Source organism: Arachis ipaensis, chromosome B4, assembly GCF_059453495.1.
Source record: "Arachis ipaensis isolate K30076 ecotype BB chromosome B4, ASM5945349v1, whole genome shotgun sequence".
Taxonomy (NCBI): Eukaryota; Viridiplantae; Streptophyta; class Magnoliopsida; order Fabales; family Fabaceae; genus Arachis; species Arachis ipaensis.
This window is the reverse complement of record NC_142439.1, coordinates 100002-241690: the sequence shown is the minus strand read 5'-3', so window position 1 is coordinate 241690 and position 141689 is coordinate 100002. Positions and strand designations below refer to the sequence as shown.

General features: G+C 32.9%; 15 protein-coding genes and 1 pseudogene across 20 annotated transcripts in view; 7 read left to right on the top strand and 9 right to left on the bottom strand.

The window, feature by feature from the left end:
• Positions 1-277, top strand: part of LOC107638420 (alpha/beta-Hydrolases superfamily protein) — a 10732-nt gene extending 10455 nt beyond the window's left edge. For both annotated transcript variants that reach the window (XM_016341673.3, XM_021120269.2), the window contains exon 11: positions 1-277. This exon is cut by the window's left edge and continues 556 nt beyond it. The gene's annotated coding sequence lies outside the window, so the exon portion shown is untranslated.
• Positions 278-5543: 5266 nt separating this feature from the next.
• Positions 5544-10079, bottom strand: LOC107638421 (sucrose synthase). The gene is made up of 12 exons (XM_016341675.3): positions 9804-10079; positions 8858-9100; positions 8620-8771; positions 8357-8549; positions 7831-8262; positions 7572-7745; positions 7374-7490; positions 7128-7294; positions 6811-7035; positions 6168-6731; positions 5942-6080; positions 5544-5861 (listed from the first exon to the last, which is right to left on the bottom strand). The coding sequence occupies exons 2-12, from the start codon at positions 9080-9082 to the stop codon at positions 5829-5831; spliced, it is 2421 nt and encodes an 806-aa protein (XP_016197161.1). The 5' UTR covers positions 9083-9100; positions 9804-10079; the 3' UTR covers positions 5544-5828.
• Positions 10080-28196: 18117 nt separating this feature from the next.
• On the top strand, positions 28197-34409 carry TES (ATP binding microtubule motor family protein). The gene is made up of 15 exons (XM_016341677.3): positions 28197-28410; positions 28920-29176; positions 29515-29604; positions 29695-29795; positions 29994-30107; positions 30183-30264; positions 30546-30613; positions 30750-30809; positions 30889-31013; positions 31342-31537; positions 31828-31968; positions 32365-32454; positions 32543-33445; positions 33627-33931; positions 34039-34409. Exons 2-15 carry the CDS (start codon positions 28939-28941, stop codon positions 34361-34363), a joined length of 2838 nt encoding a protein of 945 aa, XP_016197163.1. The 5' UTR covers positions 28197-28410; positions 28920-28938; the 3' UTR covers positions 34364-34409.
• A 639-nt stretch (positions 34410-35048) lies between these two features.
• Positions 35049-37599, top strand: EIF3K (eukaryotic translation initiation factor 3K). The gene is made up of 8 exons (XM_016341678.3): positions 35049-35309; positions 35407-35463; positions 35608-35658; positions 35780-35842; positions 36093-36143; positions 36218-36284; positions 36634-36716; positions 37017-37599. Exons 1-8 carry the CDS (start codon positions 35187-35189, stop codon positions 37218-37220), a joined length of 699 nt encoding a protein of 232 aa, XP_016197164.1. The 5' UTR covers positions 35049-35186; the 3' UTR covers positions 37221-37599.
• Positions 37600-38662: 1063 nt separating this feature from the next.
• LOC107638424 (phosphoinositide phosphatase SAC3) lies at positions 38663-47743 on the bottom strand. The gene is made up of 16 exons (XM_016341679.3): positions 46862-47743; positions 45927-46131; positions 45677-45842; positions 45031-45253; positions 44811-44887; positions 44280-44467; positions 44062-44159; positions 43653-43786; positions 43410-43538; positions 42811-43174; positions 42088-42209; positions 41508-41606; positions 40691-40882; positions 40051-40227; positions 39682-39790; positions 38663-39387 (listed from the first exon to the last, which is right to left on the bottom strand). Exons 1-16 carry the CDS (start codon positions 46985-46987, stop codon positions 39259-39261), a joined length of 2538 nt encoding a protein of 845 aa, XP_016197165.1. The 5' UTR covers positions 46988-47743; the 3' UTR covers positions 38663-39258.
• A 6058-nt stretch (positions 47744-53801) lies between these two features.
• Positions 53802-58060, top strand: LOC148566422 (uncharacterized). Its single transcript, XM_088483585.1, has 10 exons — positions 53802-53936; positions 54021-54107; positions 54316-54447; positions 54536-54676; positions 54778-54884; positions 55544-55618; positions 55938-55959; positions 56759-57011; positions 57134-57333; positions 57932-58060. Exons 1-10 carry the CDS (start codon positions 53802-53804, stop codon positions 58058-58060), a joined length of 1281 nt encoding a protein of 426 aa, XP_088339711.1.
• Positions 58061-61811: 3751 nt separating this feature from the next.
• On the top strand, positions 61812-65203 carry LOC107638425 (RING/FYVE/PHD-type zinc finger family protein). The gene is made up of 5 exons (XM_088483317.1): positions 61812-62005; positions 62346-63287; positions 63604-63804; positions 64113-64308; positions 64759-65203. Exons 2-5 carry the CDS (start codon positions 62403-62405, stop codon positions 64941-64943), a joined length of 1467 nt encoding a protein of 488 aa, XP_088339443.1. The 5' UTR covers positions 61812-62005; positions 62346-62402; the 3' UTR covers positions 64944-65203.
• A 1323-nt stretch (positions 65204-66526) lies between these two features.
• On the top strand, positions 66527-76482 carry FAB1A (1-phosphatidylinositol-3-phosphate 5-kinase FAB1A). 3 transcript variants are annotated; one of them, XM_016341682.3, is made up of 13 exons: positions 66656-66704; positions 66878-67059; positions 67520-68255; positions 68744-69484; positions 69863-70016; positions 70252-70596; positions 71055-71909; positions 71997-72328; positions 72888-73011; positions 73095-73265; positions 73635-75104; positions 75315-75581; positions 75819-76482. In XM_016341682.3, exons 3-13 carry the CDS (start codon positions 67651-67653, stop codon positions 76122-76124), a joined length of 5370 nt encoding a protein of 1789 aa, XP_016197168.1. In that variant the 5' UTR covers positions 66656-66704; positions 66878-67059; positions 67520-67650; the 3' UTR covers positions 76125-76482. The 3 variants fall into 3 exon arrangements, with proteins under 3 accessions (XP_088339442.1, XP_088339441.1, XP_016197168.1); XM_088483316.1 differs by having other exon boundaries at positions 66527-67059; positions 67568-68255; XM_088483315.1 differs by having other exon boundaries at positions 66527-67059.
• A 1930-nt stretch (positions 76483-78412) lies between these two features.
• Positions 78413-88083, bottom strand: LOC107638427 (sec34-like family protein). The gene is made up of 25 exons (XM_016341687.3): positions 87790-88083; positions 87514-87597; positions 87304-87411; positions 87166-87210; positions 87005-87079; positions 86801-86896; positions 86367-86444; positions 85600-85685; positions 85379-85445; positions 85163-85225; positions 84976-85077; positions 84735-84839; positions 84533-84625; positions 83302-83390; positions 82510-82729; positions 81906-81992; positions 81155-81271; positions 81033-81065; positions 80745-80831; positions 80612-80674; positions 80157-80273; positions 79629-79721; positions 79284-79409; positions 78974-79074; positions 78413-78812 (listed from the first exon to the last, which is right to left on the bottom strand). Exons 1-25 carry the CDS (start codon positions 87871-87873, stop codon positions 78683-78685), a joined length of 2349 nt encoding a protein of 782 aa, XP_016197173.1. The 5' UTR covers positions 87874-88083; the 3' UTR covers positions 78413-78682.
• Positions 88084-88853: 770 nt separating this feature from the next.
• On the bottom strand, positions 88854-92176 carry RAD51 (RAS associated with diabetes protein 51). Of its 3 annotated transcripts, none has more exons than XM_016340914.3 (9): positions 91863-92176; positions 91298-91442; positions 91058-91168; positions 90867-90958; positions 90453-90547; positions 90265-90378; positions 89747-89876; positions 89446-89567; positions 88854-89355 (listed from the first exon to the last, which is right to left on the bottom strand). In XM_016340914.3, the coding sequence occupies exons 1-9, from the start codon at positions 91962-91964 to the stop codon at positions 89232-89234; spliced, it is 1035 nt and encodes a 344-aa protein (XP_016196400.1). In that variant the 5' UTR covers positions 91965-92176; the 3' UTR covers positions 88854-89231. The 3 variants fall into 3 exon arrangements, with proteins under 3 accessions (XP_016196400.1, XP_088340052.1, XP_020975925.1); XM_088483926.1 differs by having other exon boundaries at positions 89197-89355; positions 90265-90384; positions 91863-92169; XM_021120266.2 differs by having other exon boundaries at positions 89198-89355; positions 90265-90330; positions 91863-92111.
• Positions 92177-94196: 2020 nt separating this feature from the next.
• Positions 94197-96530, bottom strand: LOC107635840 (Plant invertase/pectin methylesterase inhibitor superfamily). Its single transcript, XM_016339402.3, has 3 exons — positions 95498-96530; positions 95259-95419; positions 94197-95170 (listed from the first exon to the last, which is right to left on the bottom strand). Exons 1-3 carry the CDS (start codon positions 96448-96450, stop codon positions 94479-94481), a joined length of 1806 nt encoding a protein of 601 aa, XP_016194888.1. The 5' UTR covers positions 96451-96530; the 3' UTR covers positions 94197-94478.
• Positions 96531-98435: 1905 nt separating this feature from the next.
• On the bottom strand, positions 98436-100696 carry LOC107638428 (putative pectinesterase/pectinesterase inhibitor 12). Its single transcript, XM_016341688.3, has 2 exons — positions 99747-100696; positions 98436-99457 (listed from the first exon to the last, which is right to left on the bottom strand). Exons 1-2 carry the CDS (start codon positions 100639-100641, stop codon positions 98754-98756), a joined length of 1599 nt encoding a protein of 532 aa, XP_016197174.1. The 5' UTR covers positions 100642-100696; the 3' UTR covers positions 98436-98753.
• A 3779-nt stretch (positions 100697-104475) lies between these two features.
• On the bottom strand, positions 104476-107591 carry PME44 (pectin methylesterase 44). Its single transcript, XM_016341689.3, has 3 exons — positions 107120-107591; positions 105891-106421; positions 104476-105363 (listed from the first exon to the last, which is right to left on the bottom strand). The coding sequence occupies exons 1-3, from the start codon at positions 107451-107453 to the stop codon at positions 104666-104668; spliced, it is 1563 nt and encodes a 520-aa protein (XP_016197175.1). The 5' UTR covers positions 107454-107591; the 3' UTR covers positions 104476-104665.
• A 12624-nt stretch (positions 107592-120215) lies between these two features.
• On the bottom strand, positions 120216-121161 carry LOC148566421 (cytochrome P450 94C1 pseudogene; annotated as a pseudogene).
• Positions 121162-125845: 4684 nt separating this feature from the next.
• Positions 125846-134750, top strand: LOC107638430 (lysine-ketoglutarate reductase/saccharopine dehydrogenase bifunctional enzyme). Its single transcript, XM_088483178.1, has 25 exons — positions 125846-126116; positions 126347-126609; positions 126855-126941; positions 127088-127217; positions 127323-127496; positions 127696-127778; positions 128104-128214; positions 128490-128565; positions 128666-128837; positions 129246-129345; positions 129441-129610; positions 129752-129809; positions 129909-130049; positions 130414-130761; positions 130877-130957; positions 131201-131266; positions 131579-131696; positions 132056-132185; positions 132613-132692; positions 132883-133041; positions 133221-133458; positions 133531-133639; positions 133780-133941; positions 134022-134091; positions 134408-134750. Exons 2-25 carry the CDS (start codon positions 126370-126372, stop codon positions 134458-134460), a joined length of 3156 nt encoding a protein of 1051 aa, XP_088339304.1. The 5' UTR covers positions 125846-126116; positions 126347-126369; the 3' UTR covers positions 134461-134750.
• Positions 134751-135009: 259 nt separating this feature from the next.
• On the bottom strand, positions 135010-139217 carry LOC107638431 (Haloacid dehalogenase-like hydrolase (HAD) superfamily protein). Its single transcript, XM_088483179.1, has 6 exons — positions 137904-139217; positions 137120-137217; positions 136484-136508; positions 136074-136194; positions 135849-135983; positions 135010-135669 (listed from the first exon to the last, which is right to left on the bottom strand). Exons 1-6 carry the CDS (start codon positions 138424-138426, stop codon positions 135465-135467), a joined length of 1107 nt encoding a protein of 368 aa, XP_088339305.1. The 5' UTR covers positions 138427-139217; the 3' UTR covers positions 135010-135464.
• Between the last annotated feature and the right edge of the window lie 2472 nt (positions 139218-141689).

Genomic DNA, 141689 nt, shown 5'->3' with positions numbered 1-141689 from the left:
GTAAGTAGAAAAAGTATAGGTTTTATACGAAGTTTTTTGTTTGTGCATAATCTAAGTGTACAGCTTACCCCCGGGGGTTTGGCCCTGTAAAATTTTCCACTTGTATCATTATTTATCAGAATGTCATATGAAGCAGAGAATAGAAATTAGGATGTAGCACCCTACATGTTGGGGTTTACATTTTTGTTTTGCTTGCTTTGAGCAAAGATAATGGTCGTGACTCCAATATTGCCAAAGCAATAATAAAGAAGATTCCATTTAGAATTGGAATTGCTAATATATGTGGCATTTAACTGGGAGTGTCATGTAATGCTGATGAACACTAGAAATTGGAGTGTGAGAAAATTTCAAGGTCAGTACTTTCATCAAAATCTAACTAGCATTTAACTATCAAGAAAAAAATGTATAATTTTACATCATTAGATATAATTTTACAGCATTAAAAATATTAATGATGATTAATTAATGACTATAAATCACAAAATATATTAGTTTCCTAGCACTAATGGGCATCATTTCTTTTTTTTTTGGTGAAAAAGGAGGGTCAAGGACCCAACAGCAGGAGAAAACACTCAAATGGTACCTCTTATTCGAAGGCAACCATGATAATCAGAAAACAGAAAATGAAGAGAATCAGGTGGTGGTGCATCAAAAATGTGCAATCCGTTGGGAAGCTCGTGCCCTTCTTGGCTAGGCAATCAGCAACAGTGTTTGCTTCTCTAAAAATGTGATTCCACTTAATAGAGGGGATGCGTCCTGCAAGGATATTGATATCTTTGATCAAGGTCGCGCAAGGATGAGAATCAAGACATCCGTTTCTGACAAAATTAAGAGCCATCTTAGAGTCTGATTCGATGATGACATGATGAATATCATTTGCCGTTGCTATTTGGAGGCCTTTGATGACAGCCCATAATTCTGCAAGCATTATGGAACAGCTGCCAAGGTTGCATGAAAAGCCTTTTAAGAATCTATCCCCCTGGTCTCTAAAAACCCCGCCACAAGCGGCGTTATTATTGTGCGAGTAAAACGAGCCATCAACATTGATTTTTATAATACTCTCCGGCGGTGGTATCCACCGGATGAGGTGATCTGACCTGTTGGGCTGCTCCTTGATAAGATTCTTTCTCAAGCAATTTAATACTTCAGTTGTCCGTTTGTGAATAGAAATAGCAACCGTACCTGGAGCAGAAATTTTTCCTTCGAAAACCAGCTTATTTCTATCATACCATAGGGCTGATATTCCCATTCCAAAAGTGCATGGCCAGTTACCTCTTTGACTCAGATTAAGCAAAATCCACTCCGGTAAATCTGTGTTGAAAAACTCATTCAAATGATCTTGAGGAACTAGAGAAGACCATACTTTTCTGGCAAATTGGCAGTCCCGAAAGACGTGAATGGTAGTTTCTTCCTCAGCGTTACATCTCGGACAGTTAACAATATTAGTCATGTGTCTTCTAGCTCTTGTAGCATTAGTAAGAATAGCCTCATTAGTTACTAACCAGAGAAGGTATCGGATTCTTTCAGGACCATTCCATTTCCAAACATACTTAAAGACCTGGACCGGCATTGAAGGATTTCGGTCCAAGGAGTTATAGGCTGATTTGAGGTTGAAGGTTCCATCACTTGAGAGGTTCCAAGCCAATTGGTCATCATCTTTCCATGGTGAGGGAGGTGTCATCGCGATAATTTTTTCCACTAACTCCTCCGGCAGCCAGGTCCTTAGCTTATTTGCATCCCAGTCCCTTGAAACCAGCAAGAAGTCATTTAGTGATATATTAGAATTATTTGTTTCACTTACCTGCAGAGTATATTGATTGAGACAGCCAGCTGTTGAAACCCAATTGTGTTCCCAAAAATTTATTTTAGAACCGTTTCCAACTCTCCAAATAGAGTTCCGCTCCACATCTTGCCACGCCGAACAGATTCCTTTCCAAATATTGGAGTCATTCTTTTTTCTCCAAATGGGCATCATTTCTAGTCTTCAATCACTATGCTAACGGAGAGGGTTGACATTGAGGTATAATTAACTTTTTATTTGGACTTTAGGTTTGAGACTCATTTTGAGGAATACATTGAGGATTCAAGTATTGGTTAAAAGGAAGAGTAAGGCATTGTCCCAATTGTTAAGAGACTTCTTCAAGTGTTTCTCTTGCTATATGAGTGTCTAAATTAAGAATAAACATCCAAATTGGTACTAAAAGGATTTTAAATTGAACATTTTGATTGTCAATAAATATTTATTTACTATAAGTCTTTGAGAACTATTTCTACCAGCAATATTGGTCCCTTTGCAGTTTCAAAGAGGGACTTATTTATCTTATAGCGATATTTTTTGAGATTTAATTATCTTATTTGTTAGAAATTTATTATATAACAAAGGGACCAATTTGTTCTATAAAAATAATTATCAAATACTTCTGGCGAATAAAAATTTGTTGAGAATGAAAGCATCCAATCTAAAATTTTTTAAAGACCAATTTTAGTATTCACCCCAAAATTAATTACGAATCATACTACACTCGTGTTTGGTTGTAACCTGTAACATACATAGGAGAATAGTAACACTAACACTATTAGCAAAAGTGGATTCCAAGACTGAGCATCAGATCCAACATTTATGTGCCATCCCGAACAAGTAAAACAAAACTCATACACTGGAGTAGCATACTAGCATCTTCCCTTTTGCATTACGAAGCATCTAAAAGCCAGCCAATATTGCTTAAATGTAAATCGCTTTCTAAATATCACAGTCAAAATAAGCTGAATTTCATAACTTTAAGACGGAATTGCACATAGCAAATCATCATAATCATTGTAGAAAAATATGTCAGCACGTGAAAGCTGGAATTGGATTATTTTGATATTTTCCAATCCAGCTATGCCTCTCAACAACTGACGGTCCATATTAGAGCCAATTCTCAACGGTGGTTAGTTCTCCTACATATCGGGGAAAAAAAAAGTTTGATGACGGCAAAGATTAATTTTGTCTCCATCCAAACATGGTTTTACATATTACAATTCTAACCATATAAATAACCATATAGATAATTATTGTGCTTTACATTTCGGTATTATGAGGATTTTTTGTTTTCTCCCAACTTCCTTGCTTCAAATTGGAAAAGAACATGCAATATGAATGTAAAGCATATGAATTAGAAATAAGCCGTGGTAATAATTTAGTTTAAACATTTAACTAAGAACGTGCAATATGAATGTAAATATTTCTAGAAACATATTAATGGGATAACATCATGTCAATAAAGAAGACAAACAGTGTAAAACTTTATAGAAACATAATTATAGAGCAAACTTCAACAGTGAAAGGAAGAGGTTGGAGGTTGGCATATCCCATTTTGTCTAATAGTATATTTTCTCTAGTTTTGCTCGTTCATTTTCAACCGCATACATATTCTCATTTCACAATCAGCAAAATAAGGTGGAAACTCGGAAAACTCACTTGTAGTTATTTTTCCGTGAAATTGATATTTGAGAATTTTTAGATGATTTGATAAGTTTGACTAAATTATCATCTAATAATTCTCAACTATTAACTTAAAATGAAAGACAATTGTAAATGAGAATTCTACCACAAAACAAAATCAGCGAAAACAAAGAAGGATGGCTACAAATAAGTGAAAACAAAGAAGGATGGCTACAATATTAAGCATGTTGCACGAGATTATTATATATGGACAAAAAGGCATGGGAAATGCCAAATGAAAAATGATTAAGGCACCTGGTGGCCGTTGAAACTGCAATAGGCTAAGACTTTCATTTCCCCTCCAAAAGTTATATTTAAATAATTAAATAAACCATGAGGACGTTCGGTAGATCAACAAATAAAAATATTGTTACTAACACTACCCCAAATTAGGTAAATGTGTGACGCTCAGATTGTGATGATGACAACAATTTTCTCTAACAATCAAAGTAGCAGTGGTTGCAACTTGCAAGGTTACCTGGACTAAGTGTTACTAAATTCTTTTTCTTTTTCTAAAGTCAGAGGATTTACTAACATAGTGGCAGTTTTAAACCGTCGCGAAATATAGTATAAAAAAACACCTTAACAAGTGTTATAAATTAGTGATGGATTTATATTTCAAAAATCGTCATAAACAATTTAGTGACACTTTTTTACCAACAGTGGTCCAAAATTGTCACTATGTCACATGGCGGCGACGCTCAAATTCATGACTTTTTTTAACAGTTGTAAAAAAATTTAGCGACAGTAATACTGTCACTAAACATTAAAAAAAACCATCGCCAAAATATTATTTTGTTTTAGTGTAATTAGATTTTCAGTAATGTTTAAATATTTCCAAATAATTCATGTTCTCAGGTAATATGTCTTATCAAACAAGGTATTGTAATGTAGTAGACCTAGATAATTTAATTAACGCTATTAACAATTCAAATAGATTGCTAAGATGAATTAATGATAAATGTATTTAAGACAAGTTTTTAGAATAAAATTAATAATTTAATTTTAATATATTGACAATCGGATTGATGTGTATAGATGATATTTTAAATAATAAGTTTGAAAATTAAGTATTTTTACTTAATATGAGATTAGTTATTTGTGTAAAAAAAAATTATATTAATATGCATAAAAATTAAATTAAAAAGAATACTATGAATCGAAGCTTTTGCTCTGGGCTTTGGTTCTTGGGGGGTTAGGAGCACGTCGTTTTTAAGACTCCTGAGAGTTGAGACAAGTGATAATGTCATACTGATACTGTTAAAGTGCAACCCCACACACACAATTAACTAGTTGGTGCAAGCGGAATCACAGGTACAACTTGAACTTCATCATAATCACTACTATTGTTGTCTTTTCTTTTCATTTATTTATTTTTTTTCTTTCTTTCTTTCCCCCATTTGTTATACTCTTTGAAAATGGATATTTGTATTTGTTGAATATAGAAAATGACAAGGAAGAAAAACAAAAGTGGGAAAGAACTAATGCTTGGAGGGCCCAATGCTAATTGTGCAAATAGGTGGAGAACACATTCACAGCCAGGGGCTTCAAATGAGCCAACACGCTGGGGAAGTTGCTATCGGATCCTAACATGTCACTCTTATGCTTTCTATTGAAAGTATCACTAGTTTTTTTTTTTTTAAAGAGAAAATATCTCTATACTTTTTATTAACTTTTTATAAATGATATATTGTCGTTACCGGGAACGATTAATATGTAACTAAATGGTAGAGTTATTCGTTAAATTATAACGAGATAGCAAGTCTTTACCACAATCAACTTTTGAAGATGAGATATTTATCTTGCCATCTCAATGTAATGCAATGACGCAGTTTGGATTTTACCGTACTTAAAAGGTACTTGATCTTTGCAAGTTGCCGCTGGTGAAGAACAACGAATCGAATAACGACAATTGACGATTTTGCAAATTGTCCAATTTAGCGATCAAATTGCGTACTGCGGAAATGACTTTGCTCAACACACTTTAATTTAATTTTGTCACAGTTTTTAAAGTTAATCTATTTATCTATCTGAGTATCACGAGTTGAAGAGCAAGAGATAACGAAGGCACAGCTTAAAATTGGAAATAACGGGTAAACCCCACCCAACATTCAAGGCTTTGCAATCAACATTCAAATCATAAAAAAGAAAAAAAAAAAAAAAAACCGAGAAAAGACTATTTTTCTCAACTTTTTTTATCCAAAATCCTAATTGACAAAATTCAAAATCATTTTTCCACATTATTTATAAAACCCAAAGAGAAATAAAGACTCGAAATAGAGAAAAAGCCGGATCCTCCATCATCCATATTCCCTTAGCTTGCTTGTATCTACTCGTCTCTCGTTTACTCCTCCACAGCAAGTGGCACAGACTCGGCCTAATGTGACACACAAGAAAAAACATTATTAGTTTTTGGAAGAACACAGGCAGAAATGAAAGACAAAAAATTAAGCATACCAATTTGCGGTATTTAAGAGCATAGAACATCTCAAGGTAACGGCGGCTCTCACGGCGGTCAAGGTTGGAGACATGCTTCCAGAAGCCATAGACACCGGTTAGAGTCAAAAGCCTCTGAGAGTAGATTTGCCATGTGTACCTATGGAACAAAAAACAATGGGTGGTGGTTAAGAATGCAGAATAAAAAACACAAAGTGCATAAATTGGGGGTGTGGAGTGGACTTACTTCTCTTCAATACGCTGGAGACCACCCTGGGAAATGTTGTCCCAGTGGGTTGGATCAACCTTGCACTTGTCAAAGAAATCAACGAGCAGATCAGCGGCGCGGTCACCATGGTAAGGGTCAATGTGGAAGCCCGACTTGCCATGAACAATGATCTCAGCAGGACCACCATTGCATGTTGCGAAGGTTGGCAAGCCGCATGTCATGGCCTCAACCACCGTCAACCCGAACGCTTCGTACACGGCGGGCTGCACGAACGCTCCCTTCGTGTCGCAAATTACACGGTACAGCTCTCCATTCCTCACACGGTTCATCTGTGACGAGATCCACCTGAACTGCCCGTTCAGCTTGTACGTCTCGATCAGCCCGTACATCTTCTTCATCTCCGCCTTCTCCTCAAGATCCTTCGACTCCTTCCTCCTGTCTCCGGCCACCACAACCAAGTTCACCAGCTCACGCAGGCGGGCGTTTTTGCCGTACCACTCCACAAGTCCGGTGATGTTCTTCACACGGTCCAACCTAGCCATGGTGAAGATGATTGGCTTGCTGCGGTCCTTCAACACACAACTGTTGCAACAAAAATTAAATCGCATTATTATTAGCATTAGCCATTCATGTAAGTGTGAGGGGAGGCACAGATACTAACATGTGTTCTTCATTCTCCACTGAGCTGTAGAGAAGCTCTTCGATCTCCGGGTGGAATGCAGTCAACCTGCGGCTACCATCAGTGTATGGGAAGTAAATGGTTTGATCGGCACCAGGGGACACAATGTTGAACTTTGGATCGAACACATCAATGCCGTGAACAACACGGTACAGTCCGGGGAGGGTGAATGCTGTGTGACTCTCATACTGTCCAACTGTGTCCTTGCTGTTTATACACCAAGCCATGTACTTCAACTTTAGCAACCAACGTCATCACTAATCCATAAAGACAAAACACATCTTAACATATAAATTCACCTTCCGGCAATTTCTTGGAATGTACTGGTGATGATGAAGTCAGTGTGGTTCATGGCGAAAAGATCAGCTGTGAATTGGCATGAGAAGTGATACTTCTCTTCAAACTTCTTCCAGTAAATGTCGGATTCGGGATACTTGGTCTTCTCAAGTGCATGAGCAATTGTACACTACAACAGACAAACGAGAAATTTTACTTCCAGTTTCAAAAATAGTCAATAAAACGTTAATTAAGATACTGATACCAACCTGAGTGACACCTAGTTTGTGTGCCAACAAGGAGGCAACAATGTTTCCATCACTGTAGTTTCCAACAATCAAATCTGGCTTGCCTTGCAATTCCTTGGCAAGTTCATGTGCAACATCCTAATGAAAAGAAACATCAACAGGTTCGGAGGTTAAAATCTTGTTATGTGCACATCAACATGGGCTAGGAAGTTGAATTACCTCGGTGTAAGTTTCCAAATAGGGCCAGACTTCGAATCTTGAGATCCATTTGCGAACAATTCCCTTCTCTGTTCTGAAGGGAACACGAAGAATGTGAGAGTGCTCGGTTCCAAAAACCTTCTCAAGACGTTGGCCACAAGTGGTTCCTACGGCATCAGGGAGAAGACGGGTGATCTACATTTCACAGAATTCACATGCACCAGTTAGATAGAATATCAATACCATAACACTATCAAACAGATTACCAATAAACACTTACGATGAGAATGCGAGGTACGATATCCAAGCCTTGTTGCTTGATGCGGTGGAGCATCTCATTTTCCAAAGCACGAACTTGATCCAAGATGTAAACAACCTGGCCACCGGTGTCAGGGTAGCCCAAGACGTTGTCTTGGGCGAAGTAACCATGGGGAGAGAGGATGACAACGTTGAAGACCATGGGAATTCTATCGAGGAATGTCTCAAGGGTGCAGGGATCAGGAGCCTCAAGAAGGTCCAAGAGGAGTTGGATGGACTCAAGGACACGCTCGGCGGTGTCACCCCACCCTCTCTCCAATCCAATCTCCTGGAACTTGTGCTCGAATTCTGAGTAAGGAGTCTCCGAGGGAAGGGTTCCCAGATACTCCTCCGCCTTCCTTAGAACATGTTGGAGTGAATCTGGGTTGTGGATTCTGTCGTTCAACATCAACGTCTGCATATCATGTATAAATGTTGCACAATCACTTAGATCTGTGTGTACATTGAAGTCATCAAACATGGCTAGCTAGAAACTGGAAAGTAGTTACCTTGCCCTTGTAGCTGTGAAGTCTGAGGAATTCAAGAAGCGGATGCAAGCTCTCCTTGTCATGGAAGAGTTTTGCGGACAGGTGGCGGTTAAGGAACTGCACGCCGTTACCGATAGACTTGTTGAGAGTTGGGCGAGGGAAGGAGGCAGTGAAGGGCTCGAAGTCCAACTCAAGAACGAAGTTGGCATTAGAACTGCACCAACAAAAAAAACTTGAATGCATGCACCAAAACAAGACAAAAAGAAAGCTAAGAATTGATTTACCTTCCATCAACAAGCTCCTCCTTGAAGCGCAAGTACTCGGCAGCTTGCAACTCTTCTACAACAAGAGCATGGACATTGACACGAAGGTACTCCCAAACACCAGGCCTTGGACGAACTGCCAGAGCAACCCAGGGAGGCAAAACAATTGCTTCCTATGTATATATGCAAACAATGAAATTCAGAAAAAAAGATTCACACAAATCATGATGATGTTATATTCCAATATATACTTGTTTACCTGAGTAGATCTAAGAACTTCTCCAAAAGCACCATCAGTTAGCTTCTGCCTGTTCTCCTCAGGGATTTCCTCAAACTCAGCAATCACTTGGTGGTGTTGCAAGATCCCCTTACCCTTGGCTTCGATCCTCGACAGAAGAGCTAGAATCTCATTCCTGTTGGCTGTCAGGGTTTCGTCAAGCCTTTCACGGAGGCTGTGAACGCGGGTTAAACGGTCGCTGGCCATGCCCTCTCAACGATCCACCTGAACAAAATACTCAAATCAAAACAGGATTCGATTGGATTCGATCATTTTTCAATCTACACCCCAACCACCCACACCCTCACCTACCACCTTCCCCATAAATACACATATTATCAGATCTTCCAGTGTAATCACTTTCTTCTTTTTATTTAATTAATTTGAACAGCTAGAGCAACCAAAGTTGTTGGCCAAAGCTAAATTTACTTCATAACCATACTTTAGAGATTATATTCCTTCAAAATTATAAGTAATTAGTTAATAATGATGAGAAGCGAACAAAGAAGCTCTTTGTTCAAGGCCAGGCTGTAATCAACTTTTCATTTTGTTCCTTCTTTAACCAAAGTACATGCATGGGCATCAAATTCTGTTAACCAACCGACAGAACCTCGTTCCCCCCAAGAAACCGAGTAGAGTGCAAAATTTTACAGAGTAAAACCAACTGAAAATTTAGCCTCCAGAAACAGAACCAAAAGCAGAGCTAGTGTAAGGTCAAAATGATCACTAGTTAGCTTCAGGATCAAAGACAAAGAACATTGAAGCCTGATCTAGCGATCAAAATGCACATGCAGATGTTCTAGCTGGTTCTGAAAGTGGAGGTGGTGGTGGTGGTAGTGAAAAGTGATGAGCAAAGAAACAGAACAACAACAGAGTAAAGCCTAAAATGACAAAGAAAGCAAATGAAGAGAGAGAAAAAATAGAATACCTATGAGAGAAAGAAAACACAGTAAACGCAAAAAAGAGAGGGGGGGTTAATGAGAAGAGGAATGAATGAATTGAAACCCAGGCTGAATGCTTCCATTTATAGACCAAGCAACAGCAGCGCCAACACTTTATGGGTATTTCACATAATAAACGTACCATCATACAAATAATCAATTATTATTAATTCCATTAATATATAAAAAAAATAAAAAAAAATATGATTGATTTTAAGAGATTCACCAAAGGTCAATAGGCTTTCTCTTTCTTACCCCACCCCACCGAGAAGTTAGAGGACAGGGGTCATTTTGTAATTGCCTAATCTATGTATGTTTATACCATTTGTACCCGTAGCTAGACTGGAACTAGAATACGTGTGCCCTTCTTGGTAAATACATCCACGCATGCTAAATGAATATGATATATCATGTTTATTGGATTTTTTATTTTAATAAATAAAATAATATCAAAAATAAATAATTTAAAAATTATTTATCAATTTAAATTTTTCACTCTTATCTTATTTATACTGTGAACGAGATAATTTTTTATGTATCTCGTTTACTGTGTAAACAAAATAAAGCCTCAGGAGAGATAATGACCTTATCCCACGAGAGATAAAACGTGTGCGTCTTTCAATGTCATGGTTTCACGAGTGTCAAAATTAGGAAATTGTCAAAATTAGGGACACCATATCGTCGAATCCAGCCTCAGTCTCAGCCAGATAGCGGACGATGACGTCGGGTGGCGGAAGGGTATGGTTCACTCGTCGGGGTAGTAGAAGGCGAGGCCTCTGAAGAATATAAAAAAAATTCAGTCTTATAAAGAAATAATCTTAAATTTTTTGTCTATTTATTTCTTACAATTTCTTTTTAGTTTTGCAATTAGAACACATTAAAGTAAAATAAATATTTTCTTGTTACTTACATCTACTTCTACTTAGGAACATATTTCTATGTTTCTAACTTACACATATTTCTAAATTACATAGTGCATACTAAATAAACCTTAACTAGAATACATACTAACAACCTAGCACAAGAAAAACAGAGTTTCAAATTAAGAATTATGTCGTAACAACCTTGCACAAGCAAATAGAGTTCTAAATTCCTCCTAGAGACCTACTACTAACTTGCCAACTACGTTCTGGTTCTTCGGGACTACCCTAATCATTGCCACACACTTAGATTAAACAAATATAATAAAATTAACCTCAAAGTCAGCCACTCCAATGTAAAGCGAAGTCTCATTCAACCTTTTGATGTTTTCGTCGTTCCCCGCCTAGCGGGTCATCGCAATATCAGTCAAAAATAGGGTGAGAAAAAGATAATAAAGAAGAGAAATTGAGAAAGTGGTTGACAAGATCAAATTGGGGGCCAGAATGACGCTGTGCACACGACATGTACAGATGTACTTGTAGGCGTCGACGGGTCTTATCTCATCCACAATGTAAACAAAATAAGAGTGAAAAATTTAATTCAATAAATAATTTTTAAATTATTTATTTTGGTAATTATTACATTTATTTTATTTATTAAAATAAAAAATCCTATACTTACATATATAATTAATTTATTTTTTAATATTTAATTTAAAATATTGACTTTTATCTTTAAGTGTTGTTATGCAGTGTCAATTGTCAAAGTTAGAGTACTATATTAATCTTTTTAAAAAACTTTCAAGTGTATTTATACACTAGTATTTCAGTCATTTTTAATTGTTGATTTTAATTATAAAAAATATATATAATATATATAATTAAAATTAATAGTTAAAATTTAATAAAACATCAGTATACTTGAAAACTTTTCAATTTTTTTATCCGTTGATTTTTTTGTATTGTTTTTTTAGACTTAAAATATATAAATATAACCCCAACAAAAACAAGAAAAAAAAAAGAAAAAGAAAAAGTATAAGTAAACAATAAGAATACTAAACAATGTGGATAATGGATATGTTGGATGCTTAATTTAATAGGTATGGAGATGATTATATTTATTATTTTTAATTGGATAGTTATTTCTTTTGATTCGATTTACTCATGCACACAATGGCTGGATGTTCAATTCATTAGGTGTGTATATGGTTATCCTAATATTAAGGTTTAAGAGATAATTAGAAGTAGAGTACTTTTTTACTTTATTAGGACAATTTTAGAATCTATTGTTACATTATTTATAAAGAGTTATGCTACGTGTACACCAAAATCAGTCACCAAAGTCAGCTAATAGTATAAAATACATGTTGAAATATAAATACATTATGAAAATAAATTAAACCACACATGTATTTATACATAAATACATTGATGGTTGATTTTAGTATTTAATTTTAGTGTACAAATAGCATTTCTCATTTATAAAAGTTATTTTTTACCTTGCAAAACCTAAAGAAAAATCAAGCTTAATTTTGGGTCATATTATTCAAGTAATTATAACTGTAGATTGAAAATGGAATTTGAAGTAATATTTATAAAATACAATACGCATATGTATGAGAATTCAAATGGTGTGCATAATTCATGGGATGGTTTAACTATCAACATTGCTAATAATTATTATGTTTAATAATTAATATTTTCTTGGTGAAGATTGTTCATGTATTTGTTTTTTAGTATACTGACCGCATTGTGGTACTCGTCACGCTACAAGCATGGATTTTTTGGTGTAATGTTACCTACTAAACATCATGCCTACTGCTTGCTAATGGGGTTGGCATTAATACAAGACTGGCCCAGACCCTCATTACTAACTACTTAAAAATAATTTATATTTATGTACTATGATAGTAGTGTGTAGTACATATATGGGTAGATAATATAATAAACATCACTAGAAAACAAACAAGAATCAATATTAGATATTGCAACCGGAAAAGAGACCTCATAAATTTAAAGAATATGCTTCGAATTAATTAATCAGTCTAACTAATTAGGTCAGTGATGATGACTACATGACAATGTCCTTACACAAACAGCGAAAAAACCAATACTATTTAACGTTGTAAATTATACATGAATTTCTAATTATAAACATCAAGTTGGATTAGCTTATGTTGAAATGCCAGAACTTGGAGGAGAATACAAAGCAAAATGGAGTCAATGGGAAGATGCGGATATATGCAGAAAAATAGTGGAGGCAAAGCTAAAGGCCAAATAATTAAAAACTTGCAAATCAATTTTAAAAAGAAAAAAAGAAAAAACACTTTTGCTTTTGTTATTATGATGGTAGCTGGTAAGTATATTATTAGTAATTGAGATTATTTTGGTGAATTTCTTTGCAAAGAGGTATCCACATTATTTTCCTGTGGTTTCTTTGTTCCTTTCACAAAACCACTCTTCAATCCTCTCTCTTCTCTCTCCTACTCATCGCTACTTTATTTTAACTCTTTCCCTTATCCACTTAACCACTCTACTCTTGCTCTCTTGTGTACACATATTATTTAATGTTTTTATAACTTCTCTCTCTATTATTCCTGTATTATGCAACACCATTAAACAATTAATTAATGCAAGGTCGCTTAACCAGGCCTGGTTTTTCTATGGTTGGTTCCTGTTTTCTTTGACTCAATACTGTTGTCTCATCTATCCAATAAGCTGCTCACAGTTTTCTTATTTAATATATACAAAAATCATGATATAACAATTTTCAGATATTTTATTAACTTAATTGAATACTGTCAACATATTAAAATTGAACAAGATGAATTATATAGTTTTTTAAGTCTTAATAATTGAATAACTAACTAGTCGTTTAATTTGGTGGGAACTTAAAATTAAGATAAGATGGCAACTGAAAGTGGAAGCTACGGGTTACGGTATGAATACGGTGGTAGGTGGTGGAAGGCGTGACTACTCCCTGATAGATTTGGTGGTGTCAAAAAAAGCAATTTGCTACGTATACATATATGGTCAGATGGCACTTCCTTATTGGTGGATCAACTTGACATTGACGTAAGAAAACAGGCTTATGGCTTTATGTTCTTGTACAAAAAAATTGAAAAAATATTTAATTTTTGTCTCTTAAATTATATTTGAGTTTTAATTTAGTTTTTAAAATTTTAATTGTTTCAATTTAGTTTTTAAAATTTTTAAATTTTAATTACGTTAACTTTTGCGGTGGTTTCTCTCACAAGATCAATTCAAAAATTTAGAAACTAAATTTAGACAATTAAAATTTTAAAGATTAAATTAAAATTCGAATATAACTTCAAGATCAAATTTAGTATTTTCTCAAAAAATTTTTATAAGAAACTGTTTTGTTGTACCTGATGTGTTTTAACTTTTAATTCATTATCTGATCTTAAATAAATGAGTAAAAAAAAAAGTAAGGAAATAGGTTTCGTCAACTTTTTAATTAATAATATAATTTTTTATTACTTATTTTATTCTTAAATTATTTTTTTATTTTTTCGAGCCTTTTTCATCATCAAAATAATTAAGTAATAAAATTAAGAAAATACTTTAAAAAAACTACATATTTCAAAAATAGCATTATCAAATTTAATTAGAAATAATATATTATTATTTAATAGTTAAAAATATTTCTTATATTAATTTTATGAATATAAAATTTGCATAGTAAATTTTGTGTTGAATTTCTTAAAAGATTAGGAATCATGCTAAAAAAAATTATTTACAAAACATCTTATATAAAGTATAAACCAATAAATATGATATAGATAAACTAATAACACAAGTTTTTAATTTAAAAAATATTTTATATAAAAATCTTATCTTAAAACAAAATAGAAATAAAATAAAATAAAATTGAATAAAAGTATGGTACATAATACTTTTTTAATAAAAAATGAGTAAACCTTTTTATAAAAAAAATAAGAGATTAATATTTTTATTAATATTAGTTTTATATTACTAAAATTTAAAATTTAATATTTAAATTTTAATATATAAATATTTCTATTTGATAAATATTGATAAAATAATAAATTTTATTAATTATATAATATTATTTTTCTGATAATTTTGCATGATCCGTTCTTGACACGTGACTTTTAAGTGGTTTCCAGCGTTAAGATTTGCATCAGAGGAACACACATAATTAAGCAGTGAGAGACACCGTGGCTGAATAATCGATGTTTGACGTGGCATTAACCACCGACATAATTATCACTTTATTTTTTTAATCCTAATCTACTTATTTATTAGCTCAAAACTTATAAATTCTTTTATTCCTTTTAATATATATTATTGTATTATTAAGTTTAATTAGTTTTTTATATTTACTATACAAGTAACAAATAAAAGGATACTATAACTGTTCCCTTTATAAATATAGATAAGAGAAAAGAAAAAGAGTGACATACATTTGAAATAAAATAATAAAAAATATTCTAAAACTTTCCGGTGATAAACAATTGTAGAAAAAAAATTAAACATGCTTATAATTATACCATGAGAATAGTTACACAATTTTCATTTTTAAATTATTCAATTAATCATAAAAGCTAATATATTTCATCGCTTGAAAATAATTTAAATAAATAAACTATTATTAATATGAAAAATGGTCAATATTTATTCATTTTTATTATTTGCAATATTTATTTAAAAAGAAAATTAGTTAAATATTTTTTTAGATTTAATATATAATAATTGAATAGTATACGTACGTGTACTCTATATATATTAAATTTGATTGATCTAAGATTATAGTTGTATTTAGTTTAGCGTTAGAAAGAAAAGAAGTACGTTTGAGTACATTGAACACTTTTTTAGATGTTTGAGTATTTTTTTTTTTTTTTCTAAATACTTACATAGTATAAGTAGGTTAAAGTTCTAGATAGAACAAATTAAAATTATTTTTTCTTGGAAGAGTGCAGAAACTTTTTTTATGTTAACATTGAACAAAAATTAAATTTATAAATAAATTTTTTTTTGTCAGTATAAATAATATTTTAAAAAATATATATATAGTATATTCATTAAAAGTGTGCAATATTTTTGTAACTAGGCGGAGTTGGGTTGAAATTAAATTCCCACATGGCTTAGCATTTTTCGGTCCAAGCTGTCCGAATAGATGACCATGGATTTTTGTGTGTAACTTTATGCTGGTGTTTTCTATTTCCCAATTTTCTCATGATATAAGGTAAAGTTATCCCTGCCATCTCCACTTAATAAAGTAGCTACCATGAATAATAAATATATAATATAATAAATTAGCTAGTAATACTATTTTAGTATTTTTTTGGTACATGCAGGACCGATATTTCTCATCTGTTTGGGATCTTAGGGCTATCCATTCGGATATTCCTTTAAGGGACTTGGAATTTGCATTGGAAGTTTTTTCAGGGGAAGGTTATTAAAAGGTAATTTTTTTTAAAAATAATTATGAAACGTATTTATAGTGAAATTTTTAATATTATAAAAGTATTCTTGTATTTTTTGTTTTTTGTTTTAAATTTGTTGGTTATTTTGTTTTTCTATAAATAAATCCTATTCCATCTTTGTTCAAACTTTGCAAATTAATACAACAAATATATATATATATAAAGTTTTTTTTTATAACTCTCATCACACAATTAATTCACTGAAACAAAATTTATTTGACCTTCAAAACAAAACATGAAAAAGCTAAATTTCAAATGATTTTTGACCAATTTTATCATATCATTACAATATTAGCTAGAGGGAGGTGATTTTGTTTCTTATTTACTTTTTAAAATAGAGTCAATTATATAGAGTAATGAATCAACGTCTTTTTATTTAAATAAAAATTTCATACTTTTTCAATTTAATACGAATAGAAAAACAACTTGATTACAAATTTTTGAAATAACAAGAAGCTTAATTAAAAATATTTTTTTTATTTTGATTAAATTTAGAAAAAAAAATATTATACATATACTAAAATTAACTATTACAATAAATTATTATATATTTATATATAAATACTTGTATTGTTTAATTTATTCTTAATATATATTTTTTATTTTAATATATATTTTATATTAATAATTAATTTTGATATATATCTCTATATATTGTATTTAAATATATAAATCCGTAAAAATATAATATTTTTTTCAAAAACTCACTTCAATACTAATTATTACCCGAAGGGATTGGAGAAAAAACAAAGAAGCGAAAAAACACAGAAAAGTGTGAGTGTGAGTGATGATGGCATACACACAACACGTGAATCATGTAATATCAGTTCGATGAGTCAGCTTTCTTGTTTTATTCGCTCATTCTTTTTCGCATGCAAAATTCCATATATAATCCATAATATTCAGATTAATTACTTGTTAATGCACATGCAATATATTAGAGATCATAAAGCGTCGTTCATTTTAATTTGTTTACTTTTATTTATGAGACTAATTAGGGGTGTTTGCTTTTATTTATGAGACTAATTAGGGGTGTTTGCGGTGCGGTTTGGATTGGATGCATTTTTTAAAGAAATTCGATCCGATCTGATCCAATTTCAAGCGGTTTGGATTGGATTAGATTTGCGATTTTGTAAATTAAAAAAAATTAAATACATATAACAAATCTCAACATCAAATTTTAAACAATCAATAATAACATAACAAATTTTAACAATATCTTAAAAAAACCAACGATAACATAACAATGGAAATAAAATTCTAGGTTAGTTAAAATAAATAAATAAATAACATTTTGAATATAAAATATTTATTAAATAATAATAATACATGAATAATATAAAAATGTATAACAAATTGAACATGTTATAAGTATAATTGTAAATATAATAATAAAATAATAATATTATAATCCATTGTGCGGTTTGGATTGGATTGGATCGGTTATGAAAAGTAGATCCGAAATCCGATCCAATCTAGCGGTTTGCAAAAAATAGAATTCAATCAAATCCAAATTAATGCGATTTTAGTCGGTTTTCAGTTTGAATTGAATTAGATGTGCGATTTAATTTGGATCAGTTTGGATTTGAATACCCTAATACTAATATAGTTTAGCACACTAAATCTGATTTATATACTTATCATCAGACATTCAAATCGCAATTTAATCATGTTAAGATTTTAAGTGAAAGTATGTTAATAGTTTTATCACTTTTATGCAAGCTAAATTTAAATAAAATGAATATCATATATTTAAAGGAACACACAAAATTATTAAGATGTTACATCAAACTTAAAATTTAAATAATCTATTGGATTTGTTATGCTACTGTAATGACTATTCAATGCAAAGTATTGAAGGCATTAATGGTCTCATTTTCCATCTTCTATGAAATCCACAACATACTTGACAAGTCTCTTAGATTGCGTTTGTATATAGAGATAGGACACTAAAACATGTTAGAATATAATTAGGATCAATTAGGATCAATTAGAATTATTTAGTATATCTGAATACTTATTATAGAATATTACGTTTTTATTATTACGATTCTCTTAGCCCCTATAAATACCCTTCTATATTGTATTATTCTAGACAACTTGAATAGACAACTTGAATATACTCAATAATACACAAATTCTTTCTCCAGTTTAGTCTCTTGTTTCTAACATGGTATCAGAGCCATGGTATCCTCCTTGAAGAGGATAGGTTGTTTTTCTTGAGGTGAAATCACCGTAGTTTTTGCATTTTTTTTATGCCATTCATCTTTCTATTTTGTCACTCCTTTAAAACTTTTTCACCTCACCGACTAGCCTATTTTCTCTGTCTTCTGTTTTTTTTCGAGTTGAATGATCAAACACCATTGTCATCTGCTGCTTACCTATTCTCATGAAGAAATCATATAGTTTTCGCTCTCTTTCGGCAGTTCCGTCTGCATTCTCTCGTGGCAATTTCGTCTGCGTTCTCCCGTGGCAGTTCCGTCTGCGTTCTCCCGTGGCAGTTCCGTTCCGTCTGCGTTTTTTCGTGGCAGTTCCGTCTGCGTTCTCCCGTGGCAGTTCCGTCTGCGTTCTCCCGTGGCAGTTCCGTATGCGTTTCTTTCTGGCAGTTCCATCTGCGCTTCCTTCAGATAGCGGCAGTTCCGTCTGCGCTTCCTTCAGACAAGCGGCAGTTCCGTCTGCACTTCCTTCAGACAAGCGGCAGTTCCGTCTGCGCTTCCTTCAGCTCCGTCTGTGCTTCCTTCATATAGCGGTAGTTCCATCTGCGCTTCCTTCAGACTAGCGGCAGTTCCATCTGCGCTTCCTTCTGGCAGTCCGTCTGCACCCGTTTTATCAATTTATGCAGTTTTTTTTCTATTTATTTCATTGTTTTAAATATGTTTCAAACTCAAGTTGTCACTTGAGTTTGAGGGGGATGTTAGAATATAATTAGGATCAATTAGGATCAATTAGAATTATTTAGTATATCTGAATACTTATTATAGAATATTACGTCTTTATTATTACGATTCTCTTAGCCCCTATAAATACCCTTCCATATTGTATCATTCTAGACAACTTGAATAGACAACTTGAATATACTCAATAATACACAAATTCTTTCTCCAGTTTAGTCTCTTGTTTCTAACATGATATCAGAGCCATGGTATCCTCCTTGAAGAGGATAGGTTGTTTTTCTTGAGGTGAAATCACCGTAGTTTTTGCATTTTTTTTATGCCATTCATCTTTCTATTTTGTCACTCCTTTAAAACTTTTTCACCTCACCGACTAGCCTATTTTCTCTGTCTTCTGTTTTTTTTCGAGTTGAATGATCAAACACCATTGTCATCTGCTGCTTACCTATTCTCATGAAGAAATCATATAGTTTTCGCTCTCTTTCGGCAGTTCCGTCTGCATTCTCTCGTGGCAATTTCGTCTGCGTTCTCCCGTGGCAGTTCCGTCTGCGTTCTCCCGTGGCAGTTCCGTCTACATTTTTCCGTGGCAGTTTCGTCTGCGTTTTTCCGTGGCAGTTCCGTCTGCGTTCTCCCGTGGCAGTTCCGTATGCGTTTCTTTCTGGCAGTTCCATCTGCGCTTCCTTCAGATAGCGGCAGTTCCGTCTGCGCTTCCTTCAGACAAGCGGCAGTTCCGTCTGCACTTCCTTCAGACAAGCGGCAGTTCCGTCTGCGCTTCCTTCAGCTCCGTCTGTGCTTCCTTCATATAGCGGTAGTTCCATCTGCGCTTCCTTCAGACTAGCGGCAGTTCCATCTGCGCTTCCTTCTGGCAGTCCGTCTGCACCCGTTTTATCAATTTATGCAGTTTTTTTTCTATTTATTTCATTGTTTTAAATATGTTTCAAACTCAAGTTGTCACTTGAGTTTGAGGGGGATGTTAGAATATAATTAGGATCAATTAGAATTATTTAGTATATCTGAATACTTATTATAGAATATTACGTCTTTATTATTACGATTCTCTTAGCCCCTATAAATACCCTTCTATATTGTATCATTCTAGACAACTTGAATAGACAACTTGAATATACTCAATAATACACAAATTCTTTCTCCAGTTTAGTCTCTTGTTTCTAACAAAACAGAAACACTGAGACATAAAATTGTGTTTGACAAAAGAGACATAGACAAAGATAATTTATCCAAAAATACTGAATTAGTGTATTTTGTGTTCATCCTGACAGGAAGGATATGGAGACACTAACAAAGAACACAACTTATATATATATTTTTTTTATTATTCTTGTTAATTTTTTATAATTATATTTTTTATGGTTATATTTTTCATCTCAAAATTTTTTGAATGAAAAAAATAAAAATAAATTAAATTTTCATAATTTGTTCTAATTTATTACTAAATAGAATACAAAAACACAAAATTTTGTGTCTTTATCCACCAGTATCTTATCTTATTTTATTCTTAAAAACAAATGCAGCCTTATATATGAATGAGATCCATCATATATAAAATTACATAACAAACAAATAAATAAGAGTGGAGCTTGATGAGTCTAATAATAAGCACACCTTACGATTCGGCAAAGCAACCCCTTCTTTTTTGGCCTTTTTTGTATAAGTAACTAAAAGGTTCCCAATTCAATTGGAAAAGCAATATTTGTTTATGTTAAATTTCTATTGCCATCATTTGTCATGTTGTGAAGTTATTATTAACCTGTATGTGCAAAATATCTAAATAGAAAGTCTCGGAAATCAGCCGTTTTAATTAAATTTAGTCAGTAAATATCATTTTTTTCAAATGTATGTCTTATGCACACATGATAAAATTTTACTTTTATTGTTTATTTTTTTTTTAAAAATACTGGTTGTTTGCTTATTCAAAATCTGAAAAAATGTTAACTCTCTAACACTGCTCATATTAAAATGATAGTTTGGTTTGCCTAATACCTAACTTAGAAGTTAAGACTCTGATAATAAATACACCACATCTAATAAATATTAATCTAACTCCTAGTAGCTAGTTATCCTATCATAGTTTAGGAGTTAGGAGACTACTTGGGCCATTAATGATTAACCACATCTAATAAGTAATAACTCATTTCGTACAATCAAAACCAAAATTTTCATTCTCAAAAACTTGGAAAATGATTTTGAGAAATGATCATTATGTGAAAATGCAAAAGAGTGAATTTCTAGAATTGAGTTGAGAAGTAGAGAAAAGGGATGAATGTAAAGGGTTAACTTATCAAAGATTAATAACGAATCTCAATGAAATTAGTTACAGAAACTTTTATATATACAATAAGCTATAACTAACTAATACTAGTAAACTAATCACAATTTGACAAGTGTAACATACTAACTAACTACATTATCAAAATTGTTAAGTTAACTAACTCTTTTTAGCTCATCTAACTAACTCATACTTCACATAATTAGCATACTATATCATGTAAAATAAAGTAAAAGACTTTAGATTATGATTAACACTAAATGTGTGTAGTAAGTGAAGAAGCCATAGGCCCTCACATGTTACATTAGCCATGACACAATACACAACCTTTGATGAAGATTGAGAAATCACAATCTATTTTGTGCTTTTTCATGGCACTTATGCCTTGGAGTCAATGAGATTAAGGGTGCACAGCTGCATGCCTTTCTTGCTGTGTTAAAAATATTCAATCTAAAATTATTTTAAGTATAAAGAAGTTGTGTTAAAATTTTAAATTTAAATTAATATAAAAATTTAAAATATTTAGCATTAATTAATATAAAAAATTAAAATTTAACATATTTATTGCCAAAAGAATATTTAAAATATTTTTATATTTAAATACTGACTAAATTTTAATAAAAATATTGTCTCTTAGACTTTTTATTTACAATATTTAAAAAATAAAAAATACTAAAAATAAAAACTCCAGTTAACTTTAAATTTGTCAGTAAATTAAAATCCGTGATAGTTGGATACTACATGTGGGGTCGTTGACCATCAAGTTGCTATATAATTGCGATTAAGAAAATCAGTGGGTTACTTAGATGGTTTTATAGGGACACAGATCTCATGTATTGGCTTTTCATTTTTTATGGCTCTGCAAATGACTTTTCTTACACTCAAAGTGGCACTGATTAATACTCATTCCTCCATTAGGAGTCGGATGGCTCAACTCAACCAAATTTCCCGATTAATGAAATTGGAAATTAAACAATTCTAGTATTAATTATGGTATATATATATAGGAGTTCTAATTAAGTTGTTTCATAGTCAGGTTGGTAATGAGTTTTCCACATAGCTGTCAACAATACGCAACATCATTTTGCTTTATTATGAGAAATTAAGTAAACCTGTAAAATCATTCTTCAAATTTTATTTGTTAATTTAATTTACTTATTTTTGTTATTGAAATGTTGATGACATGTTAGTTATAGAGGCATAACTAATATTTTGGAATCTTTAATGACCAGTTGACATGACAATTAAAACAAATTTCTTCACCTTTATTTTATCATATATTTTTAAGTTTATAGTGAGTTTCGCGGTGACTTGTGAATCAAGTAATAAAAAAAAAAATGAAGCTAGTCCTAAGAAAATCATGTCCATAATATATATGATTTCAAACCAAAAAATAAAAAATAAATGGCAAGTGATAAGTGATAAGTGTAACAATTAAATAGATGATGATGATTTGTTTGTGCATATAAATATTTTATAAAAAATTTGAAAAGACATAGGAATTGATCATAAGAGAGATGAGCCATCCTCACTTAGATTATTATTCTTTACACCGTTTTTGGAAATTAGAATAAGAATTCTTCTAATATCAAAATATTTTTTTTACATATATAGTTTATTAATGTATTTGTTATTCGAAGTTTTTTCATAAAATATGTATCTATCATAAAATGGTAATTTTGAGTTATAAGTCGGTTTAAGAAATTTTTGTCGAAAGCTCTTTTGTAGTTGTAATTAAGTCAAACTAAAAGTAAATAAAGACATATAAAAATATGTCAACACTCGAGTAAACAAATATTATACGTATATAGAATAATAAAAGATTTTTTTTCTAAAGATAGTAGGTTATATTTGATTAATTATTGAAAAATGAAATACAAATATGTTCAAAAGTAGGACAGCATAATAAAAGGTGGGAATTTTCCAAAACAATACACTGAAAGTATTCATCCAACGGTGCATGGTCGAAAAACAAAGAAAAATCTTAAAGAAGAAAGAATGATAAATCAAATTGAATGAAACTAAGAGATTGCCTCATGGAGATGACGATCTAAATTGGGAGTTTTTTGGATTTCACGGAACAACTTGACAGAGCTTGCTAGAATGGCAGACGACATTGAAGTAGAACCTTCAAAAATTAACTAGTTGTGAGCTTTCCAGCAGTTCCAGCAAATGATGGTAAGCAATTGAGGATTACGGTCAGCATTCTTCAACGGATTAAGCATCTCTGTTGATGCAGTCCACCATGTCCAAAAGTTGTTAGGGTTTTGAGGGGAAAGACAGTCACGAAGATAATTCTGAGACCATACTTCTTTGATTCTAGAGCAATTGATCAAATAGTGAGTGATTATTTCTGTTGCTTCATGACAGCAGGGGCATATTGACGATATATATGGGAAGCATCGGAAACCGACCATGGAGAGCTTTCTAGATAAATAGCTTAATTTTGTCAGAAATCATTAAAGGATACGGAGGATGCAGCCAAGGATCCTCAAAGGTTCGGATATTCTCTCCAGTACCCACAGCCCAATTAAGACCTTTTTCAACAATCTTTCAGCTTTCATGTATGCTCCTCCATCTCCAAGAAGGTAAGACTCCAATTTTTGCACTTATAGCATTACCATTGCTAAAGTATTTACCTTTTAGGATTTTGGATAATAGGGAAGTAGGTTGTGTTACGAGTCGCCAAAACTATTTGCCTAAAAGCGCCAGATTTTGGATTCTGAGATCTTTAAATCCAAGGCCTCTTTCTCTTCGTGGGCGAGTCATAGTGTCCCAGCTAATCCAAGCCATCCGCCTTTCAGAACTTTATTGTCCCCACCAGAACTGAGAAAGTAGAGAGTGAATTTCTGAAATTAAACCATCAGACAACTTGAAGCTAGACAATGTATAAATAGGAATAGCTTCTCCCACTGCTTTAAGCAATACCTGTCTACCACCTGACGATAGAAGATTGCGCTTCCACCCTTAGATTCTTTTTTGAACCTTTTCGATTTAGAGACTGTAGAAGGCAAACCAAGGTATCTATCATGTCCTCCAATATGATTGATATTCATAGAGTTAGCCAGTAGTGTACGAGTAGTGGAGGGAGTGTTGTGGCTAAAGAATACAGCAGATTTATTAAGATTTACCATTTGACCATTGATGCTTTCATAAAAATTTAATAAATGCAGGATGTTTGAATATGCTTCATGATTAGCCTTACAGAATAAGATGGAATCATCAGCAAAGAGGAGGTTGTTGACATTGGGACGTCGCCTATGTATCTGAAGACCCTGAATTAATCTGTTTTGTTCTGCCTTATGTAGCAAGAAGGAGAGATCTTCTACACAGAAAAGAAAAAGATAGGGAGATAGAGAATCTCCTTGTCGAATACCTCTATTTGGTTTGAAGAAATCATAGGGTTGTCCTTCCACAATGACAAAATAAGAAATAGTTGTCACTAATTCTCGAATCCACATGATCCACCAGGAGTCAAAACTGAACTTCTCCAATATAAACCAAAGAAAGTGCTATTCCACCATATCATATGTCTTACTCATATATAATTTTAGCGCCATTTTATTTTCGAGTCCTCTTTTTTTGTTCTTCAAGTAATGCATACACTCATGAGCAATTATGATATTATCAGAGATTAATTTGCATTTAATAAAAGTACTTTGCATAGGGTTAATTAGTCTATTCATCATACTTTGAAGTCTATGTACAACTACTTTAGAGATAATCTTGTAAAAGATCGAGGATAGGCTTATTGGTCTTACCAAAGTCATATCTTTAGAATCAGAAATCTTGGGAATAAGACAGATCTGAGTGTGGCTAAAACCCTTCAAAATTCTATCCCTTGAAAAGAAGCTCTTAACTGCTCGAAACACATCACCACTAGGTATGTTCCAGAAGTTTTGAAAAAAATTTACTGTCATACCATCATCTCCTAGAGCACTTTGAGGATGAATGCTAAATGTTGCACGTTTCACTTCTTCTATAGTCGTTGGTCTTTGAAGCCTACGGTTCATGTGAGCTGTAGCCTTAAGTTCAAAATCAGTAAACAGAGGTTCAGAGTTCTCATGACAAGTGGAGGAGAAGATGTCCTTGAAATAAAATTCAGCCACAGAAGCAATACCAGCATTTGAAGTAGCCACTTCACCATCATTGCTAGTTAGTTGCCAAATTTTATTTCTTCGGGTTCAATTTTTAAATTTTTGATGGAAGAAAACTGTATTATGATCAACGGATTTGAGCCATTTGACTCTAGACTTATCTTTCCAATAAGATTCCTCATTTTGCAATGCTTTCTCAAGTTTGTCCTCTATTTCTAAAATGATGTCGCCTCCATGAATTCCTGCTAAACGAAGTTCCTCTAATTCAGACTGTAGTAAATCAATGTCCACCTTCGAATTAGATATGTGTTCTTGCTGCCATCTGACAATCTTATGCCGACAATGCTTTATTTTTTGAGCTAGGATATACATGGCCGAACTATCAATCTGTTCGTACCAAACCTCTCTAATAACCTGTCTTATTTCATCATTGAAACTCCATCTTTCTTGAAATTTGAATCGCCGTTTAGATTTCTCAGTTCTTGGATTAGAGTTTAATAGAAGGGGGGAGTGATCCGATCCTAATTCTGACAATCTAAGAATCGATGCATTGGGATAGAGTTGCTGCCAATCAACTGCTACCAGAAATCGGTCCAGTCTTTCCTGTATCAACTCATCACTACTCCACCTATTCAACTAAGTGAATGCTCTTCCAATCATACCAATATCAATCAAAAAATTATCATTAATAAAACTGTTAAAAAATTATTAAAAATATAAGATGGTATATATGTATATGATATGTGAGTTATAAGATAGGAAGAGTTTTAAGTGTACCGAAAATATCGGTGTTCCAGTTGTTTTAACCGTTGATTTAAATTATAAAAAATATATATAATATATATTAATTGAAATCAACGATTAAAATAACTGGAACACTATTTTCGGTACACTTAAAAATTTTCCTATAAAATATGTAAAGTTAGAGCATAAGACATTAAGACTCGTACTTTGTTAAAAGGTAAAGAATATTAAATCATTAGTTTAATGAGTTGAAATAATTATATTGATGTTATGATGTGTAATTGTTAAGTTGATCGTAATTATCATTATTAAGATTGTCTATTATGAGCTGAAAATGAATAATTGCATTAAGACAAATAAAATCGAGTCATAACTCTTCTTGTAGCATTTGAATGGCTTAATGTTCAACAAGGATCAAAGAATGAAAATTAAAAGGTTATGTTAGATATTCAATGACTTTCTTGAACAACATGAATAACGGACCTTAAATTTAGTTATTATTACTTTATTAGATATTAATTATCTATGTCACTAATTAAATTTAGAATTAATTTATTTTTTTAATTTTATTGTTTACATTGTTTAACATTGTTATTGTGTATCTATATATTTTACTAGGTAGATAATAATTTTTGTGAATAATGTGAACAATGTGCTCTAAAATTGGCCTAATAAAATAAAAATACACTACACCTCAAATTATCCATCTAAATCTTAATATTAGGATAACCATCTGCACACCTAATAAATTGAACATCCGATATATCCATTATTCATATTATTTATTATTTTCATTGTTTACCTATACTTTTTCCTTTTATAAATATTGAGTTGATTTACTCTCTAATTTGATACGAGATTTAAGCGATTAATTTAGATTCTAAATACTATGAAATAATAAAGTAAAGTAGAATTTGACTTGGTTAAAAAAAATCATATAAATGATATATAACACATGATAATGATCCGACCTAGCAAAATGTTGACCTAAAATATGAAACTTGTTACAATTGGACATCGAGACCCAAATTTAAAAGTTGTTAAAGAAAGTGTTCTGATGTGGTGAGCCTTCTAAGGTGTATAGCTCGTCTTCTGTAGGATTGATTTCGTTTGAAATGGGTTAGATATACGTCAGACTCTAAAAAAATTGGTAATAATAGATACTTGTAAAAACATTTCGACATTTAAGTAAATAAAAATAAAAAATGATATATTGTGTATTTAGAATGAATAATACACCTCTTTCTTTCTTAGGTTATTTGTTATATAAAATATTTTTCTCCTAACGTGATTATTGTTTCTCCTTATTTTATGATAAGTCAACATAATGTTCAGACCCGTTTTTCTTTTATTTTCGTGACTTACCTATAGTAAAAATAATCACGTCTTATAAAATTTATTGTACTAATACCGATTTATTAGGCGGCTGATAATGAATTATAATGGATGAATCAGAAAATATTCAATTACTTAAACTGATATGATATAAACTATATGCCAATATAATATGCTCGTAATTTTTTGTATAAAAAAATTTGAATGATTATTATAAAGATTCATAATGAAGCTCAAGAAAAAGACATTGGGCCATATTTTGCATATGAAACTCACACTGTCACACATATGAAAAATCATTTAATTACGAGGGCCTGATAAGTGACGAGGCATGCATGCTTTGTATCATATTTAAATTTCTGAAGAAAAGTCTATATTCGAAGGCTTTCCCTTTCCCTCTAAAATGGGTTGCTATCAAACAGAGAGAACTTATATTAAGGACAGTTCCTTTTCTAATATCTTAATAAAGAAGCACGAAAAGGACATGATCCCTACCTGGACTACAGCACAGGTCGATTATATTCCGACTAATTGGGCCTGATCTCCCAACATGGTTTTCATTTTCTAATTGGGCCTGGCCCAAGTCCAAAAAAGATGAAGTTGTCCAATTTCTTTGGTAAGCGGTGGGACCCAGGAATTTAAACAGCCCGTTACTTTATTGTTATTGTTATATCGTGAGGCGTGAGTCGTGACTCGTGAGCATTGAGCAACAGAGCCACCGCGCAACGCACAAAAAGTATCCGTTACTATACAACTCTCTTCCCTCTATCACACTGCTCTCTCTTCATTTCACAGATTTTCCTCTTCCGAAGAATCTGGTTTTCGGACTTAAATTCCGCATTTTCTCCGCCGTGTGATTCCATCTTCCTCCGCTTCCACCACCGCCGAGCCGTCCTTCCTCACCTCCAAGTACTTATTATTTTCATTCCTTTCTTACATCATGTTTCTTTCTCTCACGACAGTGTTTTTACTTTTTCGAAGAAATGCAGTTCAAACTGGAAAAGGAAAGATCAAGAAAAAATAAAAAAGAAAGAAAATAATAATAAAAGAAAATTTAGGAACATCGCATCACATGAGCAGGGATTTCAAATCGCCATGGAGATTTAGTGGAGTTGCATAATTTTAGAAGCTTCGGATCGTGCTAGATTCTATCTAGATAGCTCAAACTGCATTTGTTACTTTTGTAAATCTCATTTCGTATCCTCATGAAGCGTGGATTTCCTTTTCCATTTTGTCCTCTAACTCGGAAACTTTATTAAAACGAGTATTAAGGCAGTGAGCTCATCCGTAAAAGCTAGCTCTCTTCCTGTTCATATTTGTTCTTTCGTATCTCTGTTTTTCAACCATTTTCTCTTTTTGGAAATTAAGAGTTGGAAAATGCTCTTGATGATGTGTGATCGGTGATGATAATTTTGCAGAGATTTAGAGAGGAGCACAATGGGGGAAACACCTCCAGCGGCAACACCGATGTCTAAGATACAGAGGAACCTTTTATGTACACCTGGTGGTGGTGCCAAATTTAAGGAGGAGAAGATTCGCGTAACGGTTCGTATGAGGCCACTCAACCGCAAGGAACAAGCCATGTACGACCTTATTGCCTGGGAATGCTTGGATGAGCACTCCATTATCTTCAAGAATCCAAATCAAGACAGGCCTGCCACACCATACACCTTCGGTATTTTCTCATGTTGCCTTCAAAAGTGCTCATGCTTTGCATGTATTATTACGTCTTTTCTTTTCTTTCCATATATATAATGAGATTTAAACTTAGGCATCATGCATGTTACAAACCGTTGATTTTGGTAACTGAACTTATTCATAAATAGGAATTTCCAAATTTAAATTTATGTTTCTTTATAAATGGAAATTACTGTCATCAATGTCGTTGATTCTTTTTCATTTAATTTGAATTTAAGTTTGTTGGACTGAAGCTAGTCGTCTTTTTTAAGTGTCAATTTCCTATTATAAAATACAAGTAGTCTACAACTATTTTAATACTTTATTATGTCACAGATAAGGTTTTTGCTCCCTCATGCTCAACACAGAAGGTTTATGAAGAAGGGGCTAGGGATGTAGCTTTATCGGCACTTTCAGGAATCAATGGTAATTTTGAGCTAAACCTTACTTGAAGATTTTTTTCTCCCTCTCTTAGGGCCCTATTGAATGTTCCTTAACTTGTTTCCACCTTTTTAGCAACAATTTTTGCCTATGGGCAGACTAGCAGTGGAAAGACCTTCACAATGAGAGGCATCACGGAAAATGCTATTAAGGACATCTACAATTACATCAAGAATGTGAGTTACTCTTGATGCGTATTTTAGTTACATCTGCTGATGGCTATTTATGCATCAGTTAAAAAATTTGAAGAAAAGATGTTTTTTATTTTTTTATTTTATTTTTTGAATGATTTGAATCCTCCTATGAACAAGTGTAATTGCAATGATTCGTGGTAAATGCTTCCATTATGAATATATATTGATTTCAATTTACAGAAACCTGAAAGGCATTTCATCTTGAAATTCGCTGCATTGGAAATCTATAATGAGACAGTTATAGACCTTCTAAATCGTGAATCCGGTCCTCTTCGGCTTTTAGATGACCCAGAGGTATAGTTCACGTGTATAAATTGAATTAATTAATCAGATCCTTTGATAGTAATTGTTGATTTTCTTTGGATACAGAGAGGGACTATTGTAGAAAAGCTGAATGAAGAAGTAGCTAAAGATGGTCAACATTTAAGGCATTTAATTGGCATCTGTGAAGGTAATTATCAAACCTGGATTACTTTGTTAGTTTTTTTCTCTCTTCTTTATTGTGCATCTGTTGACATAGTGCTGCTGCTCAGATGTTATTTTTTTCACCATGGCAAATTTCTGATCTACATTTTCCTCCGTAGAGACCATACCATGAAGTTTGTAAAAAGAAATTTAGCATTTATATGTACCTTACACTCAATGTGAGAAGCTGTAATTATGTTATTAGAATGTAAATTGTCACTCAATATTTCCCTATTATTGTTCACCTGTAAAATATTGTATCTGCAGCTCAGAGGCAAGTAGGGGAAACTGCTTTAAATGATAAAAGCTCAAGATCGCATCAAATAGTCAGGCTGGTAAGCTCTACTAATGAAATGTACTTTTTATTTATAAATGATATGTATGCATTTGAAGTGTTTCATCTCCATTAGGCTCTTCACTTCTCTCCATAATCAGTATTTATTTGTTTCTAACTTTCTATAAATATTTCAGACTCTCGAGAGCAGCCTTCGTGAAAGTTCAGGCCATGTGAAGTCTTACGTTGCTAGTTTGGTATGTATATCTGCATATCTTGACCTGAAATTCTTGATAATGAGATAATCATATTGATCATTGTGCTGTAACTTAATAGAATTTTGTGGATCTTGCTGGAAGTGAACGCATCTCTCAAACAAATACATGTGGAGTCAGATTGAAGGAAGGCAACCACATCAACCGAAGCTTATTGACACTTGCAACAGTCATTAGGAAGCTAAGGTAAGTCATTAATAGAGTTTTGAAACATATCCAAATAGGCTACGCTTTCTTATTTTACAAAATAGTCATAACAACCAGTATTACCAGCTATGATCATCAAAAGGCCTAAGTTCTTATCTAATACCTAACAAGGCATATCACACTGAAAAGTTGTTTGAGGAACTAAATTCAGGTGACTATATCTAGTTTGTGACAGCTTTTGTTTGAGGAAGTTGGGTAATCTTAAATTGTATTCATTATTGCGATCTAGTAAAGACCTTTGGTGCTACTTGATTTGGTCAGTATAAAGGAGTCTAACTCTGCATTCGGAGTTTTTTTTGTTTTGCAGTGGTGGTAAACGTGGTCACATACCATACAGAGATTCAAAACTGACCCGAATATTGCAATCTTCAATAGGAGGAAATGCTCGAACAGCAATTATATGTACCATAAGTCCGTCCTTAAGTCACGTGGAGCAAACAAAAAATACTTTAACATTTGCTACCAGTGCAAAGGAAGTCGTTAATAATGCCCGTGTGAATATGGTATGAGTATGACATAAATGGCTAAACATGATTTGCTTGAAGAATAGATTAGTGTTACTTGTCTTAGTCGTATTAGTTTCTCTTTTTTAATTCTTTATTAATTTTTTTTTGAGGGAAAGTGAATTACTTTTTTACACTTCTTTCTCCTGAAAATTTGGTTTCTAAAATAGAATCATGCAAAATTTAGTACTAAATGTCCCTTGACTCCAGAAGTTAAGATTATCGATGATACTAAATATCACTCGAGTGAAATCCCTCTTTTTGATAACGTGATGATTGTTTTTCGACAGGTTGTCTCAGATAAGACACTAGTTAGACAGTTGCAAAAGGAAGTTGCCAGACTCGAAGGGGAGCTAAGAAGCCCTGAACTTTCTTCTTCATCTTCATGTCTAAGGTCATTGCTAGCTGAAAAGGAGTTAAAAATTACTCAGGTAAAAAAATCTCAGTTATTGGTTGTTGGTCTTAAGTCATAATGACATTTAAAATATGAGTGTGTTTTTTGCATTATCTCTTGGTTCAATATATATGTGGCCTTCTAGATGTGCCTTCTAGGAATATCACATCTTATAAAATAAAAAGGAAGATTTAAAAAGGAATATCACACCTTTTAGCGTTCAATAGGCTTTCATAAATGTATGTAAAACTGAAAAGGACCTAGAAAATAAGTACAGCAACTACTTACATAATTAAATACTCCTAACAGAACACTTTTGCATTGCATAATGGAACAAATCCTGAGAACTGGCTTTCAGCTAAATGGAAGAGTTAACTGTCAAATAACCTACAGTGGCTTTTCTTGAGAATAATTGACAAACACAAATTTGCAGATGGAAAAGGATATGGAAGACCTGAGACGCCAGAGAGACCTTGCACAATCTCAACTTGAGCTTGAAAGAAGAGCAAATAAAGTTCATAAGGTATTTGGAACGATCATATTGCAAATTCTGATATCACATTACTTTAGCTTTTATTTATTCTTTCTCAGTCACAATATGTATGATGCAGGGTTCAAATGATCATGGGTCCTCAGTTGTCAGATGTCTTTCTTTTCCTGAAGAAAATGAATCAGCAATTGGTAAACACACTCCTGACCAAAGAAAGGTGGTAGGCAGGCAGGCAATGCTAAAGAATTTATTAGCTTCCCCTGATCCATCCATACTGGTTGGTGAAATTCGGAAGCTTGAGCATCGGCAGCTGCAGCTTTGTGAGGATGCAAATCGGGCACTTGAGGTTCTGCACAAGGATTTTGCTACTCACAACCTTGGAAATCAGGAAACTGCCGAAACAATGTCAAAAGTACTGTCTGAAATAAAAGACTTGGTAATAGCTGGCTCTAGTCCAGAAGAAATTGTGACTGCAGATAAGGCTGACCTGATGAAAAAAATAAGCCAGTTAAAAAATCAAGGAAACACCATTGCATCTCTAGAAAGAAAACTGGAGAATGTTCAAAAATCTATAGATAAGCTGGTCTCCACTTTTGGTACGGAGGAGACACCAGACAGCAAGACCCAGCTGAGAAGGAAAAAAATTCTTCCTTTCACCTTAAGCAACAGCCCAAATATGCAACACATAATACGTGCTCCTTGCTCACCTCTCTCCTCTTCTTGTAAAGCAATGGAACCTGAAATCGAGAACAGGGTACCCACAAACAATAATATTGGTGGTGGTGGTACAATTGCAAGGTTACATAAGGATAATCCGAGAAAGGGTGATGAAAGTTGTATTTCTATTCTATCAAGGGAAGGAAGCCCAGCTGCACGGCAATCAAAATCAGTGGATGTGAAAAAGATTCAGAAAATGTTTAAGAATGCTGCCGAGGAGAACATTAAGAGCTTTAAAGTTTATGTTGCAGAGTTAAAAGAACTAGTGGCAAAACTGCATTACCAGAAGCAGCTTCTTGTTTGCCAGGTAATATATATTTGGCTGCTTTTCTCTGCTAGTACTTACTATGGTATGTTTTATTCATCTTAATTTTTTTTTTGTTAGCCTGTGGCGGATCATGTTTGCCTAACTTAAATAGTAATTCATTGTGCTCGTTGAATAGTTAATATACTGGTGTTGATATTTTTCTGCCGTGTACTGGTTTTAGGTTTTGGAGCTTGAGGCTAACAAGTCTGCAAATGAAGAAACAGATACAACTGGTGGATCTCCCATACCATGGGAGTTTCTATTTGAACAGCAGAGACAGCAAATTATCATGTTATGGCATTTGTGCCACATTTCTCTCGTGCATAGGACACAGTTTTATCTTTTGTTAAGGGGAGATCCTTCTGATCGGATATATATGGAAGTTGAATTTAGAAGATTGACATGGTTGGAGCAGCACCTGGCAGAGCTTGGGAATGCTAGTCCTGCACTTCTCGGTGATGAGCCTGCAGGCCATGTTTCAGCAAGGTGCACGGCTTACAAGAAATAGTGTCTTTCAAACTGTTACCTCTATAAAATACTAGTTGTGACTAAACATTGTTTTCTTGTTCTTTGTTTCCTTGTCAAATGCACAGCATCAGAGCTCTAAGGCAAGAAAGAGAGTACCTAGCTAAAAGGGTGAACTCTAAACTTACAGCAGAGGAGAGGGAACTACTTTATGCAAAATGGGAAGTTCCTCCAGTTGGAAAACAAAGGAGACTGCAATTTATAAACAAATTGTGGACTGACCCTTACGATATGCACCACGTGCAAGAAAGCGCTGAAATTGTAGCGAAGCTCATTGATTTCTGTGGATCTGATGAAAATAGCAAGGACATGTTTGAATTAAACTTTGCAAGCCCTTACAATAAGAAAACATGGGGTGGATGGAACTTCATATCCAATCTTCTAAATTTGTAAACACACAATAAAAGTATTTTAAAAGTATTTTAAATGCTCCAACAAATTATATTGCATTTTTTCTCAAATAACTCATCCGAGCCGCACTCTTAACCTCCCAAATAGATGTTAGAGGAGTGATGTTGCAACTTTTGATAATGCCACTATTTTCTTATGTCTGAATTACCCTCCATATTATTTATTTCCCTTGGTCATAGAAAAAAAAGCATACAAAGTTCAGCGTAATTTTAATAATAATCAATAAAAAAAGTAACATTATCGATTAAGAAAAAGTCTAAAAAGCCAGATATAACATAAGTTGATTATAAAATGAATAACATTTCAATTTTTTTTTCTAAATCCTATAATAAGAATAAACATCTTTTTAAATATAATCACAAGTTATAACAATTTTTAAAATATACTCAAAAATTAATTTAACAATTTTAATAATTTGAATTAATTAAATATATCACTGAATTAAATTTTGATGTATTAGTATGACACATAATCATCTAATCATATCTTTTAAATGATAAATAAATTATTTTTATTAATACAATATTATATAATTAAATGTATATAAAATTTATTTGTACTAACAAATTTGCAATGCATCAAAATTAAATTAAAAAAAAATCCAATAGAAAATAAAATCGAAACAAAGTAGCAAATCCACGGCAAAAAAGGGTTACTAAAGGTTGTGTTTGGAGTTGGTAAGATATTTGAGTTAAAGTAAATAGGGTTTTCGCATCACCTGTTTACCTCAGTCCTCAGAAAACCCAGAGAGAGTTCGAGGGAGAGAAGAGAGAGAGAGAGAGAGAGACGTTGGTAAAAGAAAAAGATGGGAAGAGAAGCACCAAAGCAGCAGCAGCCGCCGGTTGCATACACAGTAGAGCAGCTTGTTGCCGTAAATCGATATAATCCCGATATTCTTGCCGATCTCGAAAACTATGTCAACGAACAGGTTCCTATTCCCCTTCTCCCCTGTCTTCTTCTTTGGGTTTTTCTTCTATCATGCAAAAGTCTCTCAAAATCACAAATTCCTTTTTGTTTTTCACCAGGTTTCGTCGCAAACCTACAGCCTCGACGCAAATCTCTGCCTTCTTCGCCTCTACCAGGTAAATATTTATTTATTATAATTTTCGTTACTATTATTTTTTTTATTTCGTCACTGGTTTTAGGATCAATTACTAAATTCAGCTCACGAAGTTGTTACTGGGTCACAAATAATAGTTTTTTTTCCTTTGGATTTATCACTGCAGTTTGAACCGGATAAGATGAGTTCTCAGATTGTAGCCCGCATTTTGGTTAAGGTGTGCTTAATACGCTTTTGTGTCTGGTTTCGATTTCATGGCACTATTTGTATTGCTTGTTGTGAATAGTTTATGTCAGCACATGATTAAATCTCTTATTTATTTGTTTGTTTGTGAACAGGCCCTTATGGCAATGCCAGCTCCAGATTTCAGCCTGTGTCTCTTTTTGATTCCTGAGCGGGTGGTATGTTTCTCGAACTAGTCTCCTCTTGCAGCAGTTCTTATTGATTTTCTGTACATATAAGTAGAGATTTGAATAAATGAATTTATAACTAAGTTTACAAAATCAGAAAGGTGTTTTGCAGCCACTGGTGTTCCAGGAATGTTGCATTTGTATTTGAATTGGGCTCATTGTGTTGATGATTAGTTCAGTTTTGTTTTTCTTTTATCACACTTTGTGCCATGTTAATATTTTTTTTATTTGTGATTCTTAGCAAATGGAGGAGCAGTTTAAGACACTGATTGTTCTGTCACACTATTTGGAGGTACGCAACAGCTTTGTTATTCTAGCCTTGGGCACTTGTTTGAAATTATAAGCTAATCCTTGTCTACTCCTCAGACAGGAAGGTTTCGTCAGTTCTGGGATGAAGCAGCAAAAAATCGTCATATAGTTGATGCCGTTCCAGGTATTACATTATGTATTTTATTTTATAATTCATGGAATAATGATTATTGGCTGTTTACCAATCAATGAATTTTGAAGAATGTAAACCAGTAGATAGATTTGAAATTTCTATTCACAAGAATTTATAGTTTGGTCATGCTGTTACTGCTTAAGTATACTTTGCTCCATCTGATTAGTTGTGTCAAGTGCCATTGGGAAGCTTGTTTGTCTTGAAATTAAGCATGTATATGATATATCATTACATTATTTACTACTATTACAGAATGCTGTCATATGTTCACTCTTAGTGCTCATGTTTGTCATATGCTAAGACACTGACTTCAATTGGTAATCAAAAATTCAAAATGCAGGATTTGAGCAGGCAGTCCAAGGCTATGCTATTCATGTCCTTTCCTTGACTTACCAAAAGGTTCCTAGAACTGTGCTTGCTGAGGTATGCTTGTAATTGTGCTTGTAGCATTGTTGAAGCTTGAGTTCATATATCGCTGGAACCAAATACACATTCTCTTAAGTGCTAGTTGAACATGTTTGAGGTGATGGGATGACACATGTTTATAGTACAACAATACTAGGGTTTAATATTACTGTTGACTGGTGTTCTGAAGTTTGTTGGGAACCGTGGTTTGTATGAAGATTGTTTTTGTTTTCATTACTTTCTAATACGAGTATGATTGTTGCATTGATCTCTGTAACTACAAATTTTAAAATGGTTTGTTCTTTGTGAAATGCACAGGCAATCAACATAGAAGGTTTATCCTTGGACAAATTCCTCGAGCACCAAGTAGCCAACTATGGTTGGGTCATAGAGAAGAGCCAAGGCAAGGGTCAGCTCATTGTCCTTCCCAAAAATGAATTTAATGACCCAGTTTTGAAGAAAAATTCCTCAGATAGTGTACCATTGGAGCATATTACTCGCATCTTTCCCATTCTTAGTTGACTTTTCTGCGGCTGGACTACATTTTTTATTTATTCCACTGGAAATTTGAGATCAGTTGCAACAAAATCTAGTGGTGCGCCTTGCTTTAGTTTGATATTTGGTGGACTTATATCGTAGTTTGCTCAGATTTTGCATTAATATCGGGAGAATTAATTTTCTTTAATGCGATTAATTATCCACTAAAGAGCAGCTGCTGCTGCTGCTTTTTATTATTATTGTTATTTTTTTGGTATTGAAACGGAGCAGCATTATTATTATTGTTATTATTATTGAGCTTCTTGTTTTACCTACTAGATTTAAGTGTAATTATTAAATAACAACTATGTTATGTGTACACTAAAATCAGTCACTACTATAAAATACATGTTAGAATATAAAATATACATTGAAAATTAACTAAATATGTATTTATACTCATAAATGATGGTTGATTTTGGTGGTTAATTTTAGTATATAAATAGATGGAATAAATTTTGTTGTGGCCTTGAATTCTGTGGCCTAACTTGTATTAGGCGAGAAAACCAGTTGCGACCCATTGGCACCTGGTTTTTCATTTATTACGATAGCGTGAAGAATTCTCTTCCTTGTGAACTTTCCAGCTTAGAATTTCACTAGCATATGTGCCTAAAATTTAAGAGTTACCTATTAAATCGATACTCAAAAGATTCATACGCTGATAAAAACAAGCCTAAAAGATTTGAATGACAAAAAAGTCTCGAGTTTTTAATTTGAAAAACGTACCCATCCATCAATGAATTTCATTTCCGACAATGTTAAATGCTGATCTAGCTAACGGAATGGATGCTAACTCTTAATCTTTCACTACTTATGTGGCATTTTAAATAATTCACTTCTTTAATGCTTAGTCTTTTTCTCCTCTCAGCTTTCACCTACGATTCACAAGTGAGTTTTGTTCCATTTCATTTCGAGTTCATTTATTCAATTTGAGGTAATCATTAATCAACTTGTGGCTTGTACATCAAATCTTGGGCTACTGTGTTGAGAAGAACTATCTTTTTTCTTTGTTGGTAGTGTCTTGGACTTTCTTGCTATGCATTTGCTCGCACCATGTCTCCATCTTGCTCCATGATTTGCAACCAAGAACCGCTACAGAAGGGAGAGTGACAACTGAACTATTAGTGTTTAGGGTTCACCCAAATTGAATTGGGGGTTTTGTATTTCCAGCTTGTACATTGTTAAAATTAATTAAAAATAACACAAATAATGAAAGACTAAAACAGTTGGCCAGATCAACTATCCCATTAGCCAGACCAACATTTAATGTTAAAAGCACATTTTTGTTGACACCTGAATCTTTTGAGCACCAACTCAAAAAACATTAATCATGAAACAAGTACTTGATGTGATAGTGCTCGTGTTGTGATCCAACTAGAAACTGAACCAGTTTGCAATGAAACTAAATAAGTTAGGCTTTTCAGTAGTTTACAAAATGAGCAGTATCATAGAAAAAAGTAGCATTGGGTAATTTGGAGTTTACAGGAAATTTATTGCTTTTCCTAAGAACCGCAAAACAGAAAAACACTACTATTGGTACTAAGCCCAAATAACAGTGTTCTCATGAATTATACATTGCAGTAAGTTATTAAAAAGAATCAATTAACTGCATTTCTAAGAAGTGGAGGTCCCACTAGACAGGGTAACGATATGTACAAGTGCACCTACTATCATATTTTAACTGGTGAAAAGGGTTAAGAAATACAGCCAGCTGCAGGGAAACAACATCATCAATAAAGGAGATAAGAGCGGGAAAACTTAGAAGAATTTTTACAACCGTTTGCTATGTACTCTTTTTTGCTATGCTTCTTGGGATTTGATGGAGATTTTGCACCAACTAATGCTGCATGTCACTACCAAGAAAGGCCCCAGGATTCTTCCTTAGCATCTTACAGAGAAGCCTACTCAAATGTAGTCCTTTTCCTTATCATTGAGATCTTTCTAGTGTTCTTCTAATCAAGCAGAGGACGCCAACTCAATGGGAAAGATGTTCATTACTATCATTGCTTGCTTGCAGATGTTCTCAATGGCAAAGTGTCTGACCATAAGTTACCCATTCAACAAAAGTGTCAGGGAATTCATCCGGCACGTTGGACTTGGCATCACTTTGTGCATTACCACAAGATAACTCTGATTCAGCTCGTTCCCTTCCCTGATAATTATATTTCACAGAATTATTACTCGTATTCCCTCAGGAATGTCACACACTTGACATATGGTGACACCTACTATGATCATTTTTAATCGGTATACTCCTACTGGTCCAAGAACGGGATTGATTTTTTACTTGGTCTGTTTTAGTTTCCTTCCCAAACAGGATAAATCCTTCGTTTTTATAAAAGGCAAGTGCCTGCTGGGTTTAAACAAGATCCATGCTACAAGAACTAGATACATTGCATTTTAGTGGAATCTAATATTATAGTATAATCAGAAGGGTAGTAAAAACCTTGAGGCTGGAACTGGCCAAATCACTAGTGGATGGAGCAGCTTCTACCATTCCATTGGTAATATTTTCTGAAGAAAGCCCGGTAACTGGAGAGTTGGTAATTGATGACCTGCTTTCAGTTGAAAGATAAACACAACTGTTTTTTGTTAAAATGAGAATATATCTCTAGAAGGAAGGAAAGAAATACAACAAATTTTGGAGATGATCAGAAATCAGGAGTTACTAGCACCCCCATATACTCAGTGAGAGATACTTCACTATAAAATTTATAAAATCTAACCATACCCCATTGTGCTCTTATATTCTTTCCCGCAATACAACATTCTTGATGGAAGGAATACATAATGACATAATGTTAGAAAGTGTCACCTGTCATATAGCTCATCTTCACATGAATTCCCAGAAGAAGATAGCCAATCCAAGTCAACAAAGTTGGAGCAGCTGAAAGAATCCCCGTGATCAGAATAGTAAATATGGTCACTTTCATGGAAGCGTTCTCGTTGCATGTCTCCAAAAAGCTGTCTCCGAGGCATTGAGGGAGTATACCTACATTGGGAAAAGAATTAAAAAATTGCATATCATCACGTGAACTTGTATGGACAAAGAAACAGCAACTGGCAAAATCCCAACATAAGTTTCCAACTAATATCAGCATGGTGGGAGCCTATTAACAAAGTTTAGATTTCAAATTAGAAATTGCACTCTCTTAATTGGCATTCCAATGTTCAAACACATCAGAGGCTAAAAGTTTGAGAAGAATGTTTTGAATGGAATAAACTTCTTCCATCTTCCGGTTTATGCAGGTTCAAGTGTATTTATTATGTTAGTTACTATACAGATGTTCTCGAACAGAAAGATTGGATGTTCTCAAACAGAAAGATTGCTAAATTCTCTCACGAATCATGATCACAGTACAAAAGAGAGAAGATGCATAAAATGGGATGCTGACAAACTATCTCCTGTATGAAACAGATTGAAACTCAAATTGGCATGGAGACAGAATAAAAACCTTGAAAATGACATGTCACTCTCAGTAGTAGATATATCAGGAGATGACTCGCAAAAGGGCTTGCTTGCTTCTCCAGATCGGTCTGGCATGCTTGCATTTGAGAATTGTTCATCCTTGGCATCCGGGGCTGACATAGGTGTAGAAGTATCACGAAGAATGTTTCCGTCTGAGAAGGATCTCTTCATAATTGACCTAAGAAACAAAATTTCAGAGTTACCACAAAGGGTTAACAGCAGATATTTTTAATGGAATAGCTGCATGTTATCAGGACGTTTTGCAGCAAGGTTGTAATTATTATGAATGTGGTATCTATAAACTCATTTCTGATACTCTCTAGACTTGTTCGTTGTATATTATATCAAACTTGACACTTGTGCTTTTGATGATCCCACATGACCATAGTACTGTAAGGATCAAAAGGGCAAATACTAATCAAATGTTCTGCATATATGTCATTTATTTCAACGTCTTTCTTATTTCTGGTTATTTGATTTACTTCAGATATTTATGCCTAGATCTATTACTACTACTATTTTACACTGGCTGTTATAAAAGATCACCACTACTGGCTGTATATCATATGTCTATTTTTTTCCCTAATATCTCCTAAATGCAACAATTTAACCCCAAGTTTTTTAAACTAGAATTTAGTTTTAGGTTTTGTTATCTTTAGGGGTGAGTTTCATAGATCATGCAATACTATAAGGAAGGAGATGGCGAACAGCTTAAGTTCTAAAGAGTAGAAACCTTTACACAAAACTGATTCAAGGAATATTATGCAACAAAGGTATCTTCTACATAAATAGCGTTCAGATACCTTGCATCATCATCTCGATATCTCCCTGCATCAAAGTGCTGATCTGCACCCAACTCCCATAGAGCAGGTTTACCATGTGGCTCTAAATCTCCCAAGAATCTGTGCAAATTAGGTAGGAAAGAATCACCTCATGATTGTATAAAAGAGTAATCATTGAAGATCACAGAAAGATCTTTACTAACAGGAAATATATAACAAAGGCATCAACTGCCAAAAATAGACAGACAAAAACCTGCTATTATTTGAGACAAAAGCAAGAAATGCAGGGAGATTGGAGAGTTCAGTCCATCAACAATGTTTTGTTAATTTATTTTACAGTGTACTAGCAGAATTCTTATTTACCTTTTCCTGTATTATCAAACCTTCTTTACATGAAAAGAAATATATTCATATCCCAATCAAAAGCATACTATAAGATTCTTCCAAAAAAGAAGGGAGGGTAGAAACAGAACACACAAGCAACAAACAAACTGGATAAGCAGGATTCTACATTTCTATGATTAATAGATACAAGTCAACCCCTGCAAATGTAACTTGGAAGCACATGAAAGATAAGAAAATGCATTATTGCAGTCCATACACATTAATTGCATCTTGTTTCTCAGCATCCATATATGCATTGCTGTAATAGCGTTGAAGAGTCCTGAAGAACTCCTGTGACTGTATTGCAGCTCTCCATTGGCCTCTCCTCTCCGAAAATATCTACGTAGAAACATTAGTTAAAAGAAAAAACCATCAGACAAGGCTGCTGAACTGTTATGTTACACCATACTACATATCAATTCAATAAAATAATTTTTATATACAATCCAATGACAACTTTCATTCCGCCCATTTAATGATAAAGCGGAATATATCGGGAAAGAAATAAAAAAAGAGCTAAATGTTGATCAGCCTATCAGCAAGGTAACTCCATTCTCACAAATGCAAATATGATTCAACTCTGCATTATGCATAACATCAATTAGTTGTATTCATCATGCCAAATTTATCAATGTTCGCTAAAAACGACACATGAAATACAACAAAGCTAACAAGACAGTTGTATAGCATCCAATTGCTATTATCTGTCTCTGGTTTATCCCTAAAATTGCTGAGGATGATTATTAAAGAAGTCTCCTTTCTTTAACCCCCCCCCCCCCCAACAAAAAAATTCCCCACCCAATAAAAAAGTTCAAGTAGGTTGATGGTTATCTCATCTACTGCAAAGAATAATTTAGAAGGCCACAAATTGATGTAGCAAAAACATCAATTCACAAGGTTGAGCTCTGAACTGCAGACTGAAATTGCAACTACAAATCACCTTATTGTGTGCAGCAGAACCACCATACTGATGTGCAAGTGTATCACCCATCCGCTCATAAAACCCCATAAGATCATCAGCTACGGGATCATTGATGTCAATCCTTGGGTGTTCTATAACTCCCAAAGCATGGAGCTGGCGGCCAAGTGCGGCCAACCCATATGCATACTGAGCAACATTTGTGCGATCTAAGCAGTCTATGCAATTGGTCCTGAGCACACCCCTCTGCAACATGGGTGGTTTGATAGAATTATTTCCATCAGCATCATTATCTCGTCCACTAGGTTTCCTCTCTAAATTATTAGCATCCTCGTTTTCATCACCAACATGTCCAGCAGGTGACAAGCTTTCCTTATCGACATTACTGGAAGCCAAACTTAACATCAGTTCACATGAAAAGCCAGTGAAACAATTTCCAGTATTCCAACTCTCCACAAAGGATTTATTGCTTTTTTAGTTAACATTGCTTTGTTTGTTCTGTGAAAAAGTGTAAATAACTTTTCTTATGTTTTATCTCAAGCCACTACACAAGTACACAGAACAAATCTAAACAATGTTGAAAAGGTAATTGAAAATTTGTAATGAAATGCAAAACTTACTCAGTACACGGCCATTTGAGATAATCTTCTGACCTCAATGTTGGTGGTACTTGGCAGTAGAAAAAACCAGTTAATGTCAAGGCATATGAAGCCACTTTGCCCAAAAGCACCAACACATTTGTAGCTTTGCTGGAAGTTTTTTCCCCAAAAGAAGAGAGAAAAAATAAAAGAGGCACTTTTGAATAAGCTTACTCAGAACAAACAATGCAGTTTGCATCAAAGGGTAAGATGAAAGACACCAACCTTTGAAAATGTTTGTGCAGATCCCAGTGAAGGAACCTAAGCCTGTCCTCCTCAGATAAATCTTTATTAATGAAATCTATTGCATTAGCAAACTCGGAGCGAAGTATGGATTCACGAGGCTTCTTCTCGTGCGTCTGTTGTAAAAGCATATCATTAATCTCCTCAAAAAGCTCATAAAACGTAAATGAGTCAAATATAAGACACCAAGCCCATCGGCAGAACTTCTACTGTCATTTTAGTATTTAATGTTCTGAGTTTTAGAAAATATTATTATAACATAAAGCTAGTCAAGACATTACCAGATATAACATCAATGTATCATCGCAACCAAGATGCAAGAAAATCTAAAATTGAGATAATTAGATTATATGATGACATGTAATATATAGGGAGGATTATGGGAAATTACCTTTATTAAATTTAAAATTATTATGGGATTTCCATATCTTTTCATAAGATTTTCAAAATGAAGTCTGGTGGCTTGATAATTCTGATCCTTCTTTGACACTGGTGGGAAGAATGCATTTATTAGCAAACATAAGGACATTAACACGTGAAAGGAAAGAAGTTATGGGGGAAAAGATATCTTTGCAAGTATTGCCATATTCATGAAATTGGAATACATACATATAATATCTGGTTTAATATTTAGACGTGAAGTTTCCTGCGACCAGAAAAGAGGGATCGAACCACGGTTCTGAACAACAGAACTTATTTGGATGGGTAGACCTTCTGGAACATCTTCAAATACGATTTGTTCTGTCTCAACATCATTAGCAACTCTACCATTCTCATTCACACCTCGCCTTAAATATCTGCAAAATAAAAATATATAAATAAAGCCATGAATTTGCATGTATCATTTGAACTTGAACACTTGCAGCCATACCCATCCTTCAAATTTTTATGATTGCATCACAAGCAAAAGTAAAGAACATTTCATGTATCATTTCATATCTAGTACCCATTACACATTCCAACTTCAAAGGCATAGTGACCAAATCATGAGAAAGGCAACTCATATACTGTGAAGGTTTCATACTATATTTTATAGAATCAGATGTATAACACTATAACCAACCACAGAATATACATGATCACGTTGTAACAAGTTACAGTGTTTAAAAGGATAAAGATAACACAATGAAGACTACAGACCTAGTTCCAGCATAATGACGTGATCGCCTTGCAATAAGTGTGAGTATGAAATCCTGCCCAGATATCGTTAGTGTGTCCTAGCAAAGCCACAAGTTAAGTACCATAATGTTACTTCGGCATAGCAGGGATTCGGCAAATTGTAAAGCCACCAAATATTTAACAAGATTACTCAACTAGCTTAACAGTATTCAATGGATTTTTAAAGTGTCGTTCATCTCACCTGTTTAAAATAGCCATAAACTAGAGCAACTGTCCAAAGAGTATTCTGGAGGTGATTCCTAATTCCTCGTGTCAAGAATTCATTCCACACAAACATGGTCTCATAAAGGACATGGCCTGTCTCATTATCACACATGTTTCTTTGAAGACTACGCATAATGTGATATGAGTAGCTGAAAAAGAAATCCTTTGTAAGGTCGACTGTGCACAGCAGCTTCTTGTATCTAAAATACCAATGAGAAAAATCATATAAGTAATAAAAAATGTGAACAGAAAATGAGGCAAAAATGCTGCGTTTAAATTCAATGATGGCACAAGAGAAAAATAAAAACACCTAGCACAACACAATCATGTCCTATTTCATCATTGACAAATTCCCAATCAAAATAATTTCTCCTCAACAAATCTGTGCCACTGTTTTATAAGTTATTTTTTATATATTTGGATAAAATAGGAAGAATGTATCAAGAAATTTTTACATGAGGTTCTGTTCAAATTAAAAGAAATATGAACAGAGGAGAATAAAAATAGTGTAAACATCGGACAGAGGGATATAATCAGCAGGATAACTAAAGACGAAAGTAAAATTAGAAAAAAGAAGAAAAAAGAAAGAGACTTAGTTTGATAGCATGTGGAATTGTAAAGACCTGTTTTCGTGTTTAGAATTGATGATATCAGGCCGAACCAAAGAATTAGGCAGCGGAATCATCTCAGTCTTTGAGACAGCATATACTGTGTGACCACAGATTGCACCAATTTGCCTTCTTTTCGTTATAAGCAGCATGTAGTAAGGTCCCAGAAATTTGATGAACCCTAAAGCATAGAAGCAGAATAACATATTATGATAAGTGCTAATAATTTGTCAGCATGCGCGGAAGACGTTATGGATCTACATACCAACAATTCCATAACAAGTTGTAACAAATTTCAGGCCACCCGTGGCCTTGTTACCCTCATGTATCCGGCGCAACAGATCAGAACATTCACTTTCTGTGTATGTGGTTGAATCTTCCCGCAAGTTTAGCTCACAAGGATCTAGGCGATCAATCTTTAACACTCTCCAATATGTCCTGCTCTTGTCCCTTCCTATCATATAAAAGTTCTGTGGCACAAAACAAATTCAAAAGGTAAAAACGTTTCAAAGAAAAGGAGTGGACAATAAGAACTGCAACCTCAACAAAGTTTCCAATCTTATAGCCCACTATTTCTTCCAAACAGTTCATACTGCGAAGCATCTAAAGCTTGAAATGAGGCTCACTTTAAAAAGATGAGTTTAGGCAAAAGATACATAATACTTCGAGGTTAAAAATGACTAGGAAGCATCAATATAATCTCAAACGACAAGACAAAAAATAACATTTCAGAAAGACAACGCTGAACGAGGTTATAAACTCTATGAGTACTCTCTATGGTGCAAAATACCAAATGTTTGAAAGTTCAACATGCATATTGCAGTCTACCATGCAAAATCAGATGTTTTCAATGCTCAGCTGGTTTCATGCTTCATCCAAAAACATTCAACACTGCAATATCAGTACTAATAGCCAGTTGCAAGATGACGAGTGCCGTATAACTACAAAAGCTTATAAATACATAAAAACTGTAAAAATCCCTTTTCACTTGCATGTCATAACTTTATATGAATATGAATCAGAAATCAGTACACTGATAAAATCTTTGACCTGAAGTGAAATAAAAATTACACAAAATTTTCAACGATGCGGTACAAATCACATGAGGAATTCAAAGAGATCTTACTACAACAATAGCAGATACCAAACTAGAATAAAATTAAGCAAAACATATGAAAGAAATAAGAAAAGGGAGATTACCGATCGAGTCTCGTAGAGCCTGAATTTCTGCATACAAACGTGCGAAGGAAGACTAACTTCTTCAGAGGCAGGAGGAGAAGGAGGAGGAGGAGAGTGAGGAGAAGGCTCATTCTCTGAAGACGCCATGACTCTTTCTATCTCAGTTTCAGATCCCTCCCCCGAGCCTCAGGCTCAGGGAAACTATCAAAATGGCATGCAAACAGTGCCACCAAAAAAACGAAGAAGAAAAAAAGACTCTTTTTTTTTTACCAGAATTCAGAATCGCCGCATTGCAGAACACAAAACCATATCCTGAACTCTAGGTTGCTTGCTTCAGATACAGTATTATTTGTCAAACACAGATTCGAAATCATTAATCTTCCATCATAATTTCAGCTCCACCACCAGAACCACCAATCCCACCGCCTTGCAGTTACACCCACCTATCTCCTATAACCCAATAACGACCCAGTATTCCTCACTTGAGCTTCAATACACCCAGATCAAAAAATTGACAACCCAGAAACAAAAAATTGAATTTTTATTTTCTTTTTCTATATCTATATCTCTATATGTCTGCTATTATTGAGTTGGAATATGCCTTTGTACCTTAGGGTAGAGCGGAAACAGCATGTGGGTATTTTAATTATGGAATCTTTTTAGAAAGGGAAAACAAGATACGAGGAGAAGATCAAGCACAGAAAACTGGGTTAGAAAACTGGAAAAAGGAGAAGATTTCGGAGGTTCCAGAACAAAAAGTTGAAAACCACGGGTGCAGAAACAAGAGCTTCTAATTATTGATTCAATGTTTTTTATTTTCTATTTTTTATTCTAGTTTTTTCTTTAAAAAATAATTTTATCTTTCTTCCGAACGATAGTGGAAAAGTGGCAGATGTGAGCAACAATTAAAAGTTTAAAACTACATCACATCGAATATATATAATTTATATTTATATTTATTTTTTTTATGGTATTTCTCCACTCAACATATCAAGAACTAATCTATCGAATCCAAACTCTATTGAAAAGTTTATTGTTAGCCATCAGAATTCGAACCCCAACACTTAAACAAACTAGTGAGCTAATTACTAGACTAACCTACTTGATTAATAAGAATTTGATTTTAACAGGCTTACTACACATCCATATAACCATATAACCAAGTTGCCCCAAGCCCAAATTGATTTAGGCGCATTAAATGGAGAGTGAAAAACATGTGCTAGACACAAAAAAACCTCTCGTTTTCCATTCGCGCTTCACTATGAAAGAACGTTACATTTTCAACAAGAAACCAATACACCAAAACACTCATTCTCTTCGAATCTCTCTGAACATCACTCAAACTTCAATCACATTCTTTGCGGAAACCACTACTGCAAAGGAATCGGAAGAAGATTTGGCAAGCGAAATAAACAAAAAGAGCAACAAATACTACAAAAGGTATGAGAAAACTACTGTTCATTTAAAATCTTGCAATGTCGCGTTTCGCCTAGTTTCATTTTAGTTTTACTGATTTGATTTGCTTCGTTTAGTAGATTGAACTATTGTGAATGATTTTTACAATATAACTAGGGCTTTAAAATGTATGTGCTTGTTCTTATTGGTGTGGATAGTTTAACTAGAGCTCTGTTACTATCTTCAGTGCTTCTTTTGCATTGAAGAACACTATTCTTGTTGATTGAAATTTGATAATGATTTATTAACCACATGAACGTTTTTCGGTTCAGTGGCCTTTGTGATTTTGATTCTGTGCATGAAGGATTTTCGGTTCGATGGCTTGTGGCATATTAATTAACTTGATTAAGATATACATGCTTGTGGTTGTTGATGTATTAAATGAGTTTTGTTTAGGACAATTGACACTAGAGACAAATCTTTCACTTTGATAAGCCATACTACTGTAAAATTGTTTCATTATATTTGATTAAGATATATGTGGTTGTTCTTATTTGTGTGAATAATTATATACATATTTCGGTTCGGTACCCTTTGTGATTTTGGTTTTGTGCATGAAGGATTTTCGGTTCGGTGGGTTGTGGCATTTTAATTGACTTGTTTAACATACACATGCTTGTGGTTGTTGATGTATTGAATGAGTTTTGTTTAGGACAATTCACATTAGAGACAACTCTTTCACTTTGATAAGCCATACTACTGTAATAATATCCTGTTGATTGAAAGTTGATCATCATTTATTAACCACATGAACATTTTTTGGTTCGGTAGCCTTTGTAATTTTGGTTCTGCGAGTGAACAATTTTCGGTTCATTTTCGGTTCAGTGGGTTGTGGCATTTTAATTGACTTGTTTAACATATACATGCTTGTGCTTGTTGATATATTGAATGAAATATTGACCAAAATTTTTTTATTACAGCAAAACACAACAAAAAAATGGCAACAATGAAGGAGAAGACACATTATAACGTAAGTAGATTAAATATATTTATCCACTTTTATTTGAATAATATCTATTTTGTATTATAAATATATCCTCACATTCTGTTTCAAAACTTGCAGAAAACTCACTATTGTAGACGCCAAAGACAATAGCAACAGTGTACAGGAAAATGAGTCAAGAAAAGAAAGATATTGTGGAAGAAATGGGATTTGGTGCCCTGGCACATGTGCCAAAAATGAACGTCTCTAATACACTATTGATAGAATTGCTTGATTAGTTTGATGAAGAGAGAGGATACGTGAAAATTCTACAGGGGACAATATACATAACTCCTCGAAAAGTAGCAGCTGCCCTCGGCATAACCAACGGAGGTAATACATTTTTCACTTACTGCTTATTTTCAGTTCATTGGTGTCTGAAAAATTAAACTGACCGTTTTTGTCTGATTTTTGCTATTAAAATATTGTAGAAAATTTTTTTCCTGAAAAGGTTGATTACAACAAGCTGAATCCAGCAGACAAGGAATGTGCTGGATATGAGTGTAGAAGGGAGGAGAACCGAAAAAAATTTAAGAGGACTTTTGTTGTCTTCATACAAAAGTTCTTCTTGCTCCCCACAACAGTAAGTGTGGCCTCCCCAATCCATAAGCCACCGATTTTTCATGTGGACAACATTAGAAAATGGGATTGGGCAAAGCATGTTCTCAACTTCTTAATGAAAGGAGTTGAAAACAAGAGAGAGGGGGAATAAACAGTCTATTGATGGCTGTGTTTTTGTATTAATGTTGATATACTTCCATGAAACAAAGTTCTCCCGCCTGTTTGCACCTGATGCTCCCCCTGCACCATGGGTGACCTATGGGACAAGGAAAATGATTATTGAACGGATTTCATCCGAAACAACACAACCATTGATAAATACTCTACTAAAATCCCCCGAAAAATTTGCTTTGAAATGCTTTTAGGTTATAATTAAATTATTTGTCCTACTTGCAATTGTTAGTTTGTTCATTTGAATGTTTCTGCATTAAGAAACATTTTTCTTGATGAATAAATAGTTGTCATGTACTATTCACCATTTGAATATTTTTCGATTCGGTATGATTATTTCATTCGGTTCACCGGATTGTTAATTTGTTATTTTGATGATTACATAATTGAGACCTTATTTTTGTTTTAGGGACTTCTGTACAGAAAGCAAAAAAAGAAAGAAAAAACAAAAACAAGTAACTTGGACAAAAAAAAGGAAAGAAAATAAAAAAGAAAATTGTTGAGACAGATTCTTCTTCATAAGAAGAAAGACTTTTCGAATCTGAATCCGAAAGCCAGTAAGTTTAATTTTCATATCAATTTTATTTAATTTGTATTTGCTTAAATTTGTTCTTATGCGCTTATTCTTATATATTACAGAGAAGAAGAAATAAAAAAACTACAACAAAGAAAAGAAAACAACCATTGAAGGTGGTTAAGAAACAAACTAAAAAAACAAAGCCTGTGCCTATAGATTCAGAGAGCACAAGCGAATCTGAAAACGAATAAGTATTGCATAATTTCTGTGAGACGTTTTGTTGATTGCATATATATTTATTTTCGGTTCAGTGGGCTTCTAAGTTTCGGTTTAGCAATTTCATTTATTTCAGTTCGGTGGTATCTGTGGGTTTGGTTGACTTCATTGTTAGTGTCTTGTCTCTGGTATAAATTCAATATGTTTATATGTTTTACAGAGAAAATGAAATTGAGAAAACACCCATAATAAAAAGAAGAAAACAACTAGAAAGGGTAGCAAAAACACTAACCTAACCTGACAAGGAGTAGGTTTCTCAAATCATATTTTCTTTTACTGATACTTACATTTTAGGTTCCTTGATACTTATTTTATGAACTTTCAGAACTGAACAAGCAAAAGACAATGCTGCCGAAAAAAGAAAACGAGCATTAGAGATGATAAGGAAAAAAAGATCAAAGAAAAGAAATAATGGAGCTCAGTCAACAAACATTGCTCCGGATCAGTTTGACTCTCCACAGACACAAAATGATTTCTCTCAGACGTAAGATTCAGTTTATTATTCCATAATTCTTTTTCTTACTTTGCTTACTTTTGCTACAACCTTTTCTAATTCCTCTATATTCAATTACTAATATTTATTTATATTGCTTAGGGTGCCGACTATAAATATGGATAGTGAGCAAGTCTTACAGACTCAAGGAAGCTCTACACCTTCTGTAAATGCTGCGAGCAATATCAGGTAAATTGGTTCACTACATATTGTATTTTCGATTCGATGGTTGCCCAAAAATAAATTTAATATCTTTCTAGACCTCTGCTTTTAATCTTGGTTTCTAATTTTAATTTGTTATTTTTTTAGGAAAAATACCCGGACAGCCCGGTCAAATTTTTAGAAAAAAGAAAATCTTCCCAAGAAAGACGTCTAAAACTCCACGAGTGTAAGTTAAAAATATTTATGTTACTCTTTTAGATTTAGTTAATAATTTTTGTTTAATTAATCACAAGAAAATTGTGTTTAAATGTCACTAGACCTACACCTGAATCTGAAATATAAATCGTTGAGTTTCAATAACAAACTCGTTCTGAACCTTTGGATGTGTGAGTTTTTCAATGCGCAAATTCCTATTTTTCAAAACAAATTATAATTATTCAACATTAACTTTATTTTTATTTACATTTCTTAGACCTCCTCTTGCATTGTCTCTTCCAAGTTCAGTTCAGGAAGAGTTGATGAAGGATGACTTCATCTATGTGCTTCCACAAGAGGAAACACAACAAACTTCTAATAATGAGTAAGTTAATAAATATTTATTCATCACATGAATCTTGTTCAATGTTTACTGCTTATAAATGGTTTAATTATGGTTCAGTTGAAAACAGAAATGAATTCAATGTGTTCTTGTCTTTGGACTCTCTTTTGCTTATTACAGCTGCCCTCAAGAAGCTGAAAAGCAGGGTATTACAGTATCTCTTACGATTTCTGTAATTGAAGACTTATTCAAAGATGACTATGTGTATGAAGTTTCTAATGAAAAGTAAATTTCACATAAAAATTCTTTTTATTAATTTTAATGGTTGTTATTGAACTGTTTTCTATTTAATGCAACAGCCCTGCAAAAGAACAACAGCAACAAGCCCAAGAACCACCGGTACAACAATAATCAGAACAAGAAGCACCTATTAATGTGTAAGCATTAAATTCTTTAATATCACTTTTGTTTAATATAATTTCGGTTCACTGTAAGTTTGGATTTTGGTTCAGTATAACTTTGGTTTTCGGTTCACTATAATGATTAGAGTAATTTCTGTTAAATATCATTGTTAAATATGATAATAGTTTGGGATAATTATAGAAATGTTTACATTTTTTTTTTAGAATTCGAATCCTCTTCACCGCTTCCTGCGACAGTAACTATAATTAAAAAAAGGGGAATATCAATGCATCTGGAAAAAAACGATTGATTTCGATCAATAGACCCGCTAAAGCTCCGAACCAATGGGTTGGTTTGAAAATCAACGAATTGCTGGTTGTAGAATATTATTCTCGTCAGACTTAATACTAACTAAAAAAACAAGAGTTTTGATACGAGAATTTTAGCTCATTCAGGTATCATCTACATGGATATAGGAAGATTTGCATTTTTTTTATTATCCATTTCTAAATTTTATAGATTTTTTTCAGTTAAGATAGTGAAGGGATCCAACTGTATCAATTGTTTTCTAGCTGGGTTATTAAATTTTTCTATTGATGAAGCAGACCTCTGGAACAGCCCTGCAAAGAACCAACAGCGCAACAATCCAAACAAGAAGCACCTGTTGATGTGTAAGTTTTACTGCTTATATAAATATCGATAATGTTTACTGCTTATACATGGTTTAATTATGGTTCGGTTGAAACCAGAAATGAATTCAATGTGTTGTTGTCTTTGGACTCTCTTCTGTTTCTTATAGCTGCCTTCTATAATCCAAAAAGCAGGCTTTTACAGGGTCTTTTACAAGCTCTGTTATTGAAGAGTTTTTCAAGGATGCCAATGTCTATCAAGTTTCTGATGAAGAACAATCACAAGAACCTCAAGTGGCATGGCAATCAGAAAAAGAAACTCTAATCTTGTCATCATTTGACAGGTATGTTACTTGCTTTTCTTTAATATCATTTTTGTTTAATATAATTTCGGTTCACTGTAAGTTTGGATTTGGGTTCACTATTTGTTTGGATTTCGGTTCACTATAGTGATTAAATATCATTTTTGTTTAATATCATTGTTAAATATCTATCATCCTGCAGTGCTGCTCAACCTAAGGAAAGGGAAGATGAAAGGACTTCCTTTAGCCTTGGGATAAGTCCACCAGCATCTCAACCAACTCAGCCCTCTAAAGAGAGTGATTCACAGCTTGAAATCCTGGCAGAGATGGTGGTAGATGCTGGAGTGGCAGCAACATTAAAATTTGATAAAGGAACATCTTCAGAATCAACCTTAACAGCGGCTCAAGTTTACAAAACCCCGCAGAAAAAGACAAAAATCACAAACGAGCTGATCAAAAAGTGTTATCATTGGATGACACATGTAAAAAAGACAAAAGACGGTACCAATAAATATGAAACAGTATTTGTCTTGAAACATGAGGGACTCTACGAGGGACTAAGAGAATATTTCATGTCTCTAATGCCCAAAGAAGATGTGCATGCCGTGGTAAATTCTTTTCCAATTGCATTAACATTAATGATTTTTTTAAACACTCTTATATAGTATATCTCATAAATTTTCATCCTGTAGGTGGTTAGTATACACAGCATTATTCTCAACGAAATAAAAATGAAGCAGTATCAGAAACAAATATACATTGTGCCGCAGGATATTGTGGTAAGCTAAATTTCCTATTCACTGCTGATTACTTTTCGGCTCGGACAGAATGTAAATATTGGTTCACCTGATTCTTATGTCTTCTGTTGAGTTCTTTTGTATTAAGAAAACTTTTCTCTTGATGATTGAATATTTTTCACGTTTTATTCAGCATATGATTTGTGTTCGGTTCGGTGGAAATGTAATTTAACTGATGTTCATTTTGCAGAATTTTATGTTGGGAACATATGGCGTGGAGTACACTGATAAGAGGACAAACAAAGCCTACATGTTTGATATTGAGCAGTATGCCCACCACCGCCAGTTTCTTGACAAAAGGAAACTTGTATCGCATCCATTTGTAAGTTGTAATTTCTAAAAATTCTTTGATAATTCTCTTGTTTGCTATTGTTTCGACTGAAATATTCTATAATTTTCCAAAATTTCAGCTATTTGTTCCAATTTGCAATGGAGGGCATTGGTGGTTGTGGATTGCTGATGTAAACAAAAAGAAGTTCTATGTCCTTGACCCTATCAACAAGAAGCTAGAAGATATACCTAATTCGAGAAAGGAACTGAACAAATTTGTTGTAAGTTATTTTTTTGTAAATTATTCAAATTATTCTGTACATGAGAGGAGTTTGGTTGACTATTGTTGGTTCTGTTTATTTACTTTTTTGGTCTCTTTCAGGGTTTAATAATTTCTCAGATGAGGGTGTATGCTGGGGCGGAACCCTTAATGGAGGATGGACTAGGAGAGGAAGGAGAGTATATCCAATTGAATAGTCAACGTACAAAGTAAGAATCTTTCTCTTCTATAGTGCTATTTTTAATGTATTTTATTTTATATACTATTGATCGTATTATACTCAATTCTTGCTTAGCTATGATTATGGAATATTCGTGATGAAATGGCTTGAAACAATAGATATACAAAAAATAAAAAGCGGGAAGAGATATAAATATAAAGCTTGGACACAAATAAGTACTTTCTAAATTAATAAACTTCGTTCTTTTCTTATTTCATTCAGTTAAGTTGATATTGTAACTAGAGCTTTGAAGTTGGTTGTTACTCTGTTCAATACTTTTTTTCTATGCATAAATACTATTCTTGTTGATTGAAATTTCATCAACAAAATTCACCACATAAACAATTTTTGGTTCGGTAGCTCATATAATTTTGATTCACTAAGTGAATGTTTTTCGGTTCGGTGGATTCCTTTTAATTTTTTCAGGGTTTAGGATAACTGTGATTGCATTTTTATAGTATGACTAGGGCTTTGAGTGAAATTTGTTGTTATTTAATGTGATTTTGATTTACTTGATATTTAATGTGTTCAGGGTTTAGGGTTATTGTGATTGCATTTTTACATTATGATTAGGGCTTTGAATGATATTGTTCTTATTTCATTTGAATTCATTTCTTATGTAACTAATTCATTTCAATTGAAATGTAGAAAGACATTGATGACTTCAGATATCAATATGGTCCAAATCTTCTGTTGCATTAAATTAACAAAATCAGAGACCAAGTAATTTTGGAATCTGAAGCAATACGACTCACCAAGCCATCTGCTTTCCTCTCCAACCCTTATTGTAAATACACATCTGGGAATTTAGATAGCAAATAGCATATACTAGTTGTAATTAATAATATTTTGTTTAACTTGTTTAAAAAGCAAAAAATGCATACTTCAAATGTATATATGTCAATGTATGTATCAAACAATGCTTCTTTCAAATGTATATATGTCAATGTTAATGTATATATCTATTCTTAATATCAATGTATATATCAAATGTTAATATTTATATATCTGTTGGAACTGTCTGGCTGCTGTTTTATTCTAGGTTCTCAGTGATTGTAATCACTGTATTTACCAATACATTAGAAATAAAAAAGAACACAGTGAACCAAAATTAATACACTGCGCGAACCGAAAGTTAAAAACACACTAAACCCCTAAACCCTGAACCCTAAACCCTAAACACTAAAACCAGAACCCTGAACCCATAAACCCTAAATCCCTAAAACCCTAAACCCTAAATCCTGAAACTGACCCTGAACTCTGAACCTGAACCCTGAACACTGAACTCTGAACCCTAAATACTAAACCCTAAACCGTAAACCATGAACCCTACCGTAAACCCTAAACCCCCAAAACACTGAACCCTGAACCCATAAACCCTAAATCACAAGTTGACCCAAGCCCAAATAAATTTACCCGCCTCCAACGTCACTAAAATAAACGTGACTTCCACGCGCTTCATTATAATAAAACATTCCTTCTTCTTCAAAATGCACGAAACCAATCATTCTCTTTGAATCTCTCTCAAAATCACTGAAATTTCAGTCACGTTCTCTGCGAAAACCACTACTGCAGAAGAATAGCTAGAAGATTTGGCAACGAACAACCACAAACGAACAAAAACAGCAACAGAGACTACCAAAGGTATAAGAAAACTACTGTTCACTTGAAATCTTGCAATGTCGCATTTCTCCTAGTTGCATTTTAGGTTTACTGGATTGATTTGCTTCGTTTAGAAGATCGAACTATTGTGAATGCATTTTTACAGTATAACTAGGGCATGGAATGAAATTTGTTGTTATTTTCAACCAGTTCAGTGGATAGTGTAACTAGGGCTTTGAAATTGGTTGTTACTATATTCAGTACTTCTTTTGCATAGAGAAATACTATCATTTAGCAACAGTGTTCAAGAATATGAGTCAGGAAAAGAAAGATATAGTTGAAGAAATAGGATTCGGTGCCCTGGCACATGTCCCAGAAATGAAGGTATCTCACGCCCTCTTAAAAGAATTGATTGATTGCTATGATGAGTATCATGGTTGCCTGAAAACTCTCCATGGAAAAATATACATAACACCTGCCAAAGTAGCAGCTACGCTGGGGATAAGCCATGGCGGTAATACACTTTCCACTTCTTGCTTATTTTCAGTTCATTTCTCCCTTAAATTTCGGTTCATTGGTATATAAAAGATTAAACTGAACCCTTTTGGCTCATTTGTTACTATTAAAATATTGTAGGGGATCGTTTTCCTAAAAAGGTTGACTATCGCAAACTGAATGAGGAAGACAAGGCAATATTTGACAGCCTCAAATGTGTTACGTTGGCGACTTTGACAAAGTCTGTCCTAAATATGAATGTTGAAGGGAAGGAGAACCGGCAAAAATTCCGCAGGACTTTTGTCGTCTTCGTACAGAAGTGCTTCTTGCTGCGGACGACGGTAAGCATGGCCTCTGCTTAGGTGGTCTAGCCGTGTCTTGCTGTTGTCTCCCTCGAAGACGAAACTCCATTTATTCTCCTATTTGAAGCAAGTTATTCATCGTCCTATTATAGCCGTACAATTAAAGTCATCGCTTTGGACTCGAGAAATTAAACGAGATATTGTTCCACTTTGCAGGTAAATAATCTAAGGATTTCTGCATTTTAGAAGTTATGTGCTTTAAGGGAGAATATTTAATTCTAATTTCTAGGAGAGTAGCTAATTCTAGTGTTTTGTTATTGATTCTTATAGTTGACATAAATTGATTAAGTATTCAAGTTAGATTACGAAAAATTGCCAAATGTGGCTTATACCTCACTCTTAACATGATTTACATCAGAAGTAACAATTAGCAAGGTTTTTTTTTTTATTTTTTTCCAACTCTATTCAATATTCATTCATTAAGTTGAATTGGAAATTGTTCTTGATTCTTATGTCTGACATTGTCTTGCCACTTGGGTGGATCATTATGTTCAAAACACAATCCTTAGCATTTTCACGCGTTTATGCACATCAAATTATTAACATTGTGATTGAGTATCTATTTTCTTTTGCTCAGCTTGTTGAAACTGTTCCTGTCCTCATTGGCGTAGTTTCATACTTGTTGCTCTCTAAGTCTGCCAAGGTTGTTAAGAAGACTTTCTCTCTCCTATCACTTCTCTCCAAGGTCCTCGCTGTCTACAAGTAAGAACTTTAACTTTTATATTGTGACGATTACTTGTTTTTATGTAATTATATGTGGGTCATATCTCTAACTTGCTCATATTTGTAAAATCAGAAAAGTCATATTTTTCCAGTGTAGTCATATTTTAATTGTGGATAATGATATAAGAAAATGCATTGAATATTTGACGTGATGATTCATAGTTTGAGATAAGTCTCTTCCTTTCTAATATGGTTGTTGGGATTAAAGTATATTCAAAGTTGAAAGAAATGTTAAGCAATTTACCCCATAATTTAGACATAATTTATGATAGGGTGTAATGTCACTATTTTATCCATGTAGCAGACTCTCATTGGGTGGGATATATGATAATTATTATTTTTGTTGTTGTATTGCATAAAGGTAAGAAGATAGTAAAATGTATCTTTTCAACTTTCAAATAATTTTTTTTATTATGGGTTCATTTATTCTCTCTTGCATGATCAAGTAACCTTTATTCAATTTCATGTAATTTTTGGGATATTGGCTCCAAGACTCTGGACTCTACTTATTGAGTATGCTACAAAGTATAATCTACTTTTTTCTTTTTAAACTAAGCATTACTAGGTATCTACTTGGGATGTTACTTTTATATTTATTACATTTACTGTTTACATACATATGTATAGGAGCAATTCTTTCATGATCTTACATTTTTTTACTCCAATTAGTTTTGTTATTTTCTTTAGACCGAGATTTGTTTCTTTGCAGGAAAATGTGATTTATATTGTTTATTGCTTTGTTGTTGTGACCAATAAGTTTACTATGCATGCTTGTGATTTTTATTGTAGGTAGTTGATTACTCCATTGTAAGTGATAATTTGATTTCCTCGTGTAGAGTTAGAACCGTAAGATAAAAGACTCAACTGACGACGATACTCCCTCTTGCCAAGGATGCAGGGCCTGTATGTGAACCTAGAGACACCAAACTAGCTCATGCGAAATTGTCGGATATCATGTGAAAAGCTTAGCCTAAATGTAATTGTGATTGGCACTGCTGTATGTCTGTGCATGATTATGTCTTTGGTTATATTTTGAGATTCTCTTTTTTTTAAGCTAACTATAGTTAAGTTTTTGACGATGTGGCACGACCTTTACAACGTTGAAATGATGAGTATAAATGTATAATGATTAATGAGTGATTTTTCAGCGTTGTAAGAGACAAGCTGGTATTCTCTGAAAGCAAATGTGTAATGTTGATTATAGCATTAGCCATATGACTTTTTTTTAGTTTTTTCTGTGTGTGAAAAAAACCTGAAAGTTGAGCTGAAATCAACTATAGTGGCAATTATATATGCGAGGATGTTGCACTTGCTTAGCTTGATTCACGTTTCTAACTTCTTTAATCTTGGATTCGATATCAACGTTAGTTTAGATATACAAAGAATTGAATCATGCCAGCCACAATAGCTTGTTAAAAAAAAAACTATTAATGATTTCATCAACCAATTACTGCATGTTAAAACACGAGTAAAAATTTTAAAGTTTAAAAATGACAAAAATTACAAATGCTAATCACCCTTAAATTATAAAAATCAACACGATGGAAATTATAAAAACTAAAAAAAAAAGTTGAAAAAACATACATTACTCTGCCAAAGCACAATGTTCCCATTTAGGATGAGCACATCTATCGTAGCCCCAAATAATACGTAAAAACTAAAAAACATAAGACAACTAAAGAGTAAATTTTTTTAATTAATGTTGATAACAAGCTATATATAAAATTCTCCAAGAACTAGTTTCTATCAAGTGTAAATAAAAATGTCAACAACAGAGGAAACCAATTGGTTCTCAAGTGCCGCAAAATCTCAATAAAGCATAGGATATAGCCCCTATAAACCAACTAAAACTTTGGACCTAAGATTGGAACCTGTTAAAACTTTTACTTGTCTAAATGGCAAAAGTAACAAGTTTCACTGTAATGCAATATTATTGAAACTAGCAATCTTTGAACTATTGAGTATGCTTCTCTACAAACTCGTTCAGAAAATCAACAAACTTGTCCTTATTAAGGTTTGGTATTGTTAATATTGCAAGTATGAGGAGTGCATGAAGTTAGTCCTACATCAAAGAAAGCAAGGAAGTGTGAGGAGTTTATAAGATGAGAGACCCATTAACTTGACACCATAAGATTTTTAGTTGGATGTGGTGTCTTCTCATCTTATGTTTTCTCGCTTGATTCCTTCCCGATGGTCGAGAGCTCCCCACGGTGGCCCAACAGGGTGAACACACAAAACATTGGGCACCCCATGATAGAATATAGAAAAATTAACTCCATGATTGCCTATATAGAACAAACTCAAAAACAATTTGGCAAGTTGTACATCACTAAAGAAATTAGTCTTAAATCTTGTTTTGACAAGCAATTAATTTTGTTAATTTTTAAATGCAAGACAAACAACAAGCTACAATAGTATAGACAAAGTTTTGTGCCAGAACCAAAATGCTATAAAAATAAAGAATTACAACAAAAATACAATAATACATAAGAGTTCCAATTAAAAAAGAGAGAAAGAGAAAAAAACATGCATTCAATATCACGTTTCTGAAATTTAAATATTTCTGAAGTTTAAACTAACAAGTTTTACAAAAGGTATCATGAGATAAAATCAACAAATCCCTTCCCTCAGTCATCTTTCTTATTTTATTTTATTTTACTCAACAAATCAGCATCATCAGAAATATCTTTGACTTCCTACTGATACAATCTCTAAAATTTACTCCTAATCCAATGAGTTTTCTCATATAAGACACCATGCATTGTATTTTAATTCTTCACAACTATTACTCTACTTCTACAACAGAGGTTAAACTTCAAATAAAAAAATTAAGAATTTTATTCAATTAGAAATTAAAATAGTTTCTACCAACGAAATCACAACAATCAAATTCAATAATTAATCATAATCAAGGACTCAGCAAAATTGCATCATATGTCCCGTAAACAGCACTTGCATATATAATAGAAGTTTCAAAATACACACATCATTAGTAAATCGAAAACCTAAGAAAGAGAAAGAAAATTGTGGCATGTTTTGCTAAGTGAAGGACACAACAAAAAAACTGTATGTTTTGATATGAAAGTCAAATAGAGAACAAGGTAATCAAATCCTCACTGATACTGATGGCACCGATTGCCACGCAGGTAAGGACGCTGTCTCTAGCCATTTTTCTTGGGCTCGTAGGCAACAACGATGCGTGGTACAGCGACTGTAGGGATAGAATCGGCGAAGATACTGGAGAAACCTAGCAGATTAATGCGATAGTGAAAAACAAAAACACAGACTCAACTGAAAGTGTAGTGTGGTGCGACGGTAGAAGCTGACATGAAGACATCAAAGAAAAGATTTTACACAGAATCAATTGTGACGATGTTGAATGTAAGAAGAAATCCTAGTGGAGACTCTCCTCGAAAGAATAATTAAAAAGAAAGGAAAAATTTTAAAAAATTAAAAATATAAAAGGATAAATATCTTATTTTTAGTTCTTTCAAAAACAAAAAATAGAGTTCTATTCCTAAATATTTTTATTATAGTTTCATAGAAAAGTGAGAGTAAAAAATCCGCCACCTAAAATTAATAATTAAAAATTATCAAATAATAATTTAGTAAAATTTATTAAATTATCTGAAAGTTAAATATCAGCTTCACATTACTTATGAAATGATTCCGAAAGCACAAAGGTTATCTGAACGACGTCGTTTATCAGGAGACGTACGTACGCAACATTCGATACGCAGTTTAGTTAGTACGTTTGCAAAGGCAATTGCTAACTTCTATAACAATCGAACTTCTTATCTCTCTCTCTCTCTCTCTCTCTCTCTCTCTGTTATCTTCGCCCTTTCCCGTCGATTGGTGCAACATTTATTCGTTCCCAATTTATTCTCAATTAAGCTTCATACCTTCACCAATCCAGTTCCAATTAAAGGTTTTTATTTGAAATTTATTATTTATATTTGTATTTATTTATTTGTTCTTTGTTTGATTCTCCTGCTCCTTCCTTAATCCCCCTTATAGGTTAATCTGTCCATCGAAAACCCTAATCTCAACCACCTCCAACCTTTTTCGTGATCAATTTTAATGATTTTCCTGCATGCAATTCGATTCTCAATTTATGTTTTCCATAAACTCTTCGTGCCCGTGTGACCGATGTTCTTGACACTACTTATTATAATCTTAATTGTCGGTTCATACTTCCTTTCGCTTTTTTAATTATATATATATATATCTTCTCGACGAAGTTTGTAACTTGGAGCTTTCAATTGCAGTTTGGGATTGCTCTCTCTCTGATGTGAATGTAATCTTGTGTGGTTTTGTTTTGTTGAATGGCAGCTTCTGATGGTAGAGTAACATACTCTTCCCTCTCTATGCTAGAAAAGGAAAATAATCACTTCAGCTACGGTAAGATGAATCATTATGTTGATTCTACATGGTCTGAGCCAAAGTCCGGTACCACGTCTGGTCCACTAGGCTCAAAGTCCTCAAACAAAGACTTCTTATATCAGTTCCCTTCTGAGGATAGGGACTTGTTTGATGGAGGTTATGACTCAGATGATGATGTTGGTGGTGCTAACAATAACATCATGCCCTCTAACATGCCTCCAGAGGTGAACGTGAAGAATGTTGTCTCTGGTTTGTTTGCTATTTTGACTGGGCGAAACAAGGTTCCGAGGATTACAGCAAACCAGCAGTTACCCACTTCAAATCTGTCATTTCTTGGCTCCGGAAAGAATGGAGATCTTTTTCTTGACTCTTCAGTGTACACGCCGAGTGCACCCCCCCTCTGCGAGCCAACTGGGATTGATTATAGTGCCTACAAGGAGGTCCTGGAGGCTGAACCTCCAGAATGGCTCCCTGATAGTTCTGCTACTGTTTGTATGCAGTGTACTGCTATGTTTACTGCGATTACACGTGGTAGACATCATTGCCGGTTTTGTGGAGGGATTTTTTGTCGTAATTGTACCAAGGGCCGGTGTTTGTTGCCTGTTAGGTTCAGGGAAAGGAATCCTCAGAGAGTGTGTGATTCCTGCTATGATAGGCTCGATCCTTTGCAGGGTGTTCTTATCAACACTATAAGCAATGCTGTGCAGGTAGCTAAGCATGATGTGATGGATTGGACTTGTGCTAGGGGGTGGCTTAATCTTCCTGTTGGTTTGTCTATGGAGCATGAGATATATAAAGCATCTAATACATTGAAAAACTACTGTCAGGTTTGTTCTTTTCTTTATCAATATTAAAAGAAGTTTGTGCAGGTTTTCGTTAAGCAAGAGTCTTCATATATTGTTCCAATTATGACCATTTCCATTTTATTTGCTGTCCCGCTTATTTGATCCTTGAGTGGTTTTTGCCAGTTCTATTAAGTACCAAAAAGTAATTTAATAACTGATGTATCTTAGTTGTAGTAGATTAAGATAGACTAAAACCTCCACATTAATTGCTCTACTTGTGTATTCATGGAGCATCTAGATGAAATTTTCTGAGTAGCACTTATATATGTTGATATGCAATAATTTTTTGAATGGGCAGGTGGCCAAATCCAATCCTGAGAGGTCCATCCCTCTAGCTGTTCTAAAAAATGCCAAAGGCCTAGCGATCTTAACTGTTGCCAAAGCTGGTGCACTTCTCTCTTACAAAATTGGTACTGGTTTGGTTGTTGCTCGAAGAGCAGATGGATCATGGTCTGCGCCATCAGCTGTACTCTCCCTGGGCTTAGGATGGGGTGCTCAGGTAAGGAGAATATATGCATGTTTAGTTCTTGTGTAGTATTATTTCACCAATATGTTTATGCATACTATTATGAGTTAATTGTGAAAACCGGATAAAGAGTAGAAGGAATGGATGTGGACCTATTTCAAAATACATCTGTGTTTAATTTTCCTTTACTATTTAATCTTGATTGACATAATATTTTTTGTGACTTTATCTTTACACAACTCTATTGCATTAACTGAATATTACCCTTAGAAGATCGATTTAGTATAGGTATTAAAAATCTTGGCATGGCTTAGATTTGTGTGTTGATCTTGTATTCCCAGATTGGTGGCGAACTTATGGATTTTATAGTTATTCTTCATGATATAAAATCTGTGAAGGCATTCTGCAGTCGAATGCATTTTTCCCTTGGTGCTGGTTGTAGTGCTGCTGCTGGACCTGTTGGAAGAGTTCTGGAGGCTGATGTTCGTGCTGGTGACAGGGGTTCTGGCATGTGCTATACATACAGTTGTAGTAAAGGTAGTTTTTAAATGATTTTTTATTGCACATATCGCTGGTTCTACTCTATTTACAAAAATGCCACTTAAATGTTTAATTTTGTTCATTTGAATTGATTAGTATATTTGGGCTATTGCTTTCCTTGATATTTTAGTGCTGTCTGTTGCTGAATAATTTCCACACCTGATCAAATATTTAGCCAAGGCAATCTAATGTATGGACCATAATCTTGTTAATATGCTGACTAAGACATCAAGTTTTAACTATGGTAGAAATATGTGGTATAGTGGACTGAAGGTGTGTTTGTTAATGCCTTGTTTGAATAATTTAAATGCTAACAAGCTAATTTCACAACTATAGCTGCTACTCTCGCTTGATATCTTAATTTCTCATTTTGTTACCCCAATATATTTCTGTGGTAGAATGATTCTTTTGAAAGCATAGCTGATACAATTTTTACCGAACTGATAGGGGCATTTGTTGGAGTGTCGTTGGAAGGGAATATAGTTGCAACAAGGATGGATGCCAATTTGCGGTTTTACGGGGATCCTTATCTCACTACAACTGACATTCTACTAGGGATGGTGGACAGGCCAAAGGCAGCTGGACCATTGTACGACAGTCTTCAAGATCTATACTCAAGTTTACGCCATTAAGCTCCCTTCTAGTTGCAGATTCAAGCCATAGCTCGTGCATGTAAATATGAAATGTGATTCCCGTTTTGAATTTCAGGTCCTCTATATCTTGTTCATGGTGACGAGGGGTCTATGCACTTTTATAATTTGCTCATGCATTGTACAGTTCAATGCATATTACGCAGATGCTCATTGTCAATATTTTATTAGACATGATTGTACATATGCAATTGATGAACCAAGTTATATTTATCTATTAAGTTCTTTTGCTTTATTTTCAATTATTAAACTTTGTAACTTCATATTTTTTCTTTTTTTTTTTTAATTTTATAAATTTTTTTTATTAGAATAGGGGTAATTTAGTAATAAAATACAAAATTTTATTAAAAAAGACGATTTTAATACGAAGAAAACGTTAAAGGATGATTCTAAATAAAAAAATTACGTTGAGGACGGTTTTGATTCTGATTTTCAAGATCAAAACAATACTTATCTCTAAATGATTATATTAAAAATAGTTTATAAATAAATTATTTTGTATTTGGGTTTTTAGTTCTAAAAGTGATTATTTTATAAAAATATGATAAAAAATAGTAATATTATGAGAGAAGTTATTTTTTTAACTTTTTTATAAATTCTTAAATAATTTTTTAAAAAACTATAATTTAATTTTTAAAATTATACTAAACATTAATACTACTACTAAACATTCATATATCTTTATATAACAACTAAATCTTTTATACCTATCTATATGCATGCATACAAACTTCCCCGACACCTAAAATTTGAACTACCAATATTATTTACGAGATTGAAGAACTTGTTATTTTAACTAGTCTTATATTCATGCATATTCCACTAATATTATCTTAAAACTTTTTGCAAATTCAAATATTTAATTGAATTATAAATTTTACACTTCATTATATTCTCTTAACTTGTAATAGGACGTAGTACTATCATTGTATGGAATGGGTAAAGAATCAATCTCTCTGAATTTATCATTTCAAAATTTCTACTTGAAAGAATAAAATAAAACTACTTGAAGTGATAATATAGATGACGTGCCATATTAATGAAAGTAGGTTAAAATTCTCGTGAATAAACAAATAATAATCGTGACTAAAGGAGAAAAGAAGATGATAATTAATAACAAAATCCTAAAGAGTAGCTACGTGTAACTGTAGCTTTTGGTTGACATTTCTTCACAAAATAAAACATTTCGAAACGTAAAAAATTAACTGAAAAATTAGAACAAGAAAAGAAAAAGTAATAAAACCAACAAAATCCTATATGACCAAATTATTTTGTAAATAAATTTAATTAAATTAGTTTAATAATTTATTAGCAGAATAAAAATAATTAAAAAAATGTATAAAAAAATAAAAAACTTAATTAAACTTAATTATAAAAATAATTTACTCATCTAATATTTCTCCAAAACAAATAACTTTAAATTACAGAAAATGATATCTAATAATAAAAAAATAACATGAGGTGGCGAGCGTTGGGTACACACGTGATAAGGTGTGGCGACGAGCGAATGGTTTTTTTATTTTATTTTATTTTATTTTTTATATAAAAATTATAGAAAATTTTTTGAGTTCCTCAATTATTCATAAAAAAAAAAGTCACCAAAAAAAATTATTCAAAAAAAAAAGTTTTCTTATTTTACTATATTTCATTACTTGAAATTATTAGTCTCGGGGGTTTTCAGGAGAAGGAAGGTGTGAGATCTGATTGCAGTTTCCGAACCGAAGAAGTCACTGTTTTTCCGAGGTTTTCAGTTTCCCGAAGCAAAAAGTTGTGCTTTTTACATGCATGTTCCATGGTTGATTGCTTTGTGAGTTGGTGAAGGGGTTGGAAATTTTTGAGGACTAACTTCAATGATGATGATGATGATTATTATTCTGTGCTTGTTTGCTTGAGTTGTTTACTGTTTTCTGCATCAGGTTACCGTTTCTTGTTTAATTTGCTTTGTCGTTGAGCTGAAAATTCAGGCATTGAAGTGAACTTTGATCGCTTGAACTGAAATACAATTCGTGGGTTTTTGTTTTCTATGGCGGTGGTAGCCACTATTGGCCTCTTCCCTTTGCTCCAGAACTGAATCTGAACTTCTGAACCAGTCTATATGGTAATTACTTACTATTTGTTCATCTTAATGATGAATTGAGAAGATGCAGATTTCAGTGTTGCAATTTGTTTTTTAAGTGATGTTAAGGTTTTGGGTTTAGTGAACTGAGGAATTGCGGGAATTGGGAATTGGGGGATTGATTGTTGATCTTTATGGATGCTATTGCTGCAACAATTTACCGAACTGATCAAAACCGTTATGTGTTTATTACTATTATTCAATTGTTCTCTGATCTAGCGTTGAATTTTAGCACGTTGCAGCGTTATCAGTGGTGTTCATGTATATATTGCTTTTGTTTTGACTTGATTGCCATCTCTGAATAAATCGCTTTTCCTCTAAGTAGTATCTAATTATGGAATATCTGGCTATCAGTTGGTTATATTCTGCTTTTTACAATTCATGATTTGGTGCATATTAATAATTAATGTAAGGTGGTTGTTTTGTTTTCCTTCCATTTCAGTTTCTGAAGAACTTGTGTTTTTGTTTATATGCACATGTTTCTCTCTAGCATCATGGGCCGAGGTACATGGAATATTTACAAGACTGGCTAATGAGGGACTCAATGAGTTGGCTCAGGCGGAATCACAGTCGATGGGTACCCCTGACAAGAAAATATCTGATCTTGTTGACGTAGTTAGGTCTTGGATCCCTCGAAGGGCTGAACCACCAAATGTGTCGAGGGACTTCTGGATGCCCGATCAGAGTTGTAGGGTATGCTATGAATGTGATTCACAATTTACTATATTCAACCGCAGGCATCATTGTAGAATATGTGGCCGAGTTTTCTGTGCAAAGTGCACTGCTAATTCTGTTCCTGCACTGTCGGATGAGTCAAAAAGTGGCCGCGAAGATTGGGATAGGATTAGGGTATGTAATTATTGCTTTAAACAATGGGAGCAGGGTTTAGCAACGGTTGATAATGTCACTCCGGTCACCCCTTGTCTCAGCCCGTCCCCATCTGCGACAAGCTTGGTCAGCACTAAGTCCAGTTCCACCTGTCATAGTAGCAGTAGCACTGTTGGCTCAACTCCTTACTCAACTGGACCTTACCAGCGTGTGCCTTATATTTCACCTCAATCTTCCCCCATGGATCTGTTAACGGATCGGCAGGAAAATTTGAATCCTGATAGGTGTACAAATCCCTCTGGTGCCGTAGGGGATTTGGCTTCTAACCAATTTGGCTATTGCTTCAACAGGTATCTTTTTTCAACACTGGTTCATTTGTATTTTGGATTGTCTTTCTGCTCTTAAGTTGAGGGTTAATTTATGTCCTCACATTTCTCATGCATATATATTGAGCAAGAATTCTTCCTTATTGGGACTCAGGAATCTGATTTGATATAGAGGAGTGAGTGTTGCTAAGATGTATTCTTGTGTGTGCATATGGCTATTGATTTTATATTGATGTGCAAAAAAAGTTTTGATGAGGTTCTGTGTAGGTTTCTTGAACCAAAATAGGGGAAAGAGAGGAAGAGAGAGAGAGAGAGAGAGAAGGGGGGGGGGGGGTGTTGATGGCTACCTTTCCACATTAGATCTTAATGTTATTTAAAGGCTCTGGTTAATTGACGAATTCAATAATATATTTGGCTAGTGCATCAAACTATCATCGTGCATCTGGTGTTTTATCCGATATTTAATTGTTTCTGTTCTTAATGTTATTTGTATGTTGATTGTTCTGAGCCAGGAGTGATGATGATGATGATGATTATGTTGCCTATCATTCTGATACAGAGTCAAGGCATTATTCTCATGCCAATGACTATGAGGATCCAATTAACATTCATGGGATTGATCATGTGTATGAACCTCATGAAATGCATCATAATGGAGATAACGTTGAGGCAAAAAGTTTGAGTTGCGCAACGTCACCTTCGGATCTTGATCTTGTAGGCATAGATGGGATCCAAGAACCTGGGAAGGCTGATCAGCACGATCATGTGGAAGGATGCATATCACCTCCGTATAATGAGGCAAGTAATAATATTGAGCCTGTAGATTTTGAGAATAATGGACTTCTTTGGCTCCCTCCTGAGCCAGAAGATGAAGAGGATGATAGAGAAGCTGTTCCTTTTGATGATGATGAAGATGATGGTACTACTACCACTGGAGAATGGGGATATCTGCAATCCTCTGTTAGCTTTGGCTCTGGAGAATATCGTAGCAGAGATAAATCAGGTGAGGAGCATAGGAAGGCCTTGAAGACAGTAGTGGAGGGGCATTTTAGAGCTCTGGTAGCTCAGCTTTTGCAGGTGGAAAACATACCTAGTTATGATGAAAATGGCAAAGATAGTTGGTTGGATATAATTACAGCTTTGTCATGGGAAGCTGCTACACTTCTGAAGCCTGATATGAGCAGGGGTGGAGGTATGGATCCTGGTGGATATGTAAAGGTCAAATGCATAGCCTGTGGACACCGAAATGAAAGGTAAGACTAAAGAGAAATGAATGATGGACTGGTCATAAAACTAATGATTTCTTCCAAGAGTTTGAGTTGTAACTAAAAGAAGTAAATTGAGAACGAACATTGTAATGTTAGTGTGATATTATAATTCTCCCACTAGAGATGGAAAAAGAAAATACAAAAATAAACTACATGCATATATTTTCTGTTTCTATTTTATAGGGATATTGGTAGTAGTGTAATACAAATCTGTGAGGTTTTTCTTTCTATTTTTATCATACAAAATTTATTTTATGTTTTCTCTTAGGAGGCTGATGAATTGAAGTGTGTCGTGTGAGTATATTTATTGTATTTTATTATCTGTCTCTGCATATTCTTGATGTTCAATTTTTGTCTTTACAGCATGGTGGTTAAAGGAGTTGTTTGCAAGAAGAATGTGGCCCATCGTCGAATGACGTCAAAATTTGATAAACCACGTTTTCTTATACTTGGAGGAGCTTTGGAGTATCAGCGAATCTCTAACCAGCTATCAAGTGTGGATACTTTGTTACAGCAGGTTCTCTCCACCCAACTATCTCTTAAGACTTAATAGTTACACAAATATTCATGGATAAAAATGCACTTGACAACTGTGTGTAGTGTTATCTGTTATTGGTGCTTATGTATGAAAATTTTCCTTTTTATGTGATCTCAATTTCTGACCTTACCAAGCATACTAAGTCGTCTTTCTTTCATCTTGTTTCTATTATAATACAAGTTCTGAGTTTCGTGGTCTTTTTATTCTTCTGCAGGAAATGGACCATTTGAAGATGGCAGTTGCAAAGATTGGTGCTCATCACCCAAATGTGCTTTTGGTAGAGAAGTCAGTATCTCGTTATGCTCAAGAATACCTTCTTGCTAAAGACATATCACTTGTTTTGAATATTAAAAAACCACTTTTAGAGCGTATTGCCCGTTGCACTGGGGCACAGATTGTCCCTTCAATTGATCATCTAACATCCCAAAAGGTGGGTTATTGTGAAGCATTCCATGTTGACAAATTTTTTGAGGAGCATGGTAGTGCTGGGCAATGTGGAAAAAAATCAACAAAAACTTTGATGTTCTTTGAGGGTTGCCCAAAACCTCTGGGTTGCACTGTAAGTTCTATAACCTGAAATATTTTTAGACATGATTCAATTTTAGTATTACATATGTTCACAATGCACATAGGAACTGAAGTGCTGTTAGACCTATATTCAAAACTTTTGGCTGATAGATCCCCAATCCCTTACTAACACTTCCACAATGTGAAGAAAAGCAGACAACATAGTTAACAACTGCAAGAAGGAAACTTCTTCTGTAATTTATGTTACTCAGGCATGAATGATTTCCTTTGTAAATTGCAATCAAACATTATTTTGTTTAATCATTTTAAAAGATTGAATGATCATGGTGAAGGGAACCAAAATAATGTAGCAATATAGCAAATTGGTTTGACATAATTAGTCCAGAATAATTATTGATGAAGAAAGGTTATTTGTTTGCTTCGCTTTTTTTTTATTTCTTTATTTATTTATTTTGCTTGTGTGTGTGTGTGTGTGTTGGTGTTTTGAAGATCTTGCTCAGGGGTGCTAGTGGGGATGAGTTGAAGAAGGTGAAACATGTGGTCCAATATGGAGTCTTTGCAGCCTATCATCTGGCGCTGGAGACATCTTTTCTGGCTGATGAAGGTGCTTCACCTCTAGAGTTTCCCTTGAAATCTCCAATAACCGTGGCATTACCAGATAAACCATCTTGTATTGAAAGATCAATTTCTACTATTCCTGGATATTCTATTCTCACTCCTAGAGAGCATCAGGGAGCTGAACCCATTAAAATACCAAATTCTAATTATGGCCTCAGAATTGAGAAGACCCTGTCTACCTGTAGCAGTTTCATTGAAAAACCACTGATGGGTGACTCGGTTCACACACATGAAGTCTCTGGCAATGCCTTCCAACCAGCTGAGGAGACTGCATCTTCCTATTGCAGTGGTTTCCTCCCTAATTATTCTTCCAAGGCGGGTGATAATCAACACCCCAAAGATTTCTCTCAATACAGACAAGAGAAGAGAAGGGAAACCATGTTGAACAATGATCTTACTTCAGATTCTTTTGGCACCTTGGAGCCTTCAGGGTCAGTTGGAGATAACCAGATCAAAGCTACAGCATCGTCTGCATGTCTGGGATGTAACCCTGAGCCACTTTATGGAAAACATGATAATAATAACAGAATCTATGATGACATGATACCTTCAAAAGAGGATTTTCCTCCCTCAACTTCAGATCATCAGAGTATCTTGGTCTTCTTATCAACACGTTGTGTGTGGAAAGGAACTGTTTGCGAAAGGTCCCATCTTGTACGAATTAAATACTATGGAAGTTCTGATAAGCCTTTGGGACGATTTTTAAGAGATCAGCTATTTGATCAGGTGTTTGTTCTTACCAATTCTTTTCCTTTATAAATTTCGTCACAAATGGTTGACCTATGATTCCAACTGATTTACATTTCCTTGTAGAGTTACATTTGCCGCTCGTGTGACATGCCATCTGAAGCTCATGTTCATTGTTATACTCACCGACAAGGGAGCCTGACCATCTCTGTTAAGAAACTATCTGAGTTTCCTTTACCAGGTGAACGTGAAGGTAAAATATGGATGTGGCATAGGTGCTTGAAATGTCCTCGTGTAAATGGTTTCCCTCCTGCTACACGAAGAGTAGTTATGTCTGATGCAGCGTGGGGCTTATCCTTTGGGAAGTTTTTGGAGTTGAGTTTTTCAAATCATGCAGCAGCAAGCAGGGTTGCAAGTTGTGGTCATTCTCTGCACAGAGACTGTTTAAGATTCTATGGGTATGCTTACTCTATCTAAATTGAATCTATCCGATGTCTGTTTTCCAATTTGAAATCATGATTTCAAGTGTAATCTTCTTGCAAGGAAGTAGTGACTTCCTTCTTCCAAATGCCAGCTGGCATTGATGAGAGTCTAAACCAAACAGGTTGAAAGTAGGTATGTTGGGAGATTTTAACGAGCAAGAGTGTGCTGAACTTGGTATGCTTACAATGTTCTGTGGTTTTGTTTAATCATATGTCACATTCTCATTCAATAAAGTGGGCATTAGAAAACCATGAAAATATGATTGCTGGATACACCCCTTATTTTTTACTTGTATGCTCAAATTTCTTTTGTGGTTAATCACGGAATAAAAATTTGAGCCAGTTATTTATTAAGCTCAAGCATATGTAAGAGTAAACTACTCTTAATCTTGCATTTCTGTACTGATTAAACAAACAGTTCTTTTGAGAAATGCACTTCCTTCTCTTGATTGAAGTACTTTATGTGCCCAATAAAATTGAGTACATTTGCATCAAACTTTTGGTTGTTTTGTTGAATCATTGTCTTTAAATGCAGTTTTGGGAAGATGGTTGCCTGCTTTCGCTATGCTTCTATTGACCTCCATTCTGTTTATCTTCCCCCACCTAAACTTGAATTCAACTATGATAATCAGGACTGGCTAAAGAGAGAAGCAATTGAGGTTGGTATGCTAATCGTAGTTGAGATATTGCATTCGGTTCTGGGTTCTCCTGTACTGATGAGATTATTGATCTTAACCACCAGGTTCAGAACAGGGCTGAAGTACTGTTTAGTGAAGTGCGTAATGTATTACATCAACTTTTAGAGAAGGTCTCAGATACTGGGCTGCGGGTGGGAGGAAATAGAGTTTCAGATGTTAAGCATCTAGTTTCTGAACTTAAAGAGATGGTGCAGAAAGAGAGAGAAGAATTAGAGGTTGGTTGTTTGATTTTAATAAGAAAAAAAGGAAAAACAAAAGAAAAAAAGAAAAGAAAAAACAAAACATAACAAAAACAAGAAGAAAGCAAAGGGAAAAAGGTTCCCTGATGATTTTAATAAGAAATTTCAACCAGATTCTATTTTCCTAATTTGTTATAATTATTATTACTATATATCTATCCCTCCACTTATGATGTGTTCTAAGAGCTTTCTAAAAAAAAAGAATTGGTGTTTTTCTACAAAATATGTACTTTGTCCTGAATATATCAGTATTGGTGTTGGCTCATTTAACACTTGTAGATTTTCTTTGACTAAGATGATAGTTTGCTTATATTTGATTTCCAATTATAATGCTGGATTACTTAGGACTTGTTACAAAAGTTGGTGCATAAAGAGGTCAAAGCTGGCCAGCCTGTGGTTGATATTCTAGAGCTCAATAAATTACGCAGACATATCCTCCTCCTTTCACTTGTTTGGGACCAGCGCCTGATATATGCATCTAGAATAAATTTTCTAGGAGATCCCAGGAATTCCTGTCAGAGAGAGAAGTCAATTGGTTCTAGGGAGAAGGTTGTAGAGGCAGATGGAGCTGCCAGGCCAGCAAGAGGTCATAGCAGTTTTGATTCCTCTGTTTTGGAATCAAAACCTGATGGAAGCCATAATTTGGAAAATGCTAGCAACCTTAGCACGTCTGGTGAAGTGACTAACGGTGGGGAGATGGGTAAAGACACTACTCATGACAAGGTTAATCTCTCACTCTCTGCTGGTGCAAATGTCAATGATAAATCTGAGTCCCCAGAGATTGGAGGATCTGTACGGAGGGCTTTGTCAGAGGGAGAATTTCCTATTATGGGTAATTTGTCCGATACCCTTGATGCTGCATGGACTGGTGAAACTCACCCAATAAATGGTTCTTCACCTCCTGATTCAGCTATGATGGTTCATTCACCTGAGGCAACTTTAGTGGCAGCAAAATCAAATTGTGAGAACTATACTGCTGATAATGACTCTAAATTGCTTTCAAAGGGGCTTGATACTAGATGGCCTGGGATGCCTTTTGCCAACCTCTTTAGTTCAATCAACAAAACTTCTGCGTTCAACAGTCAGAAGCTTGTTGATTACAACCCAGTCCACATTTTATCATTTCGAGAGTTGGAGCGCCAGAATGGAGCCAGACTGCTTCTTCATGCCGGTATAAATGATGCCATAGTGGCTGTATATGATGATGAACCTACTAGTATCATATCATATGTGCTTATGTCAATCGATTATCATGTCCAAATGTCTGAATCTGACAAAGCTAAAGACAGTGCTGACAGTTCAGTTTCATTGCCACTTTTTGATACAACCAGTCTACTTTCTCTTAGCTCTTTTGATGAGTCAATTGCTAGTAGCTACAGGAGTTTTGGGTCCTCTGATGAGAGCATGTTGTCCACTGCTGGATCTCAGAGTTTGCTGGTTGGTGACCCACTCTTATACACCAAAGATTTGCATGCCAGGGTGTCTTTTAGTGATGATAGCAACTCCCTTGCAAAGGTGAAATATACAGTTACTTGTTACTTTGCAAAGAGATTTGAGGCCCTGAGAAGAACATGTTGCCCTTCTGAGACAGATTTCGTGAGGTCCCTTAGTCGTTGCAAGAAGTGGGGGGCCCAAGGAGGAAAGAGCAATGTTTTCTTTGCAAAAACCCTGGATGATAGATTTATAATCAAGCAGGTTACAAAGACAGAGCTTGAGTCATTCATCAAGTTTGCACCAGCATATTTTAAGTACTTATCTGAGTCAATCAGTACTGGAAGTCCAACTTGCCTTGCAAAAATCTTGGGCATTTATCAGGTACATTTTCTTTTAAAATTTGCTTTAATTTTGATATATAGAATTTTTTACTAATAACATTTTCACGTATTTCAAGTTGTAGAGAAATTGTTATTGATGAAGTGCTTGTGTACTTTTTAGTCATAGCCATAAATGAGTGCATCATAGATATGGAACAACCATTTTTATACTAGTGTGTCTGTTTTCATTGAGTACACTTGCACTTTGAAGGTAACATCAAAGCACCTCAAAGGGGGGAAGGAAACTAAAATGGATGTCTTGGTTATGGAAAATCTCCTCTATAGGCGTAACATTAGACGGCTTTATGATCTCAAAGGTTCGTCTCGATCACGGTACAATCCAGATACAACTGGAAGCAATAAAGTCCTGCTGGATCAGAATCTAATTGAATCTATGCCAACGTCTCCAATATTTGTTGGGAACAAGGCAAAACGGTTGCTTGAGAGGGCTGTGTGGAATGACACTGCATTCCTTGCGGTATGTCTAACTGCTCTTATTTTCATTATTCACACTGTAGAATTATACTGCACCTTTGTGGGTTATTTTGCCACATACCATCAATCTCCCCACCCCACCCTGCCCCGCCACCAAAGAGGAAAAGAAAAGAAAATCACATCCATGTAACAGTAACATGCTGCAAGCACTTGCAAGCTACTCTCTATTTGTTTTACTATATATTATTCTTTGGTAATATAATGTTGGTATTTGTTGCAGTCAATATATGTGATGGACTACTCATTGCTGGTTGGTGTGGATGAGGATAAACATGAGCTGGTTTTAGGCATAATTGATTTCATGAGACAGTATACATGGGACAAGCACCTTGAAACTTGGGTCAAGACCTCAGGCATTCTCGGTGGACCTAAGAACACTTCTCCAACTGTTATATCACCTCAGCAGTACAAGAAACGGTTTAGGAAAGCCATGAGTGCATATTTTCTCATGGTGCCAGATCAATGGTCTCCTCCGGATTTGCATCCAGGTGGGTCCCAGTCTGAATTTTGTGATGAAAATTCATGAGGTGCTGCCCCGCATTTGGCGCATTCTGGTTAAAATTTGAAGCCTGTAAATGCTAAAGATTCCACCTTTCACCTGTTGTCTTCTCTGTCTATTCCCTCATTCATATACACAATATTCTATGCTGCATTATTGCGTTATCATGATAAATGCAGCTGTTACTTTGAGTCCCTTGAAAGACATGGCAGGTGCACCACCGTCAGTAACCAGATTGTTACAGTGGGTATGGTGGATAATATCCACCGATGTCAATTGTACAGTGAATTTTTCTTTCCTTTTTTCCTCCCCTCAATTGTTATATCATTATCATGTATTTTTAATCTCAAATCTCATGTTATCAAATTTTGGTTTACAAGCGTTATCATAACCTTTTTTTAGGGCTTCTTATATTACACTAATCTTGTGTATTAACATTTTCCCGTTTTGTGAAATATTATTAGAATTAATTCAAAAGAACTACAAGGATTAGAAAACTAGTGTTTATAAAATAATATATCTTTAAAATATGAAGACACCTACTAAAATGGAGGCCAATGAAGCACCTATAAATAAAAGACGAAAAAGTTTCAGATTTTAATCTGTTGAGTTTGGTGTTATGCCTCTCGACAAATCTTGTGCATAAGTATGCCCAGAGATGGATATTAGTTGTTCTCAACCATTTTGACAGTTGTTTTCATTAAACTTCAGTAATTATGAATTTTTAAGACATTACAAAAATCAAAACCAGGTTTGACAGAATCTAAATATTCCAAAGCAAAGTATGTAATATATGCGCGCGCACAGGCATCAGCAATTTTGCTTCACTTTCACATCTACGTGTTAAAAGGTAGACCAAAGTAGTCTCTCAATTGAGCTAATTACACTTTGTAATTTATAAACTTGCCACAAGCTCTTTTAAGAATTTGTTATTCTCTAGTTTCACTTATTTTACAGTAATAACTTCGAATTCACTTACTTCTATAACAATAATTTTTTATTCTTCTTTTTCAATCTATGTTCTTTATGTTGCAATCTCCCAATGGATACCACTAATTATATTTCTACCGATAGAAATTACGGTTGTTTTAAACATCCATTTTCTAGTTATACATGTTTTATTTGATGAATCATTTTATCTACTACTCAAGTTAGATACAGATGTAAGTAAGTGTAAGCAATTCAACTATGGTGGTATTTCCTTCAAGGTTTAATTATGTTCCTAGTTTTTATATTTTTATTAAATTTTTAATTAGATCTTTATAGTTTAAAAGTTTAATAATTGAATCTCTATATTAGATAAAATTTATAATTAAATTCTTATTAATTATTATTTAAAAAAAATACAATAATACTAAAATTTTGCTCTTAGAATATTCTCTAATCCATCTTATATCAAATACAAAAACGAATATTCCAAAAAATATTTGTATTATTTAGCAAAAAATAGTTAAAAAGGACCTAATTAAAATTTATCTAATATAAGATTTAATGGTCGGAATTGGATCCTTTTAATTTTTTTCTCACGACTTGAGGGGATAAAATATGATTTTTTACCATACATTTTATAGGTGAGACCAAAAGAAAACATTAAAAGGTTAAAAATCACACTTCATACTCTTAACTGAAAAAAACGAGAAGATTCATTCCTACCAAAAAGTGTTGTTCGTATTAAAATAATTCTTCCTACTAATTACTAAATATCATTTTAACTTAACCAATTCTAAGTTTGAATATTAAATATCATCTACTAATAAATATCGACAAAGACTTCATAATTGGATACTTAGAGCTTGTGTGTTGAATTTTTGGGAAATGATAATATTAGATGAAAAGATATATTATTATTATTATTTTATTATTTTGTTTTTGAATAACTCAGTCTGTAATTCCAGAACATAAGAGTAAAAATATTTATTTTATGAGCAAATAGTTAAATAAAAGTGAAATAAGCTAAATAACAAAAATATTGTCTTAAAATAATTAAAATTTGAAGGAAAACAAAGTGATTTTACTGTTGGTTGTTAAAATTCTAGGAGTCGTCTAATTGGCATTTTAAAAAATAAAAATAATTGATCCACATTTTCGTGATATCTTGAAAAATCCTTAAATTTATTTTTTCACGTTTTCTTTGCATTACACAGACGTCTAGTTAAAAACCATTCTAGGAGCACAGAATCGACTGCAACATACATATATAGATCAGCAAGAACTTACTTAGAACTTTATATAGAATGATTGAAATTGGAGAAGTGTCGTTTCCCCTTCCCGCGAGGACGTTACAAATATTGTTCTTTGTACCTTACACATGACAGAACTTAAAGCTCCTGAAACATATGACCCATTTTTTTAAACAGTCACGCAGATCCAAGACCAACTTTGTCTTACAAAAATAACACTGGCGACAATATGCTGGAAAAAAATGTGGTTGGTTGCTAACTAACGAAAAAATTGTACTACAAAAGAATGTCAACCGGTATATATGTTTAAAAAAAAATTGCACAAGATCCTCTGGCAAGAAGGCGAATCTGCTGCCTCTTGCTAATAATTTTACAAAATTATCTAGAATGTAATAATAATATAATTTAGAGAAGATTATCTAGCTCAGTTTGCAGTTCCTGTATGGATTTTAGATTAATAATCTTGATCTCTTCAGTCGCGTATTCTGCTTGTAAGAGGGACTGTACTTGCGTATGTGCTTCAATAATATTTGTCCTACACGAAGATATGAGAAATAACAGCATTTAAAGATTGGTCAGATTCATGCATATCTAAAGGATGTTAACAAAGTTTAAAACACAAACCTGTCAAATCCATATATAAAAAAACAACCAAGAATAAGCATAACTGTTATTCTAAATCACATCAAATCTTACTTTATTGGCTTGAAAAGTATTGTTCTTGTTGATGGATTTTGCAAATAAAGCTTCATCTTTTCTATTACCCCTGGCAGTTGCTCGTGAATAGCTGTCCTGACCTATTAGAAGAGCACAGAACAACAATTATGACGGATAAATACTCATATTTCTCAAAAATAAATAAATAAATAACAAGATTCACAAACTTCGACGGAAAAAAACATCACATCTATCCATAAGTAGGTAGTTTGGAAAAATAAACACACGATTCAGAAACCAGTATAACATTAACAATGAATAAAGAAAATACAAAACTCTGATGACAAACCTTCTGAGCTAGTTCGGCGACCTTATCTGGGGTAGCGAAAGCCTGATCCTTTAGAGGTTTGGTCATAACTGAATCAAGCTTTGGATTTTGACCACCTGAAGATAATGCAACTTTAACTGCTGTAACCTACAAAAACAAAATTGGTTGATTTCTAGAAGCAGTATTTTATAAACAATAATACCAAATGAAAAATGTAGTTAATGACCACGACGTGAAGTTTTCAATATTTACATATATATTGGAATAATTCTAAGAAATGTTTACAAAGTGCCTTCAAATAAATGCGATGAATCTTTTAAAAGTTCATGAGCTGACAATTGAAATAACTTGGTTACTGACACAAACCTTTGTAACAAATGATAGCAAAGGATCCACAACTAACTTAGTGACTGACATGATGAACTCCTCACAGGTGGCTTTAAGGCTTTTCTCCAACTCCTGAAATGGAAAATAGATAAGTCTAAATATATTATGCATCATATGAAGTAACACAAAGTGATTCAGAGACCAATGTGACAGAGGAATAAAGGGATGTTATATGTAGTCTATATTTATAGGGCTTGATACTTGATAGACTCCCTTTAAGTCCAAGGTTAATATGTAGTTTTAGGGGTTGATATACTCCCTTTATGTCCTCATCTTTTCTGACAATTACATCTTTGCTGGTTTAACTATAACAAGGAATGAAATAATTATATTCGGGGACCAAGTTACGGAACATAAGGATGGTCATGGTTGATTAATATTTCAAAGTTTGTTATATAATTTGACATGAGGATAACGTAACAAACTAAGAATGGATGACCAAAACATCAAGAAGAGATTTGCATTACAAATCATTCAACAAACAATTTTAGGTCCACGGTTACTAACCTTCTTGGTGTCAATTTGGTTTTCCAAAACCCTAGGAGACAATGTCCTCGCCAATGAAGTTGATCTTGACCACTCAAATATTGAAGCTTGACCTCTCAAGAGTCTTTGTAGATGCTCCTGAACCATACAGTGTATTCACATGTAAATTAGAGTATCCTTTAACATACTATATCAGTGATACGAAAATTAAATCAGCGACCAAAAAAGCAAATTATGTTTTGGTGATGACAGTAATATTTGCAGGCAAACCAATAGCAGAGAGAATTTTCATAAGTCCTATACTGACTTTGAATTATGTAAACTGACGTGAATTAAGTTCTTCCTTTTTCTTCACTAAATAAAAAGAAATATCAAACATGGAAATGGGAGTGCAAACTGGACAAGCACTTGAACAAAGAGAACAAAGATATTGCACTCAGCTTAGAATGCATACTACTACTTTAAGAAACACTAACCAGGACGTGAGAGAAATCAAGCTCCTTCTGTGTGACTGAAAATTCAATATTGAAAGGTGCAATCTGGAACACAAAAAATGATTACTCAAATTATATAACCTCCCAAGTGTTTATAGTAAATATTCAATATTACCTGCTCCCTTAAAATTAAAAGATGCTTTATTAAGAAGAGCTGTCCGTCCATTTGAGATGATCTCTTTGCAACTAATTTACTTGCTTTCTGTGGTAGACAAGATGAAGCACCAATTATCAACAAAGCTAATATTGGAAGGACAGTCATCAAATCCAAATAATCAATGATAAAAAGAAAGCATGTCTTTTATATAGATAATGAGAAATACTTCCTTTGTAACATCTATATTTATATTTCACATTCAACCATAATCATGATATTACACTGCATAGCTCATTTTTGCCTTACCTGAATAGAAGTTGAGCAAACTTCCACTGCTTCCTGTTTGGAATAACAAAAACTGATCATGAGTAAACATTTAATTAAATAGAAAACAATTACACAAGACAAACAGATTAAACATACTATACCTGCGCTAAACCTGTAAAAACTTCTGACTCTAAACATTGATACAACTTTGAAAGACATGATATAGTTTTCTCTAGCGGTGGATACCATGTCTTAAATATGTCTGGGTTGTCATCCGCCTGCAAATTTAAAGCAAATTGTAAAATAGGGAATACAAAATAGAATTGCATCCTGGAATATATGGCAATTTTCTAAGAGTGACTACAGGAAAACATTACACAATAACCACAAAACAGAAGTTGAAATATCCAGTACACGGTGAAATAAGAACTATGCTACACCACAAATACAAGTGTAGCATGCATGTGAATGCTACAAGGAAATGACATGTTCTTGAATTATTAACAGCCCTCATTCGATACCTAAAAGAAACTTATCATATCGAATAAGGGATTCTGGGAAGAATAGCCTGCTTCACCCACCATAGGGTGAAAACTGACAAAAAAATCTAGCATTCCTTGGCATCATATTTAATATAGCATAAGTCATCTCAGTTTCCAGTTCCGAAAAGGTAACGTTATAGCAGAAGAAAAATTTATTTAAAAAAAATAAAAGAAAAAAAAAGAAATCATCAAATAACAAAGTAATCAACAAAGGCAGCAATAAACACCAAAAAATCATAACATAAAATTTGTCTAATCAGCATTATTACAAGAAAATCAGCATACAATAGTAAGCAATACCAAGAAGCATTAACAGATAACTTATCTATAATCAAGCAAAAAAAAGAAATTAGAGGTAAAGGCACTTTACAGGATTGATCTCAGATGTACTTTCAGCAGATCTCTTCAGCTTTTCAGGGTAGTCCAAGTCCTCTTTAGATGGTATGTAATTCGCAATCTATAAATTTATCCCAAAAAGAGGTTTCCCAAAATCAAGATATAAGAAAAGAAACTATCATAAAACCACATCAAGGGTAAAAATATGGTGATCCAGAAAGTTATCAACTCACAAGAAAAAATAAATAGTAATATATGGTTGGCAATCATTTACTTCAGTAATCTAGGTATGCCTGGAAGTACTTTAAACCCTAGACATGCAACATGTGATTTGTGGATATCCATGCTACGATTTCATATTGTACATGGTTGTAGATATTTATATGCTTTGTTGAACCAATAAATCAAGACATGATTAACTAAAAGCCAACTAGGTAAACAGAGAAAAACATTGTGGTTGAAAACCTCAACACAGTCAGATTACCAGACCCTTCATTTGTGAAACAAAACCAAGAGCTTTTACCAATTAACGAGGGCAAAAAGGGTTCAATTTCTTTCACAAAAGGGGGGAAAGTATGAAAGACTGAAATATAGTATATGAATGAAATTGGCACAATTCAACATTTAACATTGAGTACCTCATCATGGATATGAGTTCGAGCACGGAAAGTCAGTCGCTCATGTACATCTGCTAAAATTCTCTCAAATGTAGGACGAAGGCCAGCTAGGGATTCGCTCTTCCTACTAGGCTGTTCCCCCAGGACCTCCACTTTAAGTATATCAACAAGTTCACAAAGAAAGTCGATATTTGTTTCATGAACAAGTTTCGGACGCAGTGTGTCATACAAATATGTTGACCTGCAAGCAAAATTGATCAAACCATGAGAATGATAGACGCATACTCGTTTGCTAAAAGTATGGAAATTTTTCTTTTGAAGAATAACATTCACAAATAATGAAAAGAACAAATAAAGAGAAATATAGGATCATATATAAGATGAGAGGCATCAACAACCTCAGCAAGGCTTATTTTTGTTTTTATTATATGTATTGTATCAAATTGGCTCAGTTTCCTAAATAAAAGGGAAAAAAAATCATCATTTTGTGGATGAGTATTACTCTTTCATTGACCACAAGAAGGAAATCCAAAAAGAACTAGAACACGCAATCACCGCTACTTGCGCATGTACATGCGCAGAGCATTTCCCAAGACCCTGCTCATAAGAAATGTTTCAGAATACTATAGAAAGCGTGTAATATTGCTGAATATGAAAACACAAAGGATCCCTTACTCTCCTTCACCTTCTATTATACTCTTCTAACTAACTCCCTCCTAATTAAGGCCCATTAATCAGAGGCCCGGTGTACAATCGCCCATAGCAAGATATCCTGCACTAGTATTATTCTTACATACAGAAGGAGTATCTTACAAAGGATCCATTAATGGAGCTAAACTTGAAATATCCTTTGAAGAAGCTGGAAAAAAATGATCAAAGAGCTGGTGCTCAAGTTGACAGACCTGCACTTCAAATTACAACTATTAAGCCCTTCAGCCATAACAATAAGAGGCAAGTAACATCATTTAAATTTTCACGTTTATCATAACATATAAATAGAATAGTTGCAAGAACTTTTTTCTTTCCCCTGCTGACAATATGTATGCTTTGTATGATATTACATGCTCAGTTCAAAACAGTAAACAATTTGCAATGTTAAGCATAATCCATCTAAAATTTAAAAGATAGAGTCCTCTAGCCCAAATAAAAAGCTTTAGGTCTCTTAACCCCCTGAATTGGACTTCCTACCTTAAATAATCCATCTGAAAGTTCAAGTTCCTTTTAAGGTTAAATCCTTTATTTGGACACCTGTACTTGAGAGAATAAACACCATTATCATGCTGAAGATTCGTAAGGCGTAGGGTACTTATTTGCTTAATGTGTGTGTTACGTCTACAAAAGGAATCAGTTCCACAAATTTGTTTTTGCACTGTCATGTGGCTAACTTTTTATGAGTTACTTTGTTCGTTATCCATGGTAAGCATTGAATTGCCCTAAAACCTTGGATCAGTTCCAGTCAACTAATTTTGCTGGAGCCAAATCATAGTGGCAATATGCAAAATCTATGCAAGAGTTTGATTCATTTGGTTGAAACATAACTATCATATCTTCGATGGCTAATTCTCGAACAACCAGGTTTTGCATGATAAAATTAGCTGTTTGATCACCACTTGGTGTAAAATACAACATTTTAAGCAAAGTTTCTCTCTCGGTCATAACTTCTTTTATAAACTCTCAAAATGTTGAGAGATTAGAAAGCTTGATCTCTTTGTACTCTTCCACTCTTCATCACTTCATCCAAATAAAAAATTTCTTTAATCAAAAAAAGATTTGAAACTTTTATAAAGAAACATATTTTATTATTATAAAAAGAATCTTTTTTTGAAAGTTATCTTCTCAAAAAACTGCCTCCAGAATGCACTTCTCCATTTTTATTGTCTCCGCCCTCATTTTTACCCTTGATTGCTTGCGTTGGTGTGTGGTGCTACTTTTTAGCACCATTTACAGGCAACCTAAATACTTAGAATATATGAAAATTGCCTTCTCTATGAACAACACAGAAAACCAATGACCAAAAGGCCATAGAAAAACATAATGACATTACCTGTAGGAGATATGCACATCCTGATCTAGTCAATGATGGCAAGGACTCTTTCTTGGAAAACTCTGATATCCGCCGATGAACAATATTTCTTATCTGTAAGGAATAAAATAAAAAATCTTGCAATCAGTTGACCCAATAAAATGATTTTTTTTTTTCCTGTTGGTGGGGAGCACAAACAATTTATAAAGATGTATCTTCTCACCAACGAGAGGCGTTGCTCACAGTACAATTTGTGGCATTCTGCCAGCATTTGACCATATTCCTTCCTTGAAGACCTGCTTTCAATTTCTTCAAGTAGTGTCTTAAGCTGCAAAAGTTACAATTTTTCATTGGATGTACAAATAACTAGCTATCTACTTCGAAAAGGCGCATTTGTTACAGATGACCATCTACCATATGTTCAATCCATATATTTATTTTCAGAGAGTGAGAGAGAGGTTTACCTCACTTGCTGCTGCCTTGAAGCGAACATATATTACAGATGCCTCTACTCCCTCAGAGATGGATGCTTTGCCACCCCCACTTCCACGTATTGATTCCTGGACCTGATGTGAGGGTATATATCAACTTTCCTTACCATCAAATTCTAAATATTTATGTCCTTAGAGAATGCATATGTATAATCCTTACCTGAGAAGAGGCACCTTTAAGAACAGCCAATACATGGGAGCGCATCATGCCAAGTGCTCTGGACTATAAAAAAAAAAAACAAAATTTTCAAATCATTCAAAGCTGCGCATACAAATATGAGATATAGCAGGAGTTTGAACCATAGAAAGAAGGACAAAAGTGGCACATACTGTTTGCTAAAGTTACCTAACAATTCATATAAATAAATTTAAATACCTGAAGTTGTCTAAATTTAAGCAAGTAAACACTGGATTCTGCATACTGTGGGTTGCTTTCAACATACCTTCAATATGGGTTAAAAAAAAAAGCCAATGATCACATACAATGTTCAATTACAAAAAGCAGATAAAGCTCCCGTTATTATCACCTAGTGACATAATATAACCTGAATATGCCAATATAACAACATACAAGAATTAAACTGGATATTTACTCACGAGATGCATTCATCAAGCCTTTTGAGAAGTGGGAGAAAGTTCTCATTTCCAACATTCATGTTTGGAGAATAAAAATTCGTAGCAACCTGCAGAGAAGAATTTAAACAAGCCAAATAATCACTTGTAGAATCAATAAAAATTTGCAGCTTTGCAATGCCTTCACAACTATGCTAAAACAGCAGCATTAAGAGCTGTTTGATAACTCATAGCAGTAACACCAACAAAGTTATCATTACAATTTACATCAATTAAGTGTTTTAGTACAAATAACATCCCTACCAAAAATGATAAAAGTCTAATATGCCAATAAAAAAGGCAAGATTGAAGCAATAAATGTATGACATAGAAATAATAAATGCAAGGGGTGCTAATCATCTGCAGCATATAATATATCTGAAATCCACAGCACAATTTTCTGTTAGCCCAATCCATTAAAACAATGAAAGGAAAAATTTGAAAATTGTCCAACCTAGACATACATATGAAATTTATTTTACAGTGTTTGAAAAAACTAAGGTAGAAAATTCCTCCTTAATTACATGCTCTGTGGGAAATCATTAGTACTTGCACTCATAGTTGCACTGTCATAATATCTACCATAATGGCACCATCCTATGTATATGCCTATGTATTTTGAATATACTATTATATTATCATAATCAATCTCTTCAAAGAGTAATATCCTATTATATCAATAGATAAAAAAACAGATAAGATGGAGAAAAAATCTAAGAAAAGCTCCAGTCAAGCCAGCAGTCAAACCTTACATTCTCCAGTTCGTCAAAGTAGTTGAGTTTACTACGAAGTGCATCCGCAAAATCAATTAGTCTTTGCTTCTCTTGTACCTGTAATCGGAAAAAATACAACAGAAAATCAGTTATTTCAGCTAAAGAAGAAACAAAGGTGGCTGAGTCAAAAACTAAATCATTCTCAACCTCCCACTAGGGATAACAGATACAAAGAATTCACCTATCCTCAGCTGAAATTTTTAAAATGGAATATACAGAAAAATGTAGCAAAGCAACCTAAACTCTCCAACTTCCAACCTTGCATTAACTGAATTTCTTATTTATTAGTTTGATATACACATGAACCTATACCCCACCAGCTGGCAATATTTTCAAAGTAATAAGAGATTACAGCAACCAATTCTTATTAGAAAATAAAAAATCAGATTGGGTGATAAGCAACGAAACCATACCAGTCTATCACATGCATCATGAAGCGTTTTAGTCTTTGTAGCTACTGCCTGATGCTGCAATTGTAGCTCATTGAATAAGTCTAGGGTGTCATCAACCTGCATGAGTTCAAGAAGTACAAATGGGAAACTGTAAGAAAAGAACAGTCAAAAAATTAGATTGCTACAACTAACCCACCAACCATAACCATGTTATATATAAATCACCTGTTGGAGAATATCATCACATGTTTGTATCCGCTCCGTTAGAGTGTTCACATAATGTTGATATTTCTCTTCTGTCTACAAACGGATAACAGAATAAATTTAAGTTGCACTCCACAACCAAAATTTTAACAACTGCAATTTCAAGAGATCACCACACTAACCTCTGATTTCATGGCAGATTCAAGATCCGTAAACCATTTGTAAAACTGCAGCAATAGAGGATATCAACAATTATTTCAATAATCACCGGTTAACAGGCAAAACCATAGAATCAGATGACGATAAGGTGGGTAAGGTACTTGATTGGTGTTGACCATAACAGTCTGAACAGCACCATTATCATCGAACGAGCTATCCTTGGTTTTAACCGTCAAGGCAGTGTCTTGCACCGACGCATTCTCCTGAGCCTACGTAAATTCAATTTATTAGATGTTGTGAATCAGAAAACAAGAGTTGATGGTCGATGAGAAAAGCTTCTGATTGTAGTAGAAGTAGTAAGGGGGCATTACCAGCTTGAGAGGGAGGGGTCGTTCAGAAACGGCATGAGAGAGGGATATAATGGCGGCTTGTTGATGTTCTGTCAAAGGCGCATTCTGGGGAAAAAAAATAATTACATACACACACACACATCAAATTCCAACTTAGCATACGGAATTAGATCAGTGAGCACAAGGATGCAGATCTGGTGGATTTGGGAAGAGAATGGGATGAAGTGATGTTAGTGGATGGTTGAAGACAAGATCTACAAGACTGGAGAGAGAAAGAGAGAGAGTAGAGAGAGAAACCTGTTCCCAAGTGGAAGCGAAGTTGTAACCTCTGGAAAAGGCAGCTGAACTGGGAAGGCTTTGAGGTGGACCTCTGCTTCCCATTTCCTCTTTTTCCTTCTTCCTTCTTCCTTCTCCTTTACCTTCTTCCCCTTCACCTTGCTCTCTCTCTCTCTGCTTCCTTACGATAACGTAACACCTGAACCCGCTGAAACGACCAGGTTAGCCTCTTTGTCTTGTGCCGTTGTGCGTTGTGCCTCTAAGCAAACGCTGCGTTTTATTTATCATTCTATTTCTTTTCCTTTTTTTTTTTTCATTTTTTGGAGGGGGGTTTTGTGCGTTTTTGTTTGGGCCTAAGGTGGGGTCTGGCACTCTGGCTTCTTTTTTTTTTTGTACATTTATTTATTTTTTAATTTTAATTTATAAAATTTGTATGGGTCTTTTTGCTTTTGTCAAACCAAAGTTGGATCCGTCTGAAAATGAAAATTAACGGGCCAGAACAAAATCGAAAATAAATCATCTCAATTTTTTTTAACAATTAAGAGAATAAATTGTGATCTCCTATTATTAATTTTATAAATATAACTAAAAATAAATATAAAAAAAAAATAAAGAGTTAGAGATTACACTCTTAAATTTTTTTAACAATTTGAGAAGATCTATTACCAACAAAACCTGCAGCAAGGATAAGAAAAAGCCTATCTTCCGTTTTAATGTGTCTGAAATTTGCTTATGTATGACAGTCAATAATTAAACACGTTTACTTTCAAGGTGTGTTCACGATGAACGGTTCGAGATTAGGCACCGAGTAAGGTTAGAATTAGAGTTGTAGTTGGTAATTCAGGATTGTGTTAAGTGAGATTAGTAAAAATAATTTAGAGTTTTTGAATAATTTTTTAAAATTTAAATATTTTTGTCAATTGAATCTATCTTTCGTAGATATAATGTCAATTTTTTTTTAATAAGTAGAGTTATCAACAACTAAATTTTTCATAATAAAAAATAGTTGTTTATTTTAAAATAAAAAATAAATCAAGTCTTTTGTTAGTATGTTTATATTTTTTTGTCAAAAAAAAATTATAAAATATACTAATTTAATATTTCTTTTACATTTCATCAATCAAATATAATTTTGTATCTCACTAGTGTCCCGTTCCCGTACATGTAAGAAACGCAATGTGCACAAAGCGTAATCCATACTTTGCTGGTCTAACTAACATTGAACATTACGATTCCTACACTTCAATTCAAACAAATTTCTATGTTCATGACCATCACATCACAGCAACGAATTTATGAAAGATATCACAGAAACATTCACCAACTTTCAAACCGAAATAGCAGCCACCAGACAGCTATACTGCAAATTTTGACATTGAAATACCCATGAATATGAACACCCCCCCCCCCTCCCTTTTCCAAAAAAAAAAAAAAAGAAGAAAAAAAAGCTTTGGTAACATTTGTCAGTCTTTAACATCTGAGACTCCTTCGCCACAGATCTGAAACCTGGCTTCACCTTCAGCTAAACAAGGAGAACTTATCACTTTACAGATGCGCTCTTCTCCTCTTCCTTTCCTCAGAGCTAGCCTGCATTTAATAAATTAATTAACTTGCAGCGTAAGAACCAAGCTGGGCCAGAATTATAAGTACAAACACTTATTGTTTTCAACTTTGAACCTTGTAGTGGTGGCATGAGCCATAATGTTGCCTCCAATAGGCTTGATTTGAGGCCCAGCAAAGACTGCAGAACCGTCTACTTGTGAAACTACTTGGTTTGTTATGACAACAGCCACACCAAACTGCAATAGAAGTACATAACTATTTATTAGCTGTGTTTGAATCACAGAAAAGTTTGTTCTGTTTTACTAAGAAAAGCCGTATATATTGTCATATAGTCAGCAATCTAAACCATATCATCAAATCAGTTCAACAAATTAAAAACATGGTTAGCTACTTTCCAGCCTACATGGACTTTTACCTCATCTGCTATCTTTTGAAGGCTCCTAAGGAACTTCGCTAGGTGCATTTGCCGAGCTGAAAGCTCCCCCCTTCCGGAGAAATCTGTCCTATAGAGAGCAGTAGCACTGTCTACTATCATTACAGCAAACCTGTTCAAACAGCTTTGAACTGTAAATTTCACAAGCAACTTTTTGCAACCCATGCAAACAATGATTCCAAAGTCCAATTTGGACAACTCAATACAGAAACACATTAACAAATTGAGCTTCTTCACTCGTTGGATCAGGCGCTAGTCATGGATAATCTTATAGACATTGGAAATATATGAAAAGAAAAACAAAAGCCACTTAGGCGGTTATTATTTATTGAAGCTAGTTATTAGCTAATGATTAATCAAGAATTCAATATGAAAGAAGTTATGATTATGACATGACACACTTGTGCATCAATATGCATCAACTGAAATAGAAATCCTGACTTTGGCTGATCTAAACAGTACTCCACTGTCAAAAAAAAGGGAACCATCAGAAGTCACACCTTGTTTCCACCATCATTGATGCTGCTTCAAGCAAAAGGCGTGATTGATGATCTGTGTTGTACGCTCTAGCATAAGCAACATTTTCCAATACATCAGCCCCATTCAATCCAAACCTGAAGCTTTTGGCAATGTTAATATGGAGTACAAACATAGGATGACACCAAGTTCATATCAACAATCATTATACCTATCAGCTATCTGTAAGAGTCGTTGAGGCCTAAAAGTACCCTCAGCATCGATGTACATAGCTTTGCCCTCACCACCTCCTTGATCCAGGGGCAACTACAGCATAAACAATAAAATGAATATTAGGGAATAGAAAAATACAGTGACACATAGATGAGACCTAGACATTCATGCCATGACTCAAAACTAGATGAGAACTAGACATTCACCATGACACTAAACCTTCTCTAATTCAATTTTTATACCAACAATAACACAAATTTAAAACTATATGCGGTAGAAAACAATTATTCTCCATGGATATAGTCTAACTACTGCAAACTAAGCGAAAGAGAGATTATCGTTTTGTCTATGTTCAGCTACGACACGATACAAAAGCACTACTACAACAGTGAAGAAAATGGAAACTACATACTTGGCAAGTGACACAGAGAGTGTGACATAACTGAGTCTTCCCACATCGAAATTCACCATACAACTCGGTGATAGAACCTGTTTCAATTCCTCCTAATAGAAGAAACAATATTGAATTATGACACTTCATCAATGAAAAACACAATCCATAAAATCCACTTGTAAGCAATGTCTTTATTAGAGATGTCTCACCTTCCAATATCTTGTCAAGCTCTCTTGATCCAGTTGTTATCTGGATGATCTCCATCCGCTGAGCATGGAGCTGGCTCGCACTAGTAAAACCCATAGGCACCAACTTAGTAGCTGTCAATAAACAAGCATCAGAAGATCAGTACGGCTTCACAATTAATGTGCTTATAGCTGATGCTCTTGAGTGTTGAAATTAAAGAAAATACCGTATTAGCAAAGTAGAATATATCAGGAGGTGCATACCTGCTTCAATAATCTTGTCAACTTTAGCCTCACTGATACCTTTAATTTGCAACAGATCCTTCCTAGGAGTGTAAGCAACAGATTCAACAGTGCAAATACCTGCATCTTTAAGCTTCTTAATGTCTAAGGCAGCTATGCCTGATGCCTGTGTAAATAGTAAATACCCGCATTAGGGACTCAAACAGTCAAATCATCACCTACTGTAATCACTAAGCTGTAAATTGAAGCACCAACAATATAGTATCCTAGGGAAATTCCAAAACAGACAAAGGAGTAACATAAACAAGACCCATAGTAAAAAGGGGCAACTACCAAAGGAAAACACAAAAGGGCCCCCGGGGGGAGGTTCCGTTTTAAGAGTGTCAATGCAGAAAACCTACATCGATGAAAAAGCAATCATAGCTACGAAATTAGATCAAATGGGGCACCGAAGTCATAAGAAAGACTGAACTTTTCACTAAAAAGTTACAACCAATTAGCAATTAGGGTAAAAATACGTGATTAGGTAGCATAAGAGAAGTAATTTGAAGAGAACGAAAATGGAAGAAAAAAGGTGATTAGTGACCTGAAGCTGTTCAACAGGGAAAGGTCCATGTTGAACCTCTTCGGCTTCTTCATGCTGTTGAACACTTCTCTGGTTGCGCTGCTGCTCAATGCTTGCTGACATGTCTGATACGGGAGTATGATAGAACCCCACAGAGAAAGAAAAATATAGTCTTTTTGAAGCGTGGGGAGAAAAGAGAGAAGTGGGGGGTGAAAGGAAGAAGTTGAATTCTACACAGTACACAGACAGAAAATCAGACAAAGCTTTGAAGAGAGGAGAAGGAAGAAGAGATATGGAAATGGCGAAAGAGGTAGGAGGTACGGGGGGAAATGCGGGAATTCAAAAAGAGTTGGGAGGGGCGCCAAAACAATTAATGAATAAGCTTCCTCAACAAGCTTAGCCCTTAGGGTGAGGACTGCTTGCTAGTCTACCATGATAAACAATTATTCTTTTTGACCAAATAGATTGGGCTTTCGCCCAAAAGAGTTGCTCTTTTTGGGTACTTAAGAAAACCCATTGAAACGTATAGAAATAGGGTACCTACCCATATTCCGTCTTTTGGAAATGCTTATACACACACAATGAAAAAAAAAAAAGTGAAGAACACTGTTTGCCCAAAATTAACTAAAAGAAAGCATGAGGACAAATCAAAACCCGCCAGATGTGGTTTAGTGATAATAGGATCAGATCCAGATAAATTATTAACTATGTAGTATGTACCTTATATATTTTTTATTTCTGTAATTTTCTCTTTCTTCTTTTAGATTGGATTATTTTTTCTTACTGTAATTTGGTAGAGCATATGGCTCTTTTATGCTTTGGACTTTATGCCCTAACAGTATGAACTTTATTTCCCGATTAACACAAATTACAATAAGATTAAAAAAATGAGATGGTATTTTTTATGACAGATACCAACCTAAAATACAAGTTTTTTTTTTTCCCTTTTTTTATGTAATTATTGGTGTAGTGGTCAAAATAAATTGTTTATATGTCATTTTTTAATAGATCGAATTAGATTTTTTGGGGCAAAATTTTGCTATAAATTCAAATATTTTTGTCAAACTAAATTCAACAAAATTTACTTAAACCTAACAAAAATTAATGAATCACACCTTTCTTCTTTTTTACATTCCTTCTTCTTTTTTACGTTCTTTTTCCTTCTTTTATTGTTTGATTTTGTTTTATTTTTTTTTTCTCCTTCTCCAATCGGTGTCTTTTGCACTTTTTTTAAAAAAAAAAATTGTTTGATTATTTATTTATCTTTTTTTATTTTTAATCTTCTTAAACAAAAAGAATTAAGAAATGGTAAAATAAGAATAATAAGAAGATAAAAAAACAAAAAAAAAGGAGGAGAAAGGGATAGAATTTTAAATTGTGCAAAATATATTAAAAAAGAATACCACAATTTTTTTTATTGTGACATAAAAAATTTTATAACTATGACACAAAAATTTCTTGTGTTATTTATGAAAAATTTATGTATCATTTATAACTAAATGATGTATTTTTATTATCACTCAATTGACTATGTGATATTAAACAGAAATACAAGAGATTTTAATCATGCATGCATATATTATTCACAATAAATTGATGTGTTTTTTAATCTAAAACACATTTAAATGTATTTTGTTAGTTGAGTGAGTCAAAATTCTGAACTTTATATATGTTTTTTAAAGATTTCTTGTATATTAAAAATTTTTATGTCATTTCTAACTAAATGATGTGCTTTTGTTACCATTGAACTGACGGTAACATATTAAACTCATATATAAGAGGTATAGTCGTTTCTGTATCATTTATAATAAATTAATGTATTTTTTAGAACAAAAAAATATTTGAATATATTTTGTTAATTGAGTGAGTTAATATCTTGGATTTCTAATTCTTTAAAGATTTTTTATATATTTACAAAAAGATTCATGTGTCGTTTCTAACTAAATGATGTAGTTTTTTTATTACTGAATTAATTGTGTGGTATTAAACTAATATATAAGAAATTATTATTAAAAAATAATTATGAAAGTTAGTTTAGAATATTAATAAATTTATTTATAAATAAATAAAACTAATTTTATAACTAAAAAATAAAAAATTATCATTCATATTTATAAAAATTCAAAATATTAATTAATATACATATTAAAATCAACATTTTAATATTTTTATCATGAATACAAAATTAATTTTATTCTTTATAATTAAATTTATTAGCATTTTAAAGTTTTGTAGTTAAAAATGATAACTTTTTCTTATTTTAAAATTGAAAGATAAATAAACCAATAATTAGTGAGAATATCCTAATAATATGATAATGACTTGCATTATATTGGAATAATCCTGTGTATTTACCACCAGCGAAAAGAAGATGCAATAATAAGGAGAAAATTTTTGTGGCACATTTTATACTTTCAAAATTTTGCAGGAATTTTCTTTTCCTACACCTGCAGTAATCAAGACGAAAAAATGAAAAAAAAAATAAATAAAAGATTTATATGATGAACATCTCAGACTCATCTTTTTATGAGGAGGCCAGGAAGAGATAGTTAGCTTTTACAACAACTGTACTGCTATTCACTTGTACATTATCCCTTTTCTTTTCATTTTTTTTTTCTTTTTCATTTTTTTCTTTTCTTAGTTATAGAAACCCTGAACTGATGGCACACCGGTGCCCTGGACCCAAGATCCCTTCAAGAATTGTGCGACAGTGAACTGGGCAGCTTCTTGCTTGTTGATGACATGGTAGGTGGGCCAGTTAACCCTGCCATCGGTCTTGGAACCAGGTCCAGTGTTTGCATACTCAGCATAGTAGAGTGTCTTAAGAGCGAAGTCGCCGGCCCAAGGAAGCCATCCCTCCGGGTGAATGAGATCTCCGATGTCGGATTCCATGATTACTGTCCTGGAGTACTCCTTCCATGGCCTACCAAGGTAGTTCTTGAACTGGGCCTTGACAGGCACAAGCGAGTCATCAGCCTTGATGATGCACTTCTGGAGGACTATTCCGGTGGTTTGTTTTGGATCAACTCTGCCTTGTGCGGTTATAATGGTTTGTTGGTTGTCCATTGGCTTCCTAACAACCATGATACAGTTCTGGAAAACTGCTGCGGCGTCACCAAAGATGAAATCGATGGTGCCGGAAATGATGCAACTCCTGTAGAATTGCCTGTGGGTTTGGGCGTATAGTGTGTCTTGGTAACCCTCGAAGCGGCAGTTCACAAACACCACGCGGTCAGCTTGCACTCTCGCAGCCACAGCTTGGTGTCCTTCTGGCCCAGCTGTGTTCCTGAATCCCATCGACTTTCCAATAAATCCATCTCCTAGCACAGCTGCATGCATATACCGTACCATAACCATTAATAATTTTGACTTAAATATCTCGGATTTGTTTTTTGCATTATTCGATCGCTCACTTACCAAATGGGGCAGTTAGGAAGGTCCTGGTACCGTCCCTAAAGTTTTTGTTGCCGGTGATGATGCTCTTCTGGGAACCTTCACCAAACAAGGTTACGTTCTGCATTTTCTGTGTTATTGTCACTGTCTCATCGTACACTCCTTCCTTAACAAAAATCACATACCTGCATTTTCATACATTGTTTGAACTATGAGTTGTGCTATATATAGATGGCGTAAACAATAATGGAAAATATACACACCTTCCTTCGTATGTCTTAGGCATGGCAGCCAAAGCTTCAGAGATGGTTTTGAAGTCCCCGGAGCCATCCTTGGCGACGGTGACATTAGGTGTGGGCTTGTTATCGGCAGCCTTCAACATCCTCCTGTCCTTCTGGCTAAGCCAGTTAGGAAAGCCATCGCGTTTGTCCAGGAAATCGAGCGGCGACTGATGCTTCTCCTCGGCCAAACTCCGGAACGTTGGCAAGGAGGAGAGGAAGTTACCAACCTTGGAAACAATGTTAAGTGTGTTGCTAACAAACTCCTTAGAGTCCTTGAAGAGGTTCTCAAGATCAGTCTTCAACTGTCCCTCAGGGAAACCGTCGATGCAAGTTTGTTGGTAACTGATGACAGCACTGAGCCAGCTGTTCAAATCAGGAGTACTGTTGGTGATGTTCCTCAAATCGATGTTGTCTCCGGATACTTGGTTCGTGATGGCCTCCAGGTCGATCTTGGCATCAGAGAAGATCTGCTTGCAATCTTCATAGGCGCCTTGCTCCTCCGGGGATTCGAAGTTGAGGGTTTCGGTTTTGGCGAAAGCAGCGTTAACTGCATCCTCTGCATATTTGGCGTAGTACTTGAGAATATCCTTGGGTTGCGACATGGAAGGGTCGTTCTTCAATGCATCTGAGAGAGGTCCTTCACATTTGTCTTTGTACTCGGCACCATCGCAGACAAGTTCCACCATCTTCTCCGATTTTGCGATTGATGGTGGTGACGACGACGACGACGAATACGAAGATGATGATGGAGAATGCGACGATGGAGTGCTGTTGCTTTTGCTGTCATTTCCTGGCAATACCACGACGAAGACTGCGCCGATGATGCCTACAAGGACGATGGCGGCTACAACGCCCATGATGATCCTCTTCTTGAGTTTTGCCTTCTGCTCATTTCTTCGACGTTCCGAGATGACATCAAAATCTTGAAATGCCATTTTTTTTCTTTTGGGAGCTTCCTAAGGCAGAGGAACTTCTCTCTGCCTTAGCTAGGAGATCCAAAAAGAATGAACGGACCTTCAATTTGGACTTGTGTGTTACGTGATTTGTATTTAAATGCGATTTGGTTTGCTTGAAGAGGAAAAGGTATTAGTGGTTGGGAGGTCTTTGAGGTTGGTTTTCTATTATGGGAAGGTAATTGTCGAGTGACAAAAATCCACGACGGTTGACCATTGATAATACCTCTTGTTCTTCCATGTTCCACCCATTCTAACCTTATTTCCCGCCATGTTATGCTACTCTTAAGACAAACTTTGATTATGCTTCTCTTTTTTCCCAAGGGTATAGTAGTGGCCAAAAATAGACAAGACCAAGTAAAGTGCATGCCATGCATATATGTGTTTGTGGGCTGGTTTTATTTCAAATATGGAAGTATTCTTATGTAAGCATATTCCATGTGGAAAAAAATCAATCACACATAAAATATATAAATTAAATAATATATATTTATATATAAATATATAATAATTAATTTTATATATACATAATATTTTTATTCTTATATTTATAATAACTCTAAAAAAGTTTTATAATTATTTGTAATAATATAAAGAAAATTTGATGGTATTTAACTTGCTTAAAAGATAAGAGAGATAAAAGTAGACTCCACTTTTTATTTTTATTTTTATATTAAATAATTAAAAAGTTAAACAACATAAAACACACCTAATATAAAATAAAATTGTATTATGTATAAATATGTATGTGGATATCTATGTCTATATATATTTATAAAGGAGAAAAATTAGGGTACTAACATTTTTTTTTATCAATGTTATTCAACATTTTGAGTTAAATATTAACTAAAACTAATAAATTTTATTCGTCATATAACATTTTTTTTATGAAATTCACTTGAAAGAAACATTAAAAGCACAAACTACTATTATATTACATTTTATATGATCTCATCTTTTTTATTGTAGGCTCGTTTTTAATATATTTTTTATTAATTAAACAACCCTTTTAGTTTTTTATTTATTATATTTTATATCAATATCTAAATTTAAAATTAAAAATTATAAGTTAAAATTCACAATTTAGGAATTAAAATTTGTGTATTTGTCTTTCTTTTAATTTTCCCTCTTCTATTTACTAAATATGTAGCATAACAATGAATATAAGATTAGTCTACATAGTGCTTTACTTAATTATATCGGGACTATCAATCTATACTTAAGAAATGAAGACTATTTATTAAATTTTAATAGAACACACTAATAAATAGGATTATCTATTAAACTTTAATAGAACATGTTAAGAAATGAGACCTAAAAGTTTCGCCTTGAGTTGAGTTGTTCACTTAGTTTATATTGGTAGGCTGTGTCAATATAAAGGGCCAACTGAATAGGTTGAGAATCCTAAAACAAAATGATAATTTGTACGTGTTGTATAAAAAGAATGTTAAAATCGTTAACACTTATTTGTTACTTGTGAGTACTCTTGGTAGGTATGATGTGCATGAATTACAGAAGTTGATTAGGTGTGAATTGCTCCTGACACTTTAAAAAATTACTTTAAGAGTTGGAGATCCATGCCTATAAAAAAAGAGCTGCGCAAGTATTGATAAATTGCCAATTGGATTCTTCTCAGTTATATAAAACATTTGGCTACAAAGAAATGCTTAGAACAAAACAACAGCTATAGGCTGTGCGACTCAATCGTTGTTATGTACTAACATAAGAGTTGCTTTGTCATTTTATTTTTTTGTTAAGAGCTGTTTTGTCATTTTATTTTTTACTAATTTTAATAATGATAATTTATTATTGTTGTTATAATAAACTAATTATTGATTAATTTAATAAATATTTTTAATAAAAATATTTGATAATAAAAAAAATATTAATAAAAAATAGTTAAAATTTATGTTATTTAAGCAGATTTTTGTGACACATAAACATCCATAAACATCCTTAACAAAATGTTTTCAAACAACTTTATCTTAGTATCCTTCTTAATAATGAAAATAGGAATATTAAGATGCCAAAGTAACAAATATACGGGCCTATGTGGAGTTCAGCAAGCATGAAGCATGTGAAGGGGTTATGAGTTAGACTCCTCCTTATTACAAGTATGGAAGAGTATCACTGTAACAGGAGAAGATCCACCGTATGCATCGAACCACAGCAAAAACATTATTGTAGATATCTCTTACTCATTCGTGAATTACTTGTTCATGTATCCCTAGACAATGTAATAGGATATTAAACGCTTCTGCAGCAAAAGAAGTATCGTCTGTTGTTCAAATCCCATCATCATAAGGAAAAGAAGTAGAACCAAGCCAAGCATCACCTGCAATGAACTCTGAAACAGTGAAGTTATAAGCATCATTGTAATCCAACAAATGGAATCCTGGCCAATCCACACGGTTACGAGTGTCTGAACCACCCCCATAATTCTCATACTCTCCATAATACAGAGTCTCAAGCCCTTCAGTATCACCATCATTATTATTGTTCCACTTTGTCCATCCCAACGGGTCAATGAACTTATCAATGTACGACTCTATGTACACAGTGCGAGAATACACCCTCCATGGCCTCCCAAGGTAACTCTTGACCATCGTCGAATTTGAACTCAAATCAGTGCTTGCTACAATTGAACTGTTCTGGATTGAGATCCCTGTGTCCTCATCAGGGCTACTTCGTGATTGCGCGGTAATAACCGTAAACTGGCCGGGTATTGGCATTAGTGAAACAATGTTGCAGCCTTGAAAGATCGCTGCCGCGTTTCCGAATATGAAGTCTATGGTGCCATATATGTCGCTTTCTCTGTAGAATTGTCTGAAGGAGTGAGTGTAGAGTGTGTCTTGATAGCCATAGATTGAACATCTGTAGAATGCAGTCAAGTCTGCATTAACTCTCAGTGCAACTGCTTGATGCTTCTCTGGCCCCGCTTTGTTCTCAATTGCTATGTCTCGAGCCAGAAAACCATCCCCAGACACAGCTGATCGATAGGGAAAAAACAGGTGATGAGCTTAATCTTTTTTTGTATCTCATAATTACTCAAATTTACAAGTTTGAATAACACTACTCCACTTATATCTAACAGTAGCTAGCTAATCCAATACAAAAAAAATAAAACAGATTAGTGTGAGATAACAAAGCCATATATAGTAGCCAGAGTGAACAAAATAAAAAATCATAATAACCAATTCCGAACATTTTAAAGGCTAAGAAGTAGTTCACATTTCACAATCAATATAATGAATAGTATCATAAAGGGGTTTGTTTACCTAGAGTGGCAGATCTAAAAGTAGTCCAGCCATCAACAAAACTTCTGTTACCAGTGATGACAGTGGCATCTCTTCCATCTCCAAGCAAAACAATATTGGTCTTATGACTTGGAATCTCCACATTCTCCTCGTATAACCCTTCTTTCACATATATCACTGTCCTGTCAAAGCTGTTACTTGGAGCAAAGTCAATAGCTTCATTGATAGTACTAAAGTTCCCACTCCCATCTGCAGCCACAACAATCACTTCACTAGGATCATACCCTTCATCATCTGATTTTGAAAAAAACCACTTTGGAGTGCTCTTCTTCTGCTTCTTCTTCATATCAGGCTTACGAGGGAGCATTGAGAGAGTGTTGCTGACATATTTGAAAGTGTTGGTCACAGAATCCACAAGAGTTGGCTTAAGGGTACCAGAAGCTGACTCCATGCTTTCTAAACACGTTTCTTTGTTGGTTAACGCTGCACTAAGGTATGTTCTTGCATCAACCAAGTCCTTCGAGTTCTGCGAACGGATTGCGGATAGAGAGCGTTTCAGAGAAGACAATGTGAGTTTGTGGAGCTCCTTGCAGTCTTGAACTGCTCCTATTTTGTTCTCTATGATGCTGTTTGAGTTTCCAGCATTGTTGAAAAGATCAGATAGCTTTGTGGCTTCTGATATAGCTACTTGGAGAGACTGAAGGAGGTTGTTGAGTATGTTTGGAGATATGGTTATAGAGATTGATAGCTTCAATGAGTTGAAGCAAACTTCAGGGTATGGTGTGGTTCTGCAAAAGGATTTCAATGCATTGAGGTTTTCTGCATTGGGGGTGTTGCTGATAGCACAAGCATTTGAGAAGAATAAGATTGTTGATAAGAGAAAAAGGGAGGCTTTAGAAGACGTAGAAGAAGCCATGGAATGACATTAAGAAAAATGATGTTATAAAGTAGTTTAATAAAAATGATGTTGTAAGGTAGTTTACTTGTTGAGATCTCTTAAATAATACACTCGGGATTATTATTCAAGAAGTGGGTCTCACTTCACTCTTTTCTACTTTTAGACAAGTTAAACAAAAATTTTGTATGGACTAAAGAATACAGCTGCAGACGTGCAGTACTCATTTGACTATGGAAACTTGAAATTCAGCTTATTCTGGTGCATAGGCCATAGGGGGATGCATGATGCACAAAGTTTGATGACTGCCATGATAATTTTTCCTAGTTTTTTGCTTTGGGTGGGTAACCTGTTTTGTCCATACTTGAAACATCAACTTTTTCATTATTGCCAAGATCTTGAGAAGCTGCGAATGAGAAACTAAATTATGTGAACCAGAACCACTTGGTAAATTGCTTTGTGAAGATGTATTTCGGTTTTCAGAAACAACTATCGAATATGTACATTAAAATTAGTTATTAAAGTCAATTACTAATATAAAATACATATTATAATATAAATATATATTAAAAATAAATTAAATTATATATATATATATATATATATATATATATATATATTAATAATTAATTTTAATATATAAATAATATTTTTATTTCTAAAATACTAACGTCATCATGTCGGTGAAAGAGATCTATCTGAGACACAAAGGCCACTTCTGCCTTGGCAATTGGCATATTTAGCTAACTGGCAGTGTAAATTTGGTCGATTTTTCGGTGTTTATAAATTAATATTTAATTTTTATTTAATTTATTTTTTATTATAAATTTTAAAATTATTTATTTTTATATTTTTAAATTAAATATTAATTTTTTTAAGAAATTAGATATATTTTTTAAATATCATAACAATCACATGAAAATAATACAAACTTTATTCCACAAACATATTTATGCATTTTTTTTTTGGGTTTATTTTGTTGTCTCTATTATTGTCCATGCAGGGGATTCAAATATGACTTTAATGATCCCTTTTCCCCCTAAGTTGCATTGGCACCGGATGCACAATTTCAAAAAAATAAAAAATAAAAAATCTAGCTTGCGGATCTAAAAAATATATTATAAAATTATATGATTAATAAAATTTATTATTTTATTTAATATTTAATCCATTTTAAATACTAAAGAATAAATTTAAATTTTAAACTTTAGACTTTAAATTAAGAATATTCAACATTCGACTTAACCCAAATCTTAATTAAGAATTGGTTTAATGATTAATTTATTAATTTATTTAATAAACAAGTATTAAAAATTTAAATTTAGTTTTGTGCATCACACTTCCGGAATTGGTTTGTAAAATTGTCACTTTATTCATGAGCAGGGACAAACTCAAGTGCATAGGATGGAGGCACTTGCCCAACTAAATTAAAAAAAAAAATCTATTTAAATATATATTTTCCCTTTTTTGTCCCACAAAAGTTTACAAAAATTTGTCTTAACATTTATGTTAAAAATAATTTTTTATTAAATTTAATATGTAATAATATTTATTTTGTTAAATTTGATTTAATATAAAATTAAAAATAAATAAATAAATTAATTTAATAAAAAACTAATGAACGGTGATAATATAATTTTAAAATTAATTAATTAGTTAATTACTAAATTAAATTTCAATTTTTTAAATATAAATAAAATTATCAATATCTTTTTTTGTCTTAAAAAATTAGTTGAAATAAAAAAACAGTATCTATTTATTAATTAATATTATTTATTTTAAAATTATATAATATTTTTTAGTTTTATTTTTTAAATAATCTTGCTTGTAACAATTATTTTGAATTAAAATATATTTTATGTTATAAATATTATAACAAATAAACTTTTTATTTGAATGGTTGGTAATTAATATTTGAAAATTATAATGAATAGTAAAATAATTATTTAAAAGCATAAAAGTTAATTTTGATATATTAAAATATGTATATTTTTTTACAGTTATTTAATTATATTTATTCTTTTAAATAATTATTTACACGATGAATATAAAAAGTTATTTTTTAATTACAATACATAATTAAATAAATACAACAAAATTTTAGTTCAATAGTGTGTCAAAATTAAATTAAAAAATATATAAAAAATTTTATTATTTTAAAAAGAAAGATATAAAATAATTATAAATTAAGTTTTTATTAGGGATAAGTACTGTTTTAGTCCCTAAAATTTAAGGTCAAAATCAAATTCGTCTCCAACGTTATTTTGGATTTAAAATCATCCCCAGCGTTTCATTTGGTACTAAATCGTCATTTTGACTTTTTACGGACAAAAATACCCTCTACCACCACCACCACCTTTACCACCACTACCACCTCCCTTACTCATACCAAATACATAATATTCAACACCAACAATAACACATTATTCAAATTTAGAAACAACAACATCAAATTTAACAACAAAATCAACACAAAAGCATGATCAGAATCAGAAGCACAACAACAATAAAATTAGAAAATAACAAATCAAAATCAAAATCAAATGCAGAAGTAGAGTCGAAAGCAGAATCAGAAGTAGAAGTAGAATTGGCGAGGTGCAGCGGCGAGGTTAGTAGCAGTGGCGACAGTAGCGGAGCGCGACGGCGACGAGGCACCCCTCTTCCTCTTCCTGATCGTGAGTTCTCTCTCTCTCTCTCTCTCTCTCTCTCTCTCGCTCTCGAGCTCTCTCTCTTGTTCTGATTCCCGACAGCGATCGACGGCGGCTCCAAGTTTCGCGGACGCCGTCCCCCTTCCTCCTCTTCCTTTTTCCTCTTCCTTTCTCCCCCTCCCCCCTCACGTTCTTTCTCTTTTTTTATTTTATAATATTTTATTAGAGGTAATTTTGTAATGAAATTAAAAATTTTATTGCAAAGGACGATTTTAATACCAAATGAAAGTATAAAACACTAGGAATGATTTTAAATCCAAAATAACGTTGGAGACGAATATAATTTTGACCCTAAACCTTAGGGTCTAAAATTAAACAGTACTTATCCCTTTTTATTATTTTATATAAACATATTTTTTATATACAGGTTTAGTTTTTTTTTTTGTATTTATATATAATTCTAATTTCAAATTATAAATATTAGTATATCAGTAGGCGCTAACGCGCCAACTAATTCACTTATTTTATTAATAAATGTGTATAAAAATAAATAAAAATAAAATTAGTTAGAATGACAAGTTATTTATAATTTAATTAAGATGTTTTAAATTAAGTTTTAAAAATAAAAAATATTTTTTTTATAAATTATATATAATGAATAATATTTTAAGAATAAAAATATTTATTAATTTTTTTTTATTTTTGTATCTCTATTATATTTTTAATATAATTAATAATACTCAATAACATTTATTTTAATATAGATATTTTTATCTCTGTTTTTAAAATATTTTGAATCAGTCAGTGTTCATTAGTATAGAACCCTTAAAATAGCCCGAGTTATGGGGCCATTTAGGTGCTAGGTGGAAGCCTGAAACCGAAACCAGAGGGTGCACCACAACCACATTAGTTGGTACTTGATTAGCACCACCAAACTTATGATTTGATTGTATAAAACTACTATTACGCATTAAGTGATTTTGCCACGGCACCAGAGAAACTCATCTCACATAGAAAATCTATCTAAAATGATGCGAATGCTGTCGAAGCTCATTATTGCAAAGTGCTAACTGCAAAAGCTATTGAATATATAATGCATGAACTAGCCATAATAATAATGGTGATGCTATAGAAAAAAAATAATTTGTAAACTGACATTGATAGTACTAATAGATTTGATTTCCGTATATTGAAAAACACATCCGTGAAACTGAAAATACAGAGACACCTTTAATTTAATAACAAAGTACAAATGAATTAGAGTGAAGCTGTGAAGAACAAAACATTGCAATTCTTCAGCATTTTCTTCTTGAAGGTAATACATTTTTCCTTTATATAGTATATAGTATACAAGATTGGCAAGATTATTTGCCATATTGATTAAGTAAATTTTTAATTTAAAGCGTTAATCCAGCTGTGAATGCTACACCAGTTGAAGGCAACCATAAATTTCCTTGAATGAACTGTGAGACAGTAAAATTGCTAGCTTCACTGGAGCTATTCAAAACATGGTATCCGGGCCATTTGACTCTGTTAGCTACACCAGCACCGGCACCAGTATTCATATACTCAGCATAATATAGTGTATCCAGCGCAAAGTTACCGTTCCACTCTAACCACCCTTGCGGCCTTATAATCTCGCTCATATAATTTTGCATAAAAATGGTTCTTGAATACGTTTTCCACGGCCTCCCCAAGAAAGATTCCGTGGTGTTAACAAAAGAAACTAGGTCAGAATCAGCAGTTACGTTGCAGAATTGTAACGAGAATCCTGTTGGTTCATTAGGATCTTTTCTACCTTGTGCGGTGATTGTGTTCTTTTGATTCTGTAACCCTTTCTTGACAAGTATATTGCATTTTTGGAAGACTGCGGTTGCATCGCCAAAGATGAAATCGACTGTGCCGGAGATTGTGCACTCTCTAAAGAATTGACGCATTGTGTGAGTGTAGAGGCTGTCTTGGTAGCCCAAGATTCCGCAACGGAAGAAGACTGAGAGGTCGGAATCGGATCTTAGTGCCACTGCCTGGTGCTTCTCTGGTCCTGCTGTGTTCTGAAAAGTAATGTCTCGTGCTATGAATCCTCTTCCACTTACAGCTACACGTGACAACCATTATACAGAAATTGGAGGTTTAGAAGGTGTATCTTCATTGCAGCAATATCAATTGTTTGATGCAGACATATGGATATCAATTATCATGTATCCGATAATTGATGCTTAAATTTTAATAATATAGTATAGTGGTAATAATAGGGTGACAAAAAAAATTGGTGGAAACTCAGGTAAAGTCGACCGACTTCACGTGAAGTTGATACCTGATAATAGTTGTTGATATCTGAGAACCATTAGATAATTTGACTGATTTGACTAAATTTTCATCTAATGATTCTCAAGTATTCTCAGGTATCAACTTCACGTGAAGTCGACTTCACCTGAATTTTCACCAATTAGCCAAAAACAGTTATAACTTATCTTAGCATTCATTAATTGTTGCGACAATTAATGAGTGATTGCGATAATTAATGAATACTAAATAAGTATAAGTTTTAATTGTTTTTTTTTTCCCTATCGTTACCATTAGAAATATAATATAGTTTATCCAAATTAACGGTAAAATTCTTACCAAAGGTGGCCGATCGGAAAGTTGTCCAGCCGTCAACAACACTCCGGTTGCCGGTAATAACAGTGGCACCGATACCATCTCCGATCATCATGATATTCCACTTCTTCTTCTTAATCTCCACGTTCTCATTATAAACACCTCTCTTCACGTAAATCACAAACCTCTTCATGCTATAATCCGGCGCAGCCATAATCGCATCCATCACCCTTGTGAACTTTCCACTTCCATCTAAAGCCACCACAACATCCGCAGCCACTCCATTTGCCTGCAGAAGCTTCCTCTCCCCCGGCTTCACCCACGAAGGAAACTGGTCCACGCCGGCACTGTGGGAGACATCATGGTGGGGGACATCAACCTTTGCAAGGAGATTCTTCACCAGCGATGTCACTTGTCCAAGGCCGCTGGAGACTAATCCTTTCACGATACTGCTTGTGCCTTCGAATCCATCGAGGCATGTCTCTGGATTTGCCAGGGCAGCACTTAGCCATGTCTTCAAATCGGATCCTAAGTTTCCTGTACTGTTGTTTTTTCCTACAACATTAATGATAGTAATGTCACATTTCAAATAGGTTAGTCATTAGTATCGTTATGTACCATCATATCATGATCTAACATTATCATCATGAGTGAAAAAATGTACACATCTTATCTTACAAAGAATAAAACTACAGCTGGAAGTAATTTAAAGGATCTAATAAAATTGGTTGGCTAGTACTAGTGGTATAAGACCCTGTATTTAGAATATGTGTTTTTCATTGTCTCGAATGAGGAGGGAAGGGAAGAGAATAAGAGTGGGGACACACTGGGCTGGGCCAGTTAGTTATTAATCATGAGTTGTATTATTCAATCTTTGATAGTAGAGTTTGGATAAAAACTATATGGTCAAAATGTTAAGATATTATGACTTGAAATTTTAATGGCCATTTTTTTTAATAGCTAGTGTTAAGACTTAAGAGATGAAGGATTTTAAAATTAAAATCCATCAAGTTGACAATATAAACTCCCCCTATTTTCAATATTCATGGAACAGAGGAAAAACTAACAGAATACTAATGAGGCTTGTGTGAATTTGGTTAACGGGAACACAACACAAAACAGAGATTTGAAAGTCACATATGCAATATCTTTAAACCACTGTTTTATCAATGTTATCAGATATACCACCATAATTTTGATCTTTTGTGAAATAAAGATGTTGTGGTCCACAAGAAATGACCGGTTAATGGTACCTTTGGGGTTTTGAGTAGCGGAGACAGACCAGTTAAGCTCGTCGGAGGACATGTCCAACAAATCAAGACAGTCAAGAATGGCGTTGGCGAGACGGAAATTTCCAAAGCCACCGCTAAACCTGGACAAGATGGAAGCAACATCTCCCAAGAGGCCAATAACTTCCCTAACAGCACCGACGAACTCAGAAGGTGAAACCTTGAGGCACGCTGAGCCTCCCAAACGAGTGCGAGAAGCAGAGGCCATAGTAGTGAAGTGTCCATGGAGAAGCATCAACAAGAAGGTGAGTGCCATGATTGGTGGCTTTTTCTCTTTTCTTGTTGAAGAAAGAACCATATTTGCCTCTATGTGCTTTTGTTACAGTATTATTATTAGTGGCTCTGTCGCAAGGGGGAATTGATTGAAGTAAGATATGTAGTGAGAGAAGAGAGATGGCGAGTATTTATAAGGGAGAGAGGGAAAGAAATGCGGAAGAGATGCTGAATGTTGGGCCAATTAGTGTTTAAATAAGTTATAACTTATAAGAGGAGGAATGATACATGACACCAATTTTATTTTCAGAATAAATAAATAATTAGTGAAATATATTTTTTTAAAGGATTTAAGTATTTGGCTAATTTGAATAGATAATTAGTGAATAAGAAAAGTACAGGTAGACAATGAAAATACTAAACAATGTGAACAATGGATATATCAGATATTTATTTCATTAGGTGTGCGGATGGTTATTCTAATATTAAGATTTAGGTGGTTAATTCAGAGGTGTAGTGTGTTTTGATTTGATTAGTGATTGTTCATGTTGTTCAAAAAAGTTATTAGTTACCTAGCATAACTCGAATAAATATATTTTTTAAGAGAATTTAGTTAAGTGGTTGAATAACTTGAAGACATTTTTCTTCAAAAATAATGAATAAATAATTAGTGAGTATATTTTTGCTTTAATTACCTGAGTTTCACCTAATTTATAATTAGGTATTTATACTTTTTTTTAATTGAATTTTTATATTATTTTTAATTTTATAATTAAATTCTTATCAATATAAAAATATTAAAATTAATAAAATATTTATTTACAAATTAAAAATACCTATAATTAAAAATATAATTAGATTCTTAATTGCATAATTTTTTAAAAAAAATATTTTATTAATTTTAATATTTTTAACATAAAAAATTAAATATAAATTAAAAATAATATAAAATTTTAATTAAAAATATATATAAAAATTTAATTATAAATTTAATAAAATCATACCACCAGCAGAATAATTAAATTTATATTTTTTTGAAAGAATTTAATTAACCGGTAATTTCAATAGATAATTAATAATTATATCGGAGAAATCAATTTGGGTTGATTGAGTGGTTAATTAGCTCGTCCGTTTAAATAAATGTCTGGAATTTGAATCTGTTTTGTGCATGCAACAACTTATTAATCAGCGTCAAACTCTTAAATGAAGTTCTTATCCGCAACGAATTAGTCCTTAACCTATCGAATTTAGAATTACTATAGTCAAAAAAAAAAATTATATCAGAGACAAAAAGGTACAAAACAAAAGTAAAGGAATCATGAAGTGACTATATTTCAAGTGTCGACGGTAATTATGCTGGTCAGGCTTTTAAAAAAGGTACATTTTATGGTGCCTATCTAGTATTTATATTTGCTTAACTTACTAAAAGAAGATAAAAACTAATATTTAAATTAAAAAATATATAAGCAAATAATTTTTTAATATTTAAAATTTACCATACAAGATAAGTTCGACAAATTCGACACCAATAGGTACCATAGAATTTACCTTTAAAAAAACTAAAAAAGTGTACTAAATCAAATCCAGAGGAGGCGTCTTGTATTATCGATGACTACTACAGCTTCTACCAAATCAAATCAATATGCACACGAGATGAACATGCACCGCTCTTTCTTTTTTATTTTTGTCTCAGCTTTCGTTCACTCAATATCAGAGAAAATTCCACTTTGTTACCATATATTGATATATATGATGAATAATAACAAATTAAAGGGGAAGAAAAGTAAATAAGTTGATTTTTATGTGAGCGTCTCAAGACTTCTCATGCCACTGTGTTCGACAAAGGAGCATGGCGTGAATTTGTAATTTTCCACGTTCATTTTCCATGTCTCTTTGACTCACTTGCTTTAAGGATAGAAAACCTTTTTAAATACGGAAATACTAATTTTTTTTAACTTTTAGTCTTTAGTTCATTTTTTAAAAAATTTATTATTATTTAATTAATTTAAATATCTACTTTTATATACCAGTTATTTAAAAAATTAAAAAATTACTTATTTTTTTATTTTTTTATCTTCTAAAAAATGAATAAAAGACAATATTTAAAGAATACTTAATTATACTATTTTAAATAATAAACAAAAGTTCAACACTTCGCTGGAAAATTGGTGGGATTTATCCTAAATAAAATTAGTAAAAACCATTTGAGTGTACAATGTACCTAAATATATTGTACAAGTTTATGTCGGTATATACAATCATAAATTAAATCTCTCCAGTGAGCTTACTTACACTCACTAAGGATGAATTATAACCTGGGGCTGCAATGAAACGAGTTTTCATTTTGTCATTCAAAGTATTACAAGTAGCATTGCAATAATTAACAATTTATAGTCTAAGGAGTAAGCGGCACTCTTTTTTCTTCCTTATAGATCTTTACATTAAACATTACATTATACTAATATATAAAACTTAACGATTTTGCTAAGTAGACAATAACTTTTATGAATAATATGAATAATGAATTTTAAAATTGGTCCAATAAAATAAAAATTTACGACACTCCTAAATTATTCACCTAAATCTTAATATTAAGATAATGATCTACGCATCTAGTAAATTGAATATCAAATATATCTATTATTCACATTATTTATTATTTTCATTGTCTATTTATATTTTTTCAAAACTTAATAAATTAAATATTTAATATATCTATTATTCACATTATTTATTATTTTTATTACTTATCTATACTTTCCAAAACTTAATTATAATGTGTCACATTCTAGGAAAGAAATAAACCTGCCGTCCGAAGAAGACAGAATTGATGTTTAACCATGCAGTCATGTTAGACTAAGTTTCCGTGATATGCCTTTTGGAGAGAACAATTAAATTTTGTTGGTATAATACCTTCAGTCCATGACTTATACATTTGTACAGAATTGATTAAAAAATAATTAAAGAATAGCCAGCTAATTAAATTTACCTACTAGGCTACAACTCTAGTTAAAGGACTTAGAGCTCATAAAACGACAGATACATCATACAACACGATCGATTTTTAGCAAAAGTACAAAGTGATTTAGTGAAATTAATTGCATCTAATAATCAACCCTGATATATATATAGATCAATTCTCATTTGAGATACAGGGCAAGTCTCATACACTAGTGCAATATCAACATGCTAATTTTATATTTTTGTTAGACACAAAATTTGTCTAATAATAATTTACATTTATATTTATAAAAATTTTATACATAAAAAAACATATAGTTTATATTTATAAATTTGTGCAAAATAAAAGAAAAAATAAAAAGATATTTCAGAATAAAAAATATAATATATAGTTATGTAATACACTTAAAAAATGTAATTTAAAACAAGAAGTAACTATTGGTGTAGTGGTAGCCAAATTTTTTCCCATTTGTCAAATCTTTTATTCAAATCTTACTGCTGCAAAATTTTTAAATAGACAAAATCTCAATCGATAAAATATTATTTCATAGCTAAATAATTGTTATTGGATAATAAGATAATTGAGACAACAAGAAAAGTATTTTACTAGAAATTCAACTTTTTTTTAGTTGATATTAATCAGTTTTTTTAAATTTAATTTTTTGTTTAAATTTTAATTCTTAAATCTTAGATGTTACATTTTAAATTTTAAATTCTAATCCAAAATCCAAAATGCTCCGAAAAAATGTACCTTAAAAATTCTACAATAAAAAATTAGTTAATTAAAAATCAACTTTCTATATTTTTACATCCTCGATACATCAAGAATAAATCCAAATATATATATTTATTTCTTCAGAAATGTTTGGTAACCAAACAGCTATAACTTATCTTATTTAGTATTCATTAATTTTGCGATAATTAATAAATATTAAATAAGACAAATTCTAACTGTTTTTTTTTTGTCTCCTTAACATTCTTGGCACGACATTTCTCGTACAATTTATATGATAATGGAGAAATAGAAATAAAATATAAAGAACGAAGCAAACTGATTATTGATAATGTTTTAATATCTCACTTGGACTAATTAAAGGAGGTGCATTCTGTTTTATGGTGATTATTATAGCAATGTGAATGTGATAGTAGTTTGAGATTGTTTAATTTGTTAATCATGATTTATTAAGTGAGTTATAATAGTAAATTTTGAAAATATAAATATTAGGAATCAATACTTTTATTAATATATATTAGTTAATATTTTATTTTTATACTATTAGAATTTATAATTTTTAGTTTGGAGTTTAAAATTTAGTATTGATATTAGTATAGACTATAAAGCATTAGTCAAATATTAATAAAAAATAATAAATTTTATTGATCATATAACATTGTTCAATAAAAAAAATGAAATAACTAATTAAAAAGTTTAATTATCCTTCTAATTCTATAAAATTAACATTTGTCAAAATTACACCTAATTTTTCAATGTGTTTTTTCTTTTTTATTATTAACTTTTTATTTCTATTTTGTCCAAATCTAGTCAATTATAATATTGTTAAATTATGTATTATAATAAAATATTACAAAAAAGATAGTATGATTCAATTCATTATTTGTATATAACAATAATATTCAACAATCAATTTTTTTTAAATAATCAGGTATAACCAAATCAAATTTATATACACGCATTTATGTTATTTCATTCTCATTTTTCTTCTTTTTTTTTCTCCTTCTCTTTCCTCTCTATTTTCTTTATTATTATCATCATCAAATTTATACACGTGCGTTTACGTTTTCGTTTTCGTTCTCATTCTTCTTCTCCTTTATCTCCTCTTATTTCTTCTTCTTCTTTTTCGTTATCTTCGTTTTTGGTTCGATTTTTTTTTCCCACTTCACGTGCGTTTACATTTTGTTCTCGTTCTCGTTCTCATTCTCTCCTCTTTCTTCTCCTTTTTCTCTTCTTATTTCTTCCTCTTCTTTTTCATTATCTTCTTTTCTGGTTTGATTTTTTTTCCCACTTCTTTCTTCTTCATTGTTATCGTTTATTTGTCATCATCATCATCATCATATCATCATCATCATCATCATCATCATCATCATCATCATATCTTATTCTTCTTAATTTAATATCTCACAATCAATTGGATGATAACAAAAGTGATACACAAATTTAAAGTTAATAACACGAAAAATCTGTTAAAAAAGATATCAAAATTTTTAATAAATGACACAAAAAAAATTTTAAAAATTATATATCCAAAATTTTAATTCACTCAACCAACAAAATACATTTAAATATATTTTAAAACAAAAAAATACAAAAAATTTGTTACAAATAACATATAAATTGCTAAAAATCTTACATATGACTTCAATCACTCAATTAATTAAATGATAAAAAATTGGTTGAAAAATTTTTGTAATAAAATTAAAAAATTTCAATGTCAAAATTAAAAAAAAACTTTATATGTCACGGTAAAAAATTTCGGTGCTATTTTTATAATAATTTCTACAAATTTAAAACTCTATTTTCTCTCCCTCTTCTTCTTCGTTATCATCTTTTTCTTTCTGTTTCACATTCTCATAATTCTTCTTATTTCACCCTTTATCTTAACAAGATTTATGTCACAGTTAAAAAGTTTCGGTATTATTTCTAATAAAGTATGCAAATCTAAAACTCCCCCTTCTTCCGCCTTCTCTTCATCATCATCTTATTTTATATTTTCATAATTTTTCTTATTTCACCTTCTTAACAAAAACTTGTGCCATTGTTAAAAAAATTTAATATCAAAATTAAAAAAAATCTGTCAAAATAAATTTTTTTATGTCACTGTTAAAAAGTTTTAGTATTATTTTTTTGAATAAATTCTGCACAATTTAAAACTTCTCATTCTCCTCTCTTATCATCTTTTTCTTTTTGTTTTACTTATTTATAATTTTTTTTGTTTCATTCTCTTAACAAGACAAAAACAAAAAAAAAATCAATTAAAAAGAGAAGAAAAAATTAAAAAAAATGTTGTAACAACTAGAAAGAGGAGGAGGAAAAAAAAAACTCAACAAAATAACACTAATAAAAGAACGACGATGAAGAGAAAATACACCAATGAAAAAAGGAACACAAAAAAAAAAAGCATGTGATTTATGCACATGAAATGTAAGTAATTTTTGTTAAAATTATATCAATTTTGTTAGACTTAATTGATAAAAATATTTAGATATATAACAAAGACTATTATATAATTAGGTTTAAAATTTTAATTCATCCGGGATGTATAAGAGAAGGATAAAATAATAATCTATACTAAATAACCAAAAAGCCAAATCAATGATAACAAAATAATAAAAGAAAAATCACATATCTAATAAACTAATATTTTTTTCAAAAAATAAAATAAAATTTTTGTCATGTCCACTTTAACGTGTCACTAAAACAATTTTATCTAAAAATAAGTTTTTCTAAATTAAAGTTTTACTAAACACAAGTTTTTCTAAAGTTGATGATTTAATATTATTGTAATTGATTAGTTATGGACGAAATAGGAATAAAAAATTAATATTAAAAAGAAAGAAATACACATTAATAAATTAGATAAATTTTTTACTAAGTGTTAATTTTGTAGAGTTAAAAAATAATTAGACTTATCAATTAATGGATTTTTTATTTTTATAAATTAAATAAATGTAATAATTATCAAAATAAATAATTTAAAAAATATTTACCGAAATAAATACATTTTTCTTATCTCGTTTACAGTGTAAACGAGTTGATATTGCGTGTATCTCGTTTATATTGTAAACGAGATAAGACTGGTCAATTTCAACGGGTATATCTCGTTTACAATGTAAATGAGATAGATAGAAGACAAAGTGGCAGTAGCTATAAAAGGATGTGTAACCATTGGTATTCTCCACAAACATTTTTCATCCTTTTTCTGTCTGGTTTTTCTCACGAAAACAAAGCATTAATGGCCAGTAATAGTTCATACATAGTTGTGCTTATTTATCCCAACTGTTGTATGAGAAATGGAGACAACGGGATAGCATTTGAGTGTGAGAATCCGATATTGTTTCGCGCTCAACGTGTGAATACATTGTCGAATTTAAAGAGTTTGATATTGAACAAGTTCGGTGATACAGAAGTGAGGGAGGTTGAGGCCTCTGAAGAATTATAAAACAAATTCAGCCTTATTAAGGAATAATTATAACTTTTTGTTTCTCAAAATTCTTACTTTTTTTTTTGGTTTAGTAATTAGATCAGCTTAACATGATACATGGCATAGTAGACGTTAAGCGAATAGTTCTATCTAAACTGCAGCAACTTCTATTTAACCACATACTTCCATGTTTTTAACCTACATATGTCTCTAAATTACATATGTCAGTAAGCAAATCCCAATTAAAACTTTATTTGTTTGTGCAAAGATGTTATGACTTAATTCCTAAACCATTTAATCACGTACTTGTCACTACAAGACTACTCTAACAATAGTCACATACTTAGATTAAACAGACAGAACGCAACGAACTTCGAAATCGGCTGCCCCGACGTAATGCGACGTCTCGTTCAGTCTGTTAATGTCTCCGTCGTTTACCGACTGGCGTGCCATCACTGTATCAGTCTAAAATAGGATAGAAAAGGGTTAAAAGATGGAAGAAAGAGGTTGACTAAGTCAAAATAGGGTCCAGAACAATGCTGTAAACGACTTATATTTATAGGCGCGGACATACTTTATCTCGTTTACAGTATAAACGAGATAAACACTGTATTTCATTTACACTGTAAACGAGATGTAATTTACAGTGTAAACGAGATATGACAGAAGAATTCAAAACAGTAATTATTTTTTAAATTATGTATTTTGATAATTATTACATTTATTTTATTTATTAAAAAAATCCATCAATTAATCCTCTCAATTATTTTTCACGAACAAAAATTCTCGTGTTGGAAAAATTTTGGATATGGCCAAACACTGTAATAGTTAATTCGCCACTCTTTTTAATTCACCGAAAAAACTTCACCTAAAAAATAAAATAGTGAAACATGTCAGGAAAAAAAAATCAAACCATCAACATCATATATCTAAATAGGATTGTTTAGACTAATATAACGACTGTATCTGTAAGTTTGCAAACACAAATAAAAAGGTAGTGATCACCCGAAATTTAAAAAAAAGAAGAAAATATATGATTGAAATTTCAAACTCAAATGCTTGTAAACCTTTTTCAACAATACTAGCATATGCTTAACGTATGCATTAAGGTTATAAATTTCAATCTTTTACTCTATGATTATACAATAAAATATGGACACATCATCACCGCAACCAAACCAAAGGAAAATTAATTAAAAGGTCCCGAATATGTCTTTCTCAAAAGTAATAAAGGCAAAAGCGACCTACTTTAGATAAGTGCATATGCTACAAAAACAGAAACGCGTTTCCAGCTTGCTCATCTCATCTTGCCGTTTTTTTATCTTTTGGCTTTAGGAATTAGGATCTCTGCATTTATATACCATACACTAATATATATCATAAAAGGGGAGAAAAAAGAGGAAAGGATATGACATATGAGAATGGAAATAAAGGAAGAAAAAACGCGGAATTGAGACATGGAAGTTCTATTCGTGGATCCGGCATATGCATTTGTATTATGAGTTGAGGGCTTGTGGCTGAGGCTGGCTCCATTATATTATATATGCGGTATATGCGGAGTCTGCGAGTAAGGGGTGAAAATGGGCCAGCCGAGTGGAATTTTGGTTTTGGACGAATTTGACCTATATGATAAATAGATACCTCAAGTTTAGATTTATTATTTTTTATAAATTTTTTAATTTAGATTTAAGTTTGACCTATTTAAAGTTAGACAAAATCACGAGTCTATTTAAAAAAATTATTTCGTGAATTAGAGTTTAAAACAATACATAAAAAAAAAAAAAATCTAAATTGACATTAAATACATTTTAAAATTTAAAATTTATAATTTATAAAACATAATTTATTCATATATTAATCGTTAGTCACATATTATAATTATATTTACAATTTATAAATTTTTTTTAAATAAAAAATTACAATCTTAACTAGTCTTGACTATTGATTTATTCTTTGTTTTGTTTTTAATATAAGTGAATAGTTAAAAGTCTAAATTAAGAATAATTTATTTTTACAAAAATTATATTTTGATGAGTCGGCCTAATAAATTTCGTACGCTTTTCTTTAAAACACATGACCTAACCTTTTTAACTAATAAACTTTTCAAAAAACTCAAAATTGACCTATTTAATAAAACGAATCAAATTGAGCCGAACTTAAAACGAGCCGAATCACGAGTTCATGTCAAGTAGTCTGACCCACTTTCATCCCTATCTGCGAATTTTACAAAAATAAATTTTTTTAATAATATTTTTTATAAAATATATTTAAAAAATAAAAATAATTTTATATTTGAATATTTATACAATATTATATTTTTATTTAACAATTATAGTTAAGTATATATAATAATATAAACATACTTTTTGTTTATTTATTATATTAAAACTATTTGTTTCAATAAAATTATTTTTAAATAAATATAAATTATAATTTTCTTTAAAAAAATTCTAACAACTTAATAACATTCAAAGTCTCAAACAAACTCATAGAATTTGTTAACAATATACCACTATTCTTAAAATTTAACCTTTTAAAAAAAGTTTTATTAATATATCATTATTTTATTAAGGTGACACTCATTATTATTATTATTATTATTATTATTATTATTATTATTATTATTATTATTATTATTATTATTATATAACACTTTTTTAAAATTGCTTATATTAAAGGATGCATTGAATACAAAAGCCTCTTCAAAAAAGCGCACGCTAATTTAAAAATTATTTATATTAAAAGTAGGAGTGAACGCGAATTGGATCAGATCGAATATAACCAAAATTTTGATTCGATTCATACTAAAAATCATCGGATCGAATATCGGATATATTTGCAAAATACAAAATATTTTTAAAAAATTATTTTTATTAAAAAAGTATTAATTAAATTCTTTTTTTTACTCTATTAAATATGTTTACTTTTAAAATAATATTAAATATATTTTTTTAAAATAATAAAATTAAAATAATACGACATATATGATAATTATTTATTAAAATAAAATATAAGAAGAATATTTACTTATTTATTTATTTTTGTGGATATGCAAATATACAGATACCTATATAAAATCTGTAATCTGATCATATAAGTGTGCAAATTGGATCTAATAGCTTTGCAGTTCAAATTTTCTGTATCTGTAATTTTCGGTTCGAATTCAGATAAATATCACGAATATTCGGATTAAATTCATGCCACTAATTAAAGTATGCATTGAATATAAAGACATCTTTAAAAAGAACGCACACAAAACACAATGCGTTAAGTAAGAAAAAAAAAGCTAATTATAATATAAAAATTATGTCTATTATAATGGTTTAGATGGATTTAAAAGACAAGATAATAAATAAAATTGTTACGATTTGAAAAACTGTATCGGTTTATTTTAATTTTCAATATAATTTAATTTGATTCAAACTATTAGGATTTAATTTCATATAGTTATTAGTATATTAATAGGCACTAACCAATTTATTATCTACTTTTTTTATTTATTAAATATATGTAAAAATGTATGATTACTTAATATGGTAAGTGTTTTAGACTCTTAACTAAGTTTTTTCATTTAGCTAGTTGACATAAGCCAAAAGAAAAATATTTTTTCATTTTTAAAATTATATATAACAAAGGCTTTTAGAAAAGAAAAATCTGTATATCAAATCCATCTAGGGCCTCATTATATGTAATAGATACAGATAATATAACGAAAAATTATTATTTGAACAAAAAATCATACATCAAACTTCTTTCCAACTCCTATTATTTTATAGTGTAAAGTGTTTGTTTCATAGACAGCAAAACTGTTTCTTTCGTGCTTTTCATTATGGATTTGTATATGATGAAAAAAAATACATTAAAGAGCTTAGAAGACCAACTTAAAATATTTTATTTGTGTGATTGATATTCATTATTTACTCAATTTTTATAATTTGCTCCAATAGTTTATGAAAATGTAAAATTAAAATTATGCCACAATATTTTTTTTTTTGGTGGTGAGGGCTAATAACAATAGCAAGTAGCAGTACAGTAATAAAAAGATAAAATGGGAGAAGATGAACAACACAACAATGAAATAAAATATTATCTTTCTCTTAATAATATAGTAATCATATATGTTTCTAATATTAATTAATTTAAAGTATTAATACACGTATTCTAGTTTTAATAATATATAAATAATTTTTTTATATAATCATATATTAATATACCCATTCCGCGTTTAAGTATAATATTTTCAAAGTTAGGAAAAGAAATATTAATTAATGATATAACAAAAACATAAAATATTATATCCAATACATCAAAAAATAAAATTTGAAAGTAACTATCTAAACCAAATTAATTACGGAATTTTTAACAAAGAAGAACATTATTAAAAAACCTTATATTTTATAAAGAGATTTGGTTTTTATTGCAAACGAATTTTCAATAATCGATAGAATTACCAACAGATTTTGTATATCAATAAAATCATTGTCGAAAATAATTTATTGACAAATTTTTTCCGTTAATAATTTGCCAACAGATTTTTCTGCCACCAACAAATTTTCTTTCCATAATAACCTCATTTATTTTGCTAAAAACGTAAGATTTTTTGACAGATTTTTTTTATAGTAACTAGTATCAAATTTTTTAGCTGACTTTTTGTTAGTAATTAGCGGCAACAGAGGGAGCTCATGCAACGAGTGCATCGGTGGAGAGAGAGAGCAGACGCGACAAGAGCAATTGCAAAGAAAGCTTGTGCAACAATACCAGTGAAAGGAGCAGATACGACAAGAGCGACAACAGAGAAAATTTGTGCGACGGAGAAATCACTTTTTCAATTTGAATCAAGAGAGAAAGAGTGTGCATCGATAATAGAGGATGAAGTGTTTTGAGTGTTTGTATTTTGTGCAAATAAATGGAGGTTGTCTTTGTTGAAATAATAAGTTAGCCCTAATTTTCATCGGTAATAGTATCAAATTCAAATTTTAAATTTATTGACAGAATTATCGGAGGATCTTAGAATCTGTTTGTAAATTTTTGGAAAAATATTTTAAATTTTTATCGACAGAAAATCTGTCAAAAATTCATTAGTATTTTTTATAGCAAAATTCTGTCTTAAAAATCTGTCCGTGATCTCTTATTTTCCAATAGTGAAATTTTAAAATATTGTTTTGTTCTCAAAATTAAATTTAAAAATTCTGTTTAATAGATTAATATGCATACATATTTACCCCTCAATCATTAGAGTCTATGCATTTAATTATAATATTTAATATTAGAATAAAATTATTAATTAATGATATAATAATTTAATTCTTTAATTTAGAACAAATAATTATGTACATTTATAATATAATTTGTATAATTTATGTTTAGTATAATTAGTAATAAGAGTATTTATGTATTTTGGTCCTCAAAAAATTTTGGATAAGACACTTTAATCATTAATAATTAACTTTGTTCACTTGGGTCATTGGTCCACTTTACTCTGTCAACTTCTAACGAAACTGTCCTATGTATCGCCTTAACTTTCTTCATCAGACGTTAAATGACACATGGACAAAAAGGACAAAATGGTCTCTGCCCCCCACTGTACAGAAACAATGCCGTTCTCTCCCAATTTTCATCATGTCTCGTATAACCCTAACAGTCTAACATTGTAACTTCAAGCTGCAAAATGCATACTCTGCAACTTTAATGCTCACAAGAAGAAAAATTATCAACTTGTTCTCAACTCAATTTATACTCAGAAAACTGATGACCATGTCTCTCAGGTACTTGTCGTCTTCGATAGATCCCATGGATCTAGATAGCAAGCCCGATTTGTTGAGACTCGTCGTTGGTGTCGCCATCCCCCTCCTCCTCTGTCTTATCATCTCCATGACCACATTGTCCACCACTCTTATCACTTCCTCCAGCTTCTTCTTTAAAGCAATGTCCAGTAATTCCTTCAGCTTCCATATGAGCGGTGACGACAACATTGCTCGCTCTGCTGACATCTTGGACTCCCAGAGAGAAGGAATGAGGCACTCGAAGTCTATTCCAAATGAGAATTTGTATAAGACATCGAAGGAGAATCTTCTCTAGATGTCTTGAATGTCCAACAATCTATCTTACCTTCCAGAAATCAATTGGAGGAGAGGAATTAACCTAATTTGGATATCTTGATTGACGATATCGAGGGAATAGAAGCAAATGGTGATGCTCCTGAGCTCGAGGTTGGCCATCTTACAATGGAAGCGTTATGAATGGCCGTCGGAGTTGAAGATTACGTTGCCGAGAAGGTCGTCGAGGAGAGTGGAGAAGAGTGTGTCCTTGGGGTAGTTGTGTAACTTGGTCCTGAGGATGTGGTGGACGTTGTTGGGATTGGAGGTGATGGTGTTATCGAGGACGTAAAGGTGAATGGTTTCGGTGGGTGAAATGCAGAGGAGGTGGGTGTACCAGTCCCAGAGGTTTGAGAAGTGTGTGGTCCATGACATATTGAGGTAGGTGTCAGTTATACCATGGCTTGATCCTAGAGATGAAGAGGAGGAAAGAGAAGATGGAGAAGAAGAGTGTGAAGATGAAGAAGGAGAGTATGAATGTTAGGGTATGCGAGATATAATGGAAATTGAGGGAGAACAGTATCGTTTCTGCCCAAAGGGGGCATGGACCATTTTGTCCCTTTTGTCCACGTGGCATTTAATATCTGACAGAAAAAGTTAAGGCGACACATAGGATAGTTTCATTAGGAGTTGATAGAACAAAATGGGCAAAGATAACCTAAGAGACTGACGAAATTTATTGTTAGAGACCAACTACATAATTAATTTTAGTTGGAGACTAAAGTGTCTCGTCTGAAAATAATTCTAACATACAAGCAGAGCCGCTATTCTAAGTTTACCCAACTATGCAGTTTGGTTTATGATCGTTGAAAATGCAACTAGTATGGAGGAGGAGAGTTAGGGTTGAACCATACTGTGTCACTCAAAATGCTATCTATCTATGATGTTACAAAATTCTGAATCTCTTACTCTACCAAAAAAAAAAATGTATGGGAGAGGGGTTATGTTTGCAACAACTATGATAGTTACAAAAAGATTTTATGCATATAATGATGACACACTGTAAAATATAGGTTCTTTTCCACAAGAACTAGATGTACGATTAAATAATTTATCCTCTTAATTCAGTGATATTATGAATTTAGGTATTTATTATGATACATTAATACTTAAAATTTTAGTGTCTAATTGTCAAAAAATAAATAATTAATATTTAATTTTAAAGTAAAAAACTTAATAAACATTAAAGCCATGAAGTTATGCCTAATCTTTAATGAAAGTGACCCTATCACTTTTTGAAAATGTCCAAATCAGTGCCACCGTCCAGAGAATTATATTTTCCTCAAATTCTCCATAGACCAAAATGCTACCCACCAAAAAGTTTGGCCCAATATTTCAATCGCTTGCACTTACAGTCAACGGAAAAAAAAAAAGGATTCTATTGTAGCAATTTCCTACGCATAACAACAAAAACATTATTTACAGTTCATGGTTGAGTTATAAGGATGAAAGTTAGTTGATGGAAAAGATTTTTCGAAAATTCTTCACCTGAATCTTCCGTTAAGAGGGAATTGGAGCAAACGATCAGTTATCAAGCATAATACTTGCTATCAAATGTATTGGGAAACAGTTCAAAGATGTTATGACTTGTCAACTGAGAATTCTGAAGGAATGCTTGAAGAACCACCATTGCGGGGGTTGTGTTGCAGCGAGACGGGAATGGAGGCTCGAAGTTACTCAAACAGGTTGAAGAAGGATTTTTAGGGCGGATACGAATGGGTCGGGTTCTAGGTAGTTAGGGTTCTGTTTCTGTTTTTTGGACTTCACAGCCCATGACCAAAAAGACAAAAAAAAACTAACGTACCACGTCAACAAAATTAACATTGTTAGTGACAGAATAAATGAAGGGACTAACGTGATTTATTTTACATTTTTTAAGGATAATTTTAATTAAATTTATATTTTGAAAATGAAAATAGAAATTGGAGTATTTTCAAAGACGATTTTGTGAATATTTTCTAATATGTACACACAAACACACATACATGTTATCAATAATAAAAAAAATAATAATAAATTATCTTAAGAGACAGATATGCCCCTGTTTCGCAGGGTTTTTTTTTCCTTTCTCCCTTTTCTGCTTTCTTCATGATTAATAATTTTGTTGTCTAAATATATTATTTAATATATTCCATTGTCAATAAAAAAGTATAAATTTGTAAATGACTGAATTGGATACGGGTGTTTTAAGATTTAGCATTTTAGCCCCCTGTTTTTTTTTTTTGGATATGCGATGTACCCCTTGTAGTAGATGCAGGCTGGGGAAACATGGGCCTAATAAGCCATCCTAACCCAGAAGAGGTGGAAGTTGTTTTGTGTGTGTGGGCTGGAGTCTTTTTCTTTTTTTTTGGGGGGGGGGGGTGTGTGTGGGCTGGAGTCTTTTTTTTGGGGGGAGGAGAGGGAGAGGATTTAAAAGGTTTTGAAATAAGGATGAGAGTAGAACAGATTGAATTGCGAATAAAGTCAGGTATAAATTTAAGTCTAACCTAACTCAACTAACTCGTATTCCTGATATATTATAGTATGTAATTAAAAATTATTATATATAAAATAAAATTAATAGAGATCAAATTCACATTAAATGACCCATAACTTTAAATTCCTTTGGATGTCTTCATATTGATTTAATAACGTAAGTTAAGTAAATAATATCTTATAAATATTTATGTAAATAATACTTTTAAAAATTATTAATTAAAATATATTAAAAAATTAAATATAGATTAAAATAAAATCAATTCATTTATTCTAATCAAATCAAATAATTCATGTAATTAATTAGTTATAGTTAATAGTTTATGTAGTTAAACAAAATATTATTAATTTGATATTTATCTTGATCGAATCAAATAAATAATTAATTATAATGCTTTTAAAAATTATTAATAAAAAATACATAAGATAAAAAATATATATTAAAACAAAATTCATTCATTTATTTCAGTCAAATAAAATAATTAATATAATTAATGTAGTCAAATAAAATACTAAATAATTTAATATTTATTTTAATTTAAATAAATAAATAAAGAAAGAAAGAAAGTATTTAAATTAATTAAATAAAATAAATAAAAAAAACATCTTAATAATATCACATCAATTATACTATTAATTGACAAAATCAAATTTTAATAATATAATAGATTTTTTCATTAACCAAGAAAATATTAAACACTAAAAATAAGGAATTGGAAAATATTGATTATATAAATTAAAACGACTATGTTATGTGTATATTAAAATTAGTCATTAAAATTAATTATTAGTATAAAATATTATTAAAATATAAATATATTAAAAATCAATTAAACTCTATATATTTATATATAAATAAATTTTTATGTATAAATAACATTTTTAAACCTCACAAGGTACGTAACAACTAATAGTCACATTCTTTTCTATTAATTATCGTGTCAAATATGTAGAAAGAGAGAAAAGGGGAAGAGGGAGGAGGGTTACAAAAGGGTGTAATCGTTGATTGTTACTCAATTTTTAGTTGGATAATTAACATAATTTCGAGATGAAAACGAAGAAAGATTGCAGCAGTGCACGGTCTCCATCACATGTGCGTGTGTATAACTTATAACAACACGGCATGCAACTTTCTGAATGAAGCACGTCACGACACTATATCCGTCCCTAAAAAGGAGGCAGATAGCACCACAACCCTTATCCCATTTGACAACTCATGTGAAATCATAGTTACGTTACGTGTACTATTTCATTTTCGAGTAATTATATATTAACTTAATTTTATTTATGTCAAATTCATAAATCTTTCATGTATTATTTTTATATAAAATATTATTTATATACTAAAATTAATTATTAATATATTTATGTATAAATATATATTATTTACTTTATTTTTAATATATATTTATATTTTAATATATATATTTTATTAATAACTGATTATAATAATTAATTTTAGTATATATTTAATATAATTATTATTTTATCGGTTCCGCTACGTTACCAACATCATATCTACCAACTTCTGCCAACTCTTATTTATAATTATGTTTTATGGAAGTGTGTTCGTGGATGTATCTAATAAAAATATCTTTTTTATAATTGTGTTTAATAGAAGTGTCTTTATAGATATATTTTCTGGATGTGTCTCTTTATATATATATATTTAAAATATATTAATTATTAGACACATCCACAAACACACTTCCATAAAACACAATTATAAATAAAAGTTGGCAGAAGTTGACAGATAATATATTGGTACCCTATCCTTTTCCTTATTTTATTTATACGAGTATTGTAGCAAACACTCGTTGAGTGAAATATGTATACTATCCGAGCAAACAGCAAACTAAAACTGCAAGATTATTTTTTTATTTCCCACGATATATATACTTCAAAATCATACATATTTAAAATTAATTTATCATAAATATAAATTTTATTTAAAAAGTTATTATTAGTCAATATAATATTATATATATGATAAAATTCAAATATTCAATATTTATTTAATGAAGGAGTGAATTAACATTTAACTAATTTAAATTAGATAAAATTCTACGATTATTGTACTTTTATTTCTTTTACAATAAATTAAAAAATAAATTATTCTATTATTCACTGTAATTTCATAAGGAGTCCTTCTATATATTCCTTCCTTCTTTTTCTTTTTCTATTTGTTGACAGCAGTTATTTATGGATTATATGTACTTTTTACAATAAATTTTATCTCAATTAATTAAGCATCGTCACAAAAAATTTAACATACCATATTTTATTATTTAATTTTCTGTTTAGAATAATTTAATTTGCTTTGGATTTCCAACTGATTGTGGACTTTAATGAATCGGGTTGAAATGTTGAATAGATAAACTTAATTTATTAGATGTCTATGAAAATAAGTGATTTTATGGAAATTATATTTAATATGAAGACGAAGATAATATTTTAGTTTAATATAGATATTTAAAACGTATTATAATATTATAGATATATAAAAGATATATTTAATACGTATTTTACGTGTGAATCAGAATATTAATACATATATCTATTATTAAAATGATGATACGTGTTTAACACATATTTGCATATTAATTTTTTATTTATAAAATTTATTCACCTGTAAATAATTACATTTTTTAAAAAATACATATTTTTCGTATAAAAAAAATTAGCAAAATTTTTATTGAGTTTTGATATTTTATTTTATTTTATTTTATTTCATTTCAAGTACTATGAATAATATGAATCTTGATGGAATATCGATACCTCATTTCGCTTTCAATTGGGTTCCACCACGGCCTTGTCGTTTTCCTTTTCCTTTTCCTTTTCCTTTTGATCAGTGCCATGCCAATGTTATGAGCACTTATCTTACCACCTCATCGTTCACGTTTGTAGACCAAATTACCCAAATTTCAACTATTTTGATAATATAGTATTATTTAATATAATTAAGATTGAACTAAGCTGACATATATATACACAATTCCCAGAGCAACTGATTCTTTCGTAGGAAACAGAAAGAAGGAACTGAACTGCAGTGAAAACGTACGTGTCCTTCATTCTGTTATCCATTCTAGTTCTCTCTTCGCTTCTCTGTTATATGATCACTCCCTCTTCTTTCTGTCATCTTAGTTGAAGTTTGAATTTTACTTTTTGTTAAGGTGGTGGTAGTTGCTGTGTTTGAGTTAATTAATGCTGCTGGGAATGAATATTTGTTGTTGTTGGGTTGGAATAATTCACAATTGAATTTGACATATGATACGATTATATTGCAGGTAGAAGGATCTTTGAAAGGAGAATGCTTGGGAACGGTGTTGTTGGGATCCTAGCTGAGTCCGTGAACAAATGGGAGAGAAGGGCACCGTTGACTCCAACACACTGTGCAAGATTACTTCATGGCGGTGGTGGTGTGTCTCGAATCATCGTGCAGCCAAGCACAAAGAGAATCCACCATGATGCTCTATATGAAGAAGTTGGCTGTGAGATTTCACACGATTTGTCACAATGTGGCCTCATCCTTGGCATCAAGCAACCTAAGGTCAAATTCAACTTGCATTATTTTCTAATTATTGTTTTGCATGTGCTATGAACTTGTCATTATCAACATTGAGTTGGTCTAAAAGATTAAGGCCTCGTTAGATCTCTTCGATCTGGTCTTGGAAAAGATATGAAAAAATCATGGTGAGAGGGGCAACCACGAACTTCGAGCTGGATTATTAGTAATAAGATTCAGATACTGATAAGAATTATGTGCTGCAATTTTGGAATGTGTTTTTTGTGCAGCTAGAGATGATTTTACCCGACAGAGCTTATGCCTTCTTCTCCCATACCCATAAAGCACAGAAAGAAAACATGCCTTTGCTGGACAAGGTATATTATGATATCTAATTCTTCAAGTTGAATGTGGCTCTGAATTTCAGAATTTTGTGGCGGTGGTTTTCTTTCTAGTACTTATGACTTATTTTTGTTGTCCCCCCCCCCCCCCCCCCCCCAAAAAAAAAAAACAATTGTTGTAGATCCTAACTGAGAGAGCATCCTTATATGACTATGAGTTAATTACTGGGGATAATGGGAAGAGGTTACTTGCATTTGGGAATTTCGCTGGTAGGGCTGGAATGATTGACTTCTTACGCGGATTAGGACAGCGTATGTTTCTTCTAATCCTAACACTTCAATTCTAGTATTTACAAATTCAATGTCTTCACCTAGTGAACTTAATATCATATTGTCTGTTCTGTTCTTATATCTCAGGGTTCTTGAGTCTTGGATACTCAACACCTTTCTTATCATTGGGATCATCCTACATGTACCCTTCGTTGGCTGCTGCTAAAGCTGCTGTGATTTCTATTGGTGAAGAAATTGCAACCCAGGGATTGCCACTGGGAATCTGTCCCCTAGTTTTTGTATTCACTGGTTCAGGAAATGGTACAGCTCCTATGTTGAAATGATACTCCGCCCTTGCATTTTGGCTTATCCTCTCATAAGCATACATGATGCAAAATGTTAATTATGTTTCTCTGTGTATTAATGGACTAATGATTTCTTAAAAGTCTTGCCTACTTGTACCTAACTAATTTGGAAATGTGACTCTTATATTGACTATTGAACTCTTTCTTTTCTGTAGTTTGTTTGGGAGCACAGGAGATATTTAAGCTTCTTCCTCATACCTTCGTAGATCCAAGTAAACTAAGCAACCTACATGAAGCGGTAAGTTTTCCTTATAGTCACAAATAGGAGTAGTAGTTCAGTGTTTCATTTCACAGCGTGCTGATTATTCATTGCCTTTTCACTGAAAAAGATATTATTTCCTTTCTCCTTTTACCCTTTCCATTCAATCCCTATAATTTAAACAGAATTTCAATATGGTATTAAAGTTTATAATGTTTGAGCTTAGAAATTGGTATGATAGCATTCATCCTCATATATCAATTTGATTAGATCAGTAAATAGATAGAATGTTGTCATTTTTCATGTTGCTTTTCACATTCGTAACATAAGTTCGGTGCTGTCTCACATGCACATTCTTTTTTAGGATGCTGATCACTTGCACCGTCCATCAAAAAGAGTTTTCCAAGTTTATGGCTGTATTGTGACTGCCAAAGACATTGTTGAGCCCAAAGATCCAACTAAAGTGTTTGACAAGGTGAGTTAGTTGCTCGAGTATGAATTCTGGAATTTTATATTAATTTCTTTTCATTCATACTCTGCAATCCGCATTAGTATCCCTAGATTCTATTTTTTAGCTTAATGTAAATGTAACAATTTTATCTTATCTTATTTATTTATTTTAACCGTTCTGTTGATTTTTATTGTACCTTCTCAATCTTATTTAGTTGATTTAACAACACTGATCTTTATACGTTAAAAACAGGGGTTGAGATATTTATCTAGTGTCCTTTCCTTATTTGATTATTTCAGGCAGACTACTATGCACATCCTGAACATTACAATCCAATTTTCCATGAAAAAGTAGCACCATATGCATCTGTTATTGGTAGGTCCCATCATGCTTACCACCCATATTTGGCGTCAAATGCTTGTTGATGAATTGATTTTTCTTAAGAAGCACTATTACTCACATTTACCTATCTTAGTCAACTGCATGTATTGGGAGCAGAGATTTCCCCGTTTGTTGAGCACTGAACAGACTAAAGATTTAATAAGAAAGGGGTGCCCACTTGTTGGAATAGCAGACATAACGTGTGATATAGGGGGCTCATTAGAGTTTGTTAACCGAACTACCTCAATTGATTCACCCTTCTTCAGGTATACTTTTGTTAAAAATTTGAATCATCCCACTAGTTTAGGCAAGTCACTTATTTTATTTTCATATACTAGTATTTGCCATGGAATCTATTTTTGAAAGTGATAATAGTTATGCTTTAGAGTCACTCAAGATTTAATTGTTGAGCACTTTGCAGAGTTGTCATAATGTTCATGAAATTCATTTCATGAATTTTTCTTCTGTTCCAGAAAATAAGATAAAAACAGAAAAGATTACCAAAAAGCAGAAAAGAACCAAAGGTTCTTTGTCAAAGTAACCTTTCTATTCTTGAATGTAAAGCATCAAATTTCTGTCTTATAGCTGCAATACACCTCCCAAACTCAAGTCAACTCCAAACATTTACAAGTTGCATTTGTTTTTTAAATTTCTCTGTTTAACATTGTTGTTAGATATGATCCCCTAAAGAATTCCTACCATGATGATGACTTGGAGGGGAATGGTGTGTTATGTTTAGCTGTTGACATTCTTCCAACAGAATTCGCAGTAGAGGTGGATGCCTTCTCATTTTCTAATTCCCTTATTTCATTCAATAAAGAATACTTTAGTTCAAGAAATGATTGAATATGCGATTCCACTATGGTTAGGCTTCCCAACATTTTGGAAACATACTGTCCCGATTTGTCGTAAATTTGGCTTCTACTTCAGACATTACAAGCCTGCCACCTCACCTAAGGAGAGCTTGCATAGCATATGGAGGTGCCCTAACCCCTTTATTTGAATATATCCCCCGCATGCGGAAATCTGAATCACCAGAGTATGTGTCTGATCTATATTTCATTCTTTTTCGTGTTTCTTTAAGCTTGTAAAAATTATCCTTTCCAATCACTTGATTGGGTTTTTGCCCCCATTTTATTTTTATTTTTAGTTAATGTATACACTGTCTTTTGACTTGTAGGGAAGTATCAGACAACCTAGCAGATTCTTTATCTAGGAAAAGGAGATACAATATATTGGTCTGTTCCTGAGCTTCATTTTACTATTCATTTGTTGTACATTCCATATTAATGTGTGCAGTTGATAGTCTGATGAAGAACACTGAATGTAACTGGCAGATATCTCTGACTGGTCACCTATTTGATAAATTTCTGATAAATGAGGCCTTAGATACTATTGAAGCTGCAGGAGGCTCCTTCCACTTAGTTAAATGCCATGTTGGTCAGTGTGCTGATGACATATCATCCTCAGAACTTGAAGTAAGTGGTTGTCTATTTCAAAAACCGAAATATGTTTAGTACTTTAGTTCACATATCCCCCACAAATCTGTTCTTTTTTATGAAGTGTAGTACTGAGTAATTTCATTTCTTCTTTAAGAAAATCTAGTTTTTTCACTCATTGAGTCTAAATGGAACACTGAAATTTTAATCTGTCTAATTTCTCTAGACTTTTGCTATGCCTCTTTCTGTGTCATTGGCATGGCCGTTGCGGACCTAGTAAGGCCAGAGGCCGATGCCTGGAGTAGCCTTTTTTGGGTGAAAATATCATTTGGCTTACCATTGTTACATAAAACTAGTCAACTGTATTGATTAATGATGCATTAATGTGATTGGTTTTCAACAGGTTGGAGCAGATGATAAGGCTGTTCTGGATCAAATAATTGATTCTCTAACATCTCTTGCTAATCCTAATGAAGATCATGGATTTTTAAATCAAGATCCAAGCAAAATTTCACTTAGGCTTGGTGAAGTAAAAGAGAATGGCATAAATAAGGTGCCTGACTCAAAAAAGAAGGCAGCAGTTTTAATTCTTGGTGCTGGTAGGGTCTGTCAACCAGCTGCCGAAGTGTTATCATCAATTGGAAGAATTTCATCCAGCCAATGGTATAAGACATTGCTTGAAGATGATTTTGAGGATCTAACTGAAGTTGAAGTCATTCTCGGATCTCTCTACCTGAAGGATGCAGAACAGGTTCTTTTTTCTTTTATTTCCTACTAAAATATTTACCTTTGCATTAGTTCTATTATTGAAGCAGAACTGGTTTTTGCATAAGAATAGTTGATCTGATATCAGAATATCAGTGCAGATTGTTAAAGGCATCCCAAATGTAAGAGGAGTTCAGCTTGATGTGATGGATCATGAAAATCTTTATAAATATGTTTCACAGGTATAATTGTCATTTTGGAAATAATTATGCAGTTATCTTAATTGATTCTTTAAGAGAGATTCTTACAAGAGATTGAAATGGCAGTTGGCTGGAAAAAGCAGCTTTAAATTTCTAAATATTGCTTTCTGATGTGTCAATGAAGACTAGGATTTTAGGATTTTACACATCGATATCTATTTTGTGTTCTTGGGGGTATTTGATGGCGGATTAACCTTGACATTTTTTCTTTATATATGTCTGCAGGTTGATGTTGTTATAAGCTTGCTCCCTGCTAGTTGTCACATTAATGTTGCAAATGCTTGCATTGAGGTGATTTACAGTATTTTATGTTAACTATTCAAGATTGAACTGGAATACTATGTATTGTTTTCAGAAGAAAGAAATAAAACTATGCAGCTTTTAGATAAAGCATGCGTATAACAGATGATAAGGCAACAATAGAAGTAATGTTAGGAAATCTTTTCCACTGTGATCCACTGCTTTATACATAAGTCTCTGGGCAGAATCTAGAAGAAACATTTATTTTTTGTGTTAATCCTCTTAAGTGTAGTTCTAGCAAATAATTATTCTCTCCTTGTTCTAGGCTTCCACCTGAGTAAATTAATGTGTCTTTTGATGCAGCTGAAGAAGCATCTTGTCACTGCTAGCTATGTTGATAGCTCAATGTCAATGCTAAATGATAAGGCTAAAGATGCTGGTATTACTATCCTGGGGGAGATGGGATTGGATCCAGGAATAGGTTAGATCTGTTCTGATAATTGAAGTTGTAAACTAGTGCTTTTATGTTGATATACATGGTATAAATAACTGTTTAAATTTTTGTTTTCACTTGTGAGAGAAATATTCCTTGAATTTATGATCATGGCATTGCACCAATTTAGTTATTGTATAAGCTTATTTCCTGAGAAGATTGCAAGAGAAGTCATTATAAATGCTTCGTCTAGATTGCATATGTCATAAAAAATCATCCCTTCACAACTAATTGTTCACTTGTTTTTGTCTTAACTCATTGGCCGAAACAAGTTACTGAAAATTCTAGATGCTTGAAAATATCTCTAGCTATACGCAGAATTTCTTATTATATGGCTGGTGATCCAGATCACATGATGGCAATGAAAATGATCAATGAAGCACATATGCGGAAGGGGAAAATTAAGTCTTTCATTTCTCACTGTGGTGGACTTCCATCTCCTGATGCTGCTAACAATCCATTAGCATATAAATTTAGGTACTTTTTTTTAATGTCTTTTACCATCATGGTTTAGAAATAAAAACTACATTTTTGGTATTTTCAGAGCTGGCTGGTTTGATAAACAATTAGTCAAAAGAACATGTTAGTTTGCTGCATTAATGACTTGAGAAAGACGGCTTATTAATCAATAGCTTCATAACATGGTTGTTGTGGCAAAATGTTTAACAATTGGGGAATTCTCTCTTTTTGAGTAAATACTTACATGACCAATTATGGATTCAATTAGATTTGATCAAGAGGAGGCATGTATCTGTTAGTCTATGTTTCCAAAAAGAAAAGTTCTTCTAAATCTACCTACTTTTGTATTTGCTTTCAACTCGGCAGTACAACTTGCTCTTCTTAATGTAGTTGAAATATTTTATGATTGTTGCCATAAGAACTCACTGATTATCAATTATGTCAGCTGGAGTCCTGTAGGGGCTATCCGAGCTGGGAGAAATCCTGCAACCTACAAATACTGTGGTGAAACTATACACATTGATGGTAAGATTTTAGTAAGTTGGGTTAAAATTTCAAGAAAGCAACAAACAGGATGTATTTTCTATCTTCATTTTTCTTTTGTCTTCAAATGATTTTGTAATCTGTATTCATGCATGGCAAATAACAACATGCTTGGAATTATCCCTAGAGAAGCCTAGCTTATAAAGATTTCATCTGCTTTGTTTTGGAACAGGGGACAGTATTTATGATTCAGCTACAAGAATAAGGATAGCTGACTTTCCTGCTTTTGCTTTGGAATGTCTCCCAAATCGTAACTCTCTACTTTATGGGGATTTATATGGCATAGGATCTGAAGCATCCACCATTTTCCGTGGAACCCTCCGCTATGAAGGCATGGTTTATATATGTTCGATGTTTCAATAAAAAATGTGTTTAAACTGCATTAGTAAGTTTTTGGTGAACCAGTCCTGTCTCCAAAATGAAATTAACCAATCTGCTTTCAGTGTGTTTTAAGCATGTAAATTGTTCGCTCGTCTTTCTGGAACTTATTTATGGTAGCTTGAGGTACAGGTTTCAGCCAGATCATGGGAACACTCTCTAGGATTGGTTTCTTTAACAATGAAACTCATCCCTTGTTGAAGAATGAAAAGAGACCGACTTTCAGAAAATTCTTGCTCAAACTTCTAGATGTTGCAAGTGAAGATCCAGAAGAACCAATGATAGGAGAGAAGGAAATTATGGAAAGGATATTAACACTAGGACATTGCAAAGAACAAAGTACTGCAATGAATACAGCAAAAACACTCATGTAAGTTTTCTATACCTCTATTTATCTTTTCATTTGAAAGATTTTCATTTTCACCTATCTTTTTGTATATAGATCCTTAGGACTTCTTGAGCAAGAAGAAATCCCAACTTCCTGCCAAAGTGCATTTGACGTTGCATGTTTCCGCATGGAAGAGAGGTTATCCTATGCCGGTACAGAGAAGGTATACTTCTGTTAGTTCGTATTTCCGGCATTTGAGTCTCCCAAGTTCATCTGCCATTAAGAAGAACCAAGTGTTGTTTACCAACATGAATAAATGCATCGGCAAATAACCATAGACATTAATATCTGATTTGTAATCAGGATATGGTGCTTTTATACCATGAAGTGGAGGTAGAATACCCGGAGAGTCAAATTACCAAGAAACACAGAGCAACTTTGCTTGAATTTGGTAAGACTGTCAATGGCAAAACAACAAGTGCCATGGCCCTTACTGTTGGTATTCCGGTAGCAATTGGAGCGCTGGTACTCTCCGCATCATTCTTGGTCTTTCATGTTACTAAAATAAACGTTGTTGGTGAGTTAATTATATATGGTTTTTGCAGCTTCTACTGACAAAGAAAATTCAGACTAGAGGTGTCTTAAGGCCTTTGGAACCTGAAGTATACATTCCAGGTGATCGGATGATTATTTTTTTTCTTTTTCTTTTTTATTTTCCTCTGGCATACATATAAATGTTGCACGTAAGGACAACTTCAACCACCACCATAGTTATCAGCAAAACCAGCCACCAATTGCAACAATCAATTAGGCAATCCTTTTTAATGGACTAAATAAATTTTTTCTTGTATTCACTTCTTTTTCATTATTCTCTTTTGAGAAGGATTTTGCATCAGGTAAGATGGAAAAAAGAATAAAAATAGAAATAAAAATTCGAACGCCATACATTGCAAATGTTAACACTTATAATGCTTGTTTGTGACCTTTACAGCGCTGGATACTATAGAGGCTTACGGCATCAACTTGATTGAGAAGAACGAGTAATATCTGGAGTAGGTGTTTGATGGACCCCCTCCCCCTCCTCCCCTCCCCATATATGATTATTTCTAAAACTTATTACTAAAATGTCACTCTTTTTATATAAAAGGACTCATCATATACTGTTCAATTTATGATGTAAATAACTTCAACTATAATAATCACTGCATTTCTGGCATAACAACTATTAGCACTGCCATTGTATAAAACAAATGTCAGAAATGAACTATGTAAACCAGCTTCTGAGCCTAACTGGAAGAAAATAAAAGCATTGTACAAGCAGATTCTCATTTTAACAGCAGCAAAATTAATTGAACATTTATAGCTTATGCATTCTTGTTACGGATTTTAAAGTCATTACACGGATTAAGGTATAGTATGTATTTGGTCAGAACTAAAATAATTTCCGTAAGTAAATGAACTTGTACAAAAGAACAAGTCATGCATGGAGTCAGCCACGTGAACATACCACAATGCTGCAATACCCACTTCAAAAGGAACATGGTTGGTTGTATCCCAAAAAGATAATATGGCATACGTAGAAGAGAGCCAAGATTTTAATGAAGACAAATGCGTATTATTCCATTTATCACCATTATCCAACATTAGATCTCTTACAATTTTATGGTCAACATGGAACCTTAATTATAGTAGTACCCTATACTTGAAAGTTCACTTCTGCATTCAAGGCTTCCCTAGTTATCCATATCGTAAGGTAATGAGAATTTCCACTATAATGAACAACTACCTGTTTCACTCTTCATTGTTCAAAATGGGAAAAAGAATACAATCTCATCACTTAATAGTTATTCAACCTCAACCTATGCTATGGCCATAACCCTCTAGTTGGGGTATATTTTAGGCTGCTATATATATATATATATATATATATATATATATATATATATATATATATATATATATATATATATATATATCAGGCAAGAATTAGTCCAGCACTTCACACAGAATTGGTCTCCACAAGTCCTTGCTTTAGGAATTTTATGTTATTATGAAGATATCAATGACAGCAATTGTTGTTCCACTTCTCCCCAGTTCTTGACCTTGGTCACCAAGGGGTGTTGATCAACAGACTCATTCTTGGCCCAAGGATATGAATTTTCATAATCAAAAAGTAAAACTCTAATTCCAGCTTCGGCACATTCTAGGGCATATCTTGGGTTATCATCAATAAGAACTTTAGCATTTAGAGATCTGTCAATGGCAGTACAACAGGAAATTACGAAGTAGGACATCATAAACACTTCCGTCTTGAGACGGGAAGAAGAGAATTCGGATATTTTCCTGTTTAATCTCTTGGATATCTCCAGCTTCAGCTAAAGGAAAGATCCAAACCTTGGGGTAAGAAAAAGTGAAGGGATTAAAGGGTATACCTACAAATCTCTGACTTTGGTCTTGAAACTCCATCAAGAGCGAAGTGGTTACCAAAGTGAATCTCATGAAACAATCCAGGAAAATTTTTCTCAATCCACTGAATTGTGTGATCCTTAATCACATTCTGTCGTGATCTAAACATCAAGAAAGAATAAAAGCACAAGTTAGTTGATACTGACAAGAGTCCTTGACAGCTTGAACAATGTCCAATGCCAAAAACATACGTTACAACTGATAGGCTACAGAATCTTGATAACTTCTGAATAGCCTTCTGAGCACCTGGGAGAGGGTGGATCCCTGTCTTGAAATATGGTGTCTTAAAAAACTCATGCACACGCATATCAGCTGCAGAAAACAACTGCATTAGTCATCATGAAGCATAAAAAAATTTCACTAGCCATATCAGGACTGCAATGTATGATAAGCCTCAGAATTTAGGCTTGCTTCAACAAAAAATTGCCAATCTAGAAACCAAAACTAACAGAATGAGTCACTTAAGAATCGGATTTACACGGGATCTGATCTCAAGAGATGATACATGAACCTTGGCAAAAATTTATGGGAAGGAAAAAATGTTCTTATCCACAAGTTTTCATAAGAAATGGAGTAGCAAAAACTGTTCATAGCATAATACCTTCGTCACGTGAACAGTTCCATATCTGAAACAAAAATGAAGAGTGCATCAGAGTCCACGTAGGAAGTCAGGAAAATGCACAAGTTCATGGTAACATATGGATTAAATGCCATAGAAGAAGACACAGTTTCATCAGTGACTTCTTATTTTAATAGCACTGAAGGGTACAATCAAAATAATGATCCCTCTCGTGCAAAGAAGAATTCCCTACCCAATATATGTTGGGAAAATTGGCTGTTGGCAAATTGATACGACAAGGAACTGAAAGAGAGAGATCAGATCACCCCAAATTATAAGAAACCCAAGCATACAATGGTGGGTTACATGACACTACGCATTGGAAGATTAACGCCAAAGCAAAATGAAGTACCCGCAAATAATCCTGATATCAGGAGGTAGGAATTCACGCAATACTAGTGTTGAAAAGAAACAATGCTACATTATAATTTCAGTGCAACATCATATTTTATATTTAAAAGAAACAACGCGGGTGAATATAGGGAACAAAAAAAGAGCATATGGAAGAACATACAAATTGTACTCAATTGATGTTAATTTAAAACTATAAATAATTCCAGGGTTTAAGTACTTGAAATGAATGTGTACAGAATTGCCAGAGCAGGCAACAAATGATACCTTGCAAAACTCATAGACGTGATACTCAGAAACTGAATAACTTGATGAATACCGATCAGCAATGAACTTGTTGAGAGCTGACACAAAGTTCCCTAATACTGCTTATAATAATTAAGAAAAAAAAAAACAGATGAAAAGAATATGCACCAGAGATAGCAAAAGTGAATAATCATATAGTTCAGCATAATAAGGAAGTGAGAAAAGAAAACTGCAGACTATCATCAAACACCACGGGAATTATAGGGGTTTTCCAGTGATACAAGAAATTTCTCTGCTTGCATCATTTTTCAATCTCCAGCCTCTACACATTTCTAAGATTTCCGATAACTATTCAAATTAGCATCTAACACCACACACACACACACACACACACACACACACACACACACACAGAGAGAGAGAGAGAGAGAGAGAGAGAGAGAGAGAGAGAGAGAGAGAGAGAGAGAGAGAGAGTTGCAGAAAGAATGTTCCACTCATACATTGACCAAGCATCATTTAAACAAATATACATTTAAGAGATACTTGTAGCTTTGAACTATGCATGATATTCTGACCGTTTCATGCACCAAGGGAGGTAATTTGACTTAATTCTTCAATCATCTTTCGAAAATAATAAAAACATAAGAAAAGACAAAGACATCCAGCACAGCATTACGCCTTGCATATTTAAACAGATATACATATTTAAATTGGAAGGTAGTCAAGATTCTGCACTAGCAATTAATAATTCACGTAGTGAAAACTCAAATAGCAAATTCCACATGCATACATATGCTTCACATACCCTCATCAACATCAACAGCAACAACAACTTTCTGGGACAAATGATGATCACGGTATGAAACAAGCTTAGTAGGAGTTCCATTAGTCGATGCACCAATGAGAGTAGTATCAAGGCCATCACTCCTCACAGAATTCCCTTGCTCAAAATCAGCCAAAAAAGGCTGTAAAGGACGAGCCACAATGCGCGGCCTCGCATTCGCTTTCACAACAATTTTATCATTCCTATTACTGCTACCACCACTAGTGTCAAAGCTACAACCTCTAAGACTAAAACCGTTGCTTCTGCCAACCCCAAAAACATTGGCATAAACAAGATTTGGGAGAAATGGGAAAGACAAGTAGCTGCCACGATCAGAAGAAGAAGGAAGAGAATGGTAATGGGAAAAGCTCTTGCTCAAGTGGGAACAAGGATCGTAACCAGCCAAATAAGCCATGAGAATTTTATGGTGATTTTGGTTCTTATTATACAGAGCTTGCTGAAACAAGAAGCGCACAGGGAATTCGCTGTTCTTTAATTTAAACATAATATAAAACCAGAATCTTTCCCTGGAACTCTCGCATTACCATTAAGAAGCAAACAAAGAATAAAATGAATGAACAAAAACAGATAGAATTGACAGCGAAAAAGGCAATATTCCGTTTTGAAAAAGAGTGAGGGCCAATTGGGGTCGAATACTGCAATCATCAAGGACCAACCTTTTATCAGTCAATCTCAGGCGGAGACAAAGGGGTATCTATTGTCTTTATCCTCCTCCTACCACAAACAACATAAACACCTAATTGTTTTTTAAAGGAAGAAATGAATATCGAACCCTAGCCAATCTGAGACACCCGGAAAATGGGAGTTTAGGGTTGTTGATTAAAATAATATTTTTAAAACATACAAAAAAATCTTTCTATGCTTCGGATCAAATAAAGAAAGACCCGATTCGTGGGTAGCTTTGACCGGGAAGAATCAGTGAGCAACAAAATGACGGAAAAGCTGAGAAAATTTCGTTGAGGTTGAGAAGGGAATTGAAGAAGATGCTGGAACCTCTGGATCGAATATGCATTGAAACAAAGATAAAGGAAAGATCTATGCAGAGCCGTGGTTTTTCTTCTTCAGCCTCTCCGCAGTGTTAATAATTACTTGGATTGTGGTTTTCCTGAAGTGGAAATAATAAGGCATTGGATTTAGGTTTTTGTGACAGCGCGTCTAACTGTCATATACAGGTGATCACCAAAGTTAATCCAATAAAAATTATATCTTTTTTCAGACTTCCAGCAATTGGAGGTTAATGCGAGAGTTAGGGCATAATTTTCGAAGATCCCCTTTCTCTACAATTATAGTTGAAAATGTTCGCAGAACTATATATGATCCTACCCTCGATCTTTAGTGCTTTACTATTAACAATTTTAAAATAAAAAAAATATAGGGACAACTCTTAAATCATCTAACTTAAACAATTCTATTTAATAATTATTAATTTTAAATTCTTTTTAAAATTAAAATGTAAATAATTAATATTAAACCAATTTTAAATAATAAATATTATATAAAGTAACCCCATAATCACCGTCTATAATAGTATCTACGTTCCTTTCCATCGTGTCAGCATTTTCGTTCATGCAGATTTTTGCATCCCCGCTTGTCGAAGTGCCCCAACTCCTGTCGTGCAGTGCGCCGCACGCATTGCCGCTAGAGGAAATTTTCGCGGATGGTCATGTCTTCGCTGCAAGGACTCGAGCGGTTGTCGTTGTGTCGTCGTGTGAACTGCCATTGCGTCTTCGTAGTGCACCAAAAAACATCTGCATACTACAAAAAGAAACATCCACTAATATGTAAAAGAAATATTCAGTAACAAAAAGAAGAAACATTCCAAATTTTATACATCCAGTTGAGAGTAAAAATACATCCACCAAATAAAAGAAATATCCAACTACAACACAAAGAAACATTCATCTAACTAGCAAATAAACCTCCATCAATTAAGAATGAACACTCGCAAACTTGCATTAAGAAATATCCAACTACAAGGGGCAAAAAGAAAATAGATGTGTGGCGTGACTGTGGAGAACAGAGGCGATGCGATGTGTTGTTTATTCAGATGGCGTGGAGCAGTGAGGTGACGGCGCGGCGTGGTACTTTTTCGGCGTCCGGATCGCACGACCCAAGGGAACAGATGCACGGTACAACTATGGGGAGCAGAGGCGGTACAACGCGTTGCTTATTTAGACGGCGTATAGCAGTGAGGCAACAGGGGTGGGGCGGTGCTTCTTCATCATCGGGAATGCACGGCGTAGGGAGCTGAGGCGGGAAAGAGTAGGGTGGCGAAGTGGTTGCGGTGAAAAAATGGAGGAGGTAAAAGGTGAACTAGGGTAACAAGAAGTAAATGGATTCAGATGTTTAGGTGTTGTAATAGGTCTTGGAATGCAATCCAATAAGAGTTGACAGAATTGGCTGGTACTTTAGTTGGTTATCTAACGAAATTATTTTAAAATATATTATTCATGTAATTTTTTTTCTTGGTGAGTATTCATGCTAAATTGGTTACACTATTATTTAGTTAAATATAATATTTTAACAAATAAAAATACTATATACATGTAAAAAATTAATCATGATATATTTGTATATAAATATGTATATAGTTTATTTTATTTTTAATATATATTTAATAGTTTAATATGTACTTTATATTTGTAACTAATTTAATAATTAATTTTTAATATACACCTAATATAATTATTTAACAAGTCATGTATTTGAAAAATACAAAAATGTTAGACAATCAAACTTTTAATTTAAACTTGTTCAATCAAATCAAATTTACATATACATTATACGCGTTTATTAAATTTTCGCTTTTTTTCTTGTTCTTCCACCTTTTTCTTCTATTTTTCTTCTTCTTCCCCTTCTTTTTTTTTTTCATTTGATTTCTTTTCCTCTTTCTTTTTTCTCTTCCTCTTTCATTATCATTTATCATTATCATTACTATCATCATCATCATCGTCATCTTCTTCTTCTTCTTCTTCCTCCTCCTTCCCATCCGTCTTTTCTCATTTGATTTCTTTTCCTCCTTCTTTTTTCTCTTCCTCTTTCAGTATCATTATCATTACCATCATTATCATCCTCATTATCTTCTTCTTCTTTTTAGTTTAATATTACATAATTAGTTTAATGATAACAAAAATGATAAAAAAAAATTTATTAAAATCTATTAGAAATGACACCAAAATTTTTTATAAACGACACAAAAAACTTTAAAGAACCACAAATCCAAAATTCTAACACATTTAACCAACAAAATATATTTAAATGTGTTGTGAAATAAAAAAAATACATCATTTTATTACAAATGACAAAAGAATGATTAGATCTCTTATATATGAATTTAACACCACATGATTAGTTTAATGATAAAAAAAATAGTTAAAAAATTTTCTATGTGAAGGTTGTGGTAGGTTTAGAGAAGGGGGGTTGAATCTATGCCTTTTTTTTAAGTTACTGAAATGACCTTTAATGCAAACTTTAAATTCTGCTTCTGTTTGAATTTAGCAGCGAAAATTTATGAGACAATTTATTTTTGTCTCATGAATATCAAAAAACAGAACATTGCAGAGAAGAGAAAAGCTAACACCATCATGTATCCTGGTTCGGTTACCTTGTGCTATGCAACCTATGTCCAGTCTTCTCCACAACAATGGAGGAATTTTCACTATAGTTAAAAGTATTACATACACCAATTTCACAGGATTGACAATCCTCTCAAACTCAAGTTCTAACCTAACTTGACATTGGCTATGC

Excerpts from the sequence above, each read along its gene's own strand:
- TES (XM_016341677.3), top strand. The coding sequence starts at position 28,939 with ATGGGGGAAACACCTCCAGCGGCAACACCGATGTCTAAGATACAGAGG. Across the intron at positions 30,108-30,182 it reads GGCTTTTAGATGACCCAGAG|AGAGGGACTATTGTAGAAAA; the intron begins GTATAGTTCACG and ends CTTTGGATACAG. Across the intron at positions 33,932-34,038 it reads GCAGGCCATGTTTCAGCAAG|CATCAGAGCTCTAAGGCAAG; the intron begins GTGCACGGCTTA and ends TCAAATGCACAG.
- LOC107638431 (XM_088483179.1), bottom strand. The coding sequence starts at position 138,426 with ATGTTTAAATTAAAGAACAGCGAATTCCCTGTGCGCTTCTTGTTTCAG. Across the intron at positions 135,984-136,073 it reads TGTAGCCTATCAGTTGTAAC|ATCACGACAGAATGTGATTA; the intron begins GTATGTTTTTGG and ends CTTGATGTTTAG. Across the intron at positions 135,670-135,848 it reads CCAAAGTCAGAGATTTGTAG|ATCTCTAAATGCTAAAGTTC; the intron begins GTATACCCTTTA and ends TGCCATTGACAG.
- LOC107638424 (XM_016341679.3), bottom strand. The coding sequence starts at position 46,987 with ATGGCGTCTTCAGAGAATGAGCCTTCTCCTCACTCTCCTCCTCCTCCT. Across the intron at positions 44,160-44,279 it reads TATTAAACCAGATATTATAT|TGTCAAAGAAGGATCAGAAT; the intron begins GTATGTATTCCA and ends TCTTCCCACCAG. Across the intron at positions 43,787-44,061 it reads TAATTTTAAATTTAATAAAG|ACGCACGAGAAGAAGCCTCG; the intron begins GTAATTTCCCAT and ends CTTTTACAACAG.
- LOC107638427 (XM_016341687.3), bottom strand. The coding sequence starts at position 87,873 with ATGGGAAGCAGAGGTCCACCTCAAAGCCTTCCCAGTTCAGCTGCCTTT. Across the intron at positions 86,445-86,800 it reads ATGATGCATGTGATAGACTG|GTACAAGAGAAGCAAAGACT; the intron begins GTATGGTTTCGT and ends TTCCGATTACAG. Across the intron at positions 85,078-85,162 it reads TTAAAGGTGCCTCTTCTCAG|GTCCAGGAATCAATACGTGG; the intron begins GTAAGGATTATA and ends CCCTCACATCAG.
- LOC107638425 (XM_088483317.1), top strand. The coding sequence starts at position 62,403 with ATGGCAGCTTCTGATGGTAGAGTAACATACTCTTCCCTCTCTATGCTA. Across the intron at positions 63,288-63,603 it reads CATTGAAAAACTACTGTCAG|GTGGCCAAATCCAATCCTGA; the intron begins GTTTGTTCTTTT and ends TTGAATGGGCAG. Across the intron at positions 63,805-64,112 it reads GCTTAGGATGGGGTGCTCAG|ATTGGTGGCGAACTTATGGA; the intron begins GTAAGGAGAATA and ends TTGTATTCCCAG.
- LOC107635840 (XM_016339402.3), bottom strand. The coding sequence starts at position 96,450 with ATGGCATTTCAAGATTTTGATGTCATCTCGGAACGTCGAAGAAATGAG. Across the intron at positions 95,420-95,497 it reads CCTAAGACATACGAAGGAAG|GTATGTGATTTTTGTTAAGG; the intron begins GTGTGTATATTT and ends ATGAAAATGCAG. Across the intron at positions 95,171-95,258 it reads CTTCCTAACTGCCCCATTTG|CTGTGCTAGGAGATGGATTT; the intron begins GTAAGTGAGCGA and ends ATATGCATGCAG.
- EIF3K (XM_016341678.3), top strand. The coding sequence starts at position 35,187 with ATGGGAAGAGAAGCACCAAAGCAGCAGCAGCCGCCGGTTGCATACACA. Across the intron at positions 35,310-35,406 it reads AAAACTATGTCAACGAACAG|GTTTCGTCGCAAACCTACAG; the intron begins GTTCCTATTCCC and ends GTTTTTCACCAG. Across the intron at positions 35,464-35,607 it reads GCCTTCTTCGCCTCTACCAG|TTTGAACCGGATAAGATGAG; the intron begins GTAAATATTTAT and ends TTATCACTGCAG.
- FAB1A (XM_088483316.1), top strand. The coding sequence starts at position 67,651 with ATGGGTACCCCTGACAAGAAAATATCTGATCTTGTTGACGTAGTTAGG. Across the intron at positions 69,485-69,862 it reads TGTGGACACCGAAATGAAAG|CATGGTGGTTAAAGGAGTTG; the intron begins GTAAGACTAAAG and ends TTGTCTTTACAG. Across the intron at positions 73,012-73,094 it reads TAAAGAGAGAAGCAATTGAG|GTTCAGAACAGGGCTGAAGT; the intron begins GTTGGTATGCTA and ends CTTAACCACCAG.
- LOC107638421 (XM_016341675.3), bottom strand. The coding sequence starts at position 9,082 with ATGGCCAGCGACCGTTTAACCCGCGTTCACAGCCTCCGTGAAAGGCTT. Across the intron at positions 7,036-7,127 it reads TTCCAAGAAATTGCCGGAAG|CAAGGACACAGTTGGACAGT; the intron begins GTGAATTTATAT and ends GTGTATAAACAG. Across the intron at positions 6,732-6,810 it reads GTGGAGAATGAAGAACACAT|TTGTGTGTTGAAGGACCGCA; the intron begins GTTAGTATCTGT and ends TTGTTGCAACAG.
- LOC107638428 (XM_016341688.3), bottom strand. The coding sequence starts at position 100,641 with ATGGCTTCTTCTACGTCTTCTAAAGCCTCCCTTTTTCTCTTATCAACA. Across the intron at positions 99,458-99,746 it reads TTTTAGATCTGCCACTCTAG|CTGTGTCTGGGGATGGTTTT; the intron begins GTAAACAAACCC and ends CCTATCGATCAG.
- PME44 (XM_016341689.3), bottom strand. The coding sequence starts at position 107,453 with ATGGTTCTTTCTTCAACAAGAAAAGAGAAAAAGCCACCAATCATGGCA. Across the intron at positions 106,422-107,119 it reads CGCTACTCAAAACCCCAAAG|GAAAAAACAACAGTACAGGA; the intron begins GTACCATTAACC and ends TTAATGTTGTAG. Across the intron at positions 105,364-105,890 it reads TTTCCGATCGGCCACCTTTG|CTGTAAGTGGAAGAGGATTC; the intron begins GTAAGAATTTTA and ends TGTCACGTGTAG.
- LOC148566422 (XM_088483585.1), top strand. The coding sequence starts at position 53,802 with ATGACACATGTAAAAAAGACAAAAGACGGTACCAATAAATATGAAACA. Across the intron at positions 54,448-54,535 it reads AACTTGTATCGCATCCATTT|CTATTTGTTCCAATTTGCAA; the intron begins GTAAGTTGTAAT and ends CCAAAATTTCAG. Across the intron at positions 55,619-55,937 it reads TTAACAAAATCAGAGACCAA|GTTCTCAGTGATTGTAATCA; the intron begins GTAATTTTGGAA and ends GTTTTATTCTAG.
- LOC107638430 (XM_088483178.1), top strand. The coding sequence starts at position 126,370 with ATGCTTGGGAACGGTGTTGTTGGGATCCTAGCTGAGTCCGTGAACAAA. Across the intron at positions 128,215-128,489 it reads CAACTAAAGTGTTTGACAAG|GCAGACTACTATGCACATCC; the intron begins GTGAGTTAGTTG and ends TGATTATTTCAG. Across the intron at positions 128,566-128,665 it reads ACCATATGCATCTGTTATTG|TCAACTGCATGTATTGGGAG; the intron begins GTAGGTCCCATC and ends TACCTATCTTAG.
- RAD51 (XM_088483926.1), bottom strand. The coding sequence starts at position 91,964 with ATGTCAGCAAGCATTGAGCAGCAGCGCAACCAGAGAAGTGTTCAACAG. Across the intron at positions 90,548-90,866 it reads CTCTCTGTGTCACTTGCCAA|TTGCCCCTGGATCAAGGAGG; the intron begins GTATGTAGTTTC and ends TTTATGCTGTAG. Across the intron at positions 89,568-89,746 it reads TTCAAAAGATAGCAGATGAG|TTTGGTGTGGCTGTTGTCAT; the intron begins GTAAAAGTCCAT and ends CTTCTATTGCAG.